This window comes from Nycticebus coucang, chromosome 9, assembly GCF_027406575.1.
Source record: "Nycticebus coucang isolate mNycCou1 chromosome 9, mNycCou1.pri, whole genome shotgun sequence".
Taxonomy (NCBI): Eukaryota; Metazoa; Chordata; class Mammalia; order Primates; family Lorisidae; genus Nycticebus; species Nycticebus coucang.
In genome coordinates, this window is record NC_069788.1 from 29,704,438 (window position 1) to 29,848,616 (window position 144,179).

Consider the following 144,179-nt stretch of genomic DNA (forward strand, 5'->3'; position numbering starts at 1 on the left):
TTAGAGGATGCAGATTAAAAATTAGGTCTAGGCCATGAAACAAGGCCGTAGGATGGAGATGCTAAGGGTTTGTGCCTCTAAATTCCCACCATGTGTGAGTTGAATCTGGGCACATGTCAGAATGATGCCAGCTCTGCCTGATGGATGGAAGGGCATACATTTTGGGAATATAAGGATGGGTAAGCATGGTATTGTTCCTTTCATTCTTATGCAAAATAGGGAATGAAAATGCCTCCTTTCCTGATTGCTCTCTGCTTCTAAGAAGCAAGAATCTATAAAATGTTTTTTAATTGTATTGTTGTTTATAATATTGTTTGATATCTTCAAGCAAGATAACTGTATCATAAGAATGAATATAAAGAGAACCCCAGCATGTTAAAAAATTTCTTATGCTAATGTGTTCAGATACCAATTGATTACATCTGTAAAATAGAAATGAAAATGATACCCTCCAGGAGGCAACAGGGAGAGTTTAATAAGATGCCTTAAATCACTCAACCTACAATGCACCTAAAATGTTAATTAAGCAAATTTTTTTTTTTTTTTATCCTCACCTCTGCTCTGCTGGCTTTAGTAAAAGCCTGTCTGCCAGACTAACTCTCTACAGGTACCTCCAATTCTGTTTGAAGTTAGCGATCTGGGCTTGGCTCATAACATTCACAGTAGATTTACCTGAAAGATCAATAAAAGCATGTTCAAAGCTAGATTGGCTTCATAGAGCCTAGGATTTTTATTAATTCATATAAACTTCCTAAAACTTTCACTAGAAAGAAAAAAAGAAGGAAACTTGAGAATATTCACATTGTAGGAAATTGAATTGGCATCATGGAGTTTCGGAATTGGTTTGGAGCCTGTGAATCCCTTTACATGTCAGAATTTGTGGAAGCTCCAAATGCTGAGTCTTTCTTAAGTTTTCTAGAAGGTCTCAGAATCATCAATCATATACAAAAAAGAGTTTGATAAGTGTCAGCTTCTTTGTCCTGGACACTGTGCAAGTTTAGTAACAGATTTTGCTCTTTGTGAACATATGTTGCTGGCCTCAGCAGCATACGTATATTTTGGTGTTAATTATCTGTATATTTTTATAGAAGAGTTTTGAAGGCAGTACAGCAAAGAAAAAAATTAGTTAGTTAAAGAAGCTATTCAAATTCTGTGTTCAAAGAAGTAGGGTCCTTGGATTTGGGAGAAGGATGAAGTAACATTTCAGAAGACGTGTAGTAACAGAGAAAAATAAAGAATGCATTTTGAGGGCAAATACAGTTGTGGCTGGAATATTCCTGAATGATTGAATAACCACCTTTATTCTCAGTCTCTGTACTTGTGAGTCAGGAAAAAAAAATAAAGGAAATGATTTAAAGGAAATGATCTGTTTTCTTATTTGTAGAGTTAAGGATTTAGAAAGGCTATTTTGAAATAATCTTTCCTGAGCTACGATTTTTATATTTAAAAGATAGGGTAGTAGAAGGGGAGGTATTTATGACATATTCTGGGATTTGGAGAGTCTTCCATAAAACAGTGACATTGTCACAAGCTAACTGTCCAACATGAAGGTTCTTGGAAAGTTGAGAAAATCAGGGCGTTCTAGCCACAGGGCATAGAGCAGGAAAATTAATGTGTAATTTGATTAGTATTTATAATTTACTGGAAATGTTATCTCATTTAAGGGCAATTGTTAATTTGTTTTTGTTGGAAGGGCGATATTGCTGTTTTTGTTTTAAATTTAGATTTTTTTTTAAGGACAATATGATTTGACTAAGAGTGTAAAATTAGGAACTAGAAGCTAATCAACTAGCAGAGAAGCTTTGATCTTTAAAATGCTGGAATTATCTTTAATCAGAGGAGATTTATATTGGCTAAACAGTGGGATTAAGGTGAAATTACCATCATTTTGTGCACTAAAATGTTGATCCTTTCTCTTCTAATGGAAATAATTCAGTTCTATTAGTATTCCAAAACTGAATAAAAACTCAGTTTTCTCTTTGAACTAAATGACCCATTGCTTTTCAATTGCTTCAGTTTTAAACGTGAATTGCTGACCTAAGATTTTATTATACTCACCAATGTTTTAACTTTTTTCTTTTATAGAGTAGTTTATGGGAAGAAGTTTTTACTCATCAATATTTTAACTTTTTTCTCCTATAGAGTAATTTATAGGAAGAAGTTTTTACTAGAACAATGTTTTAATTTTTTTTTCCTATAGAGAAATTTATGGGAAGAAGTTTTTACTAGAACTTTTTTCCCTTTCAAGAAAAAAAATAATATCAGAGCATAAATTTCTCCTTTTATTCTATGGAAAGCCTGTCCCTTGCTTTCAAAAGTTGTTTTAAAATTTTGCAATATTTTTACATATATTTAAAAAAACTGTAACAGCAATAATATGTATACTCAACAGTGTTATATAACATGTTTTACTACCCAATATTTAACATGGGGTACTAGGCTGACTGCTTTTTGTGCTGATCATGGAAAATAGCACCCTAATAATTACATATATTTGGATATTTTGTCAATCTGTCATTGATCATTTATTCATATAATAAATGTTCACTGATTGGCTTTCATCCAGATTTTACAATAGCTTTCTTTATGTATTGGTATGCCAAATTTCATATAACAAATTTTTATTTTATGGGATATTTACTTGTGTGTTGAATTTATGCTTTTAAATTCACAATACTGACCATCGTAGGTAGCAAACACCTCATTCATTCATTCATTTTCTTCGTTCAACACTTATTGAGAGTCTTCTTTAGGCCAGATTCTGGAATTAAAATTGTGTACAGAACAGTCTTCTTACTCTCATAGAATTTGAAGCTAGTGGGACAGACATATAGTCACACAAATAATTATATATTGAGGATAACTTGTTATAAAGAAAAATTTTAGAGTGTTAGGAAATTGTAATGGGAAACTTAGTTTAGAAGGCAGTGTCAGAAAAGATCCTCTTTATACGGAGGAGTTTAAACTGCAACCTGGTGGCAACAAGTTGCATGGAACTACAGACCATTCTCCTAAGTGAATTATCTAAAGATTGGAAAAACAAACGCCACAAGTACTCGCTATTAAATTGGAAGTAATTGATGATCACATGTGCCCACAGAGGGAAGTAAAACTCATTGGAGATTCATGTCTCGTTTTTAAGGAAACTGCCAAACTGGTTGTACCCTATACATTTTCACCAGCAAAATATTCTATTCCAGTGGTGACAACTCTGAGTAGAGATTCTGTGAGAGTGGTATTCTTGTGCAAATTTGTTCATTAACTAATTATAATAAATTATCTTGATGACACAAATTTTTCCAACCTTGGATTTCCTCATTTACACAATGGACATGAAGAGAACTGCTGACATTTGTTATAAAAATACAATGAAATGATGTATCTGGAATACTAAACAGTTGGGAAAGATTGACATGTTTAAATAGGATTCTATCATTCAAAAAATTGTGGAGTTTATTATACCATTTAACTGAAGTAAAAGAGTCCATAGATGAAAAGTATATACGTATTTCTATAAATTTCAGCACACAAATCATTGGGAAATGACATAAATTTAACAGAAACATGAAATTATGATTAATTTGTTTTATATATTTTAACAAAATTTTAGAGCTAGTGCACATACATTTGCATGCAGTTGTAAGAAATAATACAGAGATACTTGTATTCCATGTGCCCTTCAAAACTATAGTACAATATCATAACCAGGATGTTGACACTGGTGCAATTGGTATATGGAGCATTTACGTTACACAAGAATTTATGTTGCCCTTTTATACCCACTCCTACATTCTTCCCCCCGATTGACCTCTCTGTATTCTTAACTCATAGAAACCACTGCTCTATCTCTGTGTCTATAATTTTTAATGTCAAGAATAGTGTATGTAAATTCAATCATACAATATGCCTTTGTCTTCACTTAGCATAATTCTCTAGATATTCATCAAAGGTGTTTTATTTTTCAGTAGTTCACTCTTTTATATTTCAGGGTAGAATCCCAGGTTTAGCTATTCAAACATTTGTTTCCAATATTTAGCTATTAGGAATAAAGCTTCTATGAAGATTTGTAAACAGCTTTTAGTGTGAACCTAAGTTTTCTTTATCTGGAATAAATGCCCAGTGAGCACAAGGTTGTGTGGTAGTTTTTGTTTGTTTGGTTGGTTGGTTTGGTTTTTTAAAAATTGCCTGCTTCTAGGTAATTGTACCGTTTTAATTTTTACCAGCAATTTATAAATGACCTGTTGTTCTTTTTGGCAACCTTACCAGTATTTGGCGTTGTCACTCGTTTTACATTTTAGTCATTCCAATGGGTGTGTAGTGACATTCTTTGTGTTTTAAATTTGCATTTTATTAATATATAATGAAAATAATATCTGTATGTCTTCATCAGTGAAATTTCTGTTCATATCTTTTTTTCTGTTTTGTAATTGGATTGTCTTTTGATCGTTGAGTTTGAGAGTTCTTTATATACTTGTGTGTACATGCATTTGTATACTGCATATATAAAGACACTAGTCTTTTGTTGGATATATGACCTGAAATACTTTTATGCCTGTCTACAGCTTATTTTTTAATCCTGTCAACATAGTCTTTCATAGGGAAAAAATGTGTTTTGATAAAGTCTAATTTATTGATCTTTTTATTTTATGGATCATGGTTTTGTTGTAATTTTTTAGTGACTATACACTGCATATTTTTAGTTTAAGTTCTACATGTTTATTACTACCACATAGAAATATATTTGATTTATATATGTTTATCTTACAAGATCTGGAAATTAAGTTTGTGAACTCATCTGAGAAGACATGCAACACACCTCAGTGCTGAAAATCACTATAGTCACCTTAAAATGCCGCCCTTGGGAGGCTGTTTGCTGACGTCAACACCTCCTCTACCTTTCAAAGCAATTTTGGAACTCTTTTTTTGGAATGGCCATGAAAGCTATTGTCATATGACCCTTGCTATCATGAATGTCACCAAATGTCTTCTTTTCAATATTTCCTTTATCTTGGGGGAAGAAAAACATCATTGGGGGCCAGATCAGGAGAGTAGGGAGGGTGTACCAAATAGTTTCTTGTTTACTGGTTGTTTACTGGCTAAAAACTCCCACACAGGCAGTGCCATGTGAGCTGGTGCATTGTTGTGATCCAAGAGCCACACCTTTCCCATGTCAAGATTTTCAGTTACGGTTTTCATAACTCTTTCTCTATTGATGTTTGCTTGGTCTGCTATGTTTCTCACAATCACCCAATGATTTTGATGGTCCATTCAATAAATTTTTTCAGTATTTTCATTAATTCTGCTTTTTACTGGCCATCCTGACCTCTCTTCACCAGTGATGCTTTTCCTACCACCAAATATTTAACAATTTGTACACTGCCATTTTTTTCATGGGATTATCTACATAAACTTGGACTAACTTGTCCCTGATTTCATTTCCACTCTTGCCAAGTATAACAAGAATTTTATTAGTGTTTGTTTGTTGCTCTAATGTAAACTCTAACATTGTCTTGACAGCACACAAAAATACACAACTGCTATAATGAATGCTACTTAACAAGACATCACTACACGTGAATGTGAACACAACTGTGACACGCTGACATACCAAGGTTATGGAACCGTAACGAGTTGTTTGTGCGGTGCTGCTAACCTAAGCACATAGTGGCAAGATCACAAACCTAATTGTCAGATCTGATATATCCCGTGTTTTTGTTGAATTGATTTATTAGTTCTGGAGTATTTTTATAGATACTTTGGGATTTTGTACATAGACAATTATGCCATCTACAAATAGGGACAATTTTATTTTTTCCTTTTCCAATCTATTTACCTTTTATTTCTTTTTCTTGTTTTATTGTGCTAGCTAGAACTTCTCGTGTTACCATGGATAGTAACACTCTCTGGTGAGAGTGAGCATCTTTGAGTTATTACCAGTGTTAGGCGGAAATAATTCAGTCTTTCATAACTAAGTATGATGTTAATTATAGATTTATTTTAGATGTTCTTTATCAAGTTAAGGTATTTTTCTTTTGTTCTAATTTTCTGAAATTTTTAAATCATAAATTGGTATTGAATTATGTCAAATAATTTTTCTGCATCAGTTGATATGATCCGAGATTTTTCCTTTACAACCTGTTACTATGGTGAATTACATTAATAGGTTTTTGAACATTAAACCATCCTGGAATTCTTGGAATAAAGTGTACTTGGTCATAATGTGTGATTTTTGAAACATCTTTTGCTACACTCTGGTAATATTTTGCTAACTATTTTTTACGTTTCTACACATATATTTATGAACCCTGTTGGTCTGTAGCCTTCCTATCTCTCCTTCTTCCTTCCCTTCTCCCTTCCTTCCTCCCTTCTCTGTTCCTTACCTCCTTTTCCATCATCTTCTTTCTTCTGTCTTCACCTGAGTTTGGAATCCAGATATGGTAGCTTGATAAATTAATTAGGAAATGTTCCCTCTTAGTCTTTTTTCTAGAAGAGATTGTGTACGATTTGTATTAAGGCTTTAAATATTCCATAGAATTCTTCAGTGAAATCATCTGTGCATGGAGATCTCTTTTGTAAGTTTTAAATTACAAATTTAAATTTTATAATGGGTCTTAGGCCACAAAACTATTTTATTCATATTTAGAGAGTGGTAGTAATTTTTGCTTTTTCAGGAGGTGGTAAATTTCATCTAAGATAACAAATTTATGTGTATAGAGTTGTCTGTCACGCTCTATTACTGTCTTTTTGATGGTTACAGAGACTGTTTCATTCCTAATATTGATTTTTTTGATTCTCTCTTTTCTTCTTTATTTTGCTAGATGTTTGTTAGCTTTATTGATCCTTCCAAAGAATTAGGTCTTCATTTCATTGACTTTCTCTATTGCTTTTATTTTTTTCAATACTTTATTTTCTGCTCTTACCTTCTTATTTCTTCTTTTCTTCTTTCTTCAGGTTTTTGTTTTCTTTGTTTAGGTTTTTGAGATGACAGGTTAGATTGTTGATTTCAGACTTTTTCTTTTTTCTCAAATAAGCATTTAGGGCCATAGAATTTTCCTGCCAGGCTGCTTTAACTGTATCCCACTCATTCTAATATTTTTCATTTTTATTTTCATTCAGCTCAATATATTTTTTGATCTTCTGTTAAACTTTGTCTTTGACTTATGGGTACATGTTTAGTGTCCAAGTGTTTGAAGGTATTTCCTGTTACCTTTTTGTTATTGATTTTTGTTTGATTATCCTAGAATAATGGAACACATACTGCATAATTTTAATTACTTCAAATTTACAGACATTGGCTTCATGGTCCAGGACATTAAATGTTATAGTACATCATCAGTAAGAATTTGAAAAGAATGTGTAGTCTGCTGTTGTTGGGAAGACTATTCTATAAATGTTTATTAAACCTTCTGGTGGAAGGCTGTTTGCCCTTGTATGTCCTTGCTGATTTTCCATTTAACTGCTGTTATCAGAGAGGGGTGTTAAAGTCTGGAAATAAATCTGTGGATATTTTTGCTTTTCATTTTAACTTTATCTGTTTTTCCTCATATTTGCCACAGTTCTGATATCTGGTGTATACATATTAGAATAGCTGTGTCTTATTGGATGGATGACTCTTATATCATTGTGTAATGCCTCTCTCCGTATCTGATACTATCTTTGCTTTGAATCTTAATTTTCCTGATATCTATATAGCCATTCTCATTTTTTTCTTTTAATGTTGTTTTGATATAATATAAAATTGCAAGAAAAAAAATTCTGCATACCCTTGCTGAGATGCACAAATTGTTATGATTTTGGCCCATTACTTTATCATTCATTCTTCCTCTTTAGAGAAAAATGTATTATACATTTATATTTATTATATATTTATTATATATACATATATAAAAATAATACATGTATTATTTTTTCTCAACCATTGGTGGGTAAGTTGAGATATGCTCCTTTTTTCATAAATACTTTGGTTAGTATTTTCCAGAAACCAGGGCATTTTTTTAAGAAGTCATAGGAAATTATCAAATTCAGGCAATTTAACATTAAAAGAATACAGTCCAATTGTTCTAGGTTTTTCAGTCTTGTCACAGAGATGTTATGAACCCAATAATTCTTTGTAGGGAAGAAACTTGTAGTATTTTATTTTTATTGTTATTTAAAAAAATTTTTTAATCTTTTTTGATCCTTTTCATTTTACACAAGAGGTGTCTATTTAAAAGGAGAAAACATATAAGATTTCCCCTTCCAGTGAGCTGTGAGATTCATTCAGCCCTCTTCTATTGAAGGATAGATTTGTCCTCCATGGAACAGTTCCTTGGAAAAAGAAGTTATGAAATCATCCCTAGTTTTACAATGATATATTTGAAAACTTAAAGTCTCCCAATTGGACAAGGTACATAGGATTATTATGTTGTTGCTACTGCAGCCATAGTAGTAACAACAGGCAAAGCAAAATAAAGTCCTGGACATAAATCCTACTGTTTTATTTTGATTAATGTTTGTGAGATATATGTTCTTTTATTTTAAAATTACCTATATCGTGTTACTTCAATGTGTTTTTTATATGCAATATATAATTGGATCATATTTTTTAATTCACTCTGCCAATCTCTTGTATTTTAGTTAATATTTTTATTTATTTTTATTTTTTTTATTTTTTTTTATTAAATCATAACTGTATACAATGATATGATTATGGGGCATCATACACTCACTTCATAAACCATTTGACACATTTTTATCACAGTGGTTAACATAGCCTTTCCGGCGTTATCTCAGTTACTGTGCCAAAACATTTACATTCTACATTTACCAAGTTTCGCAAATACCCCTGTAATATGCACCACAGGTGTGATCCCACCGATTCCCCTCCCTCTACCCACCCCCCCCTTCCCACTTCCCCCTATTGTTAAGTTGTACCTGGGTTATAGCTTTCATGTGAGAGTCCCAAATTAGTTTCATAGTAGGGCTGTGTACATTGGGTATTTTTTCTTCCATTCTTGGGATACTTTACTAAGAAGAATATGTTCCAGCTCCATCCATGTAAACATGAAAGAGGTAAAGTCTCCATCTTTCTTTAAGGCTGCATAGTATTCCATGGTATACATATACCACAATTTATTAATCCATTCGTGGATCGATGGGTACTTGGGCTTTTTCCATGACTTAGCTATTATGAATTGGGCTGCAATAAACATTCTGGTACAAATATCTTTGTTATGTTGTGATTTTTGGTCTTCTGGGTATATGCCCAGCAGAGGAATTACAGGATTGAATGGCAGATCTATTTTTAGATCTCTGAGTGTTCTCCATATATCTTTCCAAAAGGAATGTATTAATTTGCATTCCCACCAGCAGTGCAGAAGTGTTCCCTTTTCTCCGCATCCACGCCAACATCTCTGGTCTTGAGATTTTGTGATATAGGCTAGTCTCATTGGAGTTAGATGATATCTCAAAGTAGTTTTGATTTGCATCATCTTTGCAAATCATCTCTGATGATTAAAGATGATGAGCATTTTTTCATATGTCTGAAGGCCGTGCGCCTGTCTTCTTCAGAGAAGTTTCTCTTCAAATCCCTCGCCCAGCCTGCGATGGGATCCCTTGTTTTTTTCTTGCTGATGCGTTTGAGTTCTCTGTGGATTCTGGTTATTAAACCTTTGTCAGAGATATACCCTGCAAATATCTTCTCCCATTCTGAGGGCTGTCTGCTTGCTCTGCTTACTGTGTTCTTAGCTGTGCAGTAGCTTTTTAGTTTGATCAAGTCCCAGTAGTGTATTTTTGAAGCTGCTTCAATTGCCCAGGGGGTTCTCCTCATGAAATACTCACCCAGACCATTTTCTTCAAGGGTTTTCCCTGCATTCTCCTCTAGTATTTTTATAGTTTCATGTCTTAAGTTTAAATCTTTAATCCAATGAGAGTCTATCTTAGTTAATGGTGAAAGGTGTGGGTCCAATTTCAGTCTTCTGCAGGTTGCCAGCCAGTTCACCCAGCACCATTTGTTAAATAGGGAATCTTTTCCCCACTGAATGTTTTTAATTGGCTTGTCAAAAATCAAATAGTGGTAAGTAGCTGGATTCATCTCTTGGTTCTCTATTCTGTTCCAGATATCTACTTCTCTGTTTTTGTGCCAATACCATGCTGTTTTGATCACTATCGATTTGTAGTAAAGTCTGGTAGTGTGATTCCTCCTGTTTTGTTTTTATTTCTGAGTAATGTCTTGGCTATTCGAGGTTTTTTCTGATTCCATATAAAACGAAGTAATGTTTTTTCAAGATCTTTAAAATATGACAGTGGAGCTTTAATAGGGAGTGCGTTGAAATTATATATTGCTTTGGGTAGTATGGACATTTTGATAATGTTGATTCTTCCTAGCCAAGAGCATGGTATGTTTTTCCATTTGTTAACATTTTCAGCTATTTCTTTTCTTAGAGTTTCATAGTTCTCTTTATAGAGATCTTTCACGTCTTTTGTTAGGTAAATTCCCAAATATTTCATCTTCTTTGGCACTACTGTGAATGGGATAGAGTCCTTAACTGCTTTTTCAATTTGACTGTTGTTGGTGTATATAAAGGCTACCGATTTATGAATGTTGATTTTGTAACCTGAGACGCTGCTGTATTCCTTGATCACTTCTAGGAGTTTTGTAGTAGAGTCCCTACTGTTTTCCAGATACACAATCATATCATCTGCGAAGAGTGAGAGTTTGATCTCTTCTGACCCTATATGGATACCCTTGATCGCCTTTTCTTCCCTAATTGCGGTGGCTAAAACTTCCATTACAATGTTGAAAAGCAATGGAGACAATGGGCAGCCTTGTCTGGTTCCTGATCTGAGTGGAAATGATTCCAATTCAACCCATTCAATATGATATTGGCTGTGGGTTTGCTGTAGATAGCCTCTATCAGTTTAAGAAAAGTCCCTTCTAGACCAATTTTCTTGAGTGTTCTGATCATGAAGGGATGCTGGATATTATCAAAAGCTTTTTCTGCATCAATTGAGAGAATCATATGGTCTTTGTTTTTTAATTTGTTTATGTGCTGAATTACATTTATAGATTTACGTATATTGAACCAGCCTTGAGACCCTGGGATAAAACCAACTTGGTCATGATGTATAATTTGTTTGATGTGTTGCTGGATTCTGTTTGTTAGGATCTTGTTGAATATTTTTGCATCTATATTCATTAGTGATATTGGTTTATAATTTTCTTTTCTTGTTGGGTCTTTTCCTGGTTTGGGGATCAGGGTGATGTTTGCTTCATAGAACGTGTTGGGTAGTCTTCCTTCTTTTTCTACATTTTGGAACAGGTTGAGTAATATAGGTACTAATTCCTCTTTAAAGGTTTGGTAGAATTCTGACGTGAAACCATCTGGTCCCGGGCTTTTCTTTTTAGGGAGGTTTTGTATAGTTGATGCTATTTCTGAACTTGATATGGGTCTGTTCAACATTTCCACTTGATTCTGGTTAAGTCTTGGAAGGTGGCGTGCTTCCAAGTATCGGTCTATTTCCTTCAGATTTTCATATTTCTGAGAATAAAGTTTCTTGTAATATTCATTAAGGATTTTTTGGATTTCTGATGAGTCTGTGGTTATTTCGTCTTTGTTGTTTCTGATTGATGATATTAGAGATTTTACTCTTTTTTTCTGATTAGGTTGGCCAGAGGTTTATCTATTTTTTTGACCTTTTCAAAAAACCAGCTTTTTGATTTATTGATCTGTTGTATTATTCTTTTGTTTTCAATTTCATTTAATTCTGCTCTAATTTTGGTTATTTCTTTTCTTCTACTGGGTTTGGGGTTGGAATGTTCTTCCTTTTCCAGTTGCGTGAGATGTCCCATTAAGTTGTTAACTTCCTCTCTTTCCGTTCTCTTGAGGAAGGCTTGCAGTGCTATAAATTTCCCTCTTAGAACTGCCTTTGCGGTGTCCCAGAAGTTCTGATAGTTTGTGTCTTCATTGTCGTTTTGTTCCAAAAAATTGGTGATTTCTTTCTTAATCTCATCTCTGACCCAGCTATCATTCAGCATAAGGTTATTTAACTTCCATGTTTTTGTATGGGTATGCAGATTCCTGTTGTTACTCAATTCAAGTTTTATTCCATGATGGTCCGAGAAGATGCATGGAATAATTTCTATTCCTTTAAATTTACTGAGGTTAGACTTGTGACCTAAAATGTGATCAATTTTGGAGTAAGGTCCGTGGGCTGATGAGAAGTATGTGTATTCAGTTTTGTTGGGATGAAATGTTCTGTAGATGTCTGCTAAATCTAAATATTGGATGGTTAGGTTTAAATCTAAGATTTCTTTGCTCAGCTTCTTTCTGGAGGATCGATCCAACACTGCCAAGGGAGTGTTGAAATCTCCAACGATTATGGAGCTGGAGGAAATCAAGTTACTCATGTCTGTTAGAGTTTCTCTTATAAATTGAGGTGCATTCTGGTTGGGTGCATAGATATTAATAATTGAGATCTCGTCATATTGAGTATTACCCTTAACAAATATGAAGTGACCATTCTTGTCCTTCCTTACTTTTGATGGTTTAAAGCCTACTGTATCTGCAAATAAAATTGCAACACCTGCTTTTTTCTGATTACCATTTGCCTGAAATATGGATGACCATCCTTTCACCCTGAGTCTGTATTTGTCTTTTGAGATGTGACTCTTGTATGCAACAAATATCTGGCTTGAGTTTTTGTATCCAGTCAGCTAACCTATGCCTCTTTAGAGGACCGTTTAAGCCATTCACATTGATGGAGAGTATTGATAAGTCTGGTGGAATTTTGGGTATCGAGTTTTTCAAAGGCCCAGTGGACATTTTTAATCCTTTCGCCAGTGTGGAAGTTGGAGTTTGATCCGAAGTTTCTGAGTGAGTTTACTTTTGTGGTATAGGATTGGGTTGGTCATTGTAGAGGATAGGTCTGAGAACATCCTGAAGAGCTGGTTTACTTATGGCAAATTTTTTCAACATATGAATGTCATTGAAGTATTTAATTTCTCCATCATAGATGAAACTCAGTTTAGCTGGATACAAGATCCTAGGTTGAAAGTTTTTTTGCTTTAGGAGATTAAAAGTTGATGACCAGCCTCTTCCGGCTTGAAAAGTTTCAGCAGAGAGATCTGCAGTTATTCTAATATTCTTACCTTTGTACGTTATAGTTTTCTTTCGCCGGGCTGCTTTGAGAATCTTCTCTTTCATGTTAACTTTAGTGAAGCTAATTATGATATGTCTGGGAGATGGCTTATTGGGGTTGAATCGTGTTGGGGTTCTGAAGCTGTCTGCTATCTGAATTTCAGATTCTCTGGGCATGTCTGGAAAATTTTCTTTCATAATTTCATGTAGAAGGGCCTCTGTGCCCTTGGCAGCCACTTCATCGTTCTCCGAAATTCCTATAACCCTTATGTTGTTTTTTTTTTCGAATTATCTGAGAGTTCTCTGAGTGAGTGATCCGTTTTTGCTCTCCATTTCTCTTCCTCTTTGAGAGATTGGGAGCGTTCGAAGACTTTATCTTCAATGTCAGAAATCCTTTCTTCTGCTTGCTCCATTCTGTTACTGAGGGATTCTAGTGTATTTTTCATATCTTTGAGGGCTGTAAGTTCTTGTTTCAGTGTGTCTAAGTCTTTGGTGGTTTTGTCTTTAAATTCGTTAAATTCTTGAGACAATTTTTGAATTTCTCCTCGAATTCCTAATTCCATTTTATTAATCTTGTCTGCAAACCAAATTCTGAATTCGACTTCTGACATCTCAGCCAGTTGTTTATGAATGGGATCTTCAATCACATCTGCCGTATCTTTTCTTGGGGGGGTTGATCTATTCTGGTTATTCATGTTACCAGAGTTTTTCCGCTGATTCCGCCCCATGGTTTACTCCCTTTGGTTTTTCCTCTGGGGTTTTATCGAGGGCCCGTACAGTGTTGTGGCCTGAGAAACTGGGGCCCTGTCTGGTGTGGTGGAGCAAAGTGGTTCTGTCTTGTTTTCAGCTGGTTTCTGTTCGATCCTATTGCAACTTCTACTCTGGCTTGAAGTCTCAGCTGTGTGGAAAAATCAGCAATTAAGTCACCCCGCCTGCCCACCTCTGGCCCCAGTTGGAAAAGGAGAATCAAACCTTCCTACTATCGCACACCCAGGGCACCACCTGAAAAGTCCTCAGTCTATTAGCCCAGTTCAAAAGGTCCGAATCAACTGTCTCAATCGGCATTTGTCTCGGGTGGAAGGGTTCAAGAGGTCTCTGGGAACTGGATCACAGGGGCCTGGTGACTCCTCTGACACAGCTCACCCCAGTGCAGCGTGGAGTCAGGAGGAGCCACCCAGCAAACAGAGCAGTCTGGGAAGGTTGACGTCTCCTTCCCCACTTTGCCCCTCCGTCGGACCCAGTCACTGGTATCTCTGCAGATGGCTAACCCAGTTGCCTGCAGTGAACAGACACTCCAGGGGTTTGCACCTGCCTGAATCGCAAGGAAGTCTGCCAGGCCCCCGCAGACTGCCGCTATCTAGCAGGAGGAGATGGGGCCTGACATCTTTGAGTGTTTGATGCAGGTGATGGGAAGGAGGTGTTCACTCAGGCTTAGCCCCGTCCCTGATGGATGCTGCTAACAGAACAGAACAGAACAGACAACTTTGTGAGGTTCTGTCTCTGTTCCTGTCGTCGCCTACAGAAGACAGACTGTTTTGAGTTCAAAGGTCTTTGCTGTTGGAGAAGTGTGTCTGAACACCTCTCTGGGTTGGCCCCGCCCTGGAAGCTTCCCGGGTTTGTGAGCGTGTCGCCGGCGGCCTCCTCTGGTTGCCCAGGGAGACAGGGGGTGTGGCCTCAGAATATCCAGAAGTGAGCGTTCTGCCGTTAAAGAAAAAACGGCTGTTGATCTACCTCCAGGGAACTGCTGCTCTGGTGTGGGCACTCAGGCGACCCTTTTCTCCTCTGTCCCACGTCCCAGAGTCAGCACTGAGCGGCCGCAGTTTGTGCTGGGTCCACACCCCTTAAGATATCCCCCAAGAATCAGAACTCTTGGGGGATGGGCCCCCAGACCCCGATTGGGAGTGGGGGGGGAAGCTAGAGTTTCATTCAGTTTCACACAATACTACGGTCCGGGGAGGGCTCTTGCACTGCACCGCAGGGAAGTGCCGCCAAGGCTTGATTTCCCCTCAGCAGAGTGCCCTCTTCTCGCTCACGTATCCCAGAGTCAGCGCTGACCTGACGCAGCTCAGGCACTGTGCACTCCCCTCGAGAAATCACCCAAGGAGCCGAACTCCTGGGGGATAGGCCCTCAGACCCTGAGTGAGAGTAGGGGTTCTCAGCTCTCAGCGGGGAGGCCAGAGTCTGATTCAGTCTTGGGCCCCGTATGCCCAGGGAGGGTTGGTGCACTGCACCGCAGGGAAGTGCCGTGAGGCGTGACTCCCCCTCAGCCCGGTGCCCTCTCCTCACTTGCGCGCCTCAGAGTCAATGCTGACCAGTCGCAACTCGGGGACTGTCCACTCCCCTTGAGAAATCACCCAAGGATCTGAAGTCCTGGGGGACAGGCCTCCAGACCTCAGTGGGCGGGAGGGGAGCGCCGGGGATTCAGGGTTGCCGGCAAAGGATTCCCAAAGTTTTATTCAGCCCTATGTCCGGCAGGAGAACGCCACGGCACCCCAGTAGGGGAGGTAGGTCCAGTTTTTAGAAGGTCTCTCCCGTGGAGTGTAGTGGGAAGGCCTTTAATTTCTGCCCGCTTGTTCAATTGTGGGGCTCTTGAGCCGGTCTCATGGGGGAGGGGGACTCCCGTCCGCTTGGTAGTGGATTTTGTACCTTTTGTTTGCGTCCTTGTGATCACAACTTGCCTCAGTGGTGTTGATGTGCGTTCTTCAGCCTTCTCTCTTGGTGAGGCTCAAGTCCACCAGGATACTTACTAAATTCCTGTCCCTTAACTCTCCTTCTGGACGGGAGCCTTTGTTGAAAGCTGGCTTCAGTCCGCCATCTTGTCTCCCCTCCCTCTAGTTAATATTTTTAGATATTTTACATTTAATATAGTTGTCAGTATGTTGGAACTTAAGTCTGCATTTTATTTTTGTTTTCTGTTTGTTCTGGCTTTTTCTTTTCTGCATTTTCCTATGCTGTTTCCACATTTTAGTGATTGTAAATTGAGCTGCAATGAACATTCTAGTGCAAGTGTCCTTATGGTAAAAGGACTTTCTTTCCCTCTGGGTAGATGCCCAGTAATGGGATTGCAGTATTAAATGGGAGGGCTAGTCTGAGTTCTTTGAGGCTTCTTCATACTTCCTTCTAAAAGGTTGTATTAGTTTGCAATCCCACCAGCAGTGCAAAAGTGTTCCCTTCTCTCCACATCCACGCCAGTATCCACAGTTTTGAGAAATTTTGTGATGTGGGCCATTCTCACTGGGGTTAGATGATATCTCAGGGTGGTTTTGATTTGCATTTCTCTAATAATTAGGGACGATGAGCATTTTTTGATATGTTTGTTAGCCATTCATCTGTCGTCTTTAGAGAAGGTTCTATTCATCTGTCTTGCTTACTGATATAAGGGATTGTTGCCTTTTTCATACAGATTAATTTGAAGATCTTCATTATCAGGCTTTTGTCTGATTCAAAATATGCAAATATCCTTTTCCATTGTGTAGGTTGTCTATTATTTGCTTTGGTTGTTGTCTCCTTAGCTGTACAGAAGCTTTTCAGTTTAATTAAGTCCCATTTGTTTATTTTTGTTGTTGCAATGCCACAGAAGTCTTCTTCATAAAGTCTTTCCCCAGGCCAATATCTTCAAGTGTTTTTTCCCATGCTTCCTTTGTGGATTTTTATCGTTTCATCTCTTAAAGTTAGGTCTTTTATCCATGTTCAATCAATTTCTGTAAGTGGAGAAAGGTTCAGGTCCAGTTTAAGTCTTTTACATGTGGATATCCAGTTCTCCCGGCACTATTTATTGAATAGGGATTCTTTCCCCCAGTGTATGTTCTTGTTTGTTTTATTGAAGATTAGGTGGCTGTAAGATGTTAGTTTCATGTCCTGGTTTTCTGTTCGATTCCAGATGTCTATGTCTCTATTTTTGTGCCAATACCATGCTGTTTTGACCACTATAGCCTTGTAGTACAGACTAAAGTCTGTTATGCTGATGCCCCCCGCTTCATTTTTATTACTAAGAACTGATTAAGCTATACAGGGTTTTATTCGGGCTCCACACAAAACCAATAATTATTTTTTTCAAGTCTTGAAAGTACAATGTTGGTATTTAAATGGAATGGCCTTGAATTGGTAGATTGCTTTGGGAACCATAGACATTTTAACAATGTTGATTCTTCCCTGCCATGACCATGGTATGTTCTTCCATTTGTTAATATCTTCTGCTATTTATTTTCTTAGGGGTTCATAGTTTTCTTTATAAAAGTCCTTTACTTCTTTTGTGAGGTGTATTCCTGGGTGTTGCATTTCCTTTGGAACTACTGAGAAGAATATTGTATCCTTGATTTCCTTCTCATCTTGGCTATTATTGATTTTATATTGTGAGATGTTACTGTATTTTTTGATCAGTTTCAGAAGGCCTGTGGTTGAGTGGGGTTCTCTAAGTATAAAGTCATATCATCAGCAAAGAGGGAGAGTTTCACTTCCTCTGCCCCCATTTGGATCCCTTTAATTTCCTTCTCTTGCTTGATTTTATTGGCTAGAACTTCCAGCACTATGTTGAATAGTAGTGGTGATAGAGGACACCCTTGTCTTATTCCAGTCCTGCGTGGAAAGCTTTCAGCTTTACTCTGATCAGTGTAATATTAACTGTGGGTTTGTCATAGATGGCTTTGATCAGTTTAAGTAATGTGCTGCCAATGGCTATATTCTTCAGCGTTCTAATTAAGAAAGGATGCTGAATTTTATCAAATGCTTTTTCTGCATCTATTGAGGGGATCATGTGGTCTTTGTTTTTGCTTCTGTTGATATGGTGAATTATGTGTATGCGTATGTTATTTTTTATTGGATTTTTATTTTTTTTGTTAAATTATCATAGTGTACATTAATGTATTTATGGGGTACAATGTGCTGATTTTATATAGAATTTGTAATGTTTACATCAAACTGGTTAACATAGCCTTCACCTCATTTACTTATTATAATTAAATGTAAATTATAAATGTCTTAATACTCTACTCTTAATAGATTTGATATGTACCATATGCACCATACGTAAGATCCCACCAATTACCTTCCCTCCATCCAACCTCTCTTTCCCCTCCCATTCCTCTTCCCTCCTTCATCCTGGACTATAATTGTGTTTTGTCTTTCATATAAAAGTGTGGGTGATTATATATTGGTTTCATAATAGTACTGAGTACATTGGACTCTTCCATTCTTGAGATACTTTACTAACAAGAATATGTTCTAGCTCCATCCATGTAAACAAAAAAAGAGGTAAAGTCTCCGTGTTTTTTAAGGCTGCGTAATATTCCATGGTATATATATACCACAATTTGTTAATCCATTCATGGGATGATGGGCACTTGGGCTGCTTCCATGACTTGGCAATTACCCTCAAAAACATTTTGGTGCAAATATCTTTGTTGTAAAGTGATTTTTGGTCTTCTGGATATATACCTAGTAGAGAAGAAATTGCAGGATCGAATAGTATGTCTACTTTTTGATCCCTTAGAGTTCTCCAAACTTCCTTCCAAAAAGAACAGATTAGGTTGCATTCCCATCAGCAGTGCAGAAGTATTCTCTTCTTTCCACATCCATGCCAACATCTGTAGTTTTGGGATTTTGTTATGTGGGCTACTCTTACTGCTATGTGGAATTAGATGATATCTCAAAAGTGGTTTTGATTTGTATTTCTCTGATGATTAAAGATGATGTGCTTTTTTTATATGTCTGTAGGCCACATACCTATCTTTTGCAGAAAAGCTTCTGTTTAAGTCTCTTGCCCCACAATGAAATGGAATCACTAATTCTTTTCTCATTGATAAGTTTGAGTTCTCTGTGGATTCTGATTATCAAACCTTTGTCAGAAACATAACCTGCAAATATCTTCTTCCATTCTGAGGGCTGTCTGCTTGCTTTACTTACTGTGTTCTTGGCTGTGCAGAAGCTTTTTAGTTTGATCAGATCCCAATAATATATTTTTGGTGTGGCTTCAATTGCCTGGGAGGTCCTCCTCATAAAGTATTCTCCCAAGCCAATTTCTTCAAGTGGACCCAGTTTCAATCTTCTACAAGTTGCCAGCCAATTCACCCAGCACCATTTGTTAAATAGGGAATCTTTCCCCCTATTTATGTTTTTGATAGGCTTATCAAAGATCAAATGATGATAAGTGTTGGGGTTCATCTCTTGGTTCTCTATTCTGCTCCATACATCTACCTCTCTATTTTTGTGCCAGTAACATGCTGTTTTGATCACTATAGATTTATAGTATAGCCTGAAGTCTGGCAGCCATGATTCCTCCTGATTTGTTTTTATTTCTGAGTAATGTCTTGGCTATTCATGTTTTTTCTGATTCCATATAAAACAATGTACTATTTTTCCCCCCAGATTTTTAAAGTATGACAGTGGTACTTTAATAGGGATCATATTAAATTTGTATATTGCTTTGGATAGTATGGACATTTTAACAATATTGACTCTTCTCTGCCATAAGCATGGTATGTTTTTCCATTTCTTAACATCTTCAGCTATTTCTTTCCACAGAGTTTCATAATTCTCTTTATAGAAATCTTTCACGTCCTTTCTTAGGTAAATTCCCAAATATTTCATCTTCTTTGGCACTACTGTAAAAGGAATAGAGTCCTAGACTATTTTTTCAGCTTGACTACTATTGGCATATATAAAAGCTAATTGCAAGAGGGACTTCACCTAACAAATGCAATCAGTGTAACCTGGCTTATTGTACCCTCTATGAATCCCCAACAATAAAATAAAATAAAATAAAATAAAATAAAATAAAATAAAATAAAATAAAATAAAATAAAATAAAATAAAATAAAATAAAAGCTAATGATTTGTGAGTACTGATTTTGTATCCTGGATGCTGCTGTATTCCTTGATCTCTTCTAAGAGTTTTGTAGTTGAGTCCCTGGGGTTTTCCAGGTATGGTATCATATCATCAGTGAAGGGGTAAGAGTTTGATCTCCTCTGAACCTATTTGGATATCCTTGATCTCCTTTTCTTGCTGATTGCTATGGCTAAGACTTCCAGTACTATGTTGAATAGCAGTGGAGACAATGGGCAGCCTCACCTCGTACCTGAGTGGAAACATTTTCAATTTTCCTCAATTCAATATGATGTTGGCTGTGGGTTTGCTGTAGATGGTCTCTATCAGTTTATGAAATGATCCATGTAAGCCTATTTTCTTAAGTGTTCTGATCATGAAGTGATGCTAGATATTATCAAAAGCTTTTTCTACATCAATTGAGAGAATCATATGGTCTTTGTTTTTTATTTTGTTTATGTGATGTATTATATTTATAGATTTATTTATGTTGAACCAACTTTGATACCCTGTGATAAAACCAACTTGGTCATGATGTATAATTTGTATGATGTGTTGTGGATTCTGTGTGCCAGAATCTTACTGAATATTTTTTCACCTATATTCATTAAAGGTATTGGTCTATAATTTTCTTTCATTGCTGGGTCTTTTCTTGGTTTGGGGAGCAGGGTGATATTTGCTTCATAGAATGTATTGGGAAGTATTCCTCTTTTTCTATGTTTTGGAAAAGGTTATGTAATATAGGTACTAGTTCCTCTTTAAAGGTTTGGTAAAATTCTTATGTGAAGCCATTTGGTCCCTGATTTTTCTTTTTAGGGAGATTTTATATAGTTGATGCTATTTTAGTACTTGATATATGTCTATTCAACATTTCCAATTCTTTTGGCTGAGTCTAGGAAGGTGGTGTGCTTCCAAATATTGGTCTATTACCTCTAGGTTTTCATATTTCTGAAAATAAAGTTTTTTATAATATTCACTAAGGATTTTTTTGAATTTCTGAGGTATCGGTTGTTATTTCACCTTTATCATTTCTGATTGATGATATTAGCCATTTCACTTTTCTGTTTCTGTCACCTAAGATATGATCAATTTTGGAGGATGTTCCATAGGCTGATGAGAACAATATGTATTCAGTTTTATTAGGATGAAATGTTCTGCAGATGTCTGTTATGTCCATTTGTTGTAGGATCAAGTTTAAGTCCAATATTTCTTTTTTTTTAATTTTTATTTTTACATATACATGTGTTAATTAGGTTTCCATTTTTCTTTTGCCTTCAAAAAATTACAAAGACTTCAAATATAATAATGATAACAATGTTTAAGGTAAGGATTAGAAATAAAAACCTTGTAAAGGTTTGTTTAGTTTATTCTTGGAGGATCTATCCAACACTACCAAAGGGGTATTAAAATCTCCAACTATTATGGTACAGGAAGATATTAAATTGTTCATGTCTATTATGGTTTCCTTTATAAATTGAGAAGCATTCTGGTTGGGCACATAAATGTTAATGTATGAAATCTCTGTCGTGTTGGGTGTTTCCCTTGACAAATATGAAGTGACTATCCTTATTTTTCCTTACATTTGTTGGTTTAAAGCCTGTTGTATATGCTCATAGAATTGCAACCCCTGCTTTTTTATGATTTCCATTTCCCTGGATTATAGATGTCCATCCCTTCACCTTGAGTCTATTTTTATCCTTTTATGTAAGATGAGATTCTTGTATGCAACAGATGTCCAGTCTGAGTTTATGTATCCAGTCAGCTAACCTGTGCCTCTTTAGAGGACATTTAAACCATTCACATTAATTGAGATAATTGATAAGCCTGGTAGTGTTTTGGGTGTCATGTTTTTGAATGTCAAGTGGGCATTTTTAATCCTTTCACCACAATGGAAGCTGGGTTTTGTTCAAAAATTTCTGAGTGAGTTTACTTTGGTGGTATAGCATTGTGCTGGTCATTGTGGAGGATATCTGAAAATATCCTGGAGAGCTGGTTTAATTATGGCAAATTTCTTCAACATGTGTATGTCATTAAAGTATTTTATTTCATCATCACAAATGAAACTCAGTTTAGCTGGGTACAAGATCCTAGGCTAAAAGTTGTTTTGTTTTAGGAGACTGAAGTTCGATGACTAACCTCTTCTGGCTTAGAAAGTTTCAACTGAGAGATCTGCAGTCATTCTAATCTTTTCCCCTTGTAGGTTATGATTTTCTTATGTCAGGCTGCTTGCAGAATTTTCTCTATCTTAACTTTGGCAAAGTTAATTACAACGTGTTTAGGAAATGCTTTATTTGGTTTGAGTTGTGCTGGGGTTCTGAAACTGTCTGCTATCTGCCATGTTTGGGAAATTCTCCTCCATTATATCTTGAAGTAGAGCATCAGTGCCTTTAGGACGATCCTGTTCTCCTTCAGGAATTCCTATAAGGTGAATGTTTGCTGTTTTGGACTGGTCCCATAACTCTCAGGGAATGATCCGGTTTTTGCTCTTCACTTCTCTACCTCTTTGAGTATTTGGGAGCATTCAAAAGCTTTGTCTTCATTGTCAGAGATCCTTTCTTTTGCCTGCTCTATTCTGTTACGGAGGGATTCTGCTGTATTTCTCAGTTCCTTGAGAACTGCAATTTCTTGCTTCATTGTGTCTAAATCCTTGAAGATTTTGTCTTTGAATTCATTGATTTTGTGAGACAGCTTTTGAATTACTCCTTGAATTTCTAATTCCAACTTTACTTCCATTCTATTAATCTTATTTGCCATCCATATTCTGAACTCTATTTCTGATATCTCAGCCATTTGTTTGTGAATGGCATCCTCTGTTATGTCTCTTTTGTTTTTCCTTGGGGGAGTTGATCTACTCTAATTATTTATGTGGCCAGAGTTTTTCCATTGATTCCACCCCATGATTATTTTTCACAGTTTGGCTAGAGAAACAGGTAAGGTCAAATTGGGTTCAGGGCTCCTGAAGTTATAGCTAACCACCCCTTTACCAAAGAGCTGGTGACTGTGGCTTTCTCCCTATAGCTTTACAAAGGTCCTATTCAGTAGTTCAGCCTGAGACTCTGGGGACCTACGTGGTGTGGTGGGCTAGGTGGCTCTGTCTTATATTCAGCTATTCTCTATCCATCCTACTGAATCAGCGAGTCAGGGCTGAAATCTCAGTTGGGGAGAAATTCATGCAACTAAGACACCCTGACACCCCCTGGGCAATGACTGGAAGAGGAGAATCAACCCCATCCCTCTACAACACAACCACTGTTCAACCTTGGGGTGTCCCTGAGTGGCTGGCCCAGGTCAAGAGTTCCAAATCAATTGTCCCAGTCAGCACAATCACTGATCAAGTGGGAGAGTTTAGAAAGTCTTCTGCAACTAGATAGCAGGGGTCTACTGGCAGCTCAAATGTGGCTCTCTCTGGTGCTCTGTGGGGTCAGAAAGTGCCTCCCACTCAGCAAAAGAGTAAGTTCAGGGGGGCTGGTGCCTTGGTCCCTACCTTGGACCTCTGCCACACCCAGTCACTGGTAACCCCGTGGGGTTGTGTCTCAGTTCCCTCCAATGAGCGAATGTGCCAAGCAATTTGCACCTGCCAGAATCACGGGGGAGTCAATGCCTCCTCAGCCAGGCCACCACACTCTGCCACCAGCCAGCAGGGGGAGCCGAAGCCTGACTCCCTCCAGTGATCAATGGAAACTGGGGAGTGTTCCACCTGAGTTTATCCAAGGCAGAGGTTACAGTGCAGTGAATGTTTTTATACTTCAGAGACTGTACCTCTGCGACAGCTGCACTACTCCTCTGGTACCACTGCAGGGTGAGGTCTGGCTACCTCTGGCAGTCTATAGAATTGAGATATCTCTCCAAAATTTGACCCAGGTGGGGGGGGGGATTGGTCTACTATAGCTGCTGCTGTGTGGCAGGTACCTCCGTGCAGGTTCACGCACCTCGGGGCAGGTTCCCGAGCCGCTGCCTGCTGTATAGCTTCACGTGCCTCTGCCAACCACTGATACACACTTCTGTGGTGCCAGGCCAGTTATCCACCCCCACCTGCCACTTTCCACTTCAATTCGAGTCACAGTTTCAGTGCAGCTGTGCTGCTGTGGCCTAGGCAATGCCCAGCCCTAGTCCTAGTGGAACCACAGACACTCCACTCTCTGCAGGGGGTGGGCTTCCAGAACCCCAGGTGAGGGAAGAAGGGTGGACTGGGAGTTCAGAATGGCAGGGAAAGTATTTGTTCAACTTTTATGCTGAGCAAGAGAATGCCCAGGCTCACAGCAGGGTCTCTCTGGAGAAGGAATCTCAGCCTTCAGCGATTCACTCCCATGGGATGAGATAAGAGGTCTTCACTTCACTGCTTGTTTGTAGAGATTACACAGCAAGTCACTGTCTTGGGGGAGGGTATAGACTCTCATCCTCTTTGGGCTGGGTTTTGGACCCGAAATTTGCTTCTTTGGAATTGCAGCTCGCCTCCTCAGGGATGATGTATAGTTATCAATCTTCTCTCTCAGCTTAGCTCCTGACCTGCAGCTTTATTGGTTTCTTTCTGGCCATTGTCTTTCCCTCTGGTTGGGAGCTTTTGTTGAAAGCTGGCTCCAGTCAGCCATCTTCCACCCCTCATGATTTACATATGTTAAACCAGCCTTACATCCCTGGGATGAATCCTACTTGATCGTGATGTATGACTTTTTAAATGATAAGCTGTAATCTATTCACTAGGGTTTTATTGAGAATTTGTGCATCTATATTCATTAGTGAAATTGAAATTGGTCTGTAGTTCTCCTTTTCACTTGAGTCTTTTCCTGGTTTGGTATCAGGATGATGTTTGCTTCATAAAACGTGCTACGGAAGATTCCTTCCTCTTCAATTTTTTGGAATGATTTCTGCAATATGTGTATAAGCTCTTCCTTTTTTTTTAGAGACAGAGTCTTACTTTATCACTTTGGGTAGAGTGATGTGGCATCACAGCTCATGGCAACCTCTAGCTCTTGGGTTTAGGTGATTCTCTTGCCTCAGCCTCCTGAGTACCTGGGACTACAGGCACCTGCCGCAACGCCTGGCTATTTTTTGTTGTTTTTGTTGTTGTTGCAGTTTGGCTGGGGCTGGATTTGAACCTGCCACTCTCGGTATATGGGGCCAGCACCCCACTCACTGAGCCACAGGCATCGTCCACTCTTCTTTGTAGGTTTGATAGAATTCTGGTGTGAAGCCATCTGGACCAGGGCATTTTTTTTGTTTTTGGTGGGAGATTTTTTTATTGTTTCTTTGATCTTGGTGCTTGAAATTGGTCTGTTCAGAAGGTCTATTTCATCTTGCTTAAGTCTAGGGAAGTGGTGTTATTCCAAGTATTGATTTATTTTCTCTACATTGTCAAATTTCTGGGCATAGAGTTTCTTGTAGTATTCAAAGATAATCTCTGTATCTGGGTGGCATCTGTTGTTATTTCCCTTTTATCATTTCTGATTGAGGTTACTAGAGATTTTGCTTTTATATTTCTGGCTAGTCTGGCCAAAGGTTTATTTATTTTATTTACTTTTTCAAAAAACCAATTCCTTGTTTCATTAATTTTCTGAATGATTCTTTTGTTTTCAATTAATTAATCTCTCATTTAATTTTGGATATTTATTTTCTTTTGCTGGGTTTAGGCTTAGATTGTTCTTCTTTTTCCAATTTCATAAAATGGTGTGTGAGTTTTTTGATGCACTCTCTTTCTGTTTTTCATCTAAAGTGATAAATTTTCCTTTCAGGACTGCTTTTGCTGTATCCCACAGGTTTTGGTAGCTTGTGTCTTCATTGTTGTTATGCTTAAGGGTGCAGTGAGATTGGGGAGAGAAGACTCTTGGCACCTCTGGCTTGTGGGCTCTGCCCAGAAACATCCCTTTGTGGCTGCAGGGAGGCAGCAGGAGACTTCTGGACCCCAGGAGGAGGACAAAAGCAGTGGAGAAGTGACAAGTGGTTTTTCTTTATCTTTAGTCATGAGAAGTTTGACTAAGGTATGTGGTGATGTGCACTTTTTTTTTACAGTGGTGATGTGTCCTATTTGAGTAAATCTGTAAGTTTTTGTCCTCTGTGAGATTTTGGAAATTTATAGCCTTTATTCTTCATCTGCCTTCTTGCCCTGTTTTGTATTCCTAATGGCATGAATGTTAGGTTTTTTGTTATTGTTATGTAAGTGCCAAAGTTCTGTTTTTGTTTTTATTTTATTTATTTATTTATTGGGTAATTTTCATTGTTCTATCTTAAAGATCACTATTTTTTTTTTCTCTGCCACTTCCATTATGCTGTTAAGAAGAATCTGTTTAGTTTTATTTATTTTTTTTAGTGCACTTGGTATATATTTTAGTTCTATAATTTATATTTGGTTCTTGTCTGTAATTTCTTTTGGGGTTGCCTTTTTATTTTTGCATTTGTTTTATTCATATTAATACTCACTTGTTTAAGCATTTTTATGATGGTTGCTTTAAAATTGTTATCTAGTAATTCTTATGCCTCTGTCATATTTTGCTTTCTATTTGCATTCAAAAGGAGATCTCCTTGGTTCTTTGTTATGTGTAGTGATTTTTGTTTGAGACAGGGACATTTTGAACATTATAAGACTCTGGATCTTATTTAAATGTTTTGTTTTAGCTTGCTGCCACTGATGGTATTTTGGCAGGGAAAAAGCAGGTGGTGGCAGCCTCCTTACTGCTGTGTAAGGACTGAAGTCCAGTTTTCCCATTAGGCCTCTTTTGACTCCTGACTAGTGTGAGAATTTTGACACTGTTACAATACTGGCTTAGAGGGATATGATTGTCTTTCTCACTTACCATGTGGTTCTATTGACACTGCAGAGGATCGCCTTGTACCTGCTGGTGGTGGTGAAAATCAGCTGTTTGCCAGGCCTCTTCTGATGCTACTCCAACAGTGAGGGTGGGGCCTGGCTCTTTTCAGGTGGGGGCAGATGTTCAGCATCCCCACTTCTTCTTCTCTGAAACTCTGAGTGGGGAGATTCTTTCCTCTCATCATAGATGAAAGTGCTGGCTCCCTATTGAGCCTTCCCTGATGCCACTGCACTGCTGGGGCTCAGTTTGGAGGGCACTGGTGAAGTGGAAGTTGAGGCTCTGCACTTGATCTCTGCTGGCATAATTGAAAGCAGATCCACAGTTTCTTATGTGCTATTCAGATGCAGTAGAATAATTAATGAAAAATGTTTTTGTTTTACTAGGCTTCCCTTTTCCTGCTTTTTTTTTTTTTTTTTTTTTTGCCATAGAAAGCTTGCTTTTGCTAGGGCTTTTCTTGTCTGCATTCTTTGGCATTTCTCAGTTATCAGCATCGTCTTCAGTAAGAGGGGTCCTAACTATCCTGTTTCCCAGAAAATAAGACATCCTCTGAAAATAAGACCTACTTACAGGAAAGATAAGACGTCCCCTGAAATTAAGACCTAGTGCATCTTTGGGAGCACACCTTAAAATAAGACACTGTCTTATTTTTGGGGAAACAGGGTAGTCTACCATTTTCTCTGTACCTTTATAGGCGTATATCTATTTTATATTTAATGGCTACAGTATTTAGTTGTTCTTAGTAGGAGAACTAAAAAGTGTGTTTACTCCCTCTTCTCAGAAGTAGAAGTTTGATGCATAGAATTATTATTATCATTTTTAATTGAAAAGTAAATTTATTTCAGGTTTATGTGAGGGTACAAATAACCAGATCAAAATATTTGATTTTTTTAGGTAGAGTCCCTCTTCTGATTAATGTCCCACACCCAAAATGTATTCCAAACATCCCCACTCTGGGTGCCCATTTAGTTAGAGCACCCCACCTTCCCTTCTTCCCCCTCCCCACAACTTGAATTGAAATAATTTTTTCTTCCTATGTGGGCATGCATTAGATCATTTGCTGGCTTCATATTAGAATTGAGTACATTGGATAATTGCTTTTCCAGTTTTGTGATACTTTACTAAGAAGAATTTGTTTCAGCTCCATCCAGTATATTACAAAAGATGTGAAGTCACCTTCTTTTTTTATAGCTGAATAGTATTCCATGGTATACATATACCACAATTTCTTAATCCATTCCTGAGTTGATAGGCATTTAGATTGTTTCCACATCTTGGAGATTGTAAATTGATTGATGATAAATAATCTAGTGTAAATGTCCTTATGATAAAATGATTTTTGTTTTCTTCTGGGTAGATGCCTAGTAGTAGGATTGCAGGGTCAAATGGGAGATCTAATTTGAGTCCTTTGAGGATTCTCCATACTTCTTTCCAAAGAGGCCGTATTAGTTTTCAGTCCCATCAAAGTGTAAAAGTCTTCCCCTCTCTCCGCATCCATACCAGCAGCTGCAGCTTCGGGACTTAATTAAACTGAAAAGCTTCTGTACAGCTAAGAAGACAACAACCAAAGCATATAGACAACTTTAAGAATGGGAAAAGATATTTGTATATTACGAATCAGACAAAGGCGTGGTAAGTAGGATCTAAAGAGAACTCAAGTTAATCAACAAAAAAAGAGCTAACAATCCCAGTTATTATTGGGGCAAGAGACATGAATGGAACCTTCTCTAAGTAAGACAGATGAATGGCTAACAAATGTAAGAAAAAATGCTCATGATCCCTAATTTTCAGATAAATGGAAATTGAAACCACCTTGAGATATCACCTAAATCCAGGAAGTATGAAATTATTTTTAAGGAAAGAAAACAACACAGATTTATTCAAATCTCCCTGTGTACCTTCTATGGCCTCATTCCACTCTCTTTTTCTTTGGTTTTTAATTTTTATTTATTTATTTATTTTTACATATGTAATCATACCATGGTGATAGTTGAAACTCAATTTGTTTATTTGCTCAAAAATGTTTTGTTTTTTTTTTAATCTATCCATGTTAACAGAGAAGTATAATTACATTCAGATTGATGGCTTCTAAGGATTTAGGTGACAGAATAGGAAATCGTTCAATGCTAGGTTGACACATAACACCTCAGAAAAGTGGATTTTGTATGTGACATCTTTTATAGTCAGGAAATAGCTTTGTGATTAACAGGCAGGAATTGGTAGATAAACAGAAGTGATACCTGGTAGATAAAGAGAAGACTGCACTGCCAAAGAGCACATCACCACTATTGGCTTATGGCTTGGATATGAGGAACAAACAGCACATGTCTGGTTTGGTCTTAGGAAGTCTTCTGAGGGTGGGACTCTGGCAAATGTGTGTGGAGAGGGACAGAGAAAGCTACAGGCTTTTCTCTCTGGGCAGTCTCATCATTGACTATGGCAGACAGGGTGGCTCAGCTCCCAGACTACATGTCCTGCATCGTAATGGATTTATGGAGCTATTCGTGCACCTTTTTTTTCAAGAGCTGTTAGTTAATGTGAGTTAAAAAAGATACTTAACAGGTCTAAATACTGATTAATGTGAGTGACCATGGTTTCTGGAATTCTTTGATTTTTCTGGGCTTTTTCTTGGTTTGCCAGAGGCTAGTTTAGACTGAAGTGGAAGATGGTAAGAGACTCTCAGCCTTCTGGGAAACTCAGTGACATTTATAGACTATCGGGGCCTCATTTGTGCATATCTCAAATAATTAAAATCAAACAATAATTTTAGGGACTTGGTCTCTGGAATTCTAATCAGCCTTAAAATTAATGAGCTTAAAACTAATCAGCCTTTAAAACATGTAAAAAATTCTGTATTGAAACTCTCTTTGTAAATGAGAACTATATTTTTCCCATCTGAGGTTGATACCCAGACCACTGCTGGATGTTAAGCATCAGGACTTTGCAAGAGAAATATTTATTGGCAGGTGGGAGAGATAGCATGATAAAATGTTATTGTTACAATCTTATTTGTATTGCTACATTCCCTTTATTTTTGTATTATGATGGCTAGAGATTCTCTGCAGTTTTTCCTCTTTTTTCATTTTATATTTTTATTTTACTAAGAATACATTTATGTACCTTTGAGCAAAAATATTATTGGAGCCACATGACTGAGCTAACATTACATTTAGAAGTGATTTTATTAAGCTGCATTTTAATTTTACTCCATTTGTCCTCATTAAACAACTGTTTGCCCCCTTAGGCATTTTAGAGCTAACTTTCTGACTCTATATTGGTTCACAGGCTGTAAAAGTTAAAGCTTATTCGACTTGTTTTGCCTAGGATTCTTTTGAAAATACACAGAAAAATCAACTCAAGAAATTATGTGTTCTACACGTACCTACATTGGTAATATCACCCTACATGATGCTAGTAATATTTGAGTGAAAGATTTGCTCTAACTAAAAGGGATATGTGTATTCATACTTATTTCTCTGTACAGTATGTAAGTTTTACAGTGTTTACATTCCTTTGAAGACTACAAGAAATCAGTTACCTAGTGCCCCTGTGGTGTTCAGAGTTCATTATTATTATTATTATTTTTTATTTTTATTTTTTTGCAGTTTTTGGCCAGGGCTGGGTTTGAACCCGCCACCTCTGGCATATGAGGCTGGTGCCCTGACCCTTTGAGCCACGGGCGCTGTCCCCAGAGTTCATTTTTACTTGCCTCTCCCCATCCCTTCCTTGCACTTCCTCTTCTTTCTATAGTACTCCAGGGAGGAAGTGGAAGGAACAGGCATGGGAGTGACAAAGGGGAGAGCAGACTACATGGGCCTCGCTCAGAATCTTTCCTTGAGGTCCTGTGATTTCCCTCAGACAGTATTTCTTCACTTGTTTTCACCCTTCTCAGAGGCACTAAGGAAAAAATCCGACCCCTGAATCCTACCAGCTCGACATGAGTTGTTGATTGTTATAAGTTATTCAATCTCTTTGAATTGTCTTTACTTTAACTTTATTTTATTTATTTATTTATTTATTTTTGTAGAGACAGAGTCTCACTTTATGGCCCTCGGTAGAGTGCCGTGGCATCACACAGCTCACAGCAACCTCCAATTCCTGGGCTTAAGCAATTCTCTTGCCTCAGCCTCCCGAGCAGCTGGGACCACAGGCGCCCACCACAACGCCCAGCTATTTTTTGGCTGCAGTTTAGCCGGGGCTGGGTTTGAACCCACCACCCTCGGTATATGGGACCGGCGCCTCACCGACTGAGCCACAGGCGCCGCCCTACTTTAACTTTAAATTAAAGGATCAATTGTGTTCTTTAGGATCTTTTTCTAGAAATGAATCTGTAATTATCTTTAATTTTCTTTTTTAAACATGAACATCTTTGTACCTCAATTGCTTTATAATTTCCTACATCAGTTTTCTTCCCCTCTCCAATCTTTTCCCCTCTCAAAGTATCGTGGTTCAGATCAGGATCAGGGCTGAGTACGTAGATGAAAGTAATTTTTTTCTTTTTCAGTAACAAAGGAAAAATTTAACTTTTTGATACCTAAATCATTCAGAATTCTTTGTTCTCTTTATTAGTTCCATAGTTGTGAGATATTAATATGAATTATCAGTTTTATACATTTTAAAAATGTACCTACCTTTCAGTCAGAGTGGACAAAAAAAGCCCCCTTCTACATGGAGTCAGTTATTTGCTAGCCAGAGAATGAAACGGTCATGTCATCATGGACTTTATGTTTTGTTATACCCTGCTTATTAATATTTTCATAATGTAATAAAACAATCTTCCAGCTACATGAGTGAGAGAAGCCAAAAAGAGAAATTAACCCTTGTTGAACATCTACTATGTTTCAGGCATTTGTTAGAAGGAAGAAAATGGAAATTCTAAGCATCAGTGTGTGCTGAAGAATATGACAGGTTGAATCGCTGCTTAATTGTTCTCCAGTAGTTGCAATACAGTCCTACCATAGGGAAAAAGTACTAGGCTTAGTATCCGTACTAGACCAACATCCTAAATATTTTGACCTACAACTTAGACCGTAATATGATCCTGGCAATTTGGGATAACGTGATGAGGATGAAAACCTGTTGTGAATATTGTGGATGAGTAGGCAGGCTGATTTAATGGAAAGACTCCTTTTTTTTTTTTTTTTTTTACATTCTAATTATGATTCAGGGATAACCTGTAGCAAAATAGAAACTTCTACTCCTCATCTGTAACATGGTAGGCAACAGCATGCAGAATAAAATTATATCTGAATTGCTTTCCTCCTTCCATTACAAAGTCATCATTGGCATACTCTTCAAATTTACTATAATTGCCACCAAATAGTCTGGTTCTGCCTCTCTTCCAAGTAGAAGAGGACAGGATTTGTGTTCCTGACAATTTATGATAATTTACTGTTACTGATGTGGATCAAATAGAGAACAAAAACTGTGACTACGTATAGAAAAATGCGATGTAAAAGAATGTTCCTTCTCCTCTCACCTGTGGAAAAATGTTCTCTAATGACACCTCAAATTGGGTTCAAGTACGGGCTCTGTGACGTAGAGACATGATTTAACTTCTCAACTTCCCTACCTCAAAGCAATGGCATTAATACCTGCCCTGCTTAATGTATAGTAGCATCATCAAGACTAAATTTATTTACATTTCAGTACTTTCCCTTTTACCTAATACCAGACAAGATCACTGTGAGGCATAAAAGTCTATGGGTTGTTCTATCACGTGAAACAATGCTACTAAGCGCTTTTAGTTTTTCTTTGTATTTTTAAGATGGGCCTTTATCATCACATAGTAACAAGTTGCTGAAAAATTTCTTGTCTCCTTTAGAATACCCTACTTGTCTTGTGCTTTGCAATGTTAGTCCAAAGTTTTTCTTTTTAAACAAGCAAAATATGCATAAAAATTTAAGGGTGTTTACAGTTTGTTTCAGAATGATATTTTGACTCATAGTACTAGAAAAAAATATGAGTGAATTTGCTGGGACTAACAAAATTCTGTGGTTTTGTTTTCTTATTCACAAATGTTAATGAAACTTTCAGAAATGTCAGTTTTCTAACATAAGCATTGATAGGTTAGTGCCATCTTATCCCAATCCTTGTTTTTGAACATTTCAGTATTTGTTAAGCTGACGTGTCTGTCAGTAAATAATATTCACTCCTGCTTTGTGTTCCTTCTTCTTAATGTTGTGAAAAATTTGACTCTGATGGAAAAATACTGATTAACTATTCCAAAACTATTTTGATCATATTCCAAGACCCAAGTGGTGCATGAGTAAGTTCTTTAAGTTTTATATTTTAAAAATAATTGGATCTTTCTAATCCTAGGTGTCCATATCCCATGTGTTAGCTGGCACAGAACTAAGTAAATAACTCTTTTTTGTATTTGCATTTTAATTTCCCTTTAACGGTTTGCAATCTATGTTTTCATACAGAGAATATGCCTGCATTATAAATAGATGTCACTTGAGCTGTCATTTCAAAGATCTATGATAAGAGTCTGAAAGTCTAGAGACTATGTTTAAAGTGGCAAATTTAGTTAGGATTTCCAAAATACATTTTAACTACATTCCTGAAGATGGAAATATATATAACCCCCTAACTGGTAATCACAATTTGTTTCTTGCTGCTTATTAACGTGAATGACATAGATGCAGCAACTTTTAAACAATTACCACATATTTTCAAACAAAATAATACACAAAACAGTATTGTGAACACTCATCCTTTTGCATACTTAATACATACATATATAATATTTCATAGGCACATTCCATCAATATAGAGTTTTCTCAAATATAGGTCAATCTTCTAAAAAATTTAAAAGACATGTCTGAAATTCAAAATAAACATTAGGTAACTAAAACAAAACTCTGAGCTGTTTATAATAAATGTATCATACTTCTTAATATGATCATGTGAAGCATTTTTCTATGAATTCTACTTTAAAAACTTCATTACATTGTTCCTGTTTCTTGCTGAAATATACTTTTCAGTGGGAAATATTTTAAACTAAAGACTTCCCATCTGGCCCTGCCAAGGTGAATTTTTCCTTCACGGTCTTGACTTGCAGTCGAAGTTGATGTGAGAGTTTGTCATGGTTGTTTTGACAGTCTGGCCATCCTAATTCAGGGATCCAATCCCTGTGGTTTGTCAATTATCCTGCTAACCCTACAGCGAGAGCAACACTCAAGGCACTGAACTGTCAACCGATAACCAAGAAATAATGTCAGGAGCCAGGGAGGCAGGAGTGAGAAGGGAGATGCTTTCAAAAACAGAAGGCATTGTATCATTCAGCATTTATTTTATTTATGGGAGCACCTAACAAATTAATTACTGGGAATCACATGATGAAATGCCATCCATTGCTTTGAAGGTACTTTTATGTCTAAATTAAAAAAAAAAAAAAAAACACAAGGATTTGACTGCCTGTGTAAGTTTTGCCAATGTAAGATTCCAGAACATAACTCAATACTGAAAATGGCTAGATCACCCAAACTTAATTTGATTATTAGTGATTTTTTTCACTTGCCTAATGTATACTTGTAAGATCCTTAGGAAAAAGAATATGCACCTGAGGACTATTATTTCATGGAAATAATTTTTAAAGTTAGTAGGAGTCCCAGGTAGAGATAAATTAACATAAATATATGATAAATATTGGGGTGTGGAATTCTATGTTGTTAATGACAAAAATGCTTTAAGAACCAAGAATTTCAAAGAAAATGTGCTTTCAAGAAGCCACAATTGTTAATAGAGTTTAAGGGAACAAAAATGACTTATAAATGACAGTGGTATCTGTATTCAAATGAGAAAATGACAGTGAATCTTCAAATCTGTAAATACTGTGACTGCGGCTCAGGGAAACTCTCAAGTGACATTAACTAAAATCTACAGGCTTTTGTTTTGCTCTAGTTCAGAGTCTCCCTGTGTTTCAAGTATGTATGAATTCAAATATCTGCCAGGGTCCTCAAACTTTTTAAACAAGGGCCCAGTTCACTGTCCCTCAGACCGTCGGAGGGTCGGACTATACTTAAAAAAAAACTATGAACAAATTCCTATGCACACTACACATATCTTATTTTGAAGTAAAAAACAAAACGGGAACAAATACAATCACACCGCCTCATATGGCCCGTGGGCCGCAGCTTGAGGACCCCTGAATATACAAACTAAATGGTAGCCTATAATGAACAAATCAACCCTGTGATTTTTGAAATAAGTGCTTCTTAACTATACCTCAGTAAGATTATTTTTTAATTGTATATGTTTATTATGAAAAATGTTGAAGCAGCCAGAGTTCCTCCTCTGTAAAGGGAAAAAGTTTGACATTTAAGTTCATTTTGTTAAATTCCAAGAAATAAACTGGCTTTTGAAATTAATGAATAAAGAACATCTTTTCCTGCTTTGCGAAATTTAAAGAAATATGTAAAATAATGCATGTTTATTTGGGGTAATACCAAAATAAAGAAAAAAACACAAATATAAATATAATAACACCAACATTCGTGCTTAGAATGTGTGTATGTGTGTGTGTGTGTATACACATACATATATATATTCTTTTTTGAGACAGTCTCATTCTGTCATCCTGAGCAGAGTGCCATGGCATCATAGGTCACAGCAATCTCAAACTCCTGGGTTAGAGCAATCCTCTTGCCTCAGCCTCCTGAGTAGTGGAGACTATAGGCACCTGCCACAATGCCCAGCTGGTTTTTCTCTTTTGAGTAGAGATTGGGGTCTCACTCTTTCTCAGGCTGGTCTCAAAGTTCAGAGATTATGCAATCCACCTGCTTCTGCCTCCCAGAGTGCTAGGATTATAGGGATGAGTTCCAAAATATGGTATATTTTCTTCTGATATATTTATGCTGAGCTATATTCACATCTCCATAGTGTGTGTGTGTGTGTGTGTGTGTAATGTATGTATTATTTTGTACTCTTTCTTTCTTTCCTCTTCTTTCTTCCCTTTTTTTTTTTGAACAGGATGCGGGTCTCACCCTTTTGCTCAGGGTGAAGTGTATGGATGTGAACCTAACTCACTGTAGCCTCAAACTCCTGGGCTTAACTGATCCTTCTACTTCAGCCTCCGAGGTAGCGGGGACTATAGGCATATGTCACCATTCTTGGCTATTTTTTAATTTTTTTTGTGGTGATGGGGGCTTGCTATGTTGCCCAAATGGTCTTGAACTGTCTCGACCAATACTATTAATTCAGCTTCCCAAACAGGATTTAGGAATAAGCTACATTTTTTTTTTCATTTAATGAACATATTCACGTATCATCTCAGACTCCTTGTAAATATAATTTTAATGACACCACAATACTTTAATAAATGGAAAATCATAATTAACTGAAATAATACTCCAGTGTTCAACTTCAGATTGGTTAAATCTGAAAAGAAATAAAATGAGTATCTAAGGAATAATTCTTATTTCTGATTTATATTAGATAATTCTGATTTCCATTTTGTGAAAAGGATTCTTTCAAGTGAAATTATTAAGTTAAAGGGTACCAATTATTTCAATCATCTGGGAGGACTTCAAATTGTATTTAAATTTAATGATTGGCATTAGAAATTGCTTAGTTCCCTAACAGGCTACTAATTGCTTTTATTTATTTATTTATTTATTAAGGCTGTAACAGGTAGAGCAGGCATGCAATTATTAGTCAATAGATTTTCTAAACAATAAAAAGATGTCCCGGCTGAAGACTAATCCTGGGATAAGAAATATTAGCATTTTTGTTTTTCTTTTTTAATTTTTGCAGTTTTTTTTTGGCCAGGCCTGGGTTTGAACCCACCACCTCTGGCATATGGGGCCAGCACCCTACTCCTTTGAGCCATAGGCACTGCCCAGAAATATTAGCATTTTGATCTAGGCATTGCTTGCCAGTGTTAGTAGCTTAATAAAAACTAACGTGGTGGGTGACAGATCTCCCTTTTACTTCATTTCAACTTTTATGTTCTCAGACATAGTTCTTAATCTCTGAGCTTTATTTTTCTCTATAATGAAGGTGATATTATCACCCACATTTTTGGGTTACGAAGAGCATTCAATTAGGTAATGTTCATGATAACAGAGCCTGGCACAGCAGAGCTCCCAGTGAATATTAGCTGTTGCTATCACTTGAATATAGTTATTCTTGAATAAAAATAGATTGAGATCTTATCAGCTTTGTATTTCTCATGAGGAAGTCAAAGATAGCCCTTATTTTCATTATGTACATAGTTAAACGGGTTTTCCATTGATGTATCAAAGGAAGCGTCTTTTCAAAAAGCATTTTAACTTACGTGCACATATGTAAGTAAAGCTCAAAGGGAATCAAGTAGATGGAGGTGGGGAGGAGCATGTGGGTTAATTCACAACTAATTGATACGAGGCACACGATCTGAGGGAAGGGCATATTTACAACTTTGACTTACAATGTCCAAATCAAATTATATAAACAAAACATACATACCCTTATAATAACCTGTAATTAACAAAAAAGCACAATTCAATAATTGTAATTATTGTGGCTTGTTGAAAACAACAGAAAGGTCAAGTACTAGTCAGGGTCTGTGTTTAGAGTTATGTGTCCTGCTGGCGTAAATGTTAGGGTACTAGTTATTATGGGTTGTAATTCAAAGCTTCTCAAACCTCAATGAGCTTGTATATCATCTGAGAATCTCATGGAAAGGCAGATTCTGATTTGTTAAGTTTGATTTCTGATTTCTAGAGGATCCGAGGTGATACTGATGGTCCAAGGGCTACACTTTTGTGTAGCAAGGATTTAGAATATAAAATAAAGCTATTGGAGTTTAATATTCTGTTTAGCAATTTGCTTTGGGCATTTTGTGTATTTGCATATTAAAAATTTGGGTCTCTTCAGTGTTCCGCAAAAGTGAGAAGTCAACATGTTTAAAGGAAACTAATATCCTCAAACATTTGTCAAATAGGAGAATAGGACTAAAAACACGACCTTCAATTCACTCAGCTTTGACTATCTCTGCAAATATGACATGAATATTTTGTGCCAGGTTGCGGGCTTTTTTATTCCTGGCTGCTTCTTAATGCCACAGTCACCAGAGAACAATCTGTTCCTTTCCTTGTAGCTGGCCTTCACCACAGCACAGCATCAGGAATCAAGTCCAGCAATGTTGTATAATAATGGCCATGATAAGGACCCTCCCTCACATTCCTTGCTCTAGCTGTGCTTTTTGACACAGATCCTCATCTGCTCACCAAAATCTTGGCATGCAGCAGTGCTTAGGAATATTTAAAGTATTGGACAATTTTGCCAAATTTTACTTAAAGACATGGAAACATTTACTAATGGAAACATGTATCATTTATAACATAAAATTTATGTTCATTTAAGAAAAACAGTATGAGAGTTTATCATAGGACACTCTGTTTAGATTCCTCAACCCCAGGGATATTGTTTCATATTATTCTTCAATTACTTCTAGATTCAGGGGGAAAATATTAAGCTTATTAGGAATGAAAAGGACAAGAGAAGAAATCTTAGGGAGGTACTATAACAAGAAAATTGGCTTACACCAAAATATTTAAGTTTCTAATCCTTTTCTGCCACTCACATCCTTTTTAATTCTTCATCTCCCTGGGCTTCCTCCTTTTTTCTTATTTACAAAATGAAAGAGACTGATTCTAAGGTCAGTCTTAGAATTTTTAGACTAAGGCCCCTCTAAGTTCTGGCATTCTATGATTTTATGTTGAATTATTTTTTTCCCAGTGATAATTTTATCCTAATTCATAAGCGGCCAATTGACTATTTTGTATGGTAGAACTTTCTTCAGCCCCGGCTTCCCTGGTAGTCCCCATCCGTGACTACAACTGTCAATCATCCTGTGATTATTTCCACTGTTTTGTAGAGTCAAAGGTCTACCCTAGAGACAGAGTTTCATTTGAAATACAACTGAGTGCATATAGTGCTAAAAAATGTGTCACCCCACATGCAATGGGGTAAATCTCCAAAAGAATTTATCCCCTAAATTTTGGGTATCAATGAGACAATGTAAACCACCAGAACAGCTACTTGACGATTTGTCACTCAACTTCAGCAAAACTATAGCGAAATAGCACAATGAATTAATGAATAGCAACAAATCCCCATGACAACATGTTAGTTCATTAAAATTTTATCAGCATTCTTCCTAAGGAAAGTGTGCCTTCTGTTCTATGTTGAGTTTCTTCAACATTGTTTTACAGCCAATTCACAGCATTCTGGTGCTTCAAAATTAGTTCCTGTGGAGAGTGAGATACACATAGACTCTATACTGTGTCACACATGGGTCTCCTGGGTGTCACGATGAAATATTGCCTGCATTTTTGTGTATCTTATGGCTTAAACATTAACACGCATTTCCCTACTGCCTTTTTTTGAAGATTGGGTTAATTAGCTGAAAATCCGTCTCCGTGTTAATTTTTTAGCAAATGCATTAAATTGCATTTTATAAATATGTTTGTAATCTTCAAAACAATGCATCAAAATGAGGGGAAAACTGCAAAATATTTATGCTTGCTGCCACAGTGGTTTTTCCACTCTGGCTTTGGAAAACAAGAAGCAACACAGAGCCTTGACATTTTCCTTGGATTCCTTTATTCTCCTTGAATTTGTAAAAAATATGTAACCCAGATGTCAGTGGCCTGGGTGTTCCCGAATCTCTTAGCATTGTAAGATCATTTTTTCCTAGTAAAATTTAGAAAAAATATTCTCATGACCCCTTTCTATAAACAATAGGAAAATCAGCACAGTTCTTAACATTTTTGAGAGTTTTTGAAAGGATTACATTTGACTATTCAATTTCTGCTAATAATAAATTTCTTATGTTTTATAAAATGACCTAAATGGACATATGTCTGGGATGCCAAAAAATGTATATATACATTATAAGAGAATTTATCAATGTATTATATATTACATTGTGCATATCCTTTGAGCACCTCTTGTAATTACAGAAGTAAAACGTGACTTGAATTCATCTTTTCGTATCAGCATATATTAAGTATTACAATTTTAATACAGAGCTTTTTTTTCTTTTTAAATATGTGTATACATTTTTTGGTACCTTTTGTGTGTGTGTATGTAAGTCAGCTCTCTTTTTATTGACTTAAAATATTATAAGTGGATATTAGAGCAATTTAGCAATCTCATTATTTAGCTCCACAAATTTAGAATTGTGATCTTCCCCAAGATCACAGATTTAGACCATTCAGCTATATACACATGTAACCATCATGAGATTGTTTACTTTTTCAGAAATCAAGAGAATAATTTTTAACACATTGTATAGGCCATTAAATGTGTTTACAATGGACTCTTCTTATGAGTAAATTAGTATAACTTTCATATGGTGAAATTTAACAAGTATATCAAATAAAATTGCATATACCCCTGATCTGCAAATGTATTGGTAGGGTATGTCAAAAATTGACATTTGCTCCAGAAATAATGCACAAGGACATTCATAACAACATTGTTCATAACAGCAAGAAAGGATTGGTGTAAATCTAAATATCTGATAAGAAGAGATTGATCAATATAATTTGTTATATACTTAAATCAAATACAAATCATTCATTAAAAATAATGTGGCAAGTCTTGGTTTACTGACATAGTGTATTGCCGACAATACATTGGAAAATTACAGAAATATAATGTAATTGCATTTTTGTCCAAAGCGTCAGGACAAATTTGAATATTTGTTTGAGATGAAGTATAGAAGAAAAAGATGTTTATCTGCCTTGTAATGCTTCTTCTCTGCTTGCCTTCATCTTGAAGAACAAGTTATATTTTCTTACCTTCAGAGAAAGGCCCAATTCAGAGACTTGGCTAGAGCATCTGACAAAGTGTGAATGGTTTAGATCACTGATCTTGAAGGGTTATCTGTTAATATAGTCACCATGGCTAAGTGCTAGCCAGTATCAAACTGTGAAGAGAACACCTGCATCACCAAATCTAAAAGCTCTAGACCAACAGTTTACCCTAAAACTTAAGAGAATACTTAGATTATTTCACAAATCCCTCATTTAAAAATTACATAGTGTAGGCGGCGCCTGTGGCTCAGTGAGTGGGGCGCCGGCCCCATATGCCGAGGGTGGCGGGTTCAAACCCAGCCCCGGCCAAATTGCAACAAAAAAATAGCCGGGCGTTGTGGCGGGCGCCTGTAGTCCCAGCTGCTCGGGAGGCTGAGGCAGGAGAATCATGTAAGCCCAGGAGTTAGAGGTTGCTGTGAGCTGTGTGATGCCATGGCACTCTACCTGAGGGCGGTATGTGAGACTCTGTCTCTACAAAAAAAAAAAAAAAAAAAAAAAAAAAAAAAATTACATAGTGTACATATGGCTATATTCTTCTTTTCCATAACTAGGCTGACTCTAGAAAATGTATGATTCTTCGAATCAGAAGACGTGCTTTTGAGTTGTAAGCCTGCCACCTACCTGTAAACATGACCTGGACAACTCCTTTAACTCTTTTAAGAAGAAGTTTTATGATCTGGAAATATGAAAATATTAACATCCCTATTTAATTATACTATTGTAATAAATAATGAACTCATTTATAGCTTGAAACTGCCGTGTAAACTGTCATGGACTCTATACCCTTTGGGAATTTATTTCTCCTGGAGGTTATCTGTGGCTGATGTTGCTATGGCAACTTTCTGATTTATAATGTTCCAAAAACAAGGCCTAGTCTGTACTTCATGTACACCTAGAAAGTAAATATGGGTAATTAAGAAAATTAACTTGAATTATTTTTTTCACTTGCATTTTCTGAATGTCTTTTTTCCCTATGTCCATGCCTCAGTATTCACAGTAAAAATAAATAAATTTTAGACGCTGGTGGAATATTTTTCTTCAAAAAAGTAAGAATATCACATAAATTAGGAAACACATGTTTGAGCTTATTTCAAGAATTTCATTCTGAGATTTCCTCTAATAGTTTTTTCCTCTGCTTTATTCAACCCTGTTAAAATGAGTTAAACAATAGGGCTCCTGCCATATCCCCAGGACCCTCTGCTACACTGTAATATAACTAAACATTAGAATATCTTTTTCTGATTAGCTGTCTTACAGCTTCTCTCCAAAACATCCCCTGTGGATTTCAGAAAATTGGCCTCTGATCCATAAGGGAAGATATGCCAGCTCCTGTGCCAGAGAACTACAATGCCTGCTACATTCAGGATCGTAGATTTATAACTTTAAGAAAGCAATCATAAAATGTTTTAAAAACATATGCCAATTGACCACCTGGTTTAACTCTCATTTCTTCTTTCTTACTTTTCAGTTCTTCCAAGTTATAATATGAAGTTGAGCTTCTCAGGTGTGATGCCAAACAGAAGATGATAATAAATGCTGCAGGAAACGGTGGGCTCTGTGTGTGTTTGTGTGCGTGTATGTTAAACACTGACTAGAAGATGCGTAGAACATAGTACCTGATAAAAGCATTGTGTAATAAGTGGTGGTGATAACCCCAACCTAGAAGACACACGCAAGCTAATGTTAATTTGCTGTTCACCATGTATGTGCAAAGATGATGCTACAAATCCTGTGATCAGTAAGAAAAATATTTTCAATTCATTATCCAAGAACTGGGAATGGATTTGAGATTAACTTCTTTTATCTAGCCTTGCTCAGTCTTCCTCATGGGAAGTAGCACAAATTTGAAAAATGACTTTTCAGCGTAGCCGTAGATGAAGGAACAGCTTATATTGAGTTAAGTCGTAAATTTATCTGTAACGGACCTGGAAGAGAGCTCGGTTTGTCTAGGAAAATGATTCACTCAGTTATGGACAGCTGTGATAATGGCAGAATGTGCCTGTGCGGGTAGTACACTCCATGTAGTCACCCAGCAAACAGCAGACACTGATAATGTCAACGTCAGGAAAGAGACGGATGGTGAAAAGTAGGTATAAACTTAACAATGGAAGTTATAAAAGTGGGTGAGATGACACAGATAAAAGGGCATGCATACTGTGTTGACAAATTTCTGAAAATGGTAATTATTTTTATTTTCTTACATTTACACATATTGTTTCTCCCATTGGACCTTAAGCCTTGCAAAAGCAGTGTGTGCCACAGTTTCATTTGCCACTGTGTTCTAGCACCTACCATAATGCCTGGCGCAGTGTCACTGGATAAATGGCAGCAGTAGCTGTCACTCATAATTTGGTATGGAAATTAACTCGTGTTTCATTGTTACTTTTGCTATTGGTTTTAATTGGAGCAATCTCATCATCAAGAGAATTTAAAGATTATTTTCTTTCTCTTCTCAGTGATGTAGGGTCAGCGGGGAAAATTTAAGTATCTCTCTTTGCATTAGGCCATATGGGTATAGAATGTCATAAAGCCACACTTCCCACTTAGAATGAAGGTTCTGTGTCTCAGAAGTGATTATCTGGCAGGATTGACATAGAAGAAAATGTTCTGCACCTTGTTTCATCTTCATGAGAATAGTCCAAACTCAACAGAGGTCTCTCTGTAACAGGAGAGGACTGGGAAGTGAGATTGCTTCTTTCCCACCTTGTGGCAAGGCCTAGATTACAATTTATCAGTGCAACATAGCCATTGCTGGAGTCCATTTTGCTTTTTAAGTTAAATGGTAAATAGGTGAGGAATATTAGGGATCTATGTGTGTCTCAAATCTTAGCACAAGAAATTGCTTCCTCATATTGGAATGTTGCCTCCTGCCCTGGCCAAGTGGTCACGCCTGTAACCCTAGAGATCTGGGAGGCTGAGGCGGGTGGATTGCCTGAGCTTGGTAGTTCGAGACCAGCCTGAGTAAGAGCTAGACCCCATCTCTAAAATATAGCCGGACAATGTGGCAGGTGCCTATAGTCCCAGCTACTTGGGAGGCTGAGACTAGAGGATCACTTGACCCTAAGAGTTTGAGGTTGCTCTGAGCTATGACTCCATGATACTCTACTCAGAGTGACAAAATGAGACTCTGTTTCAAAAATAAATAAATAAAAAACCAAAAACCAAAAAAAAAAAAAAAACAAACAAAAAAGAAATCATGCCTCCTCCTATCATCTTTTGCCTTAAAAAGAAAACTCTGGACATTTGGTACAATCGATGTGGATGTTATGGAAAACCTTTATATCTTTGCATTTTTGTATGCATTATATGCTCTGGTTGAGAGAAAGGAAATGGATATATATATATATATATGTGCATGTATATAAAAAAAATATATAGGCTCAGCGCCTATGGCTCAAGCAGCTAGGGCGCCAGCCACATACATCTGAGCTGGTGGGTTTGAATCCAGCCCAGGCCCGCCAAACAACGACAGCTGCAACCATAAAATAGCGGGCGCCTATAGTCCCAGCAACTTGGGAGGCGGAGGCAGGAGAATCACTTGAGCCCAGGAGTTGGAGGTTGCTGTGAGCTGTGATGCCACAGTGCTCTACCCAGGGTGACAGCTTGAGGTCTGTCTCAAAAAAAAAAAAAAAAATATATATCTATATCTAAGATTGTCACTAACCCCTATAAAGTAGAATGTCACTAACTCCTAAAAGTAGAGTGTCCCATTTTTCCTCCGCCCTCTGCATGGTCTTCATATCATAGACACTGCATAGCTACTGATTCCTTGTTAAGTAAAATTTATACCATCAATGAAATTGGAACTTACCTCTTATGTAGCCTTTGATTATTCTGTGAGGAAAGTTTTGCTAACTAAGGGCCCTTCCCTAACGTTGAAACTTCATTTATTCCAAATCACATTCTCTTTACAGAGGAAAGAGAGAAAGCTGGAGAACTTAGAAGGAGATAATCTGGTTTTGATAGGGCCCCTTTTTACTAAAATTGCACTTGATTATGATGTAAGCTTAGAATGATACTCTAAAGTGCATTTTGATTTTTAAAGACAGGACCTTTATTGATTTAAGTACAACTAGCTTCTTATTTATTCACTTATTTTTTTCTTTTTGAATTTCCAACATTTCTCCCCTTTTTGAATGCTTCATTTACTTTGCATCCAACTTTGGATAAGGATCTCACCAACTGGCATGATTAAAGAACTGAAACTTGTTCCTTAATTGCAAGTCGATCACTTTAAATTGTTTCTCTTTTGTAGATGAATTCTCCCTTAATAGTAGAACATGAAATACACTGATAGGCTTAATGACAATCACGTGCTCATCTCCAGAGATAGTCTGTGCAATGGCTGAACAGTCATAGACTGACAGTCTGAACTGAGTCATTACTCAAAAGAAAACGAAGCACTTTTATTAAAAAGAACATAAGTCTTAGAAAAAAATAAAAGAAGTCAATCTCACATAGTCTCTAAAACACTCTACTGTTCTTATACGGGTCCTGAGTTAAAATACAGGTATTAGGGTGTTGTTTCAGAGAAACCTGAGGTCCTAACCTCCATTATTCTGCTTCCCTAAGCCCTGCCAATGTTTCCTTTCCTTCCCTGTCTGTTCCTAAGATGCTAGTCACCTGCAAATCAGAAACCTATGTGGAGCAGGAAGATAAGCTGACGTGAGTCAGAGTCAAATGAAACTGTCAAAAGAAGAATGCTCGTCATTTTCAGTGGCTGTCTGAAGTCTGTCTGCTCGTCTCTTCCCTGTAGTCTCTGTGAGATAGCTCTTGTTAAAGGTATACGTCATGTCAGTCAAAAACCATAGGTGGTATTTGGAGTTTGAGGTATTGACAACAGATGTTTGCTTTTGTCTCCCATAATACCATCTTAGAGATGTGTGGTAGATACAGATGCTTCTTGAAAGAAAGGGGATACAAATGTTGGATGAAAAATTGTACATTGTAGCCAACACCACCTATTATTTCCCGACTTACCAAATGAATGCCAGAGTTAACAAAAATATTTCTCTTTATTTGAGCACAAAATCATTTTTATGTCAGATTTTATAAAAGCATGTTCCTTTGCAGATGGATAGAAAAATGTATGGCAGGCATAAGTTACAATTCAGTAAAGTTACTGACAGTCTACTAATTGATGAGCATAATTTAAAACTCTAAATGGTGATATAAAAATTAGAAGACAAAAATACCTGCCGTTAAGTTACTTACAAGAGCGGTGGGGAGTGGGGAAAAGGAAGGCAAGATCATTTCATAATTATAATTCAAGGAAATTAATTAAGCACCAGGCTAGAAAAACAGAATATGTAGAAATTGTGATCGACATCTGGATATCCAGTCAGAAAGTCTTTAAGATTATGATGACATTCTAAGTATTATTTTGGGGAACTCTTAAAATGAACCCTGTAGTAGGACAAGAGTGCTTGTGTGTTAAGTCAAGAAGTTAGTAACCTAGGTACATGATCTAGAAAAAAATTGCCTTTATTAATTCAGATCTGTCTGTAAGATGAATAGTGCTTTATTAGTGATAATACTTGCCTGAAATATTTTTGTTTGTCTAAGGAAGTGGTTACATTATTACTTGATGTATCTTGAAATATAGGACTTTATATACAATAGAAGAAAGCAGTGGTGGATGCTTTTTATAATTAATTATGGTGTGAGTACTACTATCTATTTTTTATATAGTAAAAGCTCTGAGAATAGGGCTCATTCATGTTCTCATAAGATCACATTTATTACTTTTTGCTTCTATCTTATTTCAAGAATAATTTCAGACAGTTAGAAAGAATAAAGTATATCAATTATCTCATGAGGATACATTTAATTCCTTAATATGAATTAAAAAACAATTTAGCATCTAAAGATCTCAAAAGGCAACTCGGTTTCAGACTATCAACAATCTCACTCAACCCAAAGTGAAAGAGTGAGATTCTGTCTTGAGAAAATAACAACAACAACAGTTCTTTGATCAAAGAGAAAAATGAAAACAGCCTCAATAACCTAAAAAGGAATAGCAGACCAGGGAGAAAAGATAAAGCATTTATCTGCTTTAGAAATATTTTAGAAAACCTCCATTCCAAAAGTAGAAGAAAACTCAGAAAGATAAATCCAGCTAATAATTCTGCTTTGGAAATGTCCTCACTCATTGTTATCTTCGTTAGCCCATTTTCTTTCTTTTTGCATCAGTTCCACAGAATGGTCAGTATACGTATTGCTCAGACGTGGCTGAGGACAGAGGACTGAACTGAAGTTAGCTTACACTGCAATTTAAAAGTATGAAAAGGCCAATGAGGTCTCACTATCTTCTCAGACCACAGTCACCTCCCTGAGCGCTGACTTTGTGCGAGGCACCATGCTCCACGTGTACACACACACACCCCCCCATATATGTAAATGTACTCATTCAAATCCATAGTAATCCTAAAGATTACTATTTTTTCCATATGTAAAATGAAGATGCTGATCTCTGGTATAGAGAGCTTTAGTAATGAGATGAGATGATAAGGCAAGAGCCTCAGTTTAGACTCTAACGTGATATGTGTTATAGGTCATAAACATGGAGGACCCGGAGGAAGGCATCATTGGAGAATAGGGTTTACGTGTTTTGAAGATGAATTACTTGGACAGAGATTTAAGTTCAGTCTATTCCCAAGACAATTGTGGTTGAAGGTGTTCCCTGTTTAGAACTGGAAAAGGATCTGTGAGTGAGGTAAGGAGTGTCTAAGAAGAAGATAGAGAGATGGTGAGGGGCCGACTGACACAAATACTGTATTGCATTGCTTTCCTAAGGAGAGTGGGAAGTTGTAAACTATTTTTCACAGCAGTATGACATATTTTAAGTTTCACTTTGCTACTCTATGGGAATGAGTGGGAACAGGAAATCGGTGACTGCAAGGTTGTAGTGCCAATGATGGACTCTATTTGCCTTTTGTGAATAGAATTACAGGATGAGTTTATAGAGTGGATGGGGTGGTGAGGGGAAAAAGTCAATTTTTATGGAATACATTTAATTTAGAAAGGTATACAACATCAACCTGAGCACTTTGCATTTTCTAAACTATTGGCTTTTTTAAAAGGTTCACTCTACCACCAAATCAGCTCATATAAAGGTACCTAACGTTCCTTTTTTCAGACAATCAAAGGAAGAATTTTAAAGGAAAACATTTGTCCGTCATTCTAAGAATGCATATATAAGTCAGGCCTTGCCAGTCATCACTAATAGCACTTAAGCGTCTTTAGGAGAGTGTGTATTAGATCATCTACTGGCTTTATATTAGAACGGAGTACATTGGATTCTTGCTTCTCCATTCTTGTGATACTTTACTAAGAAGTGTGTGTTCCAACTCCATTCAAGTTAATATAAAAGATGTAAAGTCTCCATCTTTTTAATGGCTGAATAGTATTCCACAGTATCTGTTGGTGGCTAAAAGCACCCAACAAATGTGATATCTTTGGCTTTAGAAAGATTAGAAATGGAACTTAGAAGGCTTTTCTGTGTACATTTTACAAACAAGAAAAACCGAGACTAAGACTAATCACACATGAATAATTCACTGGTTATTAAAGCAGAGCTTTGGATCCTAGAGCTCAAGGATCTAGAATCTATTTTGTATATTTTTGCCATCACCATCCAAGCACACATAACAGGGAGTGAAATTTGCCAGATGTCAACGTCCAGAGGACTGCAGTAGAGTGAAGTGCTGTGCCAAGATCAAGAAAGCTAGAGGTCAAAACTGTGAGATGTAGGAAGAAAATACTAGTTTAGGGTCATAGGTAGGGTTGGAAAGATAGGGATCCCTATTTATAGTACTGGGCAATAACTTCTGGTTGCTGGGTTTTACCAACTGGATTCTGCTTTTTCACTTTGTGCATGTAACTGTAAGAAGACATTGCCCTGCCAATTTGCCTCTACCCCCTTGTTCCTTTTTTACTTTCATGCTACTTTTAAACAACACGTAAATGGCACTGGCTTACTCTCTCCCAGATGTAATCTCTGAGCCCTTCCTAAAATTGTTTCTTCCCAAGGCTACACCACCAGAGTGCATTTTCCTAGTTAGAGCTGAGGGATTCCTTTGTCTTGCATAATCATACTTTCACTCACGTGTTTCATAGCCTACATAGAGGCACATTTTTATTATTACCTATACACAAAGTAAGAAAGAAAGATAAAAGTAAAATAGTTCTTGTGAATCAAAACCACTAAAAGCATCTCATTTCTGATTTGATTTTAATTCACGTTTGGTTATTAAAAAATACCAGTGTGCCTTAATTTAATAAACCCCTTCCTCCCTCCCTGCCATGGTCTGTCCCTTCAGTCTTCCGTTCTTGTTCAATAAATGTAGAGTGCCCAGACAGACATTAGCCTAGGAACTGTTAATTTAAGTTTGAAAAAGACAGATATAGATAGTCCTTTTTCTTATAGCTCCTGTTAGTACTGGACAGAGAGCTATGAAACAGAATAATTTCAGATACTAATAAGGATCATGAAGAAATGTAAGGTGGTGCTGGATATGACAATAGCGTTATTTTATGTAGGGTTCCCATGGATAACCTCTCCAAGGAACTCATAGTTTACTTGAAAGCTGAAGGGTAAGAAAGAGCCAAATGTGCACCCGAGAAAGCATTTCCCTCAGAGGGAACAGCAAATGGTCGTCAGACGGGCTGCTGTAGTTCAAGTGGTACTTTGTGTGATGTAGAAAATGATGCCTGTTAATCAAGACAATGCTGAAAAGTTATTGTAAAAAATATATAAATATGTAAAAAAAAATCCAAACTGGAGTTAATCCCCTCATACATTCACTGTGTAACTTGTACAATTTTATGTTGCAGCCTGGCAGAGGTCCTGCGCTAAGACAGAAAACTGCACATTCATGAAAGTGAAAGATGTCTTAGACTCCTAGGCTGAATTCAACATGGTGGAGAGAAGGGCAGGAATCAGAGTCCTGCAGAATGTTCTTTATTTTTTTTCCCATAGCAAATCAATAATGTCAAAGCATTGAGAATATTTTTCTGCAATTCCTTTCACCTTACCCTAATGGGGTCAGAATAACTGCAATATCTCTGGGTGCAACATATTTAAGCAATTTTTTTTTTCAGAAGAAGAAATAGGGAATAATTGGGGGAGGTAAACTTTTTTACTAGTAGAATTTAGTCTTTTTCTTTTCCATCCTTCCCTTTCTCCTCCCCTCAGCTCCCCATTCCTCTTCTTTCCCTCCTGTCTCTCTCCTTTTCTGTTTCTTCTTCCTCTTGCTACCCCCCTCTTCTTTCTTCTTTCTTTTTTCTCTTTTTTCTCTTCCTTCTCCTCCTTCGATTTAAGGGGACAAGAGTTCTCAGAAGCCCTTTGAGGGACTTCGTCTTATGCCTGCTGATCAGAACTGGTTATTCCTATGTAGGATCGTGACAATTAAGTTCACGGTCTCATCCTAAAAAAAAGTGCTGTATCCCTCATCACTGAACAGCACTAAGTCACATTTGAAGTGCGCTCCGTGGGAAGCTGTGCACCAACACCAGCACTAAGTTCACCCTTCAAAGCGATTTTGGAACTCTTTTTCTGGAATGACCATCAGGGTCGTTGTTGTACAGCATACAAAAACATGCAACAATAAGGGACTACCACATGTCAACATGAACACAGCTGTGAGTCACTGATATACCAAGGTTATGAATCCTCACCCCCAAGCTATTTGTACAGTGCTGACAACGTAAGCCCATGGTGGCAAGTTTGCAAAATTTTGTCAAGTGTGTGTATAGACTAAGTTTGTGTGACAGCAGCTCTAATGACCATTCCAGAAAGAGTTCCAAAATTGCTTTCAAGGGTGGACTAGGTGCTGGCGTCGGCATACAACTTCCCAAGGGGAGTACTTCAAAGGTGTCCGTAGAGATATTGAGCAACGAGGTATGCAGTACTTTTTCTAGAATGAGTTCACGAACTTAATTTTCAGGCCTCATATATTGAAGGTTCAATAGTGGTAGCAGAAAGACAAATTAGGAGGCATTTTCAGAAGTTTAAGTGAGGTTTAAAGGTGACCAACACTAAGGTGGTAATAGAAGAAATGAAAAAAATGAAGCACGGTAATCCCAGGGAGACCAGGTAGGCATATAACTCTATTCAATTTGCATTTCTTTCTTTTATTTTAGGGATGGACACAAGACTGCCAATTCTATTATTGTGGAGAGAACACAAGGATAATCCATTATTTTACCTTCTTTACTTTCATTTTATGTAATGAGATGATATAAAAACAAATCAAATCAAATAAAAACAATAGAGTCACTTTTCCTTTGCATCAGAGACAAGCTTAAGTTTTGAAGAAAAACTTTCTAAATCTTTTACTAAACCAAAGCACATGACTTATCACCAAGTCTTAAAGTTTGTTTGTTCCCATATTTTTTCTTGGGCCTTTTTCATGCCTTTCCTTCAAGTGGCACCCCACAAAGGCTCTCAAAGGTTCCTTACTCAGTTTCTGAATGTAAGGTGAAACCCTGGCTGTATCTGCAATGACAGTGTGTGAAAAGACCAGGTCCCCAGGGGAAAAGCTCCTGTTATTTTCCCACTGACTTTATGGGGATAAGAGAGATTTTTGTGTAAAAGTGGCAGCATGCTGTAAATCTCTCCTCCCTGTGTGCCTTAAATATCCTTGTCAAGTGCACTGAATTTATCGACAAAACTCACACTGTTCTTCCTGATGGTAGAACAGAAACTCAAGAGCCACAGATGGACAAGCTGTGTTTAGGTCTGCCTTACACATCAGCAACAGAATTGCCTTTTAGTTCATCTTTCAAAATCTTTATAGTTGATGGTGAAAATAATCTTGGTTTCAGTTACTAGTTTGAAGCCTGCAGCATTAACAATGCAAGTAGTTTATTTAATGGCCTTCACTTGAAAGAGTGTAATAGCTATGTGGTTGTATAATTATTTTAGGGTTACTTCTTTATCACTTGTAAAAAAAATAGTTCAAAGTTGCGTGCTATCTAGAAGATGTGTGAAATAGTACTAAACTTCAATCCCAGGTAAAACTTCCAGACAGCATTCAGTCTGGTCTTCAGAAAAACTATTTGAGAGTAATAAATTTTTGGTCTTCTGGATATATACCTAGTAGAGGAATTGTAGGATCAAATGGCAGGTCTATTTTTAGATCTCTAAGTGATCTCCAAACATCTTTCCAAAAGGAACATATTAGTTTGCATTCCTACCAGCAGTGTGGAAGTGTTCCCTTTTCTCCACATCCACGCTAACACATCTGGTTTTGGGATTTTGTGATGTGGGCTAATCTTGCTGGAGTTGGATGATATCTCAAAGTAGTTTTGCTTTGTATTTCACTGATGATTAAGGATGATGAGCATTTTTTCATGTGTCTGTAGGCCGTGCATCTTACCAGGGTACATCTTACCAGGGTACAAAATTTCACATCTTACCGTGAAATTTACTAGGTGTAGAATATAAATGTCTTAACACAATAACTAAGACAATGCCATGAAGGCTATGTTAACCAGTTTGATGAAAACATTTCAAATTGTATGTAAAACCAGCACATTATACCCCATGATTGCTTGAATGTGCACAGCTATGATTTAATAAAAAAGGGGAGGGGGAGTAATAAATTTATCCTTATTTGTGTTGTCAAGATTTTAAAATATCTGGATTCAATGCCTGATGACAACAGATTATCTACTTATTTATTTGCCTTAGCTAAAATTGACAAGTATTATTTTAGGTAAACAATATGTTTTGTTAAGTGTGTGTATAGACATAGCCAACTTTCCGATCAAGGTGTCAAGCATTTCCACCTCATTGCAGAAGGTTTCCATGATCCCCTCTTCCAGTAAACCACCTGCCCCACCTCACATGCAGAGGTAACCACAGTCCTGTTTTCCATCACCATAAAATGCTGTCAGCTGTTTTTAAACTTCATCTGACTTACGTAAACTCCTTTGTGTTAGTTTTCTCTCACTCAGTGTAGTATTTGTGAGTCATGCCTGTTAACTAAGTATTATTTCATTATATGACTATAAACCCAATGAGTTTACCCATTATCCTGATGGTGAACATGTGGGTTGTTTACATTTTCTTACTATTAGACATAAGGCTATCAGGGACATGTTAATAATAATAGTTTGGTGGATATGTTCTCATTTCTTTTGGGTAAATACTTAAGAGTGGGTCACCAGGGAGATATACAATTGGAAGATAATGCCAAACTATTATTCAAAGTAGTTGTGACACTCACATTCCTAGTAGAAGTTCCTGAGCTTTGCCCTTGCTCCACCCTCCTCATTTTGGTGGAGTCGGTGTTTTACAATTTTAGCCTATCTAGCAGGCATAGAGTTTGATTTAGTGGATTTACTTTTCATTTCTCTGATGAATGAATAATGATGTTGAATACTTTTATGTTCTGATCGACCATGTATATATCTTTTTTTGCAAAACATCTATTTCTCACTTCGTTTTTATTATAATTTTTTTAAATAACTGGATTTTGCTTTATTCTAGTTTACACAGGACAGCCCCAGGCTCAATACTGGGCTCCATGTGATGTGCCAATTCTGAGTGAATGGGAGAGGCTGCTTGCAGTCTGGGTTGAGGCTGGTGAGGCAGGCTGTGTCTGGGATCCAGTACGAGGAATGCTGTGATTGATTGGCAATGCCTGTCACGGCGATACCCCGTCCTTGCCTTAGGTGGTGGTTCTGCTAGTTAGGCCGCATTGTGTCACTGGCCAGCTGGCCACAAACCTGTGAATGGTTCCCAGGGCCTAGAGGGAAGAGCAGAAGCTCTAAGGTACAGGGAGCTGGGAAGGGCAGCCCCCGCAGGGTCCTGCAGGAATCTGCACACTGCGGGCCACGTTAGCATTAGCTCCTTATCCTCTGGAGTCCATCTCATCCAGGTGAAGACAGCTGGCTGACCTCAGAGGGTTAGCCAGGACTTGGGGGTAAAATCATTTTTACATGGCACAAAGAAATAACCTTTACCTCTAGATGAACCTTCAAAACTTTCTATCCAAACCAAAAAGGTGTATCTTCTATGTGTTACCAAGAAATCTATGTTGAGTAAAAGGACCAAAATGAGGCTTCACAGCTTCCAAAAGTACTGTCACAACAGAAACCACAAGGGCATGTGTAAAGCAATGTTTCCGGAGGGACCAAACATATCCCCAGCGTGGCCTTCTGCTTGCTCTCAGCTTCAGGGGTCCCTTTTGGACCTGCTCATAGGCTTCCATACTACTCGCCCACAGTTTAGTACTAGACTCATTTTTATTATGATTTTTTAAAATGAATATTTTACAAGAGATTTTTAAAATCTTTGTCAAATATAGGCATTGAATATATTTTTCTCAACTTGTAGCTTTTCAAAAATTTTCTTTTTTTTTTTTTTTTGTTGTTGTTGAGACAGGGTCCCACCCTATGCCCCTGAGCAGAGTGCAGTGGGCGTGGTAGCTCACCACAACCTCAGACTCGGGCTGCGGGCACCCCGCTGCCTCAGCCTCCGGAAGCCGCTGGGATTACAGGCGCTCGCCGCGGGCGCCCGGCTGGGTTTTTCCATTTTTTTCACGAGTCGGGGTCTCACTGTCGCTCAGGCGAGTCTCGAACTCCTGAGCTCAAGCGATTCTCCCTCCTCAGCCTCCCACAGTGCTGGGATTACAGGCGTGAGCCACTGCGCCTGGCCAAAAATTTTCTTAATAGTATCTTTGATGAACAAAATTTTAACATTTTAAATAAACCAAATTTATCAACTTTTTGTAGGTAGTCATCCGTAGAATTCAGTATTTTAATTTACCAGATCTGTCTATACCTCTCTTTTGTATCAGAGTAAAATTCTGAATTATGCATAATTCATCTAGCTAGGAACCTCGACTAACCAAAACTTTTTATGGTACTTCATTAATGAGAAAAAGATGATAATAAACCTATTTTTTTCTAGCATAGCAGCCCAAATTCATATATATCCCCTTTAAAATATAAACATACTGCAGTGCTGGATAAAATATACAAAAAAAATTAACTTCTTGAAATTTTAAAAAGATGCAAGAGAAATAGCACAAGAATATGGGGAAAGGGCCAAGGAAGGGGAAGGGAGGGGGGGAGTCAGTGTGGAGGGAGGGTAATGGTTGGGGCCACATCTACGGTGCATCTTAGAATGGGTACAGACGAAACTTACTAAATGCAGAATACAAATGTCTACATACAATAACTAAGAAAATGCCATGAAGGCTACATTGACCAGTTTGATTGTATATGAAACCAGCACATTGTACCCCTTGATTGCACAAATGTACACAGCTATGATTTAACAATAATTAAAAAAAAAATCTCAAAGTAAGAGTAGTAAGAATGAAGTTCGATTTAGAGAAATCAACTGAGAAAAGTTAGTGGTGAGTCGATAAACGACTGAGATATTGACTTTGACATTGAAAGACTGGGCTGTTGAAGCCCTTGCAAGAGTAAGTGATATGGCCCAGGGCTTAAAACTTGAGCAATGCAAAAGCAAATAGAAATCCAAGCTAAGAAGTTACATGGAAACTATCCCTATGCTTGTGATACCCCTGGACATCTGGTAAATGCAGAATGATTATGTAGGGGACACTTTCCCAAATGAGAACAACCAGGACTTCTCACCATCACCACCAACAGCAAAAGTGAACAGAAACAAAATTCTTAACAGCTGAAAGATCTCACAATAAAAATTTATCAAAAATATTAGGAAATATTCCACAGGAGAAATGAGTAAACAGACCTACTAAATCAGAACTCTGTTTTTCTCAAGAACTTGATAAAATTGAGAAATATGAAAGATAAGTATAATTGTGTGTTTAAAATGATGTATATAACATATAGCCATACACACAAACCTTAATGAAATAAAAGAATTCCATAAGCAAAAATCTGGTTTTCTAGATTAAAAAAATCGGGCAGCACTTGTGGCTCAAGGAGTAGGGCACTGGCCCCATATACCAGAGGTGGAGGGTTCAAACTCAGCCCAGCCAAAAACTGCAAAAAAAAAAAAAAGATTAAAAAAGTCTAGAAATATAAAGGTTAAAGAACATATCACCAAATTACTCTGAAGAGTTGATTAGTGAACTGGAAGACAGATTTCAGGAACTCATTAGGCTCATAGCAAAAGAGTGATTTAAGAAATGAAAAATAGGATGGTACCTGTGGCTCAGTGAGTAGGGTGTCAGCCCCATACACTGAGGGTGGTAGGTTCAAACCCAGCCCCGGCCAAACTGCAATGAAAAATAGCCAGGCATTGTGACAGGTGCCTGTAGTCCCAGCTACTCCAGAGGTTGAGGCAAGAGAATAGCCTAAGCCCAAGAGCTGGAGGTTGTTGTGAGCTATGAAGCCATAGCACTTTACCGAGTGAGACAAAGTAAGACTCTGTGTCTAAAAAAAAAAAAAGAAATGAAAAATATGAGAAAGAGATCAAGCAAAAGTGAGTAGAATGATTGAGAATAAATTCCAGCACATGTCCAATAGGCTTTTCAGAGATAAGCAGAGAAAATAGGGGAAAGTCAATACTCAAAGATAAAAATTGAGAATTTTCATGACTTGTTGAGTTCGAGTCCCAGGATCAAAAAAAAAAAAAAAAGGTGTAAAGCAATGATTATAAAGATCACTATGTGCATCATTAGAAATTTTAAACACACCAAGGATAGCAAAAAAAATTTTTTTTTAAATAGTGGGTTGCTTTTATTGCTTGGCGCTTTAGATATAAAAATCTCAATTTAAAATTTCATATAAAATATATATCCATTTGAAAAATAGCAGGAATTTTGCATAAGAAACATGATGCCAATTTTATTCACTAGTTATAAAACAATGCAATTTAATCAGAGGATCTTCTGACAGACAAACAGTACAGAGGGGGCAGTTTACCATCTTCAGAAGAAAACGACTGCTTTTCTGTGGCCTGGGTGATCTAGCCTAGCCCAAATCTCCAAAGTCATTTATAACTTACTCAGTAATAGTTTTCCTTGCCATTTTTGCATTTTAAGTAATTTAGACCAGTTGCACCTTTTCTTTATTTTTTAATTTCAGAATATTAGGGGCTATACATGTTTTGTTTACTTACTTTGTGTTTGCACAGATTGAATGGAAGTTCTAAGTAAGCGTGTCCTTCACTCAGTGTGAACTGTGTACCTGATCGGTGTGAATATACCCATTCCTCCTCCTGCCTCCTTCCAACTTGACTTTTACTGAGATCAACTTCCATGTGTGCACTTAAGTATTGATCGATTAGTTCCAATTTGATATTGAGTACATGCATCTATTTCTCCATTCTTGTGATATTTCAGTGGTCCTTGGTTAGTAAACATTCAACCAAATATTTATCTCTGAGGTCAGTAATTCTTGTATCTACAGTATTATACTGTAGTTCCAGATTTTGTAAATTGATAATATTTATATTTTTACAATGGTGGTCCAGCTCAGGTAAAATTCTCAGTCATTAGAAAAATAATTTATTATATCTCTCCTGTTCTTAAATCAGAAGATTGATTCTACTTAATATAAAATCAAGTAGAAATTATATTAATCATAGCTTTGCATGACTTGAAGATTCAAGCTTTTGGAAATTTTCCATAAGTATAAAATGATTAGATACATATCAGGCTCTCCCTCTTTCAATTTAGTTCCATTAATAAAAATTCCTATAAAATACAACATTAAGATAAATTATATAGAAAAGAGCATATTCTTTTCTGTAGGTTTAAATGCCCAGTTCACATTTTTTTTTTTTTAATTTAAGTCTTAGGAGCTTTCAGTATGACAAGATTTTCTTCATTTTAATAATAATATAGTTTATTTATTGAGAACCTACTGCTTGATAGCATTTATGCACATATACTTTAATCTTTTAAGTTCTCTAACTAGCTAATGGCTCCCTTCAATGATGAAAAGACAGAGTTCCAAAAATCTTCAATTTTCAATTGAAGATTAAGTTTAAATTGTTTGGAGCAAAGATTTGGACCAGGCTCCATTCACCACATTTATCTTTGCACATGAACCCTTGGAAAGAATATGCCACTGTCTTTCTTGATTGAAAAAAAATTCTTCCCATTGCTAATAAAGTTATAGTATGTATTTTCTCACATCTAACTTAGCTGTTCTTGAATTTTGAGGGTGGTGGTTGTATTTGCAGTATTATTTAAGCTGGGGCTTTGATAATTTCCCAAATACTATAGGGCAGATCATATGAGATTGACGAAAGGAGTTACAGTGACACCTCAGTCTATTCACTTGGTCTCTCTGCCCTGCTGACTTAATCAATGGCAGAAGGTTAAGCACTGTGAAAACTGACTCATGACCCCCAAGTTACTCAAGACAAAATATCAATAACAACAAAACAGAATTCTCTCTTAATGATAAAGTAAGAAATGTTGGTCAACCTATTCTCTTCCCACTAAGGAATAAGTAAATTCAAATAAAGTAATAGGCTACTTAATGAGCATGTGAGACCAGCTGTGGAGAGACAGAGAGAGAGAGACACATCCTATGTTAGACATGTCGATACCTAATTTGGACACACACCCAGCTAGTGCAGGAAGTGGACTATGCTGGTCACACAGTTCCTCATTTCACTTACTTTTGTCATCTCACTTATCTTAAAATGTGTTTATCATTGCTGAAAAGTAAAAGGAGTTTGGATTTGGAAGGTGAGTCTGGGATAGGATTATAAATTTGTGAAGATCTTATATGGTTGTGGAGAAGGAGAAAATAAAATAAGTCTTAAAAAGTGAACTAAGAACACAGAAGGAATCTGGGGATGACTATGTGATCTCTGGTCTGGAAATGGGTGCCTCTTCTTCCTCATGCTGGGGATGCTTTTTCTTGGAAGAGGAAGGCCTTCTCTTGTCTCTTAGACCGCTGTTCTTAGTACTTTCTGAAACAATAGCTTGTACGTTAGCTGAATTAACACAAGCTGGTGTTAATTATAATAATAATACACTAAGCTTAGACCTACACCCAAATGTGTAGGTCTTACACAATAGAAGTTTCTTTATCTTTCATCTAAGTCCCAGACGGGTGTTCATGAGTGACAGATAGGACTTTTATGAGCAGTGGTGAAGGTGTTTAGGCTCCTTCCCTCTTATGCCTTTGCAGTTTCCAACACTTGGCTTTCAAGACGGTTAACTTGCCGTAAGTTACAGAGTGGAGGATGGGACATCCAGCATAGGAAGATGTATGGTCAGTCCTGAACATGGTGGCTTCGTGCAAGATAAGTTAACAGGGATAAGTGCTCTTACTGTGAGCTTTGCAAGAAGAAAAAACTCTTTATGGAAGAATCTGCTGAATTTGAAACGAACTTGCTACTTCTTTCAAGTAATTATTTCCTGTGTCCTCACTGAGTTCTGATATTCTACAATTAAACATCTTTCAATTAGCTTTTAGCCTTGTTGCTATGTAAATTATAGAAGTAGGAATTTGGCATATTGATGGATATTTAACACTTAGAGTAAATTATTGCTTCTTAATTTGTGAATCATAACCTATTAGTAGGTTTTGAAGTTAATTTGGTAAGTCAAGTTGTCAAGTTGTGACTTGAATTCAACAGAGAAGAAAAATAATGGGACAGAATACAAAATGGTACAATGCATTTCATAAACTTTTGTTTCAATTTTATATGTTTATATATTATATAAACTATTTCTTACAATAATATATAAAATATTAAGATACACATATTGAGATAGAAGGTATACGTTATCTATATAGAGATATGTATGTGGATTACGTCTGCTGTAATATGTATTGATTTCTATATTTGTTGAAAAACGTAAAATGATAATGTAATTAGTGTACATTAAGTATCATCTGAAGGTGGAGCTTAAAGGAGGATAAAGACAATAAAATAAACGTATTTTACTTTATTTGCTTGGGCTGATGTGAGTGAAAGATGATCATTTAAATCCCATAATACCTGAATTTTCTTCTTCCTGCAGATAATAATGATAAGTTTGTGGATATGTGAACCATCTTAAGACATTATGTTTCTACTCAAAGGAAAAGGATGATCTGTAGCTGAAGTACAGACTTAATTCTCAACCTGTTTACCTTCTTTCATTTTTGGATAGATAATTTTTTTTAAATCATTGTCTCAAGAAGTATCAATATACATGCATAATAGCAGTTCTGTCATCTAAAGTTCTTTATATAAGCAGGTAGTTTTGGACCTTGCCTGCAGCAATAGCCTTTGATCATTTAGGGGCTACTGATGTACCCTCGGCAGCTCCAGTTAAACAGCTATTTGTAGTCATTTAAATATATACCTTTATTCTCTACCTTTAATCTTTTTGCACTTATAATAGGTTCACAGTACGAGTATATTTGAAAAGATTTATTTGAAAAGATTTTTCCCCCACAGTTATACTTCACCTTTTTCTTTCTGGGGACATATGTAGTGGTTTTTCTCCTGTATGAATATAATTGAAGGTACTTAAGCATGAATATTTGATAAATGCAGTTATAGACAAACCTAATAAAATCCTTGAGTTGATTTCCACTAGAAGCTAAATGTAACTTACTGTTTTTATTTGGATCTAATGTTTGACCCTAAAATCTAGAGTCCTTCAGCTATTTTTGAACGATAAAAATGTCTGTTTTGCTCTATATATGGTTCAGGAAAAATGAAATGAGATGCATGAACTGGTTAATAAGCAGGAGAACATGAAAACAAAGAAGTGGCCAGTTTGCTCTTCATTCCATTTGCTCATTAAGGCTCAGCTATTCCTCATTTTTATGAATGGAATAGGTACAAAACCAATGCTGCCAGAATAAATTCCCCAGTGGTATCTGAATTCCTGGTGGGTCCCAGGTACACAGACTTCTGTGGGGGATGCAGAACGAATTTGACTAGAAATTTCTAACATAGTGCCTTCATGAATTAGGGAAAAAATGTTTTGGAAAGAGAACTATGTTGAACCATGGCTTTGACATTTACTTTTGTTGTGACTGTAGACAAGTTATTTAACTCTTCTGTGTACTGGTTTTAACGTTTGTAAAATAAGAATGATAATACTTATACATTTATTGTTGACGAGGCATGGTAGCTCATGCCTATAATCCTAGCACTCTGGGAGGCGGAGGCAGGTGGATTACTTGATTTTAAGAGTTCTACACCAGCCTGAGCAAGAATGAGACCCTGTCTCTAAAATTAGCGGGGCGTTGTGGTGGAAACCTGTAGTCCCAGCTACTTGGGAGGCTTAGGCAAGAGGATTGCTTGAGCCCAAGAGTTTGAGGTTGCTGTAAGCTGTGACACCACAGTATTCTACCCAGAGCAACAGAGTAAGACTGAAAAAAAATTATTGTTGTTACAGTAATTGTCAACTCAGATTGGCTTAAATAGAATTTTAGATTATTTTTCTTACTGAATAGAGAGCCCGGAGGCATGGCAGAATCAGAGCATCTGTTTGGTTTAGGGTCAGGTGTCTTCAGGGATTCCAGTCTTTTCCTTTTCATTTCCCACAATTTTGCGGTTATCTTCTTATGAGCTTTGACATCATGCAAGTTGCCTGAATAGCAAAAATGGCTGGAAAACACCAGGCCACATAATTACACCCTACACCAGAGGGACAAGAGAGCGTATTAAAAAAACAAAACAAAACAAAACAAAACAAAAGTCATTATCACACAATAGAAGGTAATTTTATTATCTAAAAATTTTCTATGCAAGGATTTTCTTGCCACAAATTCAATCGCATAACTATCTCTGAAATCATCACTGTAGCCAGGTGAGTAGAATAAGCTGGCAGGTAGACTTAAGCCGTTTAGGGCCCAACTCTGAAACATGGTTCTGCAAAAGAAATCCAGGTTTTGTGTAGGGAAGAAAGATGCTGGAAAGGGAAATGTCTGCTTGTTACTACTTTACTATTCCACATCTGTTATGCATTCTTCTTCCTATAAGGAGGTGTCGAGGCCTGTATCCGACAGACACTTCACTCCTCTCCTGAAAGGCAGTCACCCAAATCTGCCTCCCTGAGTAGGAAAGAGTTCACATCTCTGGCACAGTTGTACAATGCTGGCATATGATCTTCAAGAAGGCCTGATCATGTTGGTGACCCTCGGCCAATCCTGGAGCATAGTGAGTGGATGTTCCCTCTGTTACTAATTACTAAGGTTGTTTTGTATACCTGCGGCTCTGAACCATGCTATCTGGTCAAGATCGTCTGTGCACACAGTCTGAATTCTGGTGAACAATGGCTTCCTTTTGGAATCTGGAGTCTTGGCCGGTCATACAGTTCAGAGCATCTACGTGACCAGCTCCGGCTGAAAGTCCTACACTCTGAGACTCAAGTGGCTTCCTTGGCAAAACTACCCTGTGCTTGCCACAATTTATTATTGGAGGAAAAATACGTCCTGTGTGACTTCTGGAAGGACTTTAGAAATCACATGCCTGGTTCCCGACAGAAACCACTTGATGTGCCCTTTCCCTTTCCTGACCCTGCTTTGTATCCATTTGCTGTAATAAACATCAGCCTGGTTAACCCTTCTAGGGAATCATAGAATATATGTGGTTGTGCAACCCCTGAAGCAATCAGCTGCTGTTTGCTGAATCCCAAACTGGCATTCTCTAGGCCAGTGGTTGGAAAAGCAGATTTACATACCTGAGGCTGTGTGAGCGATACTGTCTCTGTAGCAAAAACTCAAGTCTACTAGCTTTTGCAGTGCAATGTGAAACCGGCCTTAGATGATTCATAAACAATTAGTGTGGCTGTGTTTCAATTTTATTTATAAAGGTAGGTAGCAGGAACAGGTGGGTTTGGCTTATAACTTATAATTTCTTGGCCCTTATTCTAAGTAATAAGCCATATTCTTAGCTTTGTACAAATCTAGTTTCTTGTAGTATGTTGATCTGACCAAGTTAAATTTGTAAGTATGACTTCTTCGACATTATTATTATGTAATGGTGGTAACAAATAAAAATACATAGTAATCAATGGTCTTCACAATATAACATTTCTGCTGAACCAGGACTGGACACAGACTCTTTGTCCTGGTAACAGATTAAGTTCTTAGCCAGTCTTTTGCTTCTATGTTTCTGGGTGAGACATCTCCTTTGTCCATTGCTATTGTAACATCTTGGATAGAAATGTTAACTGGTATCTATCTTTGGGGCTTTAGCAGCTTACTTTTTCTCGTGACTTTTCTCAGACCCCAATTTCATAGCCAGCTAATATTTCTTTTACATTGCAACTAATTTTAGATGGGAGTTGACAGCTTTTTTTTTTTTTTTTTTTTCACCTATGCAAAGTCTCATAATGGCATCAGTCACTTTGACTGCTTGGCTCAGGTCAAAAGGATTGCTCTGAGAAAGGTGAATATTCTTCCTATTCTTTTATCAGACAGGTAAATTTTAGCCCAGATGGTTCTTTCTTATAGGACTTACAGGCCTCAGTTTCCATTTCCCCATAAAATGGAAATAATGATTGTACTTGTGTTATGAATTATTTTGAGTCTTAAAATGAGCTAATATAAATAAAAAAATTATGCTTGATTCAGAATAAATAGTAAATAGATAAGGACAAAAAGGCTATAAAAGGCAGCCAACACACTGATGTCTTGAAAGTTTCCCACTAAGTATTTCAATGCTTCAGCTTCAGTAGATGCATGGTCTTAGCCAAAGCGACAGCTGCTACCAGTTTAATAAGAAATTTCCATACCACTTAACAAAGGTAGCTGGTTTCCTAGCTCTAGATAACAGAATCCTCATTACCTTCTCCTTACTTTCCTTTGGACAATTCCATATGTGGGGTTCTCTCTCTTTAAATACTTCATTTCTGGTTCCAAATTCTGAATATAGAAGAATTATTTAGTTACAAAGATAGAAAATTCAAATCAAAATGTCTTAGCTAAAGATAGGACCTGACTGGTTGACTTAACAAAGAAAGAAGTTCCAGGGTAGGATAGATTCAGGCATTGCTTGAACGAGGAGTTCCTGATGCCATCAGAACTGTAGTTACATATTTCCCTGTGAACTTCTTGACTCTACTCTTGTTTGTTGGTCAGTTTCATGTTTAGCCTGTCTTCTTTCTGGGTAGTGAAATGGCTGAGAGAAGTTAGAGACCCACCTCAACTCAGCACCTATCCAGACCAGGTAGACTGCACACCCGTTCTGGTCGCTCCGCAGGAGGAGAGGAGGCTCCTTATGAGGTCATATGCTTTTGACTTATTTGAAAGTACTGAAGGCAGAGATCTTATCTGTCTTCATTTTCTCTGGATTAATATAAGGATATACGCAATTAGGTCACCTTGTATGTATTTGTTGGTAATGTCTGAGTTGTAGTTGAGTCCTTCACCTGGGAGGTGTGCCATGTACCCCTACATTGTACTGGTTAGGTGGGAGCTTACCTAACTCCCTCCTCTCTTTCTCAATTTTTTGCATAAAAAAATTGTGTTTTCTTCTTGTGTGGGCCTGTACTTGTTCATCTGCTCATTTCACAATTGTATTGAGTATATGGGGTGCTTGCTTTTCCATTCTTGAGCTGCTTTACAAAAAAGAATGTGCTTCAGCTTTATCCAGGTAACAAAAGTTGTAAAATCTTTTCGATGATTTATGACAGATATTGCAGACTGGTAAAATAAAACCCCATTTCTATTCTTGTGTAAATATGCATTACTTTATTTTGGGGGCTGAGGAGTTTGAGACTGCTTCCTACTCTTTTTCAGGTGATCAAAGATTGCCAAACAAAACCATCACTATAAGATTTGCAAGACATAAAGAAGCCAGAGTCTCTACCTTATTGCTTCTGCGGGCTCTGCAGGTAAGCACAGTGGTGGAGGTTTCTGCTTTTTTTCTCTGCTTCAGTTTTATCAGAGTTTCCTGTATCAGTCTCTGCCTTATGGCTGTCAAGAGGGAGGACAGGGGACTTAAATTGTAGTTGACGCAGTATAGTCTTGGGGGCAACAGATATCTTTCTGATTCCTGGGCCTTAGAAGGAAATAATACTAGAGCCAACAGTTGGACCCGCAGCTTTCTCATTACCCAGCTTTCCAGTAGCTGCCTACTACTCTAGGCCAGTTCTCTGTGTTCTGGGAATCATTTCTAAAGATTGCGTTGAGTGCTGGCTCCTGCAGATCCTCCAGTGATTTTCGTAAGCATTTTGTAAATGCCTTTCTGCTTAAATTACTGAGAATAGTTGCTTTTGTCAGTACCTGAAGCAACGTGCTGCTACATTATAAGTGCCTAGAATAACACTTGGCACAATGTATATACACAAAAGTAACTTGTAACCTAGCGATTTTTCTCCCCCCAGAAACCTGCATCCAAATTTTACCTATGTTTGTTAAATGAAACTAGCCCCAGTTAGACACCAGTAATGGGCTACACTAAGCCCTGGAATTAAAGGCAGGGCATAGCAGACAGCATGGCTGAGGTTGATGGAGAACAATTTGGGTGTTTATAGTACCGGGGGAAGAAAACAATGAATATGGAGTACAGAGTCCTCCTTTTAAGGAATTATGTGTAATCTACAATATAACACTCATTTATTTCAGCCAATTCTATTTGTGAGACAAAAATGACACATATAAAATATTGACAGTACTATAAAAAGAAAGAAGAGGCAAATATCGTTTTGTTCTTTCCACTTTTTCCCTGTGCTGGCCTGAAACACAGATGTGAGGATTGGAGTTCCAGGACTGAGAGGTTTAGTGGTGGCAGCAAGAGGGCCTTCCATTGTAGACTCTCCCTGATTGCATGCCGGCTGTTTTCTGGCTGTATTGTTGCTGTTTGAGTCCTTCTCTTTGTCACTCATCCTAGTAATTAAAATCTGGGAGCTAAACAACATTTAAGAAAGAAATTCTATTTATTATATTTGCTTACATCACTGAATCAATTTGTGTTGATTGCTAATGTGACCCTCAGCTGATAAGCATTTTCTAATAATCACACAGTTTGTAGTACTGCAAAGGCTAGCTTTGATTTAAATAAGAAATTTCATTGCATAATGCAATGATACGTTTCTAAACTATTAAGAATAGAGTATGAAGGCTCGGCGCCTGTGGCTCAAGAGGCTAAGGCGCCAGCTACACACACCTGAGCTGGTGGGTTCAAATCCAGCCCAGGTCCGCCAAACAACAGTGATGGCTGCAACCAAAAAATAGCTGGGCGATGTGGCAGGTGGCTGTAGTCCCAGCTACTTGGGAGGCAGAGGCCCGAGACTCGCTTGAGCCCAGGAGTTGGAGGTTGCTGTGAGCTGTGATGCTACAGCACTCTACCCAGGGTGGCGGCTTGAGGCTCTGTCTCAAAAAAAAAAAAAAAAAAAAGAATAGAGTATGTTTTACCACAATGAATAAGTAACTAGCAAGGAGACAGTTATGTTAATCAGTTAGATGTAAACATTCCACATTGTATATCAAATCGGCACATTGTACCCCATAAATGCATTCATATACACAGTTATGATTTAATAACAAATTTTAAAAAAGTCCACCTCTATAGGAAATATAAAACCTACTCTCTAAAAAAATAAAATAAAATAAATAAGAAATTTCAACTTGTCTTTTTTCTCAATTAATTTTAAATAGCATCCATATGTTTCATCAGGAGTGCTAAGTCTTGGGAGCCTCTTTGATTAGTCTTTTTGGCTTTCTAAATTCATGTTTCAAAACCAATTCATTTAAACTTGAAAAAGATGAATTTGGATTGAAATAATGAACCCATATGTTTCAAATGGATTTTTAATTTACTAAGAATAAGACTTTATAAGTGCATACTTGATAAATACCTTATCCAAACCTGTTACATGTGTGGTTTATTTAAATGTATTAAAATAACACAGAATTAATAGGACATACTTTCTGTAATCAATGAGGTTAATCTTTTTAGTTTGTTTTATTTGTCATGGAAACTTTCACAAAGTGCCAGACACCTTGCACCTTACAAAGAGGGATTTAGCTTCAGGAGGGTCAACAGCAGTAGAAATGATACTTGGGTTGTATAAATTTTTTTTTACACTGACTAAGTGATGACTAATAAATGTTTTAAACAAAGTACAATTCCACTTCCTGTTTTCAGCATATTTAACATTTCAGTGTTAATTTCCAAGTTATAACACCCCTAAACAGACATAATCAGCAAACATTTACTGGGTAGGCACATGTGAAAGTTAGCTTAATAGGTACTCCATTCAAAATTTGCACCAAACATACTGAAATTTATCCCCTGAAGGGTTGTGCTTTCTGACTGCTACAGATGAAATCTGATTATTTCTTTGATTTTATGATTTATCTTTCTCATTCATAGATTATTATATGAATTAAAATTTGTTCTTAGCTTCTTTAAGAGGCGTAGTTTACTTGTGGTTATAAAAAACAGGATTTTAAGGTAAGGCAAACCAAGATTTGGGGATCACTGGCTTGAGTTTTTTTTTGAAGCAATCGTCTAGATTTTACACTTTTTGTCGTATTTCCTTTTATAAACTTTCTTCATTCCCAATCCCCCACCCTATCGTAACCAAAGAAAAAAATCTGTATTTATTGCTATTTCCTTGTCTCTGTCTCCTTCTAGACTGGGGGTTTCTTAAGGTAAGGCTGATAGCATTTCTTTCTGTGATATTAGTGCCCTGTTTTGAATGTATATGCAACAGAGTAGCTATTCAGTAAAAATATATTGAGTAAATATGACAGATGGAGATGGACTTGAAGCTGGACTTGAAGCTCTTACTTTGTAAAATAAAGCATTAAGATATAAAAGTACAATAAGGTGGGAAGAGCCCAGATTTGGGAGTCAGAAACCTAGTTTCAAGTTATTCCTCTTTATTTACAAAATAAATTATGCTACTTTTCTCATTCTCATTATTTATATAATAAATAAAATTAATGGCTTCTATACCATTTGAATCCTAGTCCTCAGTTAAAAAAGGTAATGATAAATTATTTAGAAAATGTAGGAACAGACTGTGTCTAACCTGTTGAGCTCAGTCCAGCCACACTATGAGCATAAAGTAACGGTTCACCTTCTTCCTGGCATAAATCCCAGTGAGTGTTAAGCCTACCATTTTACTAGAGTGGAGGAAACAAATACTGGACAGATAATTAAGAAAACTGAGATCTTATATTTACTCTGACCCTGAAGGAGTTTGTATAAAGCCTTCAAACTCTCTGGGTCTCAGTTTCTTCTACCTTAAATCAACAGATATACAACAATAAAATAAATAATAATGAAAGACCTTTGAACAATTTTGACCACTACACACAGAAAAGATGTCATGATGTTTATTTGTTTTAATTATGCACGGCATGATAAATCGTTTGTTACAATTGTATAAAATGTACTCGTTATTAGGTACAATTATTTCATTTGGGGCTGAGAAGATGTTACTAAAATGTTCTTGATGTCTTACAGAAAATGTCAATTTAAAACATAGTTAACCTTGAAAAGTATTCTCATGGAAAAAATTAAAGTAGTTAAAGAAGATATTTCAGAGATGATTTTAGCTATAACATTTTGGACAGATTGAAAAGGAGGCTAAGACAGGTGGTGAGGAATGGGTTTTAGAATACCAGATGTGATGTGACAAGGGTGGGAGCAGAGATTTAACTGTGGAAAATAATAAACACTAGAAATGTATAACTGATTTTAAAAAGAAAAAGTGTTCAACTTGTCTTGGGTATGGAATTTTGCAACATGGACTTTTACATACAAATAATACCTGATTATTATGAAGCAAGAAGTAATGTATTATTTTTTTTCCTCTAGCAATAAACCTGTTGTATTTTGCTTCATTGCAGCTGCACTCTCAGAATTCCCTTCCTTCAAATTCTCCCAATATTCCACTGACACTCTTTTTTTTTTTTTTATTAAATCATAGCTGTGTACATTAATGTGACCATGGGGCACCATACTCTGGTTTCATAGACCGTTTGACACATTTTCATCACACTGGTTAACATAGCCTTCCTGGCATTTTCTTAGTTACTGTGCTAAGACATTTACTCCACTGACACTCTTCAAGAAATTCTTTTTAGTAAATGAGAAATGAGTACAGAACAACGTTTAAAGGTTTGAAGAGGAAACTTTTACTTATAAAGAAGAATATTAATAGCCTTTCACTGGAATTTACACTTAGAAATTTAAGCAGAGAAAGAGTCATGGAGAACTAAAATATTCAATTTGTAGGGTTAGCACCCTAAGCATTTCAAGATCTGTAACCCCTCCTGTCATCTTTTTTTTTTTTTTTTTTTTACTATACAACTCAATTATCTTTACTGAATATAAGATCAAATGCAAACTACATCACTGAAAGACTCCCAGTTTCCTTCCTATCATGTCAGATTAGTTGGGCTGACAAAAAATAACTTTATAATGTGAACATCAGCTCTGGTCAAAGTGGCTGATAAGAAAAGGTGTTTCTCATTCTGGGTCCAGATGTAGATCAACAGGAACCAGAGAGCCTTCAGGAAGATGGAGGGAGACTGGAGAGTTCCAAGACAGATTCACTTAGCTAACCTTGGCCAGACCTGGCCCGATGTCTTGTTATGAAGGGTTTGATAGCTGACTACAACTTTATTCTGCCTCACTGTCATCTTTAAAAAGCAAATTTAGGCTATTAGGATTATTAATAATCATTCTTCTTTTAAATAATTTGGATAATTTTGAAATACAGGTATGGACTTCTCAATTTTTGTCACAGGAACTTCTGACCAGCTTTTAAAGGTTGGAATTCACCTGGGATTTTTCTTGAGCCCTAATTATCTGTTCATCTATGTGAGAGTAATTGGCTATTCTGTTGTCTCTGACTATAGATGTCCATATCCACATCTTTAGTGCACACGTCTATCCTGACTCTGGATTTATATTCATCTACCAACTAGGCATCTTTACATGTATGCCTTACAGAGACTTCCATTTTAATATTTCTAAATGTGAGCATAATCGTTTCTTCATATAATTTTCCCTTCTTCTTATACTTTCTGCTTTACTCAGTGGTACCACTTTCTATACAGCAGCATCCAAGAAGTCACTACAGACCCCACATTTTCCCACACTGTGCTGTTATTTCTTTCTTTCTTTTTTTTTATTGTCACATACACATAGATCACGAATACATTGATGCGTATGTGGGGTACAATGTGTTGATTTTTTTATACAATCTGAAGTGCTTAGATCAAACCAGTCAACATAGCGCTGTTATTTCTTTTCTTTTCTTTTTTTTTTTGTAGAGATAGAGTCTCACTGTACCGCCCTCAGGTAGAGTGTCGTGGCATCACACAGCTCACAGCAACCTCTAACTCTTGGGCTTACGCGATTCTCTTGCCTCAGCCTCCCGAGCAGCTGGGACTACAGGCGCCTGCCACAACGCCCGGCTATTTTTTTGTTGCAATTTGGCCGGGGCTGGGTTTGAACCCGCCACCCTCGGCATATGGGGCCGGCGCCCTACTCACTGAGCCACAGGCGCCGCCCAGCGCTGTTATTTCTAATGAAAACTTCCCAGCGTCTTTACTTCAGTCCCTCTAGACACATTGTCTTCTCATTGTCTTTATAATATCTTGTGTTTCTTTCTTCATTTGTTTAACCCTCATCTCATACAATAGACTCCTACCTTGTCTGCCTATCTCCAGTCTCATCCTAATCAATTCTCAATCTCCTCACTGTAGTGACCTTTTTAAAATGTAAATTTGACCATGTCACCTGTTGATGTACAAGCCTTTAAGAATGTTCTAACTCTTGAAGGATAAACTTCAAAGTTTTTAATATAACAAAGGAGCCCTGTGGTATATGTACACCATGGAATATTATGCAGCCTTAAAGAAAGATGGAGACTTTACCTCGTTCATTATTACATGGATGGAGCTGAAACACATTCTTCTTAGTAAAGTATCTCAAGAATGGAAGGAAAAGTATCCAATGTACTCAGCCCTACCATGAAACTAATTTTTGGCTTTCATATGAAAGCTATAACCCAGTTATAACCTAAGAATAGGGGGAATGGGGAGAGGGAGGGGAGAGAGTGGGGACGATGGGCAGAGGGAGGGTGATTGGTGGGATTACACCTGTGGTGCATCTTACAAGGGTACATGTGAAACTTAGCAAATGTAGAATATAATTGTCTTAACACAATAACTAAGAAAATGCCAGGAAGGCTATATTAACCAGTGTGATGAAAATGTGTCAAACTGTTTATAAAACCAACGTATGGTACCCCATGATCGCATTAATGTACACAGCTATGATTTAATATTAATAAAAAAAAAGAAGCCCATATCTGGCGCCTGCTGATTTGATGCCTACAAGCTTTCTCCTATTGTTCATTGCCTAGTATGCCAGTTCTATCTTCTTAATGCATCAACTTTGTAGAATTTGTGCTAATGCTATGAAATTCAGTTTAGGTTACCTCCTTTATGAAGGTTTCCCTCACTTTCATACTTGTTTTTTTGTGGTGTACCTCAAGTCATGTCTTATGTTGAGGTTTTGTGACAGTTTTGCATATGTCTGTCATTGTTCTCACTGCATTGCCTTTATTTTATTTTATTTTATTTTATTTTATTTTATTTTATCTTATATTTTGTTTTATTTTTCTTGTTTGGGGTTCATCGAGGGTACAAAGAATTAGGTTACACTGATTGCATTTGTTAGGTAAAGTCCCTCTTATAATTGTGCTCTGCCCCAAGAGGTGTGCCTTATGCTGTAATCCCTCATTCCCCTGCCCCGGCTACGTCTTTCCCCTATCCCCTACTTCTATTAGTTCATCTACTGCTTTCATATTACAATTGAGTACATTGGACTCTTGCTTCTCCATTCTTGTGATGATTTCCTAAGAGGAATGTGTTCCACCTTCATCCAGGTTAATACAAAAGGTGTAAATTCTCCATCTTTTTGAATGGCTGAATAGTATTCCATGGTATACATATACTACAGATTGTTAATCCATTCCTGAGTTGGTGGGCATTTAGGCCATTTCCATGTTTTGGAGATTGTAAATGGAGCTGCCATAAATAGTCTAGTGCAAATGTCCTTATGATAAAAGGACTTTTTTTCTTCTGGACAAATACCTAGTAATGAGAGAGCAGGAGCAAATAGGAGGTCTAATTTGAGTTCTTTGAGGATTCTCCATACTTCCTTCCGAAAGGTTGTAGTAGTTTGCAGTCCCACCAGGAGTGTAAAAGTGATCCCCTCTGTCCACATCTACTCCAGCATCTGGAGCTTTGAGACTATGTGATGTGGGCTATTCTCCCTGGGGTTAGGTGATATCTCAGGATGTTTTTGATTTGCATTTCTCTGATGATAGGGATGATGAGCATTTTTTCAAATGTTTGTTAGCCATTCGTCTGCCTTCATCAGAGGAGGTTCTTTTCATATCTCTTGCCCAGAGGTAGATGGGATTGTTTAGTCTTTTTCTTTTGATTCATTTGAGTTCTCTGTAGAATCTAGTTATCAACCCTTTGTCAGAGTGATACCCTGAAAATATCTTTTTTCATTCTGAAGGTTGTCTTTTTGCTTTACTTGATGTGTCCTTAGCTGTGCCCAAACTTTTCAGCTTAATTAAGTCCCATTTGTTAATTTTTGTGATTGTTGTGATGGCCACTGAAACCTTTGTATACGCCAACAACAGCCAAAATGAGAAGCAAATCAAGGACACAATTCCCTTCACAATAGCTTCAAAGAAAGAGAAATACTTAGAAATATACCTAACAAAAGAGGTGAAAGATCTTTTCAAAGAGAATTATGAAACCCTCAGAAAAGAAGTTGCAGTAGACACTAACAAATGGAAAAACATGCCATGATCTTGGCTGGGAAGAATTAACATGGTCAAAATCTTTATTCTACCCAAAGGAATCTACAGATTCAATGGAACCCCATTAACATAGCAATATCATATTTTGAAGAACTGGAAAAAAAATAGTACTTCATTCTGTATGGAACCAGAAAAAAACCCATATAGAGAAGGTTATTCATAGCAATAAAAACAAAACTGGAAGCATCACCCTACCAGACTTCAGCCTACATTACAAGTCCTCAGTAATCAAAACAGCATGGTATTGGCACAAAAATAGAGACATGGACATGTGGAACAGAATTGAAAACCAAGAGATGAAACCAGTCTGTACTTGCCACCTGATTTTTGATAAACCAAAGAAAAGCATCCAGGAAAAGGATTCCTATTCAACAAATGGTTCTGAGAGAACTGGATAACCCCATGTAAAAGGCTGAAACTTGACCCACACCTTTAATCTCTTACAAAAAGTGACTTAAGATGGATAAGAGACTTACGTCTAAGATATGAAACAATAAAAATCTTAGAATAATATGTGGGGAAAACTTTTGATGGTGTTGGACTGGGGAGAGATTTTATGACAAACACTATATTGCCTTTAAATAATGTCCTTTTTTTTTTAAGGTAGAATCTCACTCTGTCACCCTAGGTTGGATGCTATGGCATCATCATAGCTCACAGTAACCTCAAACTTTTGGAATCAAGAAATCTGCTTGTCCTAGTCTTCAGAGTAGCTGGGACTACAGGTGCCCATCACAATGCCTGATTTTTCTATTTTTAGTAAAGATGGGGTCTCACTCTTGCTCAGGCTGGTCTCCAATTCCTGTGCTTAAGGAATCTACCTATCTCAGGCTCTCAGAGCGCTGGGATTACAGGTGTGAACCCCTGTGCTGGCCTGGATTATCTCTTTGTGACAGCTGCTTAGGTTACATTGTGGATATCTGGAGCTCAGGGACCAGGACTTGTTCCACTTTACAGTGAATGTGCTCAGTACAGAGAGTTTATACGTGGACATAATAAAAGTGTTTTTCCAGTGAATGAATGGTTATATAGAATTATAAAAAGGAACTAAATTACTAAATACTTTCTTATGTATTATTGTTTGTTATTCCTCAATTTTACTAATATCTTAATCATAAGTCACATTAACTAAAATCATAGGCAGTCTAGGGGAAATAAAATCGGAGCTTCTAATTTAAGGGGTTGTTTCTTTACATAGTTTCCCATTTTAAGATCTAAGATGCAGTGAGATTTCTGAAATTAAAGCCCAAGTCATAATAATTCGAAAGATAATGTGTGTTTTTTTCTTAATTTCCCATTTCAACAGCCTTACTACTAACTAAAGTTTTCAAAATCACTATAAAAGTATAAACTTATTTAGATCATAATCATTTGAAAACAATTCTTCTGATGGATTCTGAGGGTAGAGGGCCTTTATTGCCTATGTATCTTTTTCCTTAGGATCATTTTTATTTTCTTCAAGGTGCTGATTTGCTCTACTTAATCCTATACTTCACAAAGTAAGTTTAAATCCTCCAGCTAAGCATAATATATTTTAATGAAATTAACTCAAACATTACAAATTAATAGTCAGATGCCACCTTCTGGCTCTTGAAGAAAAGGAGAAAGTCAATAGTTGTATACCATTTGGTATATTGAAGGTGACTGTCAGTTCCTTAAGGTTGATTTTTTTTCTCCACCCTTAAACACATATGGTGCATTATGCTATATCGTCAGGCTATGTCAGCTACACATGGTATAGCAACGGTAAGAGAGAAGCTCAAAATGCAAGGCACTTTGATCTTCAAAGTTGCCTAATTTCCCTTTGCTCAAAAGCAGTTGTTAGAGCTACAGAGTTAAAAAGTCTTCTAAAGAAATGTAAATGGCTGCTTCTGCAACTTCAGACTGAGGCATAATTCTAGAGGCCTAGAAAATATTGTCACCATAAGTCCAAGTGTCAGCATAGGTCCACAGAGAGAAGAAAGAATCATGTTTCTTTTCTGACTAGAGATTAAGCTAATAGATTTTTCCCTTTAAGGGAAAAAAGACTCTTTTACTTCCCTTCTGCTTCTTTTCTAACTCTGTGTTCTATAAGCCCTTACCTTCATGCAGTGATCAAAAGTGATTTATATAAGTGTAACAGAAGAGTTACTTTTTAAAATCTGTGATATGCACATTGTCACCAGATTGGTAATAGTGCTGAACAACCCATAGAGTTTGTAAAAAAACAAAACAAAACAAACTATGAATTCAGGGTGTTTTGCCCATTTCTATAGTTGTTATAAATTGATACATGGGAATGATAAAATGAAACTCAGAACAAGTAGGGTCTTGCTGCAGATAGTTGGAGGGAAATTTTTTTAGACTGTAAAAGTTAATCCAAGAATCCTCAGATGCTTTGTTGTTAAATGGGGGAAATTTAAATTTGACAATCATTTGTTTAGAAAATCATCTTCATGAATCTGAGTATTGCAAACATGAACCAAAATATTATTTGGTGTAGGAGACAGACAGCTGAACTGTTCTACATAAATCAACTGTAATAGTGAGTGAGATCAGTCTACTAGAGACAGAGAATGTAGAAAGTTGAGTCAAAGTAGCCCTTGATCAGTGATAAATTACTCATGGTAGGAAATACCCAGGAGGATGTAAACATGTGTCTAATAACCAATTTTAAGTGTGTCGGTATCTTTTCCAACTGCAGCTGCTATGTACACAGCTATGATTTAATAAAAAAAAATAAAAAATAAAAAAAATAAAAATTGACTCCCGCCGCGTGACCTGAGGCAGAGTGTCACGCCCACTCCCACTGCGCACGCTGCTGCAGACCCTCACAGCCCAGGCCCACTGTGTGCGAGGCTCACTCAGTTCTGCATTTATGACCGATGCTTAATGAACATATACTATGTGACACTTTAAATTTTTTTTGGAGAAGCAGCAAGTCTAAGGGAAGCAGAGGAACAATTCAGCAGCAGAAGGCTGGAGAAGGAACTGCCCGTCAAGGGCCCAGGGCTGTAGCCATTCTCCCGTTTGAGGCACATGGCCTCACTTCTTTACACTCCATCAGTCTGGCTTTAAACTCCTTGGGAAAAGACTCATTTGTTTACTCATTTATTCACCCTAAAAATATTTTTGGGAGAGGCGGAGCAAGATGGCAGCCCAGTAACAGCTTCCTTGCATCTGGGCACCGTGAGTCCGGGGATCTCTGGCTGGTGGGATCTGCCTATCATCACCCCTGAGAGGATACAGGGAGTCAGTGAGAGACTTCTGGACCTCAAGAGGAGGACTAAAACAGTGGAAAACCGGCAAGTGGTCACGTGTGTTCAATCTGTCTAAACCTGCCCGCAACTGAAGTTCAGTAGCAGCGAGACTGCAAACCAGAAAGGCCTTACCTGTGAACTGTTTTGGTGTCTTTGGACTTGGCACTCAGTTGAACTGCCTTGGGGAGAGCCTGAGCAGGAGTGCGGAGAACTTTGGCTGTTGTCTAGGGCCCCAGTCTGTGCCGCTGAGCCAGATGAAGCTAATAGTGTTTGGCTGTGGGTCACAGGGAGCCATTGTGAGTGATCGGCCCTGGCAAGCTCCACCCTCAGGGTAGCAGAGCTAGAATCAGGTGGGAGCTGGTAACCCAGCGACCAAGTAGCCTAAGGGCGGGGTCTGAGCCACCTTGCAGCCCTAACCCTCAGGGGCAGAGTGAGACCGGTTTTGGCACACTGGGTAAGTGGATAGCCACTTCAGCAGTGATTCCAGCGACAAGCACTTTCCTGGGAAAGCTTCTGCTCAGCAAGTTTACAACTTCAAAGTGCCTTTTAAGTGGGCTGAAGAGAAATTTAGGGTGTCTACCTGCTGGGGTTTGAGAAATCAGCAGCCTCCATTCGTATCAGAACTGTGATTAACATCTCATACCCCAGAAGACCAGACAATATTCAATAACATATACATACTGCTTTGTTTTTGGTTGTGTTTTTTTTTTTTTTTTTTGGTTTGGTTTTTTTTTTGTTTGTTTATTTTGATGTTGTTGATGTTGTTTTGTTTTTTAATTCCAACCTTTTCCATACAGATCCTTTTTCATTCTCTGTTTTTCTAGTTTAATTATAATTTCCCATTGCTGCCTTTTTCAATAACTAGATCTTCATTTTTGGTAGTGTTTCTACCACTATTATTTGGTTTTCCACCCAATTTTATCCCATAAAGTTTTCTGTTTGCTTGTTTTGGTTTGATTTATAGCATTTTTGTCTTTCCTCTCTATTTGGTGGAGGTGGGGTACTGTGTCTGATCAGGTTAGCAAAGAGCTGCTGACCTCAAGGGAACCACCCAACTGGGCACCCCCAGAAGGTGGGGTTTTTTTAAGGTTGTGTCAAAGTCCCCTACTGTACACCTATATTGCTCTGTCTCCCTCTTTCTGTGCCTCTCTTCTTTTTGTCAATATTCCTTTTACCCACCCCCTCTCCTTTCTCTATTTTTCTTTGTTTTTCTTATCACTCGGTCCTCCTTTCTTTTATCCCTTTTTTGCTCTTCATCCTTCTCACCCTTCTGGTCCTGTAACCCTTAGTCCACAGGCATGAGAACATAAAGAGCAAGAGGAAGTGAAAGGAAAATGAGGGCAAGGAAACAGATAAAAGAAATCACTCATGAGGAAGAATCAGCAGAAAACTCCAGGCAACATGAAGAACGAGTCCAAGTCCCACCAAGGGACCATGAGGTAGCTACTGCAGAGGATTCCACCTATAAAGAAATGTTAGGAATGACAGAAAGGGAATTTAGAATACACATGTTGAAAACAGTGAAAGAAATGATGGAAACAATGAAGGAAACTGCTAATAAAGTGGAAAATAACCAAAAGGAAATCCAAAAACAGAATCAAATCAGAGATGAACGATATGAAGAATATAAAAAGGATATAGCAGAGCTGAAGGAACTGAAACAGTCAATTAGGGAACTTAAATATGCAATGGAAAGTATCAGCAACAGGTTAGAAAATGCAGAAGAAAGAATTTCAGAGGTAGAAGACAAGAGATAACTCAGATAGTAAAAGAGGCAGAAGAGAAGAGAGAGAAAGCAGAACGTTCACTGTCACAATTATGGGACTTTATGAAGCGTTCCAACATACAAGTTATAGGAATTCCAGAAGGGGAAGAAGAATGCCCCAGAGGAACGGAAGCCATACTAGAGAATATTATAAAAGAAAATTTCCCAAATATCACCAAAGATTCTGACACACTGCTTTCAGAGGGCTATCGGACCCCAGGTCGCCTCAACTCTAACCGAGCTTCTCCAAGACACATTGTGATGAACCTGTCCAAAGTCAAGACAAAAGAAAAGATTCTGCAAGCTGCCAGGAGTAAGCACCAGTTGACCTACAGGGGAAAATCCATCAGAGTGACCGCAGACTTCTCTAATGAAACTTTCCAAGCAAGAAGACAATGGTCATCTACCTTTAATCTACTTAAACAGAACAATTTCCAGCCCAGAATTCTGTACCCTGCTAAGCTAAGCTTCAATTTTGATGGAGAAATCAAATCATTTATGGATATACAAACATTGAGGAAATTCGCCACAACAAGACCAGCTCTACAGGAAATACTTCAACCTGTTCTGCACACTGACCACCACAATGGATCAGCAGCAAAGTAAGAACTCAGAAATTAAAGGACAGAACCTAACCTCCACACTGATGCAAAAGATAAAACTAAGCAATGGACTCTCACAAAATAAGACGAATAGAATACTACCACACTTATCAATTATCTCAATAAATGTTAATGGCTTGAATTCCCCACTGAAGAGACATAGATTGGTTGACTGGATTAAAAAACACAAGCCATCCATTTGCTGTCTGCAAGAAACACACCTGGCTTCAAAAGACAAATTAAAGCTCCAAGTCAAGGGTTGGAAGACAATTTTTCAGGCAAATGGCATTCAGAAGAAAAGAGGAGTTGCAATCTTTTTTCAGATTCATGTGGATTTAAAGCAACTAAAGTCAAAAAAGAGAAAGATGGTCACTTTATATTGGTCAAGGGAAAAATACAACAAGAAGACGTTTCAATTCTAAATATTTATACACCGAATTTAAATGCTCCCAGATTCTTGAAACAGACCTTAGTCTGAGCAATATGATATCTGATAATACCATAATAACAGGGGACTTTAACAGGGGACTTTAACACTCCTCTTACAGAGCTGGACAGATACTCTAAACAGAAATTAAACAAAGATATAAGAGATTTAAATGAGACCCTAGAACAACTGTGCTTGATAGACGCATATAGAACACTCCATCCCAAAGATAAAGAATATACATTCTTCTCATAACCCCATGGAACATTCTCCAAAATTGATCGTATCCTGGGACACAAAACAAATATCAACAGAATCAAAAGAATTGAAATCTTACCTTGTATCTTCTCAGACCATAAGGCACTAAAGGTGGAACTCAACTCTAACAAAAATGCTCGACCCCACCCAAAGGTATGGAAATTAAACAATCTTCTGTTGAATAACAGATGGGTGCAGGAAGAAATAAAACAGGAAATCATTAACTTCCTTGAGCATAAACAACAATGAAGACACAAGCTACCAAAACCTGTGGGATACTGCTAAAGCAGTTTTGAGAGGAAAATTCATCGCTTTGGATGCCTACATTCGAAAAACAGAAAGAGAGCGCATCAACAATCTCACAAGAGATCTTATAGAATTGGAAAAAGAAGAACAATCTAAGCCTAAACTCACTAGACGAAAAGAAATATCCAAAATCAAATCAGAGATCAATGAAATTGAAAACAAAAGAATCATTCAGAAAATTAATGAAACAAGAAGTTGGTTTTTTGAAAAAATAAATAAAATAGACAAACCATTGGCCAGACTAACGAGGAATAGAAAAGTAAAATCTCTAGTAACCTCAATCAGAAATGATAAAGGGGAAATAACAACTGATCCCACAGAGATACAAGAGATCATCTCTTAATACTACCAGAAACTCTATGCCCAGAAATTTGACAATGTGAAGTAAATGGATCAATATTTGGAATCACAAAGAAATAGAGCTCCTGAACAGACCAATTTCAAGCACTGAGATCAAAGAAACAATAAAAAGTCTTCCAACCAAAAAAATGCCCTGGTCCAGATGGCTTCACTCCAGAATTCTATCAAACCTTCAAGGAAGAGCTTATTCCTGTACTGCAGAAATTACTTCAAAAAATTGAAGAAGAAGTAATCTTCCCCAACACATTCTATGAAGCAAACATCAACCTGATACCAAAACCAGGAAAAGACCCAAACAAAAAGGAGAATTTCAGACCAATCTCACTCATGAATATAGATGCAAAAATTCTCAACAAAATCCTAGCCAATAGATTACAGTTTATCATCAAAAAAGTCATTCATCATGATCAAGTAGGCTTCATCCCAGGGATGCAAGGCTGGTTTAACATATGCAAGTCCAAAACATTATCTGCCATATTAACAGAGGCAAAAATAAAGATCACATGATCCTCTCAATAGATGCAGAAAAAGCATTTGATAAAATCCAGCATCCTTTTCTAATTAGAACACTGAAGAGTATAGGCATAGGTGGCACATTTCTAAAACTGATTGAAGCTATCTATGACAAACCCACAGCCAATATTTTACTGAATGGAGTAAAACTGAAAGCTTTTCCTCTTAGAACTGGAACCAGACAAGGTTGTCCTCTGTCACCTTTACTATTCAACATAGTGCTGGAAGTTCTAGCCAATACAATTAGGCAAGACAAGGAAATAAAGGGAATCCAAATGGGAGCAGAGGAGGTCAAACTCTCCCTCTTTGCTGACAACACGATCTTATACTTAGAGAACCCCAAAGACTCACCCACAATACTCCTAGAAGTCATCAAAAAATACAGTAATGTTTCAGGATATAAAATCAATGTCCACAAGTCAGTAGCCTTTGTATACACCAATAACGGTCAAGATGAGAAGCTAATTAAGGACAGAACTCCCTTCAGCATAGTTTCAAAGAAAATGAAATACCTAGGAATATACCTAACAAAGGAGGTGAAGGACCTCTATAAAGAAAACTATGAACTCCTCAATAAGGAAATAGCAGAAGTTATTAACAAATGGAAGAACATACCATGCTCATGGATGGGAAGAATAAACATTGTTAAAATATCTATACTTCCCAAAGCAATTTACCTATTCAATGCCATTCCTATCAAAATACCAACATCGTACTTTCAAGATTTGGAAAAAATGATTCTGTGTTTTGTATGGAACCGGAAAAAAACCCCGTATAGCTAAGGCAGTTCTTAGTAATAAAAATAAAGCTGGGGGCATCAGCATACCAGATTTTAGTCTGTACTACAAAGCCATAGTGCTCAAGACAGCATGGTACTGGCACAAAAACAGAGACATAGACACTTGGAATCGAATTGAAAACCAAGAAATGAAACTAACATCTTCCAACCACCTAATCTTCGATAAACCAAACAAGAACATACCTTGGGGGAAAGACTCCCTATTCAATAAATGGTGTTGGGAGAACTGGATGTCTACATGTAAAAGACTGAAATTGGACCCACACCTTTCCCCACTCACAAAAATTGATTCAAGATGGATAAAGGACTTAAATTTAAGGCATGAAACAATAAAAATCCTCAAAGAAAGCATAGGTAAAACACTGGAAGATATTGGCCTGGGGAAAGACTTCATGAGGAAGACTGCCATGGCAATTGCAACAACAACAAAAATAAACAAATGGGACTTCATTAAACTGAAAAGCTTCTGTACAGCTAAGGAGACAATAACCAAAGCAAAGAGACAACCTACACAATGGGAAAGGATATTTGCATATTTTCAATCAGACAAAAGCTTGATAACTAGGATCTATAGAGAACTCAAATTAATCCACATGAAAAAATCCAACAATCCCTTATATCAATGGGCAAGAGACATGAATAGAACTTTCACTAAAGATGACAGATGAATGGCTAACAAACACATGAAAAAATGTTCATCATCTCTATATATTAGAGAAATGCAAATCAAAACAACCCTGAGATATCATCTAACCCCAGTGAGAATGGCCCACATCACAAAATCTCAAAACGGCAGATGCTGGCGTGGATGTGGAGAGAAGGGAACACTTTTACACTGCTGGTGGGACTGCAAACTAGTACAACCTTTCTGGAAGGAAGTATGGAGAAACCTCAAAGCACTCAAGCTAGACCTCCCATTTGATCCTGCAAACCCATTACTGGGCATCTACCCAGAAGGAAAAAAATCCTTTTATCATAAGAACACTTGTACTAGACTGTTTCTTGCAGCTCAATTTACAATCGCCAAAATGTGGAAACAACCTAAATGCCCACCAACCCAGGAATGGATTAACAAGCTGTGGTATATGTATACCATGGAATCTATTCAGCCATTAAAAAAAATGGAGACTTTACATCCTTCGTATTAACCTGGATGGAAGTGGAAGACATTATTCTTAGTAAAGCATCACAAGAATGGAGAAGCATGAATCCTATGTACTCAATCTTGATATGAGGACAATTAATGACAATTAAGGTTATGGGGGGGGGGAAGCAGAAAGAGGGAAGGAGGGAGGGGGGTGGGGCCTTGGTGTGTGTCACACTTTATGGGGGCAAGACATGATTGCAAGAGGGACTTTACCTAACAATTGCAATCAGTGTAACCTGGCTTATTATACCCTCAATGAATCCCCAACAATAAAAAAAAAAGAAAAGAAAAAAAATAAAAATAAAAATATTTTTGGAGGGCCAGCCAGGTACTATGTTTAGAATATGAGACAAACATTAGTTTCTGGCCTTAGAGAGAGTGTCTAGTCTAGAACAAGCGTCTCCCCCAGACACGAAATACCAGGGTGCTCCCCCAAAAAACACTGGAACTTCATTTCTGTTTCTATTTACTGTGCTATTATAGTAATACTATTACTATTTTTTTAAAAAGTAAATCTTATAAAAAGAATAAATTCTTAAAAAAAAATAACAATAAAAATTATTTTGCTACTTGTTTGCTTTTTTCCTAACAAACTCTTTACCCAGTTTTACCTGTGCCCTTTATCTTTATTGCTTCCCACTCAGTCTTCAATTATTTTCAGATAGTAACTGAACCAACATGGTCTGTCTTCCCCTGATTCTCTTCTGAACCTGCTCCTTGTTTCTTCCTACATGTTCTTTAGTTCATGTATGACATGCTCCTCATTCTCACTCTCCCCTGCCTCATTTAAAACTGATAACACTTATGGAAAATGTCTCCACTAATGGCTTCTGCCATAACTATGAAATGACTCCCAGTAGAGAAGACTTTATTCTTTTAAGAAGCACCTTGAAAAGTGTCTCATATGCTCAGTTCAGTGGTCAGTAAGGCAGAAGTTATATGCAAAATTATATTATGAAAATAAATTTGATCTAGATATAGAAAATAAATATGGGCCACATTTCCATTATGGCACCCTTCACTAAAGCCTAAATGTAGAAATTCAAAGTAATCTCAATGTCACTGTGGACTAGAGTTCCATTAGGAAAGATACATAGAGTTATAAAGAAAATTACTCATCAAAAGGAATTAGCATAAATTTACCAAGAGAAAATGTGTTGTTCTATCTTATTTCAAATTTTTGTTAGGGTTACTGACATGGGAGGTCCAAAAGTAAGGCATAGTGTGCTTGAAATTTTGAGGGCAAGCTATAGGATACCTGCCAGTTTTCTTCTGAGCAAGGTAAAATATAAAATGCATGTGGTTATAGCTTGTTGGAATCATGATTTATTACCCAAAAGATATTAACAATGTGGTACATAACACAAAGGTGAGTGCCATCGGCAGACACTAGAAGTTTCCCCTTTGTCCTCTCTATTTATGCCATTATCTATTGACTCAAATGGACACGTGAAAAGAAAGCTTATAAGGTTATTAAATTTGAAAGTAATGCAAAGCTGGAAGAACCTACCCACCCAGGATTTCAAAAGCACGAAAATCCTGGACTAATGGATATGATACAAAAAGACACAATTGAATATTGATTATTACAGTGGTCACCACTTCTAATTCCAGGCCAACTGCCCAAATAAAGGATGGTGGGGGGAAGGGTGAAAAGACTTGGGGGCCTCCAGCAACCACTGAGTTCAAGGAAATACAGCAGTGCAATGTGGCTGCCAAAGCAAAGTTAGTTCTAACTTATTGCTAAAGACTGAATTGTGTCACTCCCCTAAATTCCTATGTTGCAGCCCAATGTGTTAGTATTTGAAGATGGGATATTTGGGAGACAATTAGTGTACCTGAGCTCATGAGAGTGGACCTTCTTGTAGCATCCTTATAAGAAAGTGCATGTTTTCCACCCCCCCATCTCTCTCTCTTTCTCTTTCTCTGTCTTCCACGCAAAGACACAGGGAGAAGAGCAGCCAGCAGAGACCCCTTACCAGAACCCAACCATGCTGGAATCTTAGACTTCCAAGCTCAAAAGCTATTGGAAAATGAATTTCTTTTGCATAAGCCAGCTAGTTTATGGTATTTTTTTATGGCACAGAAAGCTGACAACCTTATTCTGCCTGAGTACGATTCCTTGATCTGATTATATTTAAGCATTTCATTCTGTTTTTAATGTATTCCCAGTTATTTCTGACTTCTTTCAAGATTGAGCCCCTCAGAAGTCCACAAATGGACATTAATGATACGGCAAGCATGCCCTTAGAGTTACTCTCCAGAAATAAGAGCTAAATTTTTATAGGGGCACTGAATAACTGAATCTAAATGTGCAGGACTAGTATGTCCTGGTCAGCATATTTATGCTGTTTATAATTAATAAAAGCATACATCTAAAGGATCCACAATTAAACAGGTATTGGGGGGATGAGGATAGAGTTGCACATGGTGAAAGCAGAGGGGCTCATGGATATGGTGTCACTGTAATGGTTTGAGTTTGGACTTACATGTTAAGACTTGAATTTCTTTCTATTTGACACACTTGGACTATGACTAGTCTGTAACATTCAGCGGACTAAATAAATTGAAGAAGTTAGTCTGAAACCCATTATCATATTCATTTCTTTTAACACTTGTGCAAATGTCGCTGATGGCACCCGTGTATTTTTGTGAATTCCCTTTTTTAGTGCCTTCGTAAGGGAGTGTGAAATAAACCATGATCAAATTAATGCTAAAACACTTCCATAGGCTAGAAAAAGAATCTGCCTAGAAATGAGGCCTGGAGGAGGAACAAGCAGTCCAGTGTGAACTTTCTGCTGCTGTCAAGTGTTTCTATTTTTCTCAAAGTGGGCCAGTGAGGGAGAGGTGAGAACCGGAGTAGGTCTGAGGTCTCTAAGGAAATCCTTTGCTTCCCACTGTCTTGGAGCTGGTGTGTAGTAAATTGCTTGAGGTGACACACAGCATATGGAAGATGGGTGGATGTGAGGAGACAGCCATAATTTATCTGTCTTTCTAACTTTTCTATTTTCCCACTCCTTCCGATTTATACATGTTACCGAATTTTACCTACTTATTTCCCTCTGTATTTGATAGAATTGGCATCTCCTTATCCTTATTAATTCTGGTTTGATTTTGAAACTTAGTTTGATTTTGAAGTAAGAGAAAAGGAAACTGATTAGCACACTAAACCCCATGAAAATATATAAACAGTAGGGTAATGGGATTTAAAATGCACTTAGATGAGCCAAAGAGAGCAAGAGATAAGCAGAAAGAAAGAAAAAGCATCAAGATCATGGCCTTCTCATTAGATTTCATCTCCAGATGTGTTTTAAATTTCCCATTCAAGATACCAAAGAGCAAACTTTGGTACATTTTAGGATGCATCGAGACACAAACAGAAAGGTTTTCTCTGGTGCATTATCTGAAATCTCTGTTCCACCATAAGGAAGCAGACCCAAATAGTATTTGATCCCCAGGACCCTGCAGGGTTTCTCACTCACATAGGGAAGTGGAAGATTAATTTCCCCAGGATCTCTGGCACCTGGCAACAAAACTTTAACAGGTAACAGAATATTTCTGTTCCTGACTCATTTAATACTTAAGAGAGGTGTACCACATTTTTCTTTAAGGACAGCCAGTATATGAAAAACAAAGATTTTATTTAATAAGTACGAAAGAGCAAATTTAAGATATTTTTTAGACTCGCAGAAAAGTTGCAAAGAATTACTGTATATGCTTTATCGAGATTCTCCACTATAAGCATTTTAGCATACTTTTTAAAATCATTTTCCATTGTGCATATACAACACATATGCACACTCACACACTTTGTTTTATTCTGAAATATTTAAGAGTTATCTGATGACTCTTTACCCATTAGAATGTAACTTTTGCTGAGATTTATTCAGATACCAAAATACTTTATCATGCATGACAGATTCAGGTATAAATTTTATAAACAGTTATTTTATAAGATAGCTTTCACAAATATTTTTAACATAAATTCCTAGTGTACTTTAGATTTTGTTCTATTCTAAATAAGCATACACAGATACCAAAGTCTGCATAGTGACTATCTGGAGAAATTTAGAACATGCAAAACATGATTTAATATAACTGCCATTTCTTTCTATCTTTTTTTTTCTTTTTTTTTTGCATCAATTACTTTTGTAAATATTATCAAATTTTATCTATTTATTTCCTTCTGTATTTGATAGAATTGGCATCTCCTTATCCTTAAAATTCTGGTTTGATTTTGAAAGTTAGTTTGATACAAAATGATTCTAAATATTTGGGGACAATATTCTGATATATGCATGCAATGTGTAGTGACCAAATTAGAGCAAATAGAATATCCACTGCCTCAGATGTTTATCATTTGTTTGTGTTGGGAACATTCCAAATCTTTCTCCTTGCTATTTTGAAATATTCAATAAATTACTAACTATAGTAATTAGTAAGTATTACTATCAAACACTAGAATGTGTTCCTTCTAATGATATTTTTGTACCTATTGACAAACCTCTCTTCGGCCTGTCCTCCCCACTTCCTATAGCATCAAATCTATTGTTTACCTCCATGAGATCGCCTTTTCTAGTTCCCACAGATCAGTGAGAACATGATGCATTTGTCTTTCTGTGCCTGACTTATTTCACTTAACATAATGTCCTCCAGACCATCCAGCTGGAGGACAATGATGTCATTTTTTTAAGTGGCTGAACAGCAGTCCATTGTGTATATATACACATTTCTTTATACATTTATCCACTGATGGACACTTAGGTTGATTCCATATTTTGACTATTGTGAATAGCATTGCAATAAACATGGGACTGCAGATATCTCTTCAGTACACCGATTTTCTTTCTTTTGGATAAATAGCCAGTAGTCAGATTGCTGGATCATGTGGTGAGTCTATTTTTAGTTTGGGGGAGACTTTGGGGAGAATCTCCATGCTGTTTTTCATAGTGGCTATACTAATTTACATTCCTGACAACAGTATATGAGCATTCCTCTTTCTTGACATTCTTGCTAGCATCTGCTATCTTTGTATTTTTGATAAGAGCCATATAACTGGGGGAAATGATTTTTCATTGTGCTGTTATTTTGCATTCCTCTGATGATTAGTGATATTGGGCATTTTTGCATAGACCTTTTGGACATTTTTGTGTCTTCTTTTGAGAAATACATATTTAGATCCTGTGCCTACATTGAAGTTGGATTATTTAATTTGTATTGATGTTGTTTGAATTCCTTATATATTCTGGGTATTAGTACCTTGTCAAATGGATACTTTGCAAATATTTTCTCCCATTCTGTGGGTATCTCTTCACTTTGCTGATTGTTTTCTTTGCTCTGCAGAAGCTAGTTAGTGTGATGTGATCTTATCTATCTTTTGCTTTTGTTTTCTGTGATTTTGACGTCTCACTCAAAAAAATATATGCCCAGACCAATGTCCCAAAGTATTTCCCTATGTTTTTCTTTTAAGTAATTTCATAGTTTTTAATTCTTATATTTAAGTCTTTTATCTATTCTGTGTTGACTTTTGTATATGGCCTGAGGTAGGTATCTAATTCCATTCTTCTGTATATACACACTCAGCTTTCCCAACATCATTTCTTACACTGGCTATTCTTTTACTATTGTGTGTTCTTGGCACCTTGATTGAAAATCAGTTTGTTGTAAGTTCAGTTATCCATTTTTGAACTTTGAATTCTCTTCCTTTTTTCTATGTGTCTGTTTTTATTTCAGTACCATGCTGTTTTAGGTAATATAGTTTTGTAGTATATTCTAAAGTAAGGTAGTGTGCTTTTGATCACTACCCTATGCATTAATAAATACGGAAATTATAATACAAATAATGGCAGTTTCTTTTTATTCATTATTGACTATATGACAGGTCTTACCGCCAATTTTCTAACTTTAAGTATAGTAATTTCCCTGTTATCTGACACCTGTAGGGATTGGTAGATTCTGGATAAATGTAGTTTCCAGTTGCTTGAGAGTTACCATCAAAAATAAGTCTAAGTACTTCTATACCCCATACTATACCATAGCATACTGTAAACTCTATATTAAGTTGATATTAATATTGAAATACACTAATTAAAACCAAATTAAGACAAATGAAAACAAATTTCACTTACTGTAACAGTTTTACTGTATTATAAAATAACTTTTTAAATATAGAGTACAATTTTAGTTAAATGGCAATGAATACACTTTTTAGCTTTACTACTACATTTTTTTTTTTTTTTTTTTTGGCCGGGACTGAGTTTGAACCCATCACCTCGGCATATGGAGCTGGCACCTTACTCCTTTGAGCCACAGGTGCTGCCCCATACTACCACATTTTTTTATCTTCAAGTCACACACATTAAACCATAGTGATGGAATTTAAAAATTATCTGTTTTTTTCCTGATCTCTTTATTTCTTCTGGACTACTTTCACCTTCGTTAGTCCTTTGTTTCTATTATCTCTGAACTCACCAGATTTTCCACATTCTTCTGGTGCCAATTCACTTTTGTCTCTTTCAAGGTCTCTTTCTTTTCTAAGACCAGGTGCTTTGTTTTCCTACCCTGATATAATCCTCAGGATTCTCCAACTTGAGATCTTCATCATCTTCCCCAGGTAAGCTTTATTCTTTTTGGTACTCTACATTTCAATTGTTGACCTTCCATCTACTCAACTGTCTGTGATAAATTCCAGCTATTACCCTTGATTCCTCTTTCTCTGTTACACACAGATTCAATGAATCTCCAGATACCCTTAATTTTAGCATATTATATATATATATATATATATATATTTTTTTTTTTTTTTGTAGTTTTTGGCTGGGGCTGGGTTTGAACCCACCACCTCTGGCCTATGGAGCTTACGCCCTACACCTTTGAGCCACAGGAGCCGCCCTACTATATAATTTTTTTAATATCTTGTTTTTTTCTATTGTTCGTATCCTGGCCTTCATATAGAGCCTCAGTATCTCTCCAAGAAAAATAGCTAGCCTTCATTATTTGTGCAACAGCATTTTAAAAGTATGTTGCATATAGTATCTTAGTTAATTCTTATGGAAAATCTTTTCAAAATATGAACTAATACTCTTTTCTTTTATATGGATGAAGAACTGGAGAGTTAGAGATGGTGGGCAAGGTGTCCAAACTCACACAGCTACTAAGGCTTCACTCATTCTTACAGGAGCTTTGCAACACAATGACCAAAAAAAGTACTTGGTCTTGTGATGGTCACTTTTTTAAAAACAGACACTTGTTTATAAAAGTTTTCTTGAACTTGGTGAAAATATGTCATGTAGCCTGCCTGAAATTCTTTGTTCTGCATTGGAATAATTAAAAACATTTTCTGGACCTCTTCCTGCTGATACTGATGCTGCCTTTCGAAGTGAATTTGGGTCAAAAGAGTAGTAATCAGAAGCAGCCACTGAAGGAAAAACACTTCTTTCTCTTCCCTTTCTACAGTGGCATAAGCTTCCTTAGAGCTTTTAATCCCTAAACTCTGAAAGGGTTTCAGCAGGCTTAATATTTTGTTTTTCAACCTACCTAAAGGAAAGCTCAAACAGTGCTTCCAATATATAACCATGCTCTTATTTTTCCACCTGATCCTTGCTTGCTCATTAGATGTCCACTGCTCTCTCCTCCTAAGTGGCTTTCCTAATTATGTCGGTAGCACACAGCTTGCCTTCTTAAAGATTGTGTTTTTCACTCTGTTCATGCCATTTCACTGGAGAGGAAATCTGCATCTGTGCTCCAGTAGAAGCCATAAGGTCACCATGTGAAAACTTGGAGGGCAAAAATTGTTGTCAGTAATGAGATCTCAGGCATTTGGAAAGTTCACAGGGTCCTTTGTACAACAGGGAAGAATCCCTCTGTTTCCTCTGGTGCTGTTTCATGCTAATTTCAGAACATCAGCCAGTATAAGGCATCTCAACTGAAACTTCAGTTCACAGTGGAGCCCCTTTCATCCTTTTTTACAGCCAGGCAGTTAGGTTTATCTTGTTGATCTGTGGGAAAAAGGAGAAAAAAAAGAAAAAAGAAACACAGTCGCATGAAAATAATAGATGGAACAAATGGAGGGGTTTGCTTCTACCATTTTCTCCTTGTTAAAATGGGAAAGGAAAATTGTTTTTCAGTGGGGTATATATTATTATGATTCCTTAATGTATAGCTGTTATATGACATCCCCAAACACTAAGATCTTTGTGAGTTGCTGATATAGTGTGATTAGCAACAAATGTACTATGTCACAATTAAAGGATTTTAGTCATCACTTTGCCATTAATTTATTTGCCTTGTGACTCCCCTGGTTGTGTCCAGTGAGGGAGCAGAAAGCCAAATTCGCCCGTTCTCCCATTTGTGACCTGTTTGATTTTACTACATAGAGAAAGCCATGGGGATGGAGCAAAAGAATAATTGATTCTGACCTTGGACTGTGTACTATGTTGCCACCGCATCACATTTAAACTGTGAAATTTGATTTGAATACAAATATGCTCGCAGAGTCTTGGAATTGCTCTCCCTTAGAGTTACTTTCTTATACTTCCCATTGTCCTGGTTCTGATATCATACAATTACACATCTAGGAATATGTTTTCACTGTTCAGGGAAGAAAGAACACAGGTAAATTTCATATCACATTGGCTTCTGAGACCCTGTTGCTCTCTAGCCTCAAGTTTGAACCGTAGAATCAAGGAAATTCTAGGAAGATTATATAACCTAATCCCCCACCTTAAAGTTGGAGACTCATTAAGATTCTAGTTCTCTTCTCTTTCTTCATTAGTCTTTTTAAAAAATGTTTTTGTTGAGCAATGAGTCACAGCCTTTAAATTTGTCAGTATACCAAGTGGGAGATGAAAGTATTATTGTGTCCTCCAGGTCTTATTTAAGTCTGCCAGTAAAAGTTCCCTTGAGACGTGAGAAATTTTTTATAGAGCACAAACCTGAGTCCACTGTTATGACTTAGCAGTTAAGTTGGTTGAAAACAACAGATCATCCAGGTCATTTCTTCTTCTGCTTTATTGGTTTCGTCCTATAGGTCAGACTTTAGTATAAATCTGGTTGTGGAAATTGAGCTTATAAAGGACATTATAAATAATAGCTTGAATCATTGGTGATCCATACTTAAGGATTATGATTGTGTCTAGTTTCTTATTTTACTATGTCATTTATAATGGATAAGATTACTGATAAAGACATTCTAACTTACTTCTCTCCTTACCTAACTACCTGCCTACATACCTTCTCATGTTTCAGACGTGGCATTACATACTGTTTCATGGGAGAAATGTTCTCCCACGTATCCCCCAGTCCTCATTCTGTTCTGCCCTTGCTGTTTTATATTCATTGCAATAGTGTTTTGCCTTTGTAGCACTTACCAAAAATATAATCATAAATACATTTGGAAAATGTCTGTATATTTATTATCTGTCACTTCCAAGAAGCTGTGTGCCTAACCAGGATTAAAGCTATACAATGGTCCAATATTATACCCCATAGTAGCAAACAACATGTACATATTGGGTAAACAATATTAAATACTTGCTGAATGCGTAAATAATTTATAAAAATATATTTAATATTTGACTCATTGAGGTAACCAAAATTTGTTAAAAAGGAACTCCTAAATTCTTTTACAATTTTATAGGTTTTTTTTTTTTTTTTTTGGCCAGGGCCAGGTTTGAACCTACCACCTCTTGGCATATGTGGCCGGTGCCCTACTCCTTTGAGCCACAGGCACCACCCTCTTTTACAACTTTAAATTCTAAAAGTTTAGGTGGAAAATGCTAAAGGCTCCAGGAGAGAATAAAGAGGTAACCTGCAAACAGTGGAATTATCAGCCGTGTATCCATGGGTTCCCTAAGATACTTAAAGTAAACGGCACCTTATGTTAAAAGTTGTGTAGGAAAAAGATTTTAAACATAGAATCCTGAAATGAGATGCAGTTTTGAGAGCACAAATGCATTTTTTTGTACTGATAGATTCAGAAAGTTTTCATTTGTACACACTTTCTGAAAAGATTATTAGAGAATGTAGTTTACAAATTCAAGGTAAAAATAAACACACATGCATATACCTATGCACAATATGTACTTCTTCCACACCAATATATACATCCAAAAATCAAAAGTAATACAGAAAAAAAATAAAATCCAAAATCTATACCTGAAAAGCAGTGCAGCTCTAGGCAGACTTGGAATGAAGGAGAAAATGACAGATATTATCTAACATTTTGATTTTTGCTCAGAATTTACTGGTAGCTATGATAGTTGGTATATAAGGAAAATTTTCATACAACTTAAGAAAAAAACATCAATCAACGTGACCATAGAGAAAACGGGGAGAGGAAAAGCCATGAGAAAGCATAGGCTAGAAGACTTCAAGATATATCCACATGTAGCAGTAGGTAAAATATTTAAAAGAGAAGACATTGAAAGTGTTTGAAAAAGGTCCAGCTACAGTATTAACAGGAGACACAGAAAACAGAAAATAAAATTTAGGGATAAAGGGCTATAGGAAAAATATCAGGCAATAGTTAAAAAAAAGTACAGTTCCTTTAATATTGAACGTAGTAACCAATGCAAAAAACTAAAATCTTATTAGAAGGATGTGTCTTACATGATATGATTCACCATGAAGTGAATCTTGAATCTTTATGCTAATAATGGAATGTTTATATTGGGCTGATGCTTTATATTAAGAATTTAATAATCTTGGGTGGTGCCTGTGGCTCAAAGGAGTGGGGCACCAACCCCATATGCCAGAGGTGGGTGAGTTCAAACCCAGCCTCGGCCAAAAAAAACTGCAAAAAAAAAAAAAAAAAAAAAGAATTTAATAATCTTTATAATAGTAACAACCTTTATATTAATAAATCAAATATACTTTATTTATTTATACTTTTTAAATATCAAAAAGTAAAGAACTCTGTCCTACCAATGAGCACTGAGGGTGAAAGTCTGCGTAGATGGCAGAAATGTGACAGAGAGGCTCCAGAGCAGGGCTCAAGGGGGAGGTAAGTGACTGAGCCCAGACCTTCCAGGGGACCCTCCTTCGTACTTCCCTTCCTGTTCAGTAGCCGTGTTGGCTACTAATGAAGGATTAGTTGGTCGCCTTATTTTCCAGCAGTGATGTCCTTTTTTAACTGTGGAGGAACAAGGTATGAATTGATTCAAGGATACTTAAATTTCTTCTTATACCACTGGTTCTCTTTTCTCATACTATGAACTGATTATTCTAATGAAAGGAATGTTGATGCCATTAAAACTGAGGGTTTTGAGCAAAAAAATCACCCTTCTTGATGGTGAGTTGGACAGCTTTATTTGTGTGCTTTTTCTAGATAGTCTCACATTAACAATATTAACAGTGAATTATGAACTTATAATATAGATCATTTAAGTTGAAAGAGTCCACAGATGGACGGTACTAACCCATTCCCATAGGATGGCAATGACTATGACTCTGATGCTGATAACCACCCATATGTCAATAGGCCGCAGTTTATAAAACGTGAGGTGGAAGAAACTGAGATTGCATACAAAAAAAAAGGAAAGATCTCAGAAATGGAAAGAATTATGATCCAAGTAACAAGAGAAGCAAAGCATCTTAAGAGCAGTGCTTTAGAAGACTTTTAAAGTTAAAAGTAATAAGGAAGGACTAGCTAGAAAGCCTGAATTAGAGATTTGTTAACACTTTGAAATAAAAGTGCTAATGAATTAATTGTCTTAGCCTGAGTCTCAAGAAATTAATATTTTTTTGAATTTAGCCTTTCTGATTTTCTGCTGCACTTCTTTCTTCTATTAATCCCTACAAGTCACGTACAAATAGCACTAAAACATATTTTTAAAAATATTATGAGATTTATTTATGAATTTTTAAAAAAATATAAATTATAAGACGCTTCTCTTTCCAATTCCTTGACCTTTGCATTACTGTATGAATTTTCTGAGTTTTGCCAAATTAGTTAAAATAGGAATGCTGATTTATTTCAATAGACGTGTCAACATTATTTTGCAAAAGGTGCTGATACATGATAGTTAAAACAAGAAGAGAGAAAGTTCTAGAGTGCTTTCTATCTTTAAATTGAATGAACTATTAAGTTCATTTTGGGATGAACTGAACGTTCAGTTTTCATGTGTCCCATTTCCTGCGTGTTTTATAGCGCATTTGCTACTTGTCCGTAAAAAACACAAAAACAAAACAAACAAACCCCCCCCAGAGTTTCAGCACTGCTCTTTGTACGTTTGCACTTGGTTTCCTCTCTCAAATACACCCAGCAGGTAACCGTGGATGCAGATGCAGAACCAAGTTGTAATTACCATCAGCAGCCTCGCCTTCTCCACTTTGCCACATGCTGCCTGTTTCAGGCAGCCGCTCCAGAGATTCTTCTCTCCGAGGCCTGCTTCTGCCTAAGTCAGTGTGCATTCCCTTTGATATTCCCACAGTGTGCACAATATACCCTCGAACACACACGGCTCAGGGTAAAATGTCTCTAATGCAACAAAATCAATGGGAACACAGCCTTTTTTGCCTGACAGTATAATATTATCTGGTTTAGGCTGTGGCTTCAGTTCATAGCAGTCGTCAGTTAAATTTCCCTTTCTGAAGCTGAGCAAAGTGTGGTAATGTCACAGCCACAGGCGACTGCCGTTCATAGGACGGTTAGTAGAGAAGCATAGCCTCCTGGCTTGTCACACCGTATATATCTCAGGGTCTTCTCTTCCTTCCTAGTCGGAGGTTTCCAAGAATGTTGCCTGGAGCAGTCATGGGATGCAAAAGAGAGAGATTTTTGTTCTGCACTTAGCAACATTACCACACTTCACACTCGGTTTCTGATAAGGGAAAATTTAACTGACTTGCTCTGAACTCAATCTATCAGATAATACACTCTGACAGGGCTGTGGATAAAGGCTAGAAACCTACTAATTTATATTTCATTATCTCTGCGCTTGACTTAATCTGTAATCTTTTGCTAAGTGTTACAAAGATAACAAGGATACCTGAACTGAAAGGCGAAAGGGGAACCCTGACCCCACAGGGGAGGGAGGAAGACACTCTGGATAATTCAGGGTCTTGTTTTAAGAAGTTATATGTCAGGGGATAACTTTGGAGCCTGTGCCTAAGAAAAGAAGAGGCAGGGCGATCTTGCACAGGTAAGGAGTGGGTGGCCATTTCTAGCATCTTCCGCTTCCTGCCGTGCTTAGGAATACAAAATAAGGCTTAATGGACTTAATAGCACATACTGACACCCAGGCACCTTCTAACCCATATCTCAAGATGTTCACTCAAAGCCAAAATAAATCATCTTCCCAGTACTTAGCCATTGTTATTGAAAAAGATACTCCGAAGAACTGATACATTTTTCTTGAACCAATGAAGTTATGATATATAAATCTTAATGCAGGGACAACTCTGCTCTTCTCAGGATAGAGGATAGTCATAAACACTCTGTGGGATGGGGTAAATGCCCATTTCCTATACAGAAAAGTAGCAGCACTTTTTGGCAATTTGGATTACCCGAATAGGGATAAACTCACATTAGAGTTGTCCAAGCTTTGGAAATGGTTTATAAACTATAGATAATAAACACAAAATTTAAGGAACTCTCTGGAATGACAGTGAAGAGTACTTTACTATATATTGACTAATATTCATTTTTCAGGCACTAGGTCAGACATTAGGAATCCAATCCTTTATAAAACTCTCTTACTTGAAAAGGGGGCCAGGCAGCACCTTCCAAAAGTATCACCTCTTTTTTTGGGCTGTGCTGACAAGAAGCATATTGACAGGAGGGTAGGTGTATGAATACAGAGTTCAGTTTAAGATTAGCTCTCCTTGTAAATTATTCTAAGAGGAATTATACCCCTCTTGAGGCATATGCAAAGTGGAGTTATGAACTGTGTTTGTTTTTTTTTTAGAATGGCAAAACTGTGCTCCTCAGAATATACCTTAGGAATCCTACCCTCTGAGCTTCTCCTTCCACATCTGTAAAGTGAAGAGGTGGGAGGGGTAAGACTACCTGCTCTAACTGTAATTTAGGGATTGAAAAGTGCAAAACAGGAAGTCATTGCAAATACAGGTTTTTTAGAGATAAAATCAAGCACAGAGATTATTTAAATGAAAATAACTCAACTGGGAGTGAGAATAACTGAATACTAAACCTAGCTGTGCTGTCGACTCACTATGCTTCCTCTGGAAAACACTATCCTGAAGTCTCAGAGGCACTTCCCGTAAGTTAAGAACATGTGAATAGTTTCTCTTCAAGACTTATTTTCATATAATGATTTCTACTAAAGTAGAAATCTTCCAGAGTTCACATGTGGTTGATGGAATAACCAGTACCTGATTTTCTGAATCTCATTCCACTATGTTTCTTTTTTTAAAAAATATCACTCTGCCCAAACTCCTTCTAAAAATAAAATTATTTCAAATTCTTGCAGAAGTACCTTAAGGTTTCAACAATGAGTCAACAGTCACAATAAACCAATTCTAGTTGATACTGTATGGCAGCTTCAAATGGATTCTTTATTAATCTTTAAAGCAATAAGACAGCTACTGAAATAATCTAAATTTCAAAGTACGGTTCTGAAGTGCACATATAAAATCCAGGAATAACCGCATATTACCGTTAAAATATCTATTTCCCTAATGACATACTCAAAATATCCTTGTAAAGGAGACATCCGCTCCCAAGTTTTATTTATTTATTTTTTTTATTCATACAAAATGTGGTGCCCTGATTTTAGGCTTTTTCTGAAAGATCCTGAATCAGCAATTTGCATTCTGCCAAACTACTTCTAATATAAGCAGCCTGATCCTCATGAGGTTATTTTGGCAATTTCTCTGAGGAACGCCTACAGTTATCCCAAGGGAAGTGGGCATATCAGTTTGATTTTTCTTCATCTCCCCCACACAGCCACTTTTGGTTCCTCTGTGTGTGTGTGTGTGTGTGTGTGTGTGTGTGTGTGTGTGTGTCCTTAAATGCAAACTGGGAAATGGCCTTCCTGCTCTGTGACAGTTGCTCTAGCCATCAGACATTGCTACTGTGCTAGGAGGCTTAGCTTTTTCTTCCTGTGAGGCACTCTTCCACCAGCATTACTAAATAAAGCTTATTCTGCAGTACATCATTTAATGAGTAAGCTAAAACTCCATTTGAAGGTACTGATAAAGGCCATATAATATGCTTTCCCATTCCTGATATTTTTCTTTTCTGTGAAGAGAGCTTTAATATCATGACTCTAAGTTTCTATCCAGTGTTATCTCTTGGGGAGATGAAGAGAATTACTTGACTGGTAGTATTGGGCGTAATAGCTAAATATACATGGTGTACTCCCAGCTTTCTAGTCTCTCTTGTCCACTTTCTCACTAGAGAAAGAAGAAGAAAATATGAAGTAAGTTTGGCCCCAGGCTTGCCTGTCCTTTGGTGTTAACTGTTCTGGAATTCAGTTACGAGGGTCACTGTGCTCTTACACTGAAATTATTCATCCAAATTAATCTTTATTAGTAATAATGGTGGCATTATATTTCATATTTTTCTGATCTTGGTTAGGAAGAAGTGGAATTAGTGTTATCAAAATCCCTCAGAGAAACTACCTCAAACACATAGAAAGATTAAAATGATAAATAATCTTAATTAAGTTAGCAACTCTTAGTGATTACCTATTAAATGCTAGGTATATTAAAACATTTGAGGGAAATAGGCATGAATCAGACATAGTTCCTTTCTTAAAGGAATTCAGCTTGATAGAATAAATTGGTCGGAAAGACTAGAGACATTAGAAAGAAGAAGACAATGTTAAGACATGCAAATGTTTATCTCTATCAATCAACTCTCAATTGTCTAGGAGTCTGGGGTGAGGCAAGGAAAGAAAATAAAGAGAAAAAATAAAGTCCACTTTCATGAGTGTATTTCACTGATTATTGAGGCAATAGTTAATTTGTTCTATAGTTAACTTTTTAAACAATTATTTAAAAAATGCAAATCTTGGTATACATGTACCACAATTTGCTAGTCCATTCGTGGGTCGATGGGCACTTGGGCTTCTTCCATGACTTAGCAATTATGAATTGGGCTGCAATAAACATTCTGGTACAGATGTCTTTGTTATGTTGTGACTTTTGGTCTTCTGGGTATAAACCTAGTAAAGGAATAATAGGATCGAACGGCAGGTCTATTTTTAGGTCTCTAAGTATTATGCAGCCTTAAAGAAAGATGGAGACTTTACCTCTTTCATGTTTACATGGATGGAGCTGGAACATATTCTTCTTAGCAAAGTATCTCAGGAATGGAAGAAAAAGTATCCAATGTACTCAGCCCTACTATGAAGCTAAATTATAGCTTTCACATGAAGACTATAACCCAACTATAGCACAAGACTATGGGGAAAGGGCCAAGGAAGGGGAAGGGAGGGGGGAGGTTTTGGTGGAGGGAGGGTAATAGGTGGGGCCACATCTATGGTGCATCTTAGAATGGGTACAGGCGATTGCACTAATGTACACAGCTATGATTTAACAATAAAAAAAAATAAAAAATAAATAAATTAATTAAAAAAATGCAAATCTTCATAAAAACATACTTTTCCTGTGGACTAAGAAAGTTGAGGTTGAGTCTAAATCTGTAGCAAAAGAGACAACTGAAAACTGATAAAGTAAAAATAAACCAGTTTTTTTTAAGGCCTTGTATGACAAATCCATAGCTAATATTTTATTGAGCAGGGAAAAGTTAAAATTCTTTCCTCTGAGAACTAGAAGAAGACGAGAATGCCCAATTTCACCACTTTTATTAAACATAGTATTGAGAGTCTTAGCCATAGCAATTAGGCAAGAGAAACAAATAAAAGGCAAGGCATCCAAATTGCAAAGAAGGAAGTAAAATTATTCCTTTTTGCAGATGACATGATTCTACATAGAGAAAACCCTAACAATTTTACACAAAAAAACTGTTAGATCTAATAAGTGAATTCAGTAAAGCTGCAGGCTATAAAACATTTCTACATATTACTAGCAAACTAACTGAAAGAGAAATCAATAATACAATTACATTTACATTAGGTACCAAAAATACAACATTAAAATTAAATTTAGCCTAGGAGGTGTGAGACTCATACACTGAAAGCTATAAAATATTGAAAAAGGGAATTGAAAAAGATATAGTTAATGATGAGATATCCCATGTTCATGGATTGGAAGAATAAATATTGTAAAAATGTTCAGACTACCTAAAATGACCTACAGTTTTAGTGTAATTCCTCTCAAAATACCAATAAAATTCTTTATAAAAATGAAAAGAAATTCTAAAACTTGTATGGAATCTCAAAATACTCCAATCTTGAGGAAAAGGAACAAAGCTGCAGGCATCATACTATATGCCTTCGAAATATACTACAAAGCTATAATAGGTAAAATAGTATGACACTGGCATAAAGGCAGATATAAACAGAATAGAGAGACCAGAAGTAGATCCCCACATATGTATCCAACTTATTTTTGGCAAAGGTGCAAAGAACACACAAGAGGAGAAGAATAATCTCTTCAACAAATGGCAATGGAAAAACTAGATATCCATATGATGAAGAATAAATAGGACCCTATGTCTCATCAGATATGAAAATCAACTCAAAACAGGCTAAAGACTTAAAATATAAGGTCCCAAACTCTAAAAGTACTAAAAGAAAATATATGGGAAAAGCTCCATGATGTTGGTCTTTGCCTCGATTTCTTGCATAGGACCTCAAAATTTAGACTACTGGGATTTAATCAAAGTAAAAAGCTTCTGCACTTAAAATGAAATAATCAACAGTCTAGAAACAACCTACAGAATGGGAGAAAATATTTGTCCACAAGTTACAAATATCTGACTAATGGACAACTCACACTTATTAATGAAAGCTATTACAGTAAGTCCCCAAGTTACAAACATCCAATTGAAATACAACTTGCACTTAGGAATGAAGCTAGGTAATAGGTCAATGTACCTGTTCCTCCTTACATACCAATGCAACTTAGGAACAAACCCCATAGAATACCACAAGTTACAGGGTAGGGGAAATTGAGCCCTGATCTTGAGCATAAAACTTGCTTCCTGCTTAAGAGACCTAGAGAATCACAAGATCAACATATAAGTTGTGTATATGCAGGAGATGAGAAAAGTGGCCTCCAGGGAGAATATATATGTGGGATGTGGCAATACCAACTCTAATGGTTGTGATAAAGATTCTCTAGATTCCAAAAGTCTTTTGATACTGGAGTCACAGATTTTGCTTAAGGTCTGTGTTTTGCAAAAACAAGTTGGAGTCATTCTGCCTGACACTTTCCATGTTACCCCTATTCCCTAAAATCTGAATAAAAATTCATTTTCTGAATGACAAATTTGAAGATCAGAAACTATAATTTACTAAGCCCCAGTCAAAAGATTTTATTAAATCGCAAAAATCATGGTAAACTCATGTGCTATATGGAAAATATGATGTTACTATGTTTCTAGTTCTTAGTTTGGACTAGGTTTTGGGGATAAGAATGGTGATGAAAGAGAGAGAGAGAAACAGAGAGAGACAGTATAACATTTTCTCTCTGAAGGTGCTGTCACAGTATTATGTCACAGTATTATGTCACACCACTTGTGCTTTCTCTTCTCTCTACTCACCAAATTAAAGTTTTGATTTGGATCTATTCACATCCACACATTGCCTATTAAGGCACAACAAAGCAGAGCTTAAATTTTGTCTCTGTTTAGGTTGACTATCCACAGACAAAAGTTCTCATAGAGAGCCCTTAGTTAAATCATATCCCATTTACCATGCACTACTTCGGGATACATGTGACTTGCAATCTTGTTGTTTCAATGATGGTAAGAATATCTTTTAGGAAGAGTTCAGTCTCAGTAAACAAACTGGTGTGCTTTATTTGGGGTCAATAAATTGCATAAGATTTATTGTATTTTTAGTCACTGCCTCCTTGGATGACATTGCCCTGACTTTCTAGAGAGAATTTGGCTGAGTATTCACATATTATGCTAGAAGCATGAGCAGTATCTATTATACAAAGCCAGAAGTACACTCCTTAAGGAGCTTGTGGCACTAAATCCCCTGTAAGCTCATAATTTTGGAATCCAAAATTCTATACAAATAAAAATGATTGAATCACTTGAAAGCTGGGCCTTTAAAATGAAGGGTTTCCTGATATTTTTCCATACTTGCGTGTGCGTATGCACACATACATGCCATGCACTCCCATGCACTTCCCAGAACTCACGAGAGGAAATGGGAGAATAAAGGTAACAATTATACACTGTCACACTGGAGGTCTGTTACTGTCTATTCGTATCCAGTCCATCTAATCACGTAGGCATGTGCACATCCAAGGCATTTGTCTGTAGCATACAGAGCCATTCTTCCACTTTCTATTTTCTAGTAGTTAGGGGTCACATTGCTTCAGCCTCTGTAGGCCTTGGTTCTAAATTTTTCCTTTTATTTTGCTGAAATTTTAAGAGGAAATTTTATAGACAGCGTTTACTACATCTATAGGGTGTCCCAAAGGTGGCCACACATACATCCATAGAAAAAAGGGGAAATTTTAGCTAAGTGTATCTTTATTAACAAAATATGGATTGCAAAATATTAATAAAATATTTCTCTATGTGTTAATATATAAGTACTAAAAATACAAAATATCATATGAGTTTGTTAATTTTCCTATGTATGGCAACCTTTGGGATACCAACTATCCCCCAAATCTCAGTGGCTTAATCCAAGAGAAATTTAATTTTTTATTCATGGTCTCTACATGTCGCTGCTCTAAAGAAACTCTTGAATTATAAATTATTATCATAATCATGATAGTAAAAACAAAACTAAACAAAATGCTAATATATGTTGGAAAATTGCTATTCAAAATCATGATCTCTCCATAGAGTAGATACTTGTAGACAGAGGTGTGGAAACTCAGGCTTAATGAAAGTAAGCAAGATTTTGTAATTTCTTAGGTCATGTACTCAGTACCAAACTGTTTTTTTAGACCAATCTCTTCCTACTAGGTAAAATCAGGGTAACTAGAAAGCTGAGTTAGTAATCAGAAGATTACTTCTTTAGTAAGAATAGAATAACAGAAAACAAGGTGAAACTTATCCACCCCACCCACACTGTGATGAGTATGTTCTCATCTCTAAATGATTATATTTATACATTACTCTTCTCTCTTGTATTATGGTAGCTCCCCTACCCTACCTTTGGTCATCCCCTTTGTTTTTCATGGTAAGATAATCCAGGATTGTTGATGATATCTAAGCTTGTTACTTTTCTATTACATTGTGGTTCAATTGTATTAGAGTTCCAAGTGCTCATCTAAGACTTTCAAAGACAATATGGGTGAAGATACGCACCCACAATGGATTGACGAACATTCACCAATTTATTCAAAAATTAATGATTAGAGCACACATGTGTCTATCATTATTCTCAGAGCTACACATTTATTCACATTTATCAGTAGGAGAAAAGAAAAAAAACACAGTTCATATCATCCTAAATTTAAAATTATAATGAGAGATGATAGACAAAAAACAAAATATATCATATAGTATGTCATTGTCAAACACTGACAAACAAAGCAGGCTTGGAGGGGCAGGTGGTACAAAAGAAGGCTTCTCCGAGAAGATAACAGTTATGCTAAATCTAATGGATTATAAAGGAGCAGGTCATGGAGAAAAATATGGTAAAACAGAGGAAACAGCAAACAGCCTTATGGTGGAGCCAGATCTTGAGAAGTCATAGAGTGTCGTCAGAGGGCTTTGAATTTCAGGGGCAGGATGGTTTCTCAGTCTCAGCTCTATTGAGATTTCAAGTCACATAATTGTCGTGTGGCCCTGTACTGTCTAACCTCCACCTTCCAGATGCTAGCTGTTCTTCTGCACTAGCAACAATCAGAAAGGTCTCCAGGTACCAACAGTCACCATGGTTGCTCCTGGTTGAGAATCCCTGAGTTAGAATGAAAAGTTAAACCACGTGCTGACCTTCCCCACCCCACGTGTGTCTCTTTGCCTCTCTCTCTCTCCTCACCTCCCTCCCCCTACCTAACTTACTTTAAGAAAAGAAAAGCGTTAACTGGCCGACAAAGCTTCTTCTGTGATGCCCTTTTGCTCATCAACAACCAAGAGGTAAAAAGAGACCCACTTTCCCTCAGATTACTAGTGTGTAGAAGTTAGGGCCTGAGGCACTCAGTCATCTCTAGATCAACTTTCCTGTGGTTAGACTTTTGAGACTTTCCAAGAACAGGTCATGCAGAATTCCTACAGCATGAGAAACTCTGAAGTTTCCTCCTTTGTGGCAATTTTAGGTCTTCCAGTCATTGAAGTGGGTAATGGCACACTTGTCCTTTAGACAGACACCCCTTCTATATTAGACGTGTTAATTGCCAGAAGCTATCTGTGTATCCTGCCTTTCTAACTTCATGATTTCATCCTTAGACTCCTACATTTTAAAGCCTAGAGCAATATTGCAGAGTTTTTAACCTGATGATCTTAACTCATCTTTCATCGTTTCAGCAAGATCATAATATGATTGATTGTTACCGACGTGCTTTTAGATCATGGTGTTCTAAGAGGAAGGCTGATCAAGTGTTCTGTGATTCATTGATTGTCAAATCTCAGGGTTGATTCTCAGCTTTGGATGTTATTTCATTCATCTTTCAAGTTTATCAATCCACTGTCCTTCCTGGGAGATTAGCCACTTTGAGTTTTAATAAAATATTGAATATGGCTTTATGTTCGGTTTTCATCTTCTTTTCTAAAACCACTTCCCTCTATTTGTAAAGAGAAAGTCTTATCAGAAGGACTAAATGGGTTGGTGATGCCCTGTGGCTTTGTCTTCATGTGTGCTGAATGCTGTCTTCATCGGATTTCCATTAAGGAATCATGGAAATTTATGGATTTATTCTTCCACAAGGTACATTTTCATATAACACAGACAAAGAGATAAAATTGTTATTATTCATATTCACTCACAACATATTTTCAAGTCTTTTTACTACTCTCTCTTTCTCTCTCTCTCTCTTTTTTTTTTTTTTTTTTTTTGATATAAAGTCTCACTCTCTCATCTTGAGTAGAGTGCTGTGGCACCATAGCTCATAGCTACTTCAAACTCTTGAGCTCGAGTTCCTCTTGCCTCAGCCTCCCAGGCAGCTGGGACCACAGGCACTGGCCACAATGCTCATCTAGTTTTTTTGTTTTTGTTTTTGTTTTCCATAGTGCTGGGCCTCCTCTTTCTCAGGCTGGACTGGAACTCTTGAGCTCAAGGAATCCACTCAGAGTGCTAGGAAGATGGGCATGAGCCACTATACCCAGCCCTTTTTACTGTTTCTTGATGAAATATGTACTTAATTTATGTTTTTTGCAGATTATATCCATAAGAGGTAAAACTTGTATTCTCTATCTCCTTGAAAAAATTATATTCCTTTTAATAATTTCAATAGGAAACTGGGAACACTGGGAACTTTTCTGACACTGCTCTTTCATTCTTTCCTCTGATAAAAATTGATTATAGATCCCTACCCATGATTATGTACTATATATAATATAGGCTCCTGACTTTCTAACTTCATGGTTGGCCCTGTGATATAATTTACTTAATGGCCATATATAAAAAGAATATTTAAGAGACATCTGCTCTTTTGTTTTATTTTCCTCTGACATAAGGATGACCCTGTCACACAAGAGGGCTATTACTCTAGCTTGAACCTCCAGAATGAAGAGACCCTACTGCAGACCTAAACTCAGTTATTTATCTGGAGCAGAAGAATAGCCACAGACTTATGTCCACTGACTCATAAACATCAACAGAAAAAGTAATTTATTTTTTGAAGCTGCTCATAATTGTTTGCTAAAGGCATTACCTAATAAGAGTTGAATAATTCACACCCACTTCTGAAAAAAATATAGAAAAAAGACACAAAGTAGCTCTTATAAAATAATTTAAAAGGTCTTATAGTTTGCTTGGGCAATGTACCAGATGATAAGCTAGTATGGAAGTCAGAAAATGATTAATCACATGGATTCACTTTATATCTTAAAGATTGATTATATCACCTCCAACATTAATAAATGAAACATTTGATTTTGTAGAAGGTATCTATTACTATACGTTGACAGTGTATCTTTTGCTAATGGCCTTATGTGTATGGAAATAATCTTTTTATTTGTGAGGAATTTTAAAAATTGTCCTTGAATTTAAGATAAAAACAAAACAGGAGGAATCACACTACCAGATCTCAGACTTTACTACAAATCGATAGTGATCAAAACAGCATGGTATTGGCACAAAAACAGAGAAGTAGATATCTGGAACAGAATAGAGAACCAAGAGATGAATCCAGCTACTTACCGCTATTTGATTTTTGACAAGCCAATTAAAAACATTCAGTGGGGAAAAGAGTCCCTATTTAACAAATGGTGCTGGGTGAACTGGCTGGCAACCTGCAGAAGACTGAAATTGGACCCACACCTTTCACCATTAACTAAGATAGACTCTCATTGGATTAAAGATTTAAACTTAAAACATGAAACTATAAAAATACTAGAGGAGAATGCAGGGAAAACCCTTGAAGAAATTGGTCTGGGTGAGTATTTCATGAGGAGAACCCCCCAGGCAATTGAAGCAGCTTCAAAAATACACTACTGGGACTTGATCAAACTAAAAAGCTTCTGCACAGCTAAGAACACAGTAAGCAAAGCAAGCAGACAGCCCTCAGAATGGGAGAAGATATTTGCAGGGTATATCTCTGACAAAGGTTTAATAACCAGAATCCACAGAGAACTCAAACACATCAGCAAGAAAAAAACAAGGGATCCCATCGCAGGCTGGGCAAGAGATTTGAAGAGAAACTTCTCTGAAGAAGACAGGCGCACGGCCTTCAGACATATGAAAAAATGCTCATCATCTTTAATCATCAGAGAAATGCAAATCAAAACTACTTTGAGATATCATCTAACTCCAATAAGACTAGCCTATATCACAAAATCTCAAGACCAGAGATGTTGGCGTGGATGTGGAGAAAAGGGAACACTTCTGCACTGCTGGTGGGAATGCAAATTAATACATTCCTTTTGGAAAGATATATGGAGAACACTCAGAGATCTAAAAATAGATCTGCCATTCAATCCTGTAATTCCTCTGCTGGGCATATACCCAGAAGACCAAAAATCACAACATAACAAAGATATTTGTACCAGAATGTTTATTGCAGCCCAATTCATAATAGCTAAGTCATGGAAAAAGCCCAAGTGCCCATCGATCCACGAATGGATTAATAAATTGTGGTATATGTATACCATGGAATACTATGCAGCCTTAAAGAAAGATGGAGACTTTACCTCTTTCATGTTTACATGGATGGAGCTGGAACATATTCTTCTTAGTAAAGTATCTCAAGAATGGAAGAAAAGGTACCCAATGTACTCAGCCCTACTATGAAACTAATTTGGGGCTCTCACATGAAAGCTATAACCCAGTTACAACTTAACAATAGGGGGAAGTGGGAAAGGGGGGGGTGGGTAGAGGGAGGGGGATCGGTGGGATCACACCTGTGGTGCATCTTATAGGGGTATTTGCGAAACTTGGTAGATGTAGAATGTAAAGGTTTTGGCACAGTAACTGAGATAACGCCAGAAAGGCTATGTTAACCACTGTGATAAAAATGTGTCAAATGGTCTATGAAGCGAGTGTATGATGCTCCATGATCATATCAATGTATACAGTTATGATTTAATAAAAAAAAAAAAGAACCATAGACTTAAACAAGAGACCTGGAGAGCAAAGGATAGTTTTCCTGTTGAGTAATCCACTTGACAATAATTGTTTGTTCATTTGTTTGCTCTAACAGTTGGCCATTTATTACACACTTAATATGTGTTGGGAATAGTACTACAGACAGCTTGTTTGATCATCACAATCAGCCTAGGAGGTAGATTCTATTATTTTATGTACTTTCTAAGGAGGAAAGTACATTTGTAAGATCAAGCATCTTGTCCAATTTCATAAAAATAGTAAATAATCAAGCCAAGAATGACTCATGCTTTTCCTCAGATTCTAGAATCTGAGCTCTTAAGCACCACTGTACTATCTTGATTCTTGAAACTAGGTCACCAAGTCAAAATCTAAAAGCTTTCGACTTAGAATTCACATTGTATATTGAGAATATTAGGTAATTCATCTCTATTATTTCCTCTCTTTTTATAAATGACCAAGTGCATTGAGCTCCTAATAAGAAGTAGACCTTTTTCTGAGTGATAAAGACACAACAGTGGATAGGTTACTGAAGATTGCCCTCAAGGAAAGAGTACTGTTGAATATTCAATAAATATTAGAGAAAAGTTCTCAGGGGCCTTATTGTTTTGCAATCCATTGAAATTATTGAAGGAAAATAAATTTTTATTTGGAATTCTGTCTTCATGTGAATATTTTCTGTAATATATAAAAGGATATTTAACTATGTGAATTCAACTTGAAATGTTCTTTTCTGCTTAACACACAAAGAAAACAAAAACCTACATTTCACCCCAGTGCTGGACCTATGGCTCTGGCTTTGGTCTGCGTTGGGGGACTAGATGGCTTGGTTTCCCCGTGTATGTCACACTCTGATCCTGATCTACTCCCTAGTTCATTTAAAAGGAATGGGGTAATCACATAGTAAATCTTAATTTCTTAATTTTTATAAAATCTCTAGGTTCTGATTCTTTGCAATTACATATTGCATTTTTTATGAACAAATAAATTAAGAGTTCTACATTTGGGTTTTCATGTGCTTTACAAGTCTCCTCTTTTGATTCACATCTTGTGGAATATTCATTAACAAAAATCTAACTTGTCAGCATTCTTTCTATGCCCAAACAAGGATTTATATCTTCTGTAGTAATGCCAATTCTTGGCCAACAGACTCTGTTGAAAAAAAAGCAATAAACTAAACAGCAATATGGTAAATCAAGAGATTAAACACTCCTGAAGATTTTGGTTTTGGGGGGGATGATACCATTGCGTCAATGAATTTAAACCCAAATCTAAATAAAAGCTGAATTTTTAAAGTAAAAAAAATACATTTTAAAATACCAAATAACTCACAACTCATTGTTAGCAGCCCTCTACTCTACGTTTTTATACTGAAACTATTTAAAGACTTCTTTTTCCCCCAAATTAATTAGAATGACCTTGAATGGCAGTGCCTGTCTTTGGGATCATAACAGGAAATATAATATCAGCTAGTTCCTACATGGCTAAAAGATAATATTAAGTTCATAAATTAAGCTGGGTCTAATAGACTTTCAGTTTGTGGAATATAATTTGCCTTTAATATATTTATTTTTGTAAATAAGCCAATTGGGTATTTTTCCTGGTTCCCAACAACTTGTAAGTTCTCTGACACTTTAGTATAGAGATATTTTTGCCCAACAAATCTTTGGTCAGTCAAATCTATATTAATGCACATCTACCCAGAAAATAGACAGACATAAAACCAAAAAGTTGGAACTTGAATATGATTACAAAAAGTTAGTAATAATGTATTCACCTAGTACCTCTGAGGAACTAAAAAAACCATGCTCTAATTATAAATGCCTCAATTGCATCTCAAAGATACAGTGGTCCTATAAAATAAAAAAAGTAAATACATTTCTTTGAGAAATGATGTTTAGATGAGATGATCTTGGAGTAAATCAAGATCTCTAACAAGTTTTTGGTTGAGAGAATCCAGGAATCATTTATATTTCATAATTGGTTTAGGCATACATAACATTTTAACAGGAGATCTGCTTTCTGAATTGTTTGCCTAAGGCAAATATTAAAATTAATCTTCAGTCCCTGACCAGCAGTTCACTGATTATGAGGAGCATGAGTTCAGAAGAGCACGTGACTGCTAAAAGATTGGTTACAGACAATCTAGAGGATGCTTAGTTTACAAGCAGGAATCTAATGAGTTGATCATATAAGTGCTATCTGAGATCTTATAAAACTGGGATTATTGCCACAGAATAATAATAAAGATTCAACATGTTGCATATACCAGACTTGCCAAAAAAAAAAAAAATACACAGCTCACAACCTCTTATCTATGTATTATCTTTCAAAGTTCACTCGAACTGCGGTAGCAATGTATAGCATATTTGCTCAAAAGATGATGTTAATCAAATGAATGGTATCATCATCATGCTACAGATTGGACAGTTAAGGAAAATGGTGTAAGCATAGTTGTAATTGGAGGAAGTCAAGGCCATTTTTAAGTGGTATTTGAAATTCAAAAAATTCTACAACATTGGAGGCATGAGTATGCAATAGTATCTCCAGCCCACTTAACAACTTCATGCCTTGGTCATAAATTTGACACTGATGGTACTATGTATAATGTGCACAAAAGAAGGTCCTGGAGGCCTCCCTCAGCAACAAGTCCTGTGATCAATGTGCTCAGGCAGTAGTTCGCTACCGTGTTTCCCCGAAAATAAAACCTCCTCCGAAAATAAGACCTACCTACAGGTTTCCTTCTGGGTGAAATATAAGGCATCCCCCGAAAATAAGGCCCCCCCAGGCTCTGTCTCAGAATGAAAATTAACTTACCCTAAACTGGTTGCTAGGGCGGCCCACTGGCGTCTAGCAACCAGTGACCTTAGGCGGAGTCCTGACGTCACTGCTGTGTGGAGGCGCAGCATAGGTCGGAGTGAGCGGTGAGCGCAGGGCGGGAGAGAGAAGGAGACTTTCGCAGATGCGTGTAGAAGAACAGGAGGATCAGAGCAGACGGGATGCAGCAAAGGTGGTGAGCGCTGGTCCGTCTCTGGTGACACTGCCTGATGCTCGCAGCTGCCCTCATGACCACTGAAGGTAGGATTCAGTTTGCCTGGTTTGTGTTGACAACTACCGTACTACTGTACCATATACAGGTAATAAATTTCTTTTATTTTCATTTAACAATAAATGTGTACCGTATTCTTCTTCATGGAAAAATAAGACATCCCCTGAAAATAAGACCTAGAGCATCTTTGGGAGCAAAAATTAATATAAGACACTGTCTTATTTACGGGGAAACAGGGTATAATCAGAAGTGTGTGGATACTGACAGTAACCACCTCTTGTAACTGGAGAAGTGAAATGTGACTTGTATTCATTATTTGCTATCAGTATACATTGAGGGTTACAATTTTTAAAGTTTCCCTCCTTTCTTGACACCCTCTGTAAACTGTCTGTTGTCCAGTGAAGAACCCAAACTAAAACATTTCCATAGTCTCACTAGCTGAGAATCATCTTCTTCTCTCTAGTTCCACCCCCAAGTGTCAGCACCATAATTTTGGTAATAAAGCATCTTGAAGTTGTCTCGCAAACTTTCTGTGACAGCTGTTAGCTGTAGGCACATTTTAATTGTTTCTGTTCTAACAAATGCTGACTTTTTGTATTTCTTTCCAAGTTTCTTTTTGTTTTAATAGTCTAATAGAAAAATGTTCTAGTTGGATAGCTGGTTTTCAGTGGAAAACTCAGCATCCACTTAGGGACACCATGTTAAGAATGGTTCCATGGAGAATGAAAATGTCTAGAAATGCAAAGTTTATAGTAGATTGTTCTATACTACTATGGTAGGAAACACAATTACTTTACTTTTATCTATTTTTCCTTAATTTCAAAAAAAAAATTAGTAAATTTGATAGAAAAATCGGCATTGGTTTATGGTACTCATTTACAATTGAATTGTTAACACCTTAAAATGAATCTCTATTTTTTTTTCATAAAGTGTCTCACAGGATTTGATAATCCTTCTCATATCAGTGTCATAATGAGGGCAATTCTCAGAAAAGTAATTCTCCATGGTTTGGTTGCCATTTAAATATTTAGTACACATCATAATTTTCCCTAGCTTAATTTGTTCTAAATTTGGCTTTATTCAGTTTATCTTTAGAACTTCAGTTTATTTGTTACCCGTTGGCATAGCTATAAATAAGAACTTTGATGATGATTTTAGAGCATCATATAATTTGTGTTTTTGCATGATCTGGTGTCTGCCAATGTTTCAATACCCTGTAATTGAATAATGTTCCCCATAAATTTTCTCATGTTTTATCCTTTGTAAGTTTTGATCTAAATATTTAGGTTGTTAAGTATAAAATATCTGATGTATTTTAAGCACTAAATTTGACAGTTGATGTCTCTGACATTTCACTTTGACACTTTTTGTTTTATTTTCATTCTGAAGATACATCTCCATTTTTTCAAATTCACAATTTGGCTTTTGAGTATCTTTTCAATTTTTAGAGCAATTTTTGTGAATCCATGGATACATCAAAAATTTATGTTATTTTCAAATTTGAGTTCCATCATGGAAACAATGCAGAGCAGACAGCTCAAAATATCAGCAAAGTGTTTGGGAAGGACGTGGCCAATGAATGCACAGTCATCGATGCCTTGAGAAGTTCCTATCCGGTGATTTTAATCTTGAAAATGAGACCCATGGGAGATCTGAGACCAAGGTAGCTAATGAGCTGAAAGCTGCAGTGGAAGGGAATCCACTTCAACCTACCTGTAAATTAGCAACAAGGTTTGACACTACTGTTCCAACAATATTGGACCATTTGAAACAAATCAGCGAGGTAAAGAAGCTGGATAGAAGGGTTCCACATGAATTAAACCAGTATCAGAAAAGAAATCGTCTCAAAGTTTGCCTCCCTTTGCTGTTACAATATAAAGGCAAACTATTTCTACTATTGTATTATTGTGTGTAATGAAAAATGGATTATTTTTGAAAACTGCAAGCATTTGGCATGATGACTGGGTAAAGGCGAAGTGCGAAAACACACCCCCAAACTGAGAATTCATCAAAATAGCTAATTGTACCTGTTCGATGGTTTAGTGCTGTTATTATCCACTATAGCATCATGAAGACTGGTCAATTGATTACAGTAGATGTCTACTGCAACCAGTTGAATGAAATGATGAGGAAGCTTTTGATTAAGCAGATGAGATTGGTCAATAAAGATGGTCCAATCCTCTTACAAGACAGTGCTTTACCACGTCTCACAAACAACGCTGCTGAAAGTACAGAAGCTATACTTGGAAACTCTCTGTCATCCACCGTATTCACCAGACCTTGCACCAACTAACAAGGCTTTGGATCACTTCCTGCAAAGAAAAATACTCAATTCTCAGTAAGATGTGGGAAACACCTTCTGTGATTTCATTGCCACTCACTCTTCAGGTTTCTTTGCTGCTGGTATAAACAAGTTGCCATTAAGATGGCAGAACGATAGCTAGTTTAGATGCGTACTTTGACTAATTGTACTGCTTCTTGTTTGAGATTTAAGAAACTAAACTTTTGATCCAAAATCGGACATTTCATATTCCTAATATTACCTTTTCTGAGAGGCTGTTCTGTTTACTCCACCTAAATAAATTTCTTATCTTTAATCTTCGCATCATTAACCTATTTGTGTTCTTTTAATATTTTTTAACGTCTGCCATTTTATGCTAATTTTGTTTGTTTGCATCTTTCCCATCCATCTTGTATATTAGAGAATGTGAGCTTTGAGAAGTACAGTGTAAGTGACTCAGCAGGAGTGTGGAGTTTGAGAACACAGTTATGGTAGCCTTGTATGTCTCATGATCATAGGTGATGAATACAATCTAACAATCTAAGGCAAAAGAGAATCTGAGTGGTATGGCTTGCATGGCCACTAGCTCCCCATTTTCTCTCTCCACTAACTTGGGAGCGAGGAGGACTGAGTCTCCTAGCCATCTGGCTTTTATCCTTTCACGTCTTAGTGGCCTCATCATTAATGACTTAATATGAATCCTGCATTTTAACTTTTATATTAGTTGGATCTAAATGATGGAATTCCAAATATACAATGTCTACACACAGGATTGAAGATAGTCTAACCTAAAGACAATCAAAGGTCGGCTTTCTATCCTAGAGGTTTCCCCATGCCATGCCTTCTACCAATGTAAGGTTCATAAGAGCAAGAACTCTGTTCCTCTTCACCATTTAATCACCAAATATAAAAGCAGCCTGGCACTTAGTAAATGGACAGCAAAATTAGTTGTATAAAGGCAGGAATGAATGAGTGAATAGAATCAATGGAAGAATGAAATAACTAAGTTGCACCTGTCTTTGGCTTTCATGTAGATGTAGTTTTAACTTTTAGTATTCAAAAGCCTCAATTGTGTCTTCAAACATTAAAGAAGTCTTTATTTCCCCAAGTGTGGAGCCTTTTTAACCTCTTGTCACATTCTCTCTAAGAAGCAGGCATATGCTTAGTCAAGAAAAGAACACTTTGCCTCAGTGGGTGGGCTGTATGCTTCCAAAACTAAAACTGATGCTTTACAAGTATTGCAAAAAAGCAAATTATCAGGGTAACAAAAACAGACTCAACAATGCTGTCTGCCAGATTCTCTCCAGATCTGGTCCTCAGTAGGAGTATAAGCCTGAGGGTGGGGAAGTGGGAATAACTCACATGCAATGGATAGTAAGCAGCCTTTCATACAAGCATAGTGAGGGAAGACATTTGTTTCTTTCTTAATATTCCTTCTATAAACCCAGAGAGGACTTCCCTCCATAGGTTTAATTAAGTACAAACACTCTCTGACCTGTCAGTTGGCCTGGATTCATCTGAGGCCATTCACCTTCTCATCAGAAGTATCCTAGAAAAAGCTGTAGATTTCATTTTGCCATAACTAAAAGTTATGAAAAGATTGTTAAAAGATTATTATTTTTATTTTCAATAAATTTTTAATTGTCTTTATTCTGGCAGATTTTTAAATTGCCTTTGGAAACATAGTTTCTTTTTTTTCTTAAGATAGTCACTACTATGCAGTAAGCTGATTTCTTAATATTGAAATAAAACAATAAAACTACTTTTTTTGATTTTTTTTATTGTTAAATCATAGCTGTGTACATTAGTGCAATCAAGGGGTACAAGGTGCTGGTTTCATATACAATCTGAAATATTCTCATCAAACTGTTCAATGTAGCCTTCATGGCATTTTCTTAGTTATTGTATGTAGACATTTGTATTCTGCCTTTGGTAAGTTTCGCCTGTACCTATTCTAAGATGCACTGTAGGTGTGGCCCCACCCATTACCCTCCCTCCACCCTAACCTCCCCCCAATTTTGTATCAACAATTAGATTTAAAAATTTTATATATCTTCTTTATCTTTGACCTCCCCCCACCAAATTAAGAAAATTGTCTCTCTTCATGGAATTTTAGGCATAACTTTTTGCCCTAGTGTATACTTCTGCTTAGGTCACTGTTGTCACCTAACTGGAGTCATTTTCATTTGTGAATACAGTCTTTCAGTCCTAGAGCAAACTCACTTATCGTATTTCTTTGATTCCTGTTCCAACCTATTATGAAATAAAACAAAAGAGAAAATATTTTTGCATGTAAAGTGTTCTTATACTGAGAAACATCACCCCCAAATGTAGGTTACACTATTAAAGAACACGATATATAGCAAGGTTAAAGTTCACCGTTTAGATGTCTTTTGTTTAACTTCTCAAGAGACAATGAAGCAAATGATGGACCTTCAAAATTACAGTTTCAAAGCAAACAGTCACAGTGATAGGCCACAGGAAGTTGGGTGGAAGTTGCCTGAGCTACTTCTTCTCATACAGGCTTTTCAGAATAGAAAGATATTGACAGCCTTAATATGATGAAGTGACAGTGACTCAAGAGTGTGAAAACCTACCTGGATTCACACTTACAACTTTCTGGATATTTTTTGTTTTAGTTTATTGAAATAATTATTACTTTATGTCTGCCTTTATTTTAGGGATCAATCTTTACCCTAGATGCATTTCCAGAATTTTGTCGGAACGTGAGGCACAAAACCCCAAAATAATAATATTTATAAAATTCTGAATTTGATAAGAATGCAACAGATACGATGTGTGGGCCGTGTAGCCAACTGTCCCATCAATGAGATAAAGTACTGGGTATTGTGAAGTGGAACAAATCACTAAAGGTATGGATGGTAGTCAAAAATATTTGGGAGTTTTTTTAAAGGGAATGTCGTTAAAGTTGAACCATGAATTGATAGGATATTGTAGCTGAAGTGGAAAAGGAGGCTCTTCATTTCAGATTGGAGGAAAGATATACTCTAAGATATGGCTGCCTCACATGAGTCTCTTCCTGCTACTGGCTAAGAGGGGAAGCTGGACCTTATCCAGTCTACGCTCTGTCTCTAAGTACTAATCAAAAGGGCATCACCAAGCCACACCCACAGGATCCTTCAGCTCGGAGGCAACATCATTTTCTTATGCATCTACCCAGGTGTGGTACTTTTTAAAAAAATTCATTCTCATAAAGGGCTATTGTTTCTCTATGTTTTTGTTTCAGAGAAGGCACAGTTTTGCTTTTTGTAATTTGTAAAAGAGACATATAGGCTGAATAATACCCATATGCAAGTACAGAGATGGACAAGCTCAAGATAAATTTAGGGATTAGTAAGCAAAGCTTTTATAGCGAGCCTCAGCAAACAGCCCACAGACCAACTCCAGCCCTCCGGTCCTCTTTGTCAAGTTTCACTGGAACACGGTCACCCACATTTATTTGTATGTTATCTACGGCTGCTTTCACCTGTAACAGCAGAGCTGAGAAGTCGCAACAAAGACTGTGTGACCTATAAAGCCTAAAATATTTATTTGACTCTTTACAGAAAATATTTGCCAATCCCTGCTTTATAAAAGCACATGAAAAAAAGGAACCAAAGGGTAGCTTGTCGGAGAGTCTCCCAGAAACCAAGTAAATCTTGATCTTTAATGGGTAATAGTTTATTTAGGAAAACGCAATATGACAGTTTACAAATATGTGTCACAATGTTGCTACTCTTGCTGGGGATGTTCTGGAAGAAAAGTCCTTTCACTGATGCTGTGATGAGGAAACCAGGACAACACAAGCAGGAGGAGATAAATGATTGTTTACTGACTGGGTCACATCAGATGCGGCTAAATGCAATGACAATTTTGCCTTTTTCCATTCTCTTGTGAATACTTCCCTGATTTTGGTTCTGCAGACTTGGGAAGACAAGTGAGTTTAGAATATTTGGCTGTTTAACGTGAGGCTGGCCCACATCTCAGGAAAGTAGGAAACTGTCCACACAAAGGTTTCCACAAGCAGATTTAGGATGAGAAACCTGAAAAGTAAAAGTGAGTTCTCAGCAACAGGGTGGTGAACATTGCTGTGAGCGTTTCTTCCCTGCTCTGTTGCTTCCTCAAATCTTTTTGCTTCAGCAATCAAGCTCTTCACAGTGAAGGATGCAGCAGAGTTGAGCTGGACAGCGGGCTCCATCAGGAAGTCTATCTGGTGTAGGTCTAAATCACAGGGAAAAAAACAAAAACGCTGGGTTGTAGAACTGAAGTGGCGAGAAACCAAAGAGCGAAAAAACCTGAAAAAACACAAGTCAGGAGTAAGCAGAGATAATATAATAATAAACCTTCAGGGAAAAGCCAGACAATGTTAACCCAGCTTGAGGCTGTAGAAAGCTGGAGACCTGTTCTATATTGAAGGCCCCACGGAAGTGTCCCAGCTCTTCATGGTTTGAACAAAAATTCTAGTCATCCACACCTGTCTCAGATCACTGCTCATGACACTCCTGTGCTGTTACCTGGAGGGCACTCACTGCCTCTTTTCTTTGACCTCTTTCATCACATTTGTATTTTAATGATCTCTGGGCACTACTGGAACTTAACTTTGCCTCTACTTTTATTGCTTCTCAAAAAATTTTAATTAGCACAAGAAGTTGGGAGTTTCTATAGCAAAATAAGAGGCCCTCTCGTTCCTCTATACAGAACCACTGCTTTGTGTTTGGACATGATTGTAGAATCTTCTTTATTGGTTTTCTCTCTTTGCACTTCCTAACCTCTGGAAACAATTTTAGGGAGGTGATTAGTCCAGAGCGATATTGTAGCTTTCCTTTGGGTTTGTCCTTGAGAGGAGGCTGCTGTTAGTATCTATATTGTTTTTCTCTATTCTGTTAGCAATCTCATTCTGACATTGGAATGGAGAAGGCAATTCTAATATGAGAAAATAACACTAAATTATAAATGCACTGCAGTTCAGTCTTTCCTAGGAAACTCCATGAGAGAGTACACCAACAAAACGCATCTACCTTATCAGCACTCTAATTGGCCCAGGTTCAGTGAAGGTTATGACTTCCTGCTCCCGAGTTCAGGCAGTCTGCTCTGTTACGTGTGGTGTGTGCCTGTGTGGATGCGTTCTGTGTGTGCTGATAAAGAACTGAAGGAAAAAGTCACTTTAGGATTGCAGAAGAGCTGCTTATTCAAACCTAGAAATGCTGATTGGTTTGAAAATTATCTAACAGTTGATGAAAGGAAAAATTTTAAATTACATCTATCTGATACATTTGGAATTTTTTGACAAAAAATAGGAAAGACTGTAAAGGATTCAAATATGTGGGAGCAACTCAAATATAGTCATAGAAATGTGGAGCCTCATTATAGGAATGTGAGATCAAATAAAAGTTAAAGTGGCAGGAAGTAAAACCAGCAGCAACTTATCCATCATGCCGTTCAAATCATAATATTTGAAGACTTTTCAAAATATGCAAGAGTCCAGTGTTGTATAAGAAAGAGATTGATCCTGCATCTGCAAATTCATTCATTCATTAACTCATTCAATCAAACTTGATTGAGCACTTACTGTATGCAAATCACTCTGTAAGGAAAAAGTAAGTTAATAGCTCTTATTTATGACAAATTAGAATACCTTTAAAAAACACATATGAGTTAAAAAAATAAAATCTGCCATACCATGTCAAATGTCTGAATCTCACCAAGAATAGTGAAATATTCACCTACAAGTGAACTAAAGTTGAAAGAACTCAAATAAGTCCTAGGGTGTTTTACTCCATTGTCTTAATTATTTTTTCTTCAAGTTTAGACATAAAAGTCCCAACATTAGTCATTTACACCAACAGTTGCATTGGAATGCGTCCTCACTATTGTGGACTTACAGGTTCTGGATAGTTAGGCATTTTTATTAGCAAGACCGTAAGACCCCAGGGACATCTCCCTACATTTCCGGATACTTCCTCACTGGGTGTTCTATGACAACGCCTATCACAATTTCCCACATATGTGAGCCTTCATATTATTTTGGCCCTCTCATTGCATGTTTTCACCAAAAGAAAAGAAAATGCCAGTAAAGGAAATCCAAAATTATGCTTAGCTCTGACTTACATCTTGTATTGAAATAATTATTTTCTTCTTACTTAGTTATAAGTATCTGTAGTAAACAAAAACTCTTCTAAGATATTACTAGCATCCAGTGAATACCAACACCAGCTAACCACTTACTGATACCTATTATGTCCTGACTGCTGCATTTTACACTTTACATACACTGTCTCATTTAATCTTCTCATAAGCAGTGGGACATGATGTATTATCATGATATTCCCGACAGGGAAAATGAAGACCCTGAGAGAAGTTAATAAATTTCACTAAAGTTCCATCAATAATAAGTAGCAGATTGGGAGGAATTTTCAAATACAGGCCGTGTGTCTCCCATGCAATCAATGTTATCTCTATTTCTGATACAAACTACTTTTTTTTTTTTTTTTTACCGGTTTAACCTGCTTAATAATCTAGTGCCCCCATTAGAACTATGCCAGAGCATCTCTCCAAAGTCTCAGTGAGTGTTCTGCCCTCTTCTTCTCTTCCAAGTCCCATTCCATTGTCCTGAAAATCCTCATTTCTGTCTTATTTTGTATCTCTCTTCCACTCCCCCGCCTTTGGATTAAGGAAGTCAAGAGGAAGTCCACTTGGACTTAATGGCTTTTCTTCCAAGCTCTACATTTTGAATGGTGCTTGGCTATAGCCTGGCTTCAGCTCAACAGCAGTCCTAACTTTCTTTGCCCCCAACCTGAGTACTTATAGTCTCCACCCCTTTCTGAATATTGTAATTTCATCTCTTAGCCTTATTTCTCTCTGACTTCTGTTCAACCCTGGTCCAATTGGAAACTTAATTCCACAGGAGATGTTTTTAAACCAAAGTTTTTGAGTCGAAATGTTGTCTGAATAAGAACCTAAGAAAAAAGAGCAGAAATGTGTGACAATTTATACCCTTGGATTTAAAATTGGTGTCTCTATTACTAATAAACCGTATCAGTAAAATCCAACAGATTAGTGAGTATAGGTTAGAGATTGCTAATATTTGCCTACTCTTGGGAAATTACTCTAATAGTTGTGCTGTTGACTGTCTTTATTGACTGGTACTGGTGGACTAATATTAGGAGATAAGTTCTTAGCACAGAACTGGGTTCAATGTAGAAAACTGCAAAGTCCTTTTTGGTTAAAGGATGAGTGAATGTGCATGTGCTACAGAGCTCACTTGACAGACTCCATCGTCTTCTAGATGATGTAGTGTAGATCTGAGCATTAGAATTTGTGGAAAGTTATTGATTTTAAAGGATGTATATAAACACACAAATAGATGTTTCTTTTTGTCTTCATGGCCTAAAAAGTTTCATTAAGCAGTGTTCACTTTCACCACTAAAATAAAGAAAAATTTGTGGTACACAAAAATATTCACCTTGACTTAGATTTAGCGAATATTTTTTTAAACTACTCAATTTGTGTATACTGTTTTATTAATTGCAACATCCTCAGTTTGTCTTTTTTCAGAATGAGAGAATTGAGAAGTCAGGAATTATATTTAACCTGCTAATTTAATCTATGTAGTGCTTGGTACTACATAAGAACTTGATGCATTTTGCAAAGTAACCTGCTTTTGCAATGTGATTCTGATGTATTTTGCAAAGTGTCTCCCTTTGCAAAATAATCTTTTTCTTTTTTCTTTTTTTTTTTTTTTTTGACTAAATGATGATCTTTAGAATACTGCAAAGTTCCTGAGTGGTATTGCCCTTCAGAGCCTAATTAAGCCATTACTTTGATGGCTTCCCATTCTTTCTGTTGGGAACAGCGCCCCCTCTGTCTGCCTCCCACTCACTCATAACTGTATCTTCATTACAATCTAGTAACTGCTGGGAAACTGCTTTCTCTAAAATGCCTTTCCCCATGGTTTAAAGATTTTTTTAAATAAATAAATACAGTTTATGTTGGGCATCCACCACTTGAAGGGCTAATGATTATTGACTAGCCTCCAGCAGGCATCAGGGAGTCTTGCCTCAGGCCCTTCCAACTAGCCCCCAAACATGCCGAATGTTAACACATGTTTCTGGATTCTGGCTGGGATTGGACACAAACAAGGCAGTCAGAATGGACCATTTAGTGTACAAGTCAAGATGACAGATCTCTGCTTAATACAAGGAAGAGAAAAATTCTTATCTTATTGAAAACGGCAGAAGAGCCCCGGGTGCTTTCACTTTGTGATTCTGCAGCAAAAAAGTGGGTTGTGTCAATATAAGTCTATGTCACTAGCTCACAGCTGCCACACTGAATTGACCCTGTTCACGGCAGACATAAAGGCCTTCCATTTCCAAATTCTCTCTAATGCTCATCTGTGAATGGGAGCAGAATGTGGAAACAAGCCAAGAAGTCTTCTTAACTATAGGAGAAGAAGAAAGACAGAATTGCCTTAATGCAACACAGCAATCTGTGGTGTGATTTCCACCACCGGGCATCCAAACCAGTAATGTTTGATCCATTTGGAATCTTTGAAAGAGAATGCTTTGACAACAGAAGCTTATGCTTTGCAAACGATGAGCCAGAAATTCTTCATACCCCTCTAGATTCTTATCAACTACATAGGGCTAGATGTAATAACCCAGCATATATTTCAGAAGTGGAATGGTTAAGACAGTTTTTCTCAAATGGGGTTAATACGAATTCCTTGCCAAAAAATGTTTCTATGATCAAATAATGTCTGGAAAGTCTTGAATAAAACTGTGAATGTAGTTTCTTTATTTTAGGACATTTCAGTGATATTTATGAGCCAAAACCAATAAATAGCTCAGAAATATATAGGAATCTCATAGTTTATGTGAATGCAGAGCTTTTATTTATTTATTTTATTTTATTTTTTCCAGAATGAGTGTAAGATGTTCTATGAAATACACTTTAGGAATTATGGGCTATCATGACAAGCAGCATGTAAAGTCTATTGTCTATTATTTTAGTGTTGCCAAATTAAAATGTACCTCTCTCCCCAATATTTGTAAGTTTATATGTCAATATCAGCAAATAGGAATTGGATACCAACTACTTATAAGGCATTATGTGAAAAACTACAGCACAGAGTTGAAGATGTAGCATAGGGATGGTACACATTCTGCCACCGACTGCTAATGATAGGATGAAATTACAAATATTAAGTATTGGGGAAAACAGATTATAGACAGTTTTTCATGTTTTTGCTATATCATTTTAGAATAACATAACCATACAATAATTAAAAAGGAAAAATTGTAATCCTATATATTGGAGGGAGCACTCATTCCATAACCCTCCTTGCCGCTGTAGATGTACCTGAAATATCTGCTGCTTTTGAAAATCATTGTACTTGTTTTTTTCCCTACATATCAAGAATTCAACAGTTTTTTTTTTTAGGCAATTGGTCCTAAAAAATTTTGGGCGGTGCCTGTGGCTCAGTCGGTAAGGCTGAGTCCCCATATACCGAGGTGGCAGGTTCAAACCCGGCCCCGGCCAAACTGCAACCAAAAAATAGCTGGGTGTTTTGGCGGGCGCCTGTGGTCCCAGCTACTCGGGAGGCTGAGGCAAGAGAATCACTTACGCCCAGGAGTTGGAGGTTGCTGTGAGTTGTGTGAGGCCACGGCACTCTACTGAGGGCCATAAAGTGAGACTCTGTCTCTACATACATACTAAAAAAAAAAAAAAATTTTGTTTAGTAAGGAGTAAGGAAGGAAGTGACCTGTCCAAAATTGACCCTTATGAACAATATGAATGTATTAGTTTGTTGTGGTATTTTCCCTAATTATATATACATTTATGTTTGGAAAGTATTTATCTCAATTTTAATCCATCCATATGCACACAGTTCCCACATGCAGACCTCATACATCATACAGCCTGATGAACCATGTAGTTCAAACCCAACTTCTTATGTACTATTACTTAAAAGTACATGCTTTATCGTATAATTTGGTTCAGATAATTATAGGTGACATAGAAGGGCTAGACAAGGGAATAAGTATTCAGTGTTGTTGAAACAAAAGATGAGAAAACTACAAAATAGGCAACAATAGAGATAAACTATTGTAAAATACATTTCTAATAGAAGTAATATAAATTATAATTGTACCTGGCATTTTAACTAAAAAGAAAACTTCTATTCTCCTCTATGATTTGTCATTCTTGTGGTCAAAATTGCTTTAATTAGCTTGATTACTAATATTATGCACCAAATTTGGCTTACAGATGCTGGCTATTTTCATGAAATGGGAGAGCCATCATCAACAAAAATGAACAAAAATGCTATTTCTTAACACAGTTGTTAGAGCTACACTCAAGAAAGAGAAGCCAAAAATGTTTCTTTGTGTAATGAATAATTTAAGTTCCTGATGAACCTGCTATATGCCAGTCACTCATTATACATGTATGTGGTAGGTACCTATAAATATAAAATATGTTTTCTTGACCTCAGATTATTCACATATATTAAGATTGTGGTAGCATTGCTGAAATAAATGAACAGCTTTCAAAACTGGCTACTGGGAAAGGGTTAACATTCATTCATATTTTAAGTTCTTAGTGTAATGCAATGATCATCTTCATTAACTGTCATCTTCTTGAATAAATTAACATCTATATATATGATATTAAATGTGGTTAGGCATCATGATGCCAAAAATGGTTTCTACCCTCAAGGAGCTATCAATTCTGTAAAAGCAATGATGTAGGTACTAACATCCTTGTAATACATTATTTAACTATGACATGCAAATGATACAAACAAGTGTTATAGTGTTCACACAGAGAAATCAATTCCAGCTTCTACTATGCAGAGCAGCTCCATCAATTTGAGAATGTTCTTTAATGATAAAATTTCACTAGACAGGACATCAGAAGCAAGTGGAATGCACTTGTTGCTACATGACAATATTGACAGGGAAAAGGATGTTTCAACCTAGAAGATAAAGATGCCTTGAATTCCAGAGTGTGCATTTTGTCTCTTCCTTCCTCTCTCCTGAACTTTCTCCCTGCGCCTTTCTTTCAATCTCTCTCCCTTTCCTTTCCGTAGGTTTTGGGGCAGGTAGTGAAGGGAGTATTATAATCCATCAGCCATTAGGAAGATTATTCTGGCAAAATAAAATAAGATAGTCATGCAGACTAAAACCAGGAGGCAATTTTGGACATTGTAGCAGGTGAAAGTAGATGGTGAAGAATTATATATAACAGGAATTAGAGAGGTAGACTCAAGGACTTGTGAATGGATGGTTTGGAGGCTTAAAGGGGTATAAGGTCGAGAGTAACTGTTATTTCAAATTGTAAGATTAAATGAGAACATGAATAGAGAGTGTGTAGACAAAAGTCTAAGGGTCCAAAGAAAGAGAAAGATAAACATGGGAAATATTTAATGGAATAGAAGGGAAAAAAGCAGCCCTCAGAAAAGCAATCAAAAAATTATCAGTGAGACAGAGAATTAGGTTAACAGTGTGACATGAACATAAGAGAGAATTGGCTATAAAGGAGTTGTTATATATCTTGGAAACAATTTAGAGTGATGATGATTAAGAGTAATACATAATATTTATGATACAGATTTATAGTTGGCCTTCAAATAAGTGGTATTAATAAAAAATAAATAAATTACTCTGGGAACTATTTATTTGAAGAAGAACAGTGCAGTCCCATCTAAACAATAAGCAACAGTAAATGTTAAATTAGTGAAACAATCAAAAAAAGTTTTTTAACTAAATAGGATAAATTAATGAAATGTAAATATCACTTATATAGAAAGTAATATTTCTAAAAATATTTCTGTGCACAGTCTTGGTGCCAGGCATTGGAGTTATTCAGGGATATAAAAGGAAATTTAGCATATAATTTTTAGGAATTTCTAGTCTAAAGACAAAGTTCAATATGTACACTTAGGCAAAAAAAGCACAATGTAATAAAAAAAGATAGTTAAATACAATATTTAAAAGACAAATCTGCATATACAATTCCAAGTTAGAAGTTAGAAAAACAGGTAATTACATCTGGAGGAGTGGAGGGAGGCTTTCTTTGGGTATGTGTGTGGGATAAAATCTGTGCCTATTGTGAAAGATCAGAAATTATAGATTTCTGAAACGCATTTCAGACAAGGGAACAGAAAGTGCAAAGTCACAAGAAGACTGCTTGGGAGTGGAATAAAGTTTTAGACATAGTGTAAAATATTGCTATTCTCATTTACAAACAGATTGGTACATAAAACAAACTGGTAAATGGCTGCATATTCTATTTGCTGTGTTTATATGGTCATGATGACATTACTAGAGCATTGTTTCTATACTTGTTACCACTTCATAAAAGTATGTTTCAACATGGAGGTGAACCAAGTTCCAATTATAATCTAATTGGATTATCCACTCTGAAATTCTTCTAACTTAACCCAATCACCTTCCAAATAAAAGAAAAATGTAGACTACGGCAGCCTACAAACAACTAGTAACTGAGAGAACCACCACACTAAGGATATGTATAGTCAAGGCATCCATTCAGAATCCGGCTCTCAATCAAAGTACCCACAAGCAAAGCCAAAGGTTCTTACTCAAAATATGCTATAGACACATACTTATAAGTGATGGGGGTGGAGAAGCCCCTGTAAACAAATGAAAATTAAATAAAAATCCCCAAATAAGAAGCAACAGCTACTTTAGATGAGAAATAACCAGCAAAGGAACTCTGGATGTATAAAAAGGACAATCACAGAAGGGAACAGCAGCTTTTTAGCAATTGATACCAACAAAAATGAAAATACAGAAATGACAGATAAAATATTTCCAATACGAATTATAAGAAAGTTTGATGAAATTCAAGATAAAATTGAAAACCAACTCAAAGAAACCAGAAAAACAATTCAGGAATTGAATGAATATTCACTAAAGAGATTGGCAAATTAAAAAAAATAGGCTTCTGAATTTAAAAAAAGTGCATTTAAGTAAATACAAAACACAGTGAAAAGTTTTAATAATAGGCTAGATCAGGCCAAAGAAAGAATCTCAGAGCCTGAAGATAACTCTTTCAAATGAACTCAATAAGACAAAAACAAAGAACAGAAAATTAAGAGGAAGGAACAAAGCTTCTGAGAAATAAGGGATTATGTAAAACAGCCAAATATAAGAATCAAAGGCATCCCTGAGTGTGAAGAAGAAAAGGCACAAGGGCTGGAAACTATTTGAGGGAATAATTCAGGAAAACATTCCTGGTCTTCCTAGAGATTTAGACATTCAGGCATAAGAAGCCCAATGACCACCTGGGAGATCGTTGCAAGGAGCCATCACCAAGACACGTAGTCATCGGACTGGCCTAAGTCAACACAAAGGAAGAACCTCTGCAAGCTGTGAGTTGCTTACACTGGAAAACTCATCAGGCTAACTGCAGCTTTCTTAACAGAGACACTACAAGCCAGAAGGTACTGGGGCACCATCTTTAGTCTTTTTAAACAGAACAACTGCCAGCTTAGAATTTTGTAAACTGAAAAACTAAGTTTCATCTGTGAAGGAAAAATGAAGACTTTTCCATGCAAGCAAACACTGAGTGAATAAGTCAAGACCAGTCCTGTCCTGCAGGAAATACTCAGAATTAAATTATACATGAATCAGCACAATAGAAACTCACCAGTGTAAAATCACCCCAAAACTAAAGTTCAGAGCTTATATCAAACAATAGCACGAGAGGTAAAACAAAGCAATAAGATATTACCCAACATGATGAACAGAAGAGCATTTCATATATCAATTCTATCTCTTAACATTAATGATCTGAATGCTCCACTTAAGAGACATAGCCTGGCTAAATGGTTAAAGGATATAAGCCCAGTATCTATTGTTACAGTTAATGCATCTAACCCACAAAGATGCAGAGCAACTCAAGGGGAAGGGATAGAAAAAATAACATGCAATGGAAACAAAAAGAAAGCAAGTGTAGCCATTTCTATATCAGATAAAATTAACTTTAAATGAACAGCAGTAAAGAAAGAAAAGATGGTCATTACCTAATGGTAAACAGACAATTAAACAAGGAGACATACTAGTCCTAAATACTTATATAGTTAACATAAATGCACCCAAATTCACTAAGCAAACCCTACTGTATCTATGCAAAGAGATAAATGATAATTGCTGGGGACTTCAACATCCCATTGACAAATTGGATAGATCATCCAAAAAGAAAATAAATAAAGAAACACTGGACTTAAATTGAACTCTTAGGACAAATGGACTTAACAGATATTTACAGAACATTTTACTCTAAAATTAATGATTATACATTCTTCTTATCAGCACAAGAAACAGTCTCTTAGGCCACATAACATGTCTCAAAAAATTCATATAAATCAAAATCGTACCCTTATTTTGTAAGGCAACAGCAGAATAAAACTAGAAATCAACTCTAAGAGAAATACTCAATTCTATACAAAGTCATGGAAATTAAATAACTTGCTGCTGAACCATTACTGAGTCAATAATGAAATTAAGTTGGAAATAAAAAAAATTCCTTGAATTGAAAGATAAAGGGGGCACACAGGATGTCAAAATCTATGGGAGCTAGCAAAAGCATTCCTCAGGAGAAAATTCATAGCTTTAAATGCTTACATTAAAAAGACAGAACAATTACAAGTTCACATTTTAACAATATTTCTCATGGAATAGAAAAGGAAAAGGAGACCAACATGAAACCAGAAGAAGAAAATAAATAACTAAGGTCAGAGCAGAACTTAATGAAATGGAAAACAAAACAAATAATACAAAGGATCAATGAAACAAAAAGTTGGTTCTTTGAAAAAATAAACAAAATTGGTAGACCTCTTGCTAAATTAACTAGGAATAGAGAGAAACAGAAAGGATCTCAAAAAGCTCAATCAACAATTAAAAAGGAGATATTGTAACCAATGCCACAGAAATACAAAATATTATATGCAAATACTATGAATATGTATGCACACATAAACTGGAAAGCATAGAAGAAATGGACACATTTCTTAAAATACAAAACCTTCCAGAGCTCAAGCAGGAAGAAATAGAACCAATAATGAGCAACACGATCAAAGTAGCAATAAAAAAACTTTTCAGTAAATAAAAGCCCAGGGCCAGACCTAAAAAGAGGAGGTGGTAAATAATCCTGAAATTATTCCATAACACCAAGAAGGAACAAATTCTCCCCAACTTATTCTATGAAGCCAGTATCACCTTGATTGACCACAAAACCAGGAAAGGACACAACCAAAAAGAAAAGTACAAACAAAAATGAACACTGGGTGGTGGTGCCTGTGGCTCAGTGAGTAGGGTGCTGGCCCATATACCAAGGCTTGTGGGTTCGCACCCGGCCCTGGACAAATTGCAACAACAATAGCCAGGCGTTATGGCAGGTGCCTGTAGTCCAGCTACTCGGGAGGCTGAGGCAAAAGAATTGTCTAAGCCTGCCGCACCCCCGGCATCTAGCCGGGGTGAAGTGGCGCTGTCCGCATTATAAAATGCGTGAGTAGGTGGTATGTGCTCCCCGGAGCGAAACCCCCAGCACCCCTGGTTTGCGACAGCAGCGCATAAGTTGCCTAGCATGCCTTTGTTTGAACGTAATGACTCACGAGGTGCGGCATAAAAGCCTAAAAAACCTTTGCTCTGAAACCTGTCTGTTCAGTTGAATGCCTGATTGTCTTGAGAAACTAAGAATAAACACAGTGACTTACTGATCCACAATTAAACACAGCAAGTATAGCTGTGCCGGACTCAGTGGCTCCAAGAGAGCCTGCACAACAGCACGTCCCTACCATAAATGTCAGTGACTTGAGACAATGCAGGCACGGCAAACAAGATGTTCCAACATGACACCTCCTGCAGTAAAACTTTACTTAGAAAAACATCTTACTTCACTAATTAGTAAAACTTTACTTAGAAAAACATCTTACTTCACTAATTTTCATATGTAACACAAATCAATAGAGTAGTTTAATGTTTAACAAACAATGAATCAAAATATAGTTACTAATTAGAGTAAAAATACATAGAATATATATAGAAGTAGTCAAACATTATACATAAAAGAATATGTTCAGCTGTTTTTAAAAGAGATCATAAGAAACTGAGACCAATTACAGAACTAAGAGAAGTCACAAACCTTGACATTCCTAGATAAGGGGAAGCAACCAGGTGTTACTGATAAAACCACCTCCCTAGAGCAAAAACCTTGAAAAAATAAACTACGTCCCTCCGGCACCTCCCTCCGGAGAGCAAAACCTTGAAAATATATAGTGCATGATAAACCACATATGGAGACACAAAGATAATTTACAAGCATGAGCAAAATAATGATTACATTGTTTAAACCCTGGGAAGAAAATGTATAAATACCAGACTTAAAAATCAGTAAAGCACAACTGTTCCCATCATCACTCGTGGTGTGTGACAGTTTGTCATCCTGCGTCGACCTTTCAACCAACCTGTGTCGTTCACCCTGAGCACCCTCGGACTGAGGCCCATCGACTGGCGGTCCGCGACATAAGCCCAAGAGCTGGAGGTTGCTGTGAGCTGTGATGCCATGGCACTCTACTGAGGGTAACAGAGTGAGATTCTGTTTCTAAAATAAAATAAAATAAATAATAATAATAAAAGAAAATGAACACTGTTAGGCAAAAGGTACACTTACCTTCCCAACTCAAACATTACAAAGGTGATCTACGTAACCAAAAACATTTGTACCCTCATAATATTTTGAAATAATAATGCATAAAATTTGCCCCAAGCCATTCCAAAAAAGAAAGAAAGAAAGAAAGAAAGAAAGAAAGAAAGAAAGAAAGAAAGAAAGAAAGAAAGAAAGAAAGAAAGAAAGAAAGAAAGAAAGAAAGAAAAATGTAAAAAGGTATGTATTTAATGAACACTAAAATGCTAGGCAGATCTCATGCCTATACTGACATTTTACCAGGTACTTGTAATCATCTTCCTTTTCTCTAGTGAGAGGCTAATTTCCAAATATACACATATGTTTTACTTTCAAACACATATGTATTATGCAATAATTATAATCACAGAATTAATAAAGTGTCAGTTTAAGCAATTATTTTACCAATATATAAATACAGATATAATGTTTATACATACCTTAGTTAAAAGCTCAAAGGTAACATGCCATCAAATGCATATAGAAACATGCCTATGTTTATTTTCATAGCATTAATCTTCTAAAGTCTCACATTAAAGTTAAAGTTTTATTAACACAGATTTATCCAAAGGTGAATTTCAATATTATGTATTTATGGCACAATAATTCTGTATTATTAGGTCACAGCAAACTATTAGGAACTTGTTCAATTGGCCTATGTTGCCTTTAAAGTGTCCTAAAATAATACTGAACCATTACAGAAACTTACCAGTGAAAATTCAAAATGGGAAAAATGTTTTCAGGTAACCTAGATTCTTTTAAGATTCTTATTACAATGTTTATTTTTAGCTATAATTTTAAACACTTAATTATCCTAAAGACCGTGGAAAAACTAATTATAGTAATTTTTTTTGAGACAGTGAAACCCCAGAATCTCAATGTCAGAGAATGATGTCAGCAACCAATTTTAATATCAATCTGTACATCTTGTGTATAATGACTCCTTAAAAGCCAGTAGTCTGTAAGATATGAATAATTATGTCAGGTTTCTGTGAATGAAAAAGAGGATTTATGTTGAATGGTAACTTTATTGAGTCATATAACAGAATACAGTAAAGACTCGAATTAGTTGTTCCATTTGATTTCCACTCAATCCCCAGCTTCCTTGAGGTTCCTTTCAAGTAGCAGATACCACAGTTTTCCATCCCTTATTTCCAGTATCTTTGAAGAATTAAATAGCTTTTCTAGCCATCTCCTTAACTACCTTATAATGAATAACAACAGGAAGGTGTTGTAATATAAAAAGCCATAGATATATGCTACTAGTTTATCAACCTATTTTTATGAAGAAAGAGTTAGGGCATGGGTAAGACTAGAAATTAATTATACCTGAGTTCATCTTTGTCTTAGGAATGGATAGTGAGGGTAAAACTTCTATAAGGTAGTATAAAGATCCTGGTGGACCCTCTCACTCATGAAACAACCATTTTAATTGGTGAAAACTATAAAAGTAAAAAACCAAATGAGCCAAACATTTAATGTCTTTGGAGATTATTTTATGAACATATGTAGCATATAGATAAATATTTATGAAAGAAAATTTACTAAATCTTGATAAGAACAGCAAGTCAGTGACATTTGAGCACTCCCATTGAACCAATCTCAATGCTCTGTGTGACAGAAGCTATATTGTGGGTGAGTGTGTACAAGAATGGGCCCCTTTCTGTCTCAAAATTCTAGACGAGAGTTACAGTTTCACTTTTGAAGAGGAAAGTCATGGTACCTTTCATCTGTTTTACCTACAACTTTATATTCCAGACTTTCTGTTCCAGATATGTGTGGTTGGAAGTACCAGGGCTTCCTTCCTTAGCACAGCTCCCACTTGTAGGAGAAAAGTTCTACTCTATGTCTAGTGGGCCAAGAATACTGGTTCTAGATCGTCCCTGCTCCAGATAGGACATAGGTTTTACACTACTAGGGGTTAGCTGAACCTACCAGGCCTTCCAAGCACACCATTCATGGAACAGGAGTTTGTTTGGGGTAATGTAAGTTGTCCTCCCTTACCCCAGCTCTGATTCAGTGATATAGAGATTCTGCCTAAGGGGAGAAACAGGCAGGAAGAACAGAGGTATCTGTAGCTCTCCCTGAGGGGGATAATTTTATTGAACAGACCCAAGGGAAGTACATGCCTAAGGGCATTGTCAAAAGCAATGAAGGTCTTGGTGGTGAACTATGAAGAGGAGGCTGCTAGGTCCACGATACTTATAGGAAGAAGCCAAGTATTTGGCTGGCCAGAAGTTTAGCAGAGAAATCTAGGGAAAGTGATAGCTAAAATAAGACTTTCTGGGATCAGAGAAAAGAAAAAAACTCCAGAGGGAAAGGATGTGTATCTAGAGGTACTATAATATTTTACCTAAAATGTTCAGGTTTAAATGACAGGAAAAAATGAGATCTACAAAGAAATCATAAAGCACGACTCATTCAGAGAAAACAACAATTAGGTAGAAGAAATAGCCCTGTGGAGCTCATGTGTTAAGTTGAACAAACTAAATCTTCAAAGTGACTATTATATTTGCATTCCCACCAGCAGTGTAGAAGTGTTCCCTTTTTTCCACATCCACGCCAACATCTCTGGTCTTGGAATTTTGTGATATGGGCTAATCTTATTGGAGTTAGATGGTATCTCAAGGTAGTTTTGATTTGCATTTCTCTGATGATTAAGGATGATGAGCACTTTTTCATATGTCTGTAGGCCATGCACCTGTCTTCTTCAGAGAAGCTTCTCTTCAAGTTCCTTGCCCAGCCAGTGATGGGATCACTTGTTTTTTCTTGCTTATACATTTGAGTTCTCTGTGGAATCTGGTTATTAAACTTTTGTCGGAGACATAACCTGCAAATATCTTCTCCCATTCTGAGGGCTGTCTGCTTGCTTTACTTACTGTGTTCTTGGCTATGCAGAAGCTTTTTACTTTGATCAGCTCCCAGTTATAACCTAAGAATATGGGGATGGGGGAGAGGGAGGGGAGGGAGGAGGGAGGAGGTGCAGAGGGATGGTGATTGGTGGGATTACACCTGCGGTGCATCTTACAAGGATACATGTGAAACAGTAAATGTAGAATATAATTGTCTTAACACAATAACTAAGAAAATGCCAGGAAGGCTATGTTAACCAGTATGATGAAAATGTGTCAAACTGTTTATAAAACCAGGGTATGGTGCCCCATGATCGCATTGATGTACACAGCTATGATTTAATATTAATAAAAAAATTTTTTAAAGTGACTATTACAAATATGCTCAATGAACTAAAGGGAACAGTTTGTAAAGTATTACAGGTAGTGTGATAACAAAATCTCATCAAATACACACTCTCAATAAAGGAGATAGAAATTTTAAATGGAAGTTCTTGAATTGAAAATTCCATTAACTAAAATGAAACTTCACTAAATGGTACAAAAGTAGATTTGAGCTTGCAGGAGAAGGAGTATTGAATTTGAAGATAGATGGATTTGAGATTATACAGTATGAAGATCATAGAGAAAAAAGACTTAAGGAAAAAAACATAGAATCCAGGAGAAAATAGGACATTAAAAACATACTAAAAATGTGCATAATGAGCATAGCAGAGGTAGGAAAGAGAGAAAAAGGAGCAGAAACAAATAAAAGATATAATGGCTTAAATATCCCAAACTGGATAAAAAGAAACATTAATTTATAGATCCAAAAGGCTCAGCAAACTCCCAACATGGACAAACTCAAAGAAATCTACACCAATAACCAATATAATCAAAATGTTAGAAAATAAAGACTAAGAGAAGATTTTAAAGACCGCCAGAAAAAAATAACTCATTGTATATGAAAAAAATACTAAAAATAGAACAGCTAACTTTTTGTCAGAAACGAGTGTGAGGTGGTAACTATCAACTATCATTCATAACTGAAAGAGACATGCCCCATACGATACATAATTGCCAAATAGAGAAAAACCAAAAGAATTTGTTTTCTGCAGGTGTACCTTAGAAGAAATGCTAAATTTCTTCAGATTGAAGGCAAGTGACATTGAACATTATTTCAAAGTCACATGAAAAAACAAACAGCATTCGAAAGATGATTATGTAGATAATCATAAAAACATTAATTTGCATACTTCTTTCTTCACTTGGTTGTTTCAGAAAAAAAATTCCCTTAAACAATATAATGAAACATGGAACCTATAATATATAGAAATGTAATATATTGGAAAGTAAAAACACAAATAAATCCTTTAAATAATATAATGAAATGTGGGGCCTATAATATATAGAAAAGCAATATATTGGAAAATAACAGCACAAAGGAGGAGAACGGGAACGAAGCTCTAGTGTGGTAAGGAAATGATGACAGTAGGACGTCTCCACAGAAGAAACGGAGAGAACCAGAAAGGGTAAAACAAGAAAGTTAATATAATAAACTCTGCCACATGTATTTTTCATGTCAGTTTTCATCTTCTGTAAAAGACATTTATATAAAGTATATGATAGTAGAGTAGTTTTAGATTTTATTTTTTAACTTTTGGACTTTTAACATATAAATGCAATATATATAACAATAATAGCAAAAATAAAGAGAGAGAGACTACAGCTCCATGGAAATAAAATTTCCATATCTCTCTGAATTAAAGATGAAGCAAATCTGTTCAATGAATGTTATCGGCCCTAAAAAAAACCACTAAGGATTTAACTGAAAATACAGTTAAAATAGTTAAAGTAATTGAAATGTTATACTAGAAAATATCACAAGGTGAAAAGGAAAGCAGTAACAGAGGGAGGAAAAGTGGGAACAAAAAGACATCAGAGAAAAATGAAAACAAAAGTGAAACAGCAGTGGTACATTAAACTATACAAAGAGTGGCATTAACTGTGAATGGATTAAATAATCTCGTTAAGAGATAGAGATTGTCAGGTGGAAAAGAATTGTGTTTCAACCATATACTCCACAAAAGGCATCCCTCATAGTTAAACATGTTAGTAGATTGACAGTAACTGACAGAAAAAAATTGTACATTATGTAAACAGTAAGGAGAAGAGAGTTAGAGTGTCCCTAATACCAGATAAAGTTGATTTTAAAAGAAAAAGTTACTAGATAAAAAGGGATATTTTACAAAGACAAAAGGATTAATTCTTCTCAAGAATATTATAATTATAAAGACACATGCAGCTGTCAATAGAGGCCCCAAAACATGAAGAAAAACTCAAAGAAATTAAAGGGGAAATATACCATTCAACAATAACAGAAACTTCAATATCTGGTTTTAAATATTGGCTAGAAAAAGTAGACAGAAATTCAAAATGCATACAGAAGATTCTAACAATATATAATAAACCATCTAGACCTAATATTCACTTATAGAATACTTCATCCTACAATAATAGGGTATATATTCTTTTCATACATACAAGAATCATTCCTCAGAATACACAATGGAATAAGTCTTAAGACAAGATTTAATACATTGAAAAAGATTTCAGTCATATAAAGTATGTTCACTGAACAGAAAGGAATTGAATTAGAAATTAGTTAACATGAAGAAAATTTGAGCAATTCAGACATATGTGAAAACTAAATAGCATTGTTATAGATAACCAATGCATCAAAGAAGAAATCATAAAGGAAATGAGAAAATACTTTTGAGATGAAAGGAAATAAAAACATAATAGACCAAAACTTAAGGGTTGGAGATAAAGCTGCTCTCAGTTGGAAATTGAAGGCTGCATGTTTCTATATTTATAAAAGGAAATTTAGGCTGGGCAGGGTGACTCATACCTGTAATCCTAGCATTGTGGAGTGGGGGGCTGAGGCAGGTGGATTGCTTGAGCTTAGGAGTTCAAGACCAGCCTGAGCAAGAGTGAGACCTCATCTCTACTAAAAATAGAAAAACTAACTGGGCATCATGGCAGGCTCCTATAGTTCAGCTATGGGGAGTCTGAAGCAAGAGGATTGCCTGAGTCCAAGAGACTGACGTTGCTGAAAGCTATGACACCACAGCTATCTTCCCAAGGCAACAGAGGGAGAGTCTGTCTCAAAGTAAATTAATCAATTCATGAATCAAGTAATGGCCCAGTTTCTAACTTTAAAAAACTGGAAAAGTGAAAGGTAACCTAAAGCAGGCAGAAAAAAAAAGGTATTAATAAACATTAGAATGGTAGAAAAAGAAATAAAGAATGGTATAGCAATAAAGAAAAGCAATGCAACCAAAAATTGATCCCTTAAGCAGATAAACAAAATCAGCAAACTTTTGGCTAGACTGAAAAAGAAAAAAAGAGAGAATACTGAAATTGCTAAAATCAGATGTGAAACAGAAGACATTACTACCACTCATAACTATTTATAAAAATAAATAGGATTGAGCAACTATATGTCAACAAATGAGGTAACTTAAATGAAATGGACAAATTCCAAGAAATACACAAACTACAGAAGCCAGTGCAAGAATAATATGCAGGTAAAGAAATTGAATTACTATTTGTAAAACATCCCATAAAAAAAAGCTCAAGATTACTTGGTTTCACTTGTGAATTTTACCAACCATTAAAAAAAAAATAGTTCCAATCTATTTCAAACTCTTCCGGAAATAGAAGATGAGGGTTACTTCTCTACTAATTTGATGTGGCCAGTATTCCCTGATACCTAAAGCAGAAATAGACATCATAAGAAAGAAATGTACATACCTATATCTCTTAAGAATATAGATGTAAAAATTCTTAATGAAATGCTAGCAAACCAAATCCAGCTCCCATCTAGCAGCTGACCAAGAGTTGCCTCATTAGAATAAAAGATGCTCCCCTCCCTTTCCCCCTTCTCCCTATTCTTAGGTTGTAACTGGGTTATAGCTTTCATGTGGAGGTCCTACGTTAGTTTCATAATAAGGGTGAGTACATTGGATACTTTTTCTTCCATTCTTGAGACACTTTACTAAGAAGAATATGAATGAGGGAGGGGAGGGAGGGGGGAGGTGGGGGAGGGAGGGGGATTAATGGGACTACACCTGCGGTGCATCTTACAAGGGTATATGTGAATCCTAGTAAATGTGGAGTGTAAAGGTCTTAGCAAAATAACTAAGAAAATGCCACAAAAGCTATGTTAACTAGTGTGATGAAAATGTGTCAAACGGACTATGAACCAAGTGTATGGTGCCCCATGATCATACTAATGTACCCAGCTATGATTTAATAAAAAAAAAGATAAAATGAAAAAAAAAAAATAAAAGATGCTCCTACGTCCCCGGAAATACCAAGGGATTCGCAACTCTGTGTCACATACTTCCATCACTTAGAAACTTACAGAGAATTACAAACGTCTCAGGAGCTCTTTATCAGGAACTGGAGTTAAAGACAAAATATTAGCACAAAAAATTATTTTAGAAGCCCTACTTAGAAATTTTTTTTAGGAGTTGTGTCAAAAACTGAGGTCAGAGACTAACATAGTATATATATTTATTCTTATTTCATAAACCTCATAATTCAAAAGACCAAGTAAATATATTTAATAAGCAATACTATACGGCAGTAATACATAATTACTTTATATGCATTATCTCACTCAGTGTTTATTCTCATGAAAATCATATGAAGTTGTTATTATTCTCATTTTACAGATAAGGAGACAGAATATATAGTACGTTACAGAGGTCACCTAAAGTTTAAGGTTACATAGTTGGAGTTAGATATTAAAATCAGCAAACTGAGCATTACTATGCACCAGAACTATTCTAAACTATTCATACATCACCCCATTGGTACTCAGTAACCTTATGAGATGGGTATAATTATAATCTCAATCTTAACAATGAACAAAGACTCAGAGAGTTTAAGGAACCCAATCAGACAGTAGGTGATGTAATACAGATTGAAATACTAGCAGTATTATGCCTTGGAATTGAAGTTGGATTATTTTTCTATAGGAAACTTCATATGTAGAGAGGCTCTTGGCATATATTAGGGGCAGCAGTGGCAAAGTGCAAAGAATAAACCATGGAACTGGTTCTGACTGTAGTTCCATCTCTGCAACTGTTAATCTTGGACATAGCTTCTCTTCAGTGCATTTCATCTCTTCCTCGTGTGAGTGGAAGCTCAAATGAGCAAATTATATGAAATGGATTTGAACATGATAAGGTGCTCTAAAAATATGAGGCATTATTTATAGAAAACTGGTCAGAATCAGTAATTCATAAGATTTTGTAACATCCTCTTTGCTCCTGGAGGTAGCAGTGTGATTGCAAATCAATAATTTACAATGTAGTGAGGCAGTGCAGCAAGGGTAGGGAGCAGAATGTCAGGGTCTGAAAACTCTTATCTCTATGCTGCTACCAGGGTGCAGTATAACCCCAGGCAAGTACCTTATCATCTGCCTTTGCAGAATTATGAATGTATTATTGACCTATTTTATAGAATGTTTATTAAAAGGCACTGATAAAAAGTGATTATAAAGCACCTTGCAAATAGTATTGTACGTAAAACTATTCTAGCATGGTTCATGGATTTTACTTAAACATTCATTTCTATTTGTAGAAATTTTTGAATTATGAAGTTTAAACTCAAAAACTTTCAAAATTGATTTTTCAACTAAAAGATGCAAATTAGCACCTTTTAGAACTGCACTTTCACTTTGTCAATGATCTGGGTTGGTGGCTCTAAAATTTATTTAGTTGGTCTAATGTGGTGGCTCACACCTGTAATCCTAGCATTCTTGGAGGTTGAGGTGGATGGATGGCCCAAATTCAGGAGTTGGAGATCAGTCTGAGCAAGAGTTAGACCTGATCTCTAAAAACAGCCAGCTGTTGTGGCGGGCGTTTGTAGTCCCAGCTACTCGGAAGGCTGAGGCAAGGGGATCATTTGAGCCCAAGTGTTTGAGGTTGCTGGGAGCTGTGACTGGCACTCTACCAGGGATGATAGAGTGAGGCTCTGTCTCAAAAAGAAAAAAAAAATTAGTAGGAAAAAAATTCTTTGTCATAGTCTGTGTGGTATATTCTATAGCCTATCTGATTAGATATTTTCCAACATTTAGAACAAAATGATTTGACCCCACTATATAGTGACTCATATCTACATAGTAGGAAAAGACAGTTTTTATGGCTTATGGAATATAATTCTCAAATACTATATTTACTTCTGAATCTTTTATTGAGAGTGGTTAATAAATAAATTCTATCTTTAAGTAAGAGTTTTTGCTGGTTCCCCACAATTTAGGTGATCTACACTGTTAATTGTTTTCTGATGATTGTGACAGCTATACCTCTGTGTTTTCCAGGTGCCAGGCACCTTATTTATTATATGTTTAATCCTCAGGGATTCCTTGAGAGAGAGGTATTATTTATATTTTAGTGATATCTAAGGCATATGGCAAAATACCTCAGGCACATTTCAGTATAAGTCTACTACATAAGAGCATAGACTTTGGGCTCTAGGATAAGGCAGCATTGCCATTCTTTGTCATAGTCTGTGTGGTATCAATTAACACATTTCTATGGTGATAACATGGATTCCATCTAATTGTACAATAGTGGTTCTCAAAGTGTGGTCCCTGGACCAGTAGCATCAAGTTAATAATGCAAACGTGCAGCCCCCACTCAGGACCTACACAATCAGAAACTGCGTTTTAATATTACCCAATGTTAATGATACAAGCTAATGAGTGACAACTACTGTCACATAATTGACATCCAACCTTTCATTCATTCAGTATAATTTTTAAAGCACCCATAAAATGCCAAAAATACAGTAATTTTGGAAGAGAGATTTTAGTATTTTTCTGATCAACTGATTGCTGCTGGACATAGTGAAAATTCAAGAAAGAGACTTAACATGATGAATTTGAATAGACTATCTTGAGAGCCAATGGTTCATGAGGAGACATCAAGAAATTGTCCAAAAAAAAAAAAAATTAGTCCTCGAGAAACAATAAGGACAACGTTTTTTGTGGCAGTCAAACAGTTTCCCAGCAACCCTGGTGGCTACTGGGATGAGAAGGGATGAAACCGCAGGGAATGCAGCTTTCATCATTCATATCTTATGTTCAAAAAGTACACTTTTAAGGTAAGAGGGATATGTTCTCAACCTAGGACTCAGAGATAAGTAGCATCATACTGCATGTGTATCAATAAGATATCCTCAGATAGATCACTTAGACCAGGACTATAAGAGGAGAGAACTATTAAAAATTGTCTTTGTTCTGGTAGCAGCACATATGTGTGAGAAATGGGGTTAATACCTAATACTATAATACCATCTTCTTCATGGGATGGCCAAGGTCAGACAGCAAAAGGCCTGACATAAAAAAAGATGGGGCAGACAGTGCTGGTTGCCCGTTGATGTTGATTTTCCATTTTCTTTTCTTTCTTTCTTTTTTTTTTTTTTAAGCAATGGAACCCCTGAGGTTAGAAGGGTATAAGGCCACCTGGATTGAGACTACAGTGTGAGATCTCCCTTGTAGTAGGTGTAATCCTGATGGAGAGCTCTGCACATAGACTGTGCCACCTCTGTTCATACCACTGCTGCAGGTTCTGTAGACTCAGAGATGGAATCTGAGTTTGAATTTATGTGTTGCAGAACCCCTTTACCTGCTCTAGACTATGCCCTTCATTGGACTGTTCCATGAGAAAAGAATGAATCCCTGTGTTGGTTAAGCCCCTGTGCTTAAACACCACTGTACTCAGACCTTGCTCAGCCAGGCCTCGCACGGGTGCCTCACAGCAAGAGGAACCTATGGAATCTGTGGAACATCTCTGATTCCCTCCCACCCTGAGAACAGCTCATTGTGTGCTCTTTGCTGGTGTCTGGTCACTGGCTTTATAGACCATATGGGAGAAAGCACAGCAGGTGGTCCTATTGGAACCCCTACTGAAAAGATGGTTTTTCTGCCTGTCCTAAAGCCTCCTTCCCACTCCTGCCATGTGGCTTGTCTGGGGTTGAATCTTGAATAGAACCAGAAGGTAAGTTTATCTTCATTTTTATTCCCATGTGTACATTTTTAACTGAAACTTCAGCACAACTCTTCAGAAATTGGCAGTGTGTTTTCAACCTGCACAATAATAGGAGGAAAACAAAAAGGATTTATTATGTTCCGCCCAGCTACTTGCATGCTCTGTGCGATTTTTCATATGGAGAATGGACCCTGGTGTCTAACTAAGCTCTATGATCTTAGGGGCACTTGAAAACTCTTCTCTTAAAATTTGTTCTTATTGGGGCAATGCCTGTGGCTCAAGGAGTAGGGCGCCAGCTCCATATACCAAGGGTGGTGGGTTCAAACCTGGCCCTGGCCAAAATTGCAACAACAATAACAAAAAATTTTGTTCTTATTTGCACAGTGATCCTCAAGTGCCAAATAATGGTTTTCTTCTTGTAGCTAAGGGTACTTGACCAAATAATCATGGTACATATAGGGATTCATGTAGACTTTAGTGTGCATGTGAATCTACTAAAGTTATTTGCAATATTTTATGTCTCTGTGTAAACATTTTTTTCCCTCTACGGAGAAAATTCTTAGTTTTCATTAAATTCACCAAGTCCCATTGGTTCAAAAAAAACTTAAGAAGCAGAAGAACTATTTATCCTCAGGATGTTAAAGTGTTATCCATCTATAAATTAGTAGGAAATAATTTATGATGGTTTCTTGCCAAAAGTTTTTTATGACAAGAGAGTGTTAGAACTCTACTTCATGAATAAAGTGACATGAAAAATGTGTGAAGGATGAAAATGATTAAAGCTCCAGTTTTATAATTTTGCCGATGAACAGAGGGGAAGATAGAACGCCACTTACTATTTCAACCGTAACACTTTCAGCCTGAACAACAATAACAGTAATTTTCCTAGTATGGATTCCCCTGAAGAAATGACTATCTTCAGTTCATGCTCTGTATGAATTGTGTGATGTGTGATGTGTATTAAGAATCATTGTTTAAATATTATTCTTCTGCTATCTTTTAAACCACCCTTTTAAAAACCAATTACCTCAGCCTGGAATTCAAGATTCTCTATGAACGTAACCAAACAATAGCTCTTTAAATGCTGCTCCCTCCTATTCTGTTTCCAAATGCCTTAAGTTTTAACTAAACTTGAACAATTCCCGTTCTCCAGAACCCTTGGGTTTTCCAGTTTCAGTATTTTTGCCAATGTGCAGATATTTACTAGAATGACCTCTTTTCATCCTCACTTGCTAAATCCTGACTGTCCTTCCAAGGCAAGATTGGCCCAAGAACATTTCTGGATGTGCTAGATTATTTTATTGATATGACAGTCAAACATAGACTGTGTTTTCCAGGATTTCCTTCTCTGTAGTGTTCCAGAGGAGAGTTGGCTAAAGGAATTGGTAGATATTGGGAGGTTGAAGGGGAATATTAGCCATTACTCTCTGAAGGTCTTTGCAGTTAGAAAAAGTAAGAGACTGGTGCAGAATTTCCTGCTGGAGGAGGCTGGCCAGCCACCTGCCAGCAGGTTGGTGAGTTTGGACAACTTTCATCAAGAAAGTGTAGAGCTTTGTTCTCACTGAAACAGAACTTGCTCTGTATTTAGACTTGTTGTCCCTGACCAAAGCATCATCCATAGACAGACAAAACAACTTATTCTTCATCACGGAACTCCACGAAACATTGCTTCTGATTAAGAACTGATCTTGTAATCAATGAAATAGCAATGGGCTCACGCTCATGGAATACACTGCCAATGACAACCTGTTCCCCAATACCCTGAAGCAAATGGATTTATAAAACAGTGGACTAACTTTTTAAAGTATTGGTTATGGCACCAGCAGGTGACAACATCTTGTGGAACTGAAGAAATAGTCTCCAAAATGTAGTACATGCTCTGAATCAGCAGCCAATACGTGGCACTGTTTCTTCCGTAGCTAGGATTCGTGCCTCCCAGATAAAGGAGTAGAAAAAGATTGACTCGTTTGTTGTTACCTCTAATGATCTGCTTAGTAAAACGTTTGCTTCCTGTCACTATAACCTTCTTGTTTACTGGTCATAAATTCTCTGGGAGGGCACAGCAACAGTTCTATTAATCTGGAAGTTAAGACTCCCAACTGACCTCATGGTAGTGACTCAGTATTCAAAGAAGGAGCTTGCTTTACTAGATGGGGTGATTGGCAAAACTACCAAAAGGAAATAGGTTTTCTAGTAGACAAGTAAGAATATGTATATAGTACAGATGTTCCTCTGTGCCACTTTATAATATTTCCATGTTCTGTGATATAAGGTAAGGAATAACATCTAATATCATACTGCAGGTTGATTGCTATTGACACAAGAATAAGAGCATAGACTTTGGTTTCTAGGATAAGGCAGAGTTGCCATTCTTTGTCATAGTCTGTGTGTTATCTATTAGCACATTTCTATGGTGATAACATGGATTCCATTTAATCGTGCAATAGTGGTTCTCAAAGTGTGGTCCCTGGACCAGCAGCATCAAGTTAATAATAATGTAAATGTGCAGCCCCCACTCAGGACCTACACAATCAGAAACTATGTTTTCATATCATCAAATGTTAATGATACAAGCTAATGAGTGACAACTAGACTAGCTAATGACACAAGAATAAAGGTTGAGGGTGGTGCCCGTAGCTCAGTTGGCAGGGAGCCAGCCACATATACCTAGTGTGGTGGGTTTGAACCCAGTCTGGGCCTGCTAAGCAACAATGACAACTGCAACCAAAAAAAAAAAAAATTGGGAGTTGTGGCAGGCGCCTTGTAGGCCTAGCGACTTGGGAGGCTGAGGAAAGAGAATCGCTTAAGCCCAAGAGTTGGAGGTTGCTGCGAGCTGTGATGCCATTGCACTCTAACCAGGGCAACAGCTTGAGACTGTCCCCCCACTCCTCTCCCAAAAAAGAATCAAGGTTGAGGTCAGTTTATCTGTTAAGGAAATGTGACCAGCTAGCACAAGTATAACCAAGGAGAGGTAAGCGAGGTACCTATCTCAAGGACAAAATTTGAAGAGTCACCCCCAAATTCAGGAATCAAAATAAAGTATAATTAACTCAATATTCTTAAGAATAAAAATTAATAAAAATTTAAATGTTATAAAACATATTAAAGTTTTAGTTAAAGACAGGATCTGACTCTGCACTTGCATGAATCACGGTTAATCTCTGTCTCGTGCAAAGTTGTTGTTCTATTGCCAAGTGGGTTGTTCTATTGCCAATTTGGTTAAACTAAATCCCACACCCTGTATTGTTTCCGGTTAGAGCTGATCGAAGGTCTTGCTTAGGATTTGAGAGGTAGAATGAAATAGTGGTGACTGCTCACCAAAAGATTGCCGTCACATGGATAGATGAAGAGGTGCACGGTCATTGGCAGCTTCATTCTCTCCTCCACTCTGAGCTGCTCTTCTTTCCATCTGCAGTCCCAGTCTTGAGCCCGGAGGCTATTCTGCAGGCACCCAGAGGAAGTCATTTCCTATAGACTTCTCCATGAGCTTCTTTTCCCCACATGGGTACAGGGCTTTAGGAAAGCGGGTTAGTGCCTCTTTTTCTGCAACTTTAAATGAACCTTGACAACCTTTGTTTTCCAAACAAAACCCACAGTTGTGTGAGCTGGAATTGTTTTAATAATTATTTTATTCATTTGCACTCATAATGACTATTTTACTGATTGAACCTTGACTGATATATGTGATTTTCTCAGTCAGAAATGTGATAGATCCCAAGTCCATTATCTGAAAAACCTGGAACTGGATATGTTTAAGATTCAGATTATTTTGACTTTTAGCAAGACAGTATGGTGCATGCACCATGCAATATTTAACAGCTCTGTAGTAGAATATAGGGCAGCACTTCAAATTCAAATACAGTCATATTTCCATATTTCTGCAGTGAAATATTAGTAAGGATAAATAAAGACTATAAATTGCCTTACATCATTTAATTATTTAAAAACTATGATTCTCAGAGCTTTTGAAATTCCAAATTGTGGAAAAGGTTTATGCTCATGTGTCTTGCACACAGTAGACCCAGTAGATACTCAATCCATTTATTATTAGCGTCCATCCTCTCTCTTCTCTTTGCATTTTGTAGTACTTGTGATTCTTATCATATCGTGGCATGTTACTATTACTTGTTAATGTATCTCCTCCTGAATACCAGGCCTCTTGAATAATGATGATGAGCATTATAATTTAGAGCAAACTTTTGTGATGATTACTTTACAACCCCCATGTCATAAGCAAAGCAGTAGAATGTAGCATTTTCATGTGTGGACATAAGAACAGCCTGTGATTCAATTTTTGGTTAATCATTGAATGGTTATGTAACATTAGGCTAATTAATTAATCTATCCACCTATCCACATCTCAATTTCCTTATCTGTAAATTTGGGTGTATAGTAACACCTCTAAGTGTTACTATAAATCATTTTGCTTATGTAATACTTGCAAAGCATTTAGTATAGCACTTTTATATGATGAGTGCTTAATATGTCATAGCTGTGATTATTATTTCTCTACATCATAGCAATGATTATGAACAAACTTGTCCCTTGCCCTCAAATAGTGAAATGCTTACTTTATAGTGGATCCTGAAAACATTCATATTCCAAGAATGAATTTAAGAGTTAATAATTAAATATTCATATTGGGAAGATATTGGCTTATATTACTTAAGATTTCTTTTCTATTTACTTTTACTTTTATTATATATATATATACATATATATATTTAAGGTACACAACGTGATGTTTTGATATACATACTTACAGTGAAATGATTACTATAATCAGAGAAAT